The sequence below is a fragment of the Gasterosteus aculeatus genome, chromosome 8 (assembly GCF_964276395.1).
Source record: "Gasterosteus aculeatus chromosome 8, fGasAcu3.hap1.1, whole genome shotgun sequence".
Taxonomy (NCBI): Eukaryota; Metazoa; Chordata; class Actinopteri; order Perciformes; family Gasterosteidae; genus Gasterosteus; species Gasterosteus aculeatus.
The window spans coordinates 3,169,330-3,313,508 of NC_135695.1; the positions used below are offsets into that span (position 1 = coordinate 3,169,330).

The 144,179-nt window shown below is 39.8% G+C and overlaps 9 protein-coding genes across 22 annotated transcripts; 2 read left to right on the forward strand and 7 right to left on the reverse strand.

The window, feature by feature from the left end:
- Positions 1-10,731: 10,731 nt before the first annotated feature.
- LOC144383040 (uncharacterized) lies at positions 10,732-15,953 on the reverse strand. 2 transcript variants are annotated; one of them, XM_078108021.1, is made up of 14 exons: positions 15,873-15,953; positions 13,995-15,486; positions 13,699-13,844; positions 13,429-13,526; positions 13,230-13,333; positions 13,045-13,169; positions 12,597-12,650; positions 12,432-12,494; positions 12,099-12,182; positions 11,912-12,003; positions 11,756-11,814; positions 11,385-11,555; positions 11,234-11,277; positions 10,732-11,131 (listed from the first exon to the last, which is right to left on the reverse strand). In XM_078108021.1, exons 2-14 carry the CDS (start codon positions 14,170-14,172, stop codon positions 11,009-11,011), a joined length of 1,341 nt encoding a protein of 446 aa, XP_077964147.1. In that variant the 5' UTR covers positions 14,173-15,486; positions 15,873-15,953; the 3' UTR covers positions 10,732-11,008. The 2 variants fall into 2 exon arrangements, with proteins under 2 accessions (XP_077964147.1, XP_077964146.1); XM_078108020.1 differs by having other exon boundaries at positions 13,045-13,333.
- A 2,176-nt stretch (positions 15,954-18,129) lies between these two features.
- diras1a (DIRAS family, GTP-binding RAS-like 1a) lies at positions 18,130-27,121 on the reverse strand. Its single transcript, XM_040184350.2, has 4 exons — positions 26,834-27,121; positions 23,018-23,202; positions 22,763-22,933; positions 18,130-21,997 (listed from the first exon to the last, which is right to left on the reverse strand). Exons 2-4 carry the CDS (start codon positions 23,153-23,155, stop codon positions 21,707-21,709), a joined length of 600 nt encoding a protein of 199 aa, XP_040040284.2. The 5' UTR covers positions 23,156-23,202; positions 26,834-27,121; the 3' UTR covers positions 18,130-21,706.
- Positions 27,122-30,072: 2,951 nt separating this feature from the next.
- apc2 (APC regulator of WNT signaling pathway 2) lies at positions 30,073-61,998 on the forward strand. Of its 2 annotated transcripts, none has more exons than XM_078108022.1 (14): positions 30,073-30,134; positions 37,547-37,708; positions 38,883-38,973; positions 40,115-40,436; positions 41,134-41,242; positions 42,054-42,167; positions 42,361-42,435; positions 49,558-49,653; positions 50,230-50,638; positions 50,908-51,006; positions 51,094-51,233; positions 52,477-52,671; positions 53,099-53,313; positions 53,436-61,998. In XM_078108022.1, exons 2-14 carry the CDS (start codon positions 37,568-37,570, stop codon positions 58,942-58,944), a joined length of 7,515 nt encoding a protein of 2,504 aa, XP_077964148.1. In that variant the 5' UTR covers positions 30,073-30,134; positions 37,547-37,567; the 3' UTR covers positions 58,945-61,998. The 2 variants fall into 2 exon arrangements, with proteins under 2 accessions (XP_077964148.1, XP_040040274.2); XM_040184340.2 differs by lacking the exon at positions 30,073-30,134 and adding an exon at positions 30,474-30,577.
- Positions 42,199-47,040, reverse strand: LOC120823884 (uncharacterized). Its single transcript, XM_040184341.2, has 5 exons — positions 46,846-47,040; positions 45,110-45,950; positions 44,127-44,352; positions 44,007-44,044; positions 42,199-43,753 (listed from the first exon to the last, which is right to left on the reverse strand). Exons 1-5 carry the CDS (start codon positions 47,023-47,025, stop codon positions 43,194-43,196), a joined length of 1,845 nt encoding a protein of 614 aa, XP_040040275.2. The 5' UTR covers positions 47,026-47,040; the 3' UTR covers positions 42,199-43,193.
- A 70-nt stretch (positions 61,999-62,068) lies between the features above and the next one.
- c8h19orf25 (chromosome 8 C19orf25 homolog) lies at positions 62,069-69,065 on the reverse strand. 9 transcript variants are annotated; one of them, XR_013468580.1, is made up of 11 exons: positions 68,836-69,023; positions 68,487-68,645; positions 67,367-67,459; positions 67,172-67,271; positions 66,937-67,080; positions 66,522-66,845; positions 66,361-66,414; positions 66,128-66,244; positions 65,704-65,805; positions 65,164-65,324; positions 62,069-64,960 (listed from the first exon to the last, which is right to left on the reverse strand). XR_013468580.1 is itself a non-coding variant. In XM_078108027.1 (5 exons), the coding sequence occupies exons 2-5, from the start codon at positions 68,626-68,628 to the stop codon at positions 66,818-66,820; spliced, it is 363 nt and encodes a 120-aa protein (XP_077964153.1). In that variant the 5' UTR covers positions 68,629-68,645; positions 68,836-69,023; the 3' UTR covers positions 66,660-66,817. The 9 variants fall into 9 exon arrangements, 3 of the variants coding, with proteins under 3 accessions (XP_040040287.1, XP_077964154.1, XP_077964153.1); XR_013468578.1 differs by having other exon boundaries at positions 66,361-66,845; positions 68,836-69,026; XR_013468579.1 differs by having other exon boundaries at positions 62,069-65,324.
- A 389-nt stretch (positions 69,066-69,454) lies between these two features.
- On the reverse strand, positions 69,455-77,890 carry reep6 (receptor accessory protein 6). 3 transcript variants are annotated; one of them, XM_040184346.2, is made up of 7 exons: positions 77,575-77,890; positions 73,224-73,317; positions 72,395-72,533; positions 72,018-72,186; positions 71,799-71,929; positions 71,327-71,349; positions 69,455-70,042 (listed from the first exon to the last, which is right to left on the reverse strand). In XM_040184346.2, the coding sequence occupies exons 1-6, from the start codon at positions 77,705-77,707 to the stop codon at positions 71,335-71,337; spliced, it is 681 nt and encodes a 226-aa protein (XP_040040280.1). In that variant the 5' UTR covers positions 77,708-77,890; the 3' UTR covers positions 69,455-70,042; positions 71,327-71,334. The 3 variants fall into 3 exon arrangements, with proteins under 3 accessions (XP_040040280.1, XP_040040279.1, XP_077964152.1); XM_040184345.2 differs by having other exon boundaries at positions 69,455-70,045; XM_078108026.1 differs by lacking the exon at positions 77,575-77,890 and adding an exon at positions 74,198-74,335 and having other exon boundaries at positions 69,901-70,045; positions 73,224-73,680.
- An 870-nt stretch (positions 77,891-78,760) lies between these two features.
- Positions 78,761-84,000, forward strand: LOC120823886 (tetraspanin-33). Its single transcript, XM_040184343.2, has 8 exons — positions 78,761-78,959; positions 80,326-80,383; positions 80,634-80,758; positions 80,864-80,938; positions 82,485-82,580; positions 82,676-82,804; positions 83,048-83,209; positions 83,626-84,000. The coding sequence occupies exons 1-8, from the start codon at positions 78,903-78,905 to the stop codon at positions 83,788-83,790; spliced, it is 867 nt and encodes a 288-aa protein (XP_040040277.1). The 5' UTR covers positions 78,761-78,902; the 3' UTR covers positions 83,791-84,000.
- A 3,020-nt stretch (positions 84,001-87,020) lies between these two features.
- Positions 87,021-89,977, reverse strand: LOC144411417 (uncharacterized). Its single transcript, XM_078108025.1, has 2 exons — positions 88,881-89,977; positions 87,021-87,487 (listed from the first exon to the last, which is right to left on the reverse strand). Exons 1-2 carry the CDS (start codon positions 89,913-89,915, stop codon positions 87,029-87,031), a joined length of 1,494 nt encoding a protein of 497 aa, XP_077964151.1. The 5' UTR covers positions 89,916-89,977; the 3' UTR covers positions 87,021-87,028.
- On the reverse strand, positions 89,969-102,076 carry LOC120823885 (excitatory amino acid transporter 5). Of its 2 annotated transcripts, XM_078108024.1 has the most exons (12): positions 99,962-102,076; positions 98,026-98,105; positions 97,197-97,412; positions 96,492-96,534; positions 96,202-96,409; positions 95,692-95,791; positions 95,486-95,572; positions 95,339-95,407; positions 95,075-95,269; positions 94,101-94,235; positions 93,513-93,615; positions 92,675-92,845 (listed from the first exon to the last, which is right to left on the reverse strand). In XM_078108024.1, the coding sequence occupies exons 1-12, from the start codon at positions 100,205-100,207 to the stop codon at positions 92,675-92,677; spliced, it is 1,653 nt and encodes a 550-aa protein (XP_077964150.1). In that variant the 5' UTR covers positions 100,208-102,076. The 2 variants fall into 2 exon arrangements, with proteins under 2 accessions (XP_040040276.2, XP_077964150.1); XM_040184342.2 differs by having other exon boundaries at positions 89,969-92,845; positions 95,339-95,572.
- Between the last annotated feature and the right edge of the window lie 42,103 nt (positions 102,077-144,179).

The following is a 144,179-nucleotide window of genomic DNA, read 5'->3' on the forward strand; positions in this document are numbered from 1 at the left end:
CATCTGGTCCTGTAGTCCTCCATTCTTCTCCTCTGGTCCTGTAGTCCTCCATTCTTCTCCTCTGATCCTATAGTCCTCCATTCTTCTCCTCTGGTCCTGTAGTCCTCCATTCTTCTCCTCTGGTCCTGTAGTCCTCCATTCTTCTCCTCTGGTCCTGTAGTCCTCCATTCTTCTCCTTTGATCCTATAGTCCTCCATTCTTCTCCTCTGGTCCTGTAATAGGCTTATCTTTTCCATCGTTAAGGAGATCCTGAATAAGCGTTGTCTGGTTCAGTCCCCTTCACCTTAGGGTTCTTAACTATAAGGACTATAGAGACTTTCTGGAGACTTCAGGTTTGGTATGCATGTTATTATACTTACCTTTGTCTGGTGAAGACATCTAAACTACATGAAGGAAAATACAACACAGAATAACAACCATACGCTGTAAACTTACCTCGGGTCTCTGCATATAGCATCAACTATTAATCAAACTTAAAATCCATAAAGAAGAGATATGTAAAAACTCTGCTGCAAGATGCAACCTGCTGTCTGTCTGGGGCTTCATCAGTCCTGACCAGACACAAAGGTTTCACATCCTGCGGCGAGCAGAAAGTCGCTCTCGAGCCAAATCGCTGCTCTCAGCCCACTGACAGTATCTTCTGTGTGTGGGGGGGCCGAGGCCTGAATTGGAGGGAGAAAACAACAGGTACTCATCAGCTCGGCTCTTCATTGAGAAGGCCGAGGCCTGAGGTGGAGGGCGCTGCCTCCCCGAGGTCCTCTTCCCTGGTCATCTGGAGGAGGGGCCAAGGCCTAAAGTGGAAGGGGCCGTGTCCACGTGGTCCTCCTCACCGCTCCTCGGCCCTTGTCATCCTCTTGCCTGCTTGGTGGACTCTCCTGACATCTGGAGGACTGGGGTTGGCTCTCCGTCAGGACATTCCACATGAAAAGGGAGTGGGGGAGATTGCACTGGTCGCAAAATAAAAACCCATAAATATTTCTTTCACCATTAAACTCAATGTGCCGTACTCATTTGTAACCTGGGAACCCTTCTAAGGACTGAAGGGGGTCAGAAAGTTGTTTTACTTGCACACCGGAGGTCCCAATCACAGCCGCCTGAGGACCTTTTTGTTATCTAGTAGCTCACTTCAACAAGATTCGTATCGATAGATTTGTGTCTAACTATGATTTAATACATGAATTTTGTATTTAGTATTATACCATAATAAATAAAAGACAACTAGATGTGTTACAGGGTACAATAATTGTCTTGAACATCGACGCCGAGAAAAAACCCTTTGATTCGCTGGCTGATTTCAATCACTAGAGACGGTTGAGATCAAGTTACCATTAACGTTGGAGCGAGTAAATTAGCCTATTAGAATATTTAGGATTTGTCATTTTAGGAGCAGTTAACACATATTTTTCTGATCGCTCAAACATCTTGTTGAACTCGGGGTTTGAATTTGTTTTATTTGGAGAGAATTAAATTTGTTTGTGCTTTTAGTTGCCTGACTTCATTTCTTAGAAACATTCATGTTTTAATCAAAATGTTCCATGTAGGAAACATGTTCATCTACTTTAAATTTTCTCTTCTTCTTCTGCCGTTATTCTAAGACGAGATGTCTCATTACAGGAGAAAGTGAGTCAACAACTGAAATCAGGCTTAAAGTGTCGACCGAAACCTTTGTGTGTCATTAGATACACAAACGCTCATTAACTCAACATCATTGTTGTTTCACTTCATTCAAGTCAACAATTAATAAAGAACAGGTGATTCTCTTTGGTCTGAAGAAAAGAAAATGGATTCATTTGGTTTCATCTTTATTAAAATTTATTTTCAGATAACAAACACATGAAATATTTAACAAAAACAACAACACAATAATTGGAAAAAAATCTGAAGCAGTTCCTTAGAAGAAAGAAAAGAAGAAAAGTTAGTAACATGTTAATGTTGTTAGTGTGTCTGTGTGTAGAACAAAATCTCCAAAAGGAAGACGAGTATGGCTCCTTTTTCACTGGCTCAAAAACTCCTTACGGCAGCACCTGAGTTCCGCTCTGGCTTCCACTGAAGATCCCCCCACACTGGCTTGGCACGGCCATTTAACCCCATGATGATCAGCTGCAGGAGGGACGTCCCCAGCACACCTGAAGAAAATCACACACACCCTCATGGAGCCAAATCCAGGTCAAAAGTTTTGTTCATTTGAAAAACAAATGTAAACCTGAACGTAAGTTTTGTTGTTGAACAATGAAAAATACAACAATGTATTCAAAATGAAAATAAGCGGACGAAAAATATTTTCGGGATGAATATTTTTTTTAATAAATTTTTTCAATCTTTACTCTATTATATTTTTCGTTTGAAGATATTATATTTTCAGATACAAAAACTATTGTTATTAATAATAGATTTTCACTTTCAGATTTTTTTTTGCTTTCGGATCTTTTTTTTCGCATTCAGACTTTTGACCCTGATGTGGCGCAGGGTGCGAGGCATCAACTGGGAGGGGCGTGTCATCATGAGTGACAGCTTCCTTAACCGCATCGCGTTGAGGAGACGGAGGCGCGCGAGACTTAAGAATCAACCCTTTCTCTTCACTACATTTACAGTTTTTTGGGATTGCTTACACACTAAAATTAAAAGTAGTACACTATTAGCAAAACCTTACACTCAAGAAGCAAAACATCAGCCCATATTTGCACAACTATAAGCACATTGTCAACCTCACACTTGTTGCAAAACTCTACACACTGTGATTTGCAAAACAGTAAACACACTTAACATACATTACACACAAAAATCTATCATGAAGTCACGTCCTTGAAATACCAAAGCACTGACTGTCAAATTGCCACACCGTCCAACCAATTGGTTCAACACAGTCATCAGGTGTGCAAACACTCGTTTGCTTAATTGTAGACACACTAATCAGGTGTATAAGCACTATAAAAAGCGGCAGGTGAGTTCATCGCTCTTAAAGCACAATGGAAAGAGTAGGACGAGGACGAGGACGAGGACGAGGACCGAATCTGACATATGAAATCCGCAACACTGGTTGACCACGGCGTCAACCACGGCCTGACGCTGAGGGAGGCTGGACTGCGAGTACAGCCAAATCTAAGCCGATATACGGTGGCAAGTGTGATGAGAACATTTCGACTGGAAAATAGGTATTGTATAAATATCATATGAAAAACATCTGCACGGTTTCAGTAACTGCTTACAGTATTCTATGCACTATTCGCACTTCTGTTACCGTTTACTGTACTATTGTATACTGTTTGTTTTTTCTACATCGGATTGAGGGTCGGGGACGACAAGGGGGAAGGCCTCTTGTGTTCACAGAACAGCAAGAGAGGGAGATAGTAAACATGGTTTTGGCCAACAATGCTATAACACTCAAGCAGCTCCAAGCTAACATTGTCAATAACCACTCCATTTTCAACGATATCCATCAGGTCTCAACATTAACACTGGCACGCATCCTAAAAAATAAACATTCAAATGAAGCAAATTTATCGAGTGCCTTTCAAGCGCAATTCCGAAAGGGTGAAACGACTGCGGCATGATTATGCAGAGGTATGTATTCACTTTAGCAGTGTGATCTTGCATACTGGCTCAGTCTTTTACTGTAATATGTATACTAGATCTTCACTGAACTACACTATTTTGCCTGACACTGTTTTACGAATGGATGGAGAGGAGATCCAGCATAGAACAGAGCAGCAGAGTTCATTTACGTAGATGAGGCTGGGTTCAACCTGACAACACGAAGGAGGGGAAGAAACCTCATTGGCCACAGGGCTATAGTCAATGTCCCAGGGCAACGTGGGGTTAATATAACACTCTGTGCAGCCATAACACAGGATGGGGGTTCTCCACCCCCATGCCCATATGGGCCCTTACAACACAGCACTCATACTTGCATTCTTGGACCAATTGCACAACATAACAGCAGCAAATCGATCATATACAATACATTGTTCAAAACATCCACATTTCACCGTCCTATATCTTCCACCATACTCTCCATTCCTCAACCCTATAGAAGAGTTTTTCTCGGCATGGCAGTGGAAGGTATATGATCTCCATCTCCAGGCTGAGGTGCCACTCATCCAAGTCATGGAGGAGGCCTGTGACCAGACGGAGGGAGCGGCAATGCAAGGATGGATTCGTCATTCAAGATGTTTCTTTCCAAGTTGTCTTGCTAATGACAACATTGCCTGCGATGTTGACAATTCTCTGGCCAGATCCAGCTAGGCGAAGGGACAATGTCTTTTATTTTATTTTTTAGCTTACAATACGTAAAGTGACGTTTGGTTACAGTATTATGAATCTCTAGGTCAATATTTTTGGCGTGTTGAGAAATAAATGAGTTTCTTCAGTCTGCAACATTTGTCTTGTGTAGTGTTTGGTGATTTTACATTATTTGTACTTTGTTGATAGTAGCCTACTCTAATCATAGGGAAGTAGAAGTGCTAAGTGTTTTAGGTTTATAGTGTAGTAATGTGAAACGTGTGTGTTTCATATGGTAACAAAGTGTGGTTTTTAAAAAGTGTATAGTTTTTAATTTTGCAAAGGATCTGTGTAGTTACTCTTTTTCGAAGACATTCAAATAAATTACTTTTCCTTCTCATGAACTGAACTAAGCGTCACATTCTTCTGGCGTCATCAACAGGCTGAGTCACGAGGCCATAAAAAATTCCGTTAATGGACTCAACTCTTAAAAGCACGAGGAGATTTATGAGATGATTCCATTTGTTCAACATGTTGTATTATATATCTATGTTTATATATTCAACATATCAGCTATAAAATGTACGGCTTGGTTTGTTTTTCATATCAGGAGTATCCGCCTCGTACACGAATATACTTAACCATGAGCAACTTAACCCTGGGAAATTTAGACCTTCATGACAGGTGCAACTTTGATAAGAAGTCGGGCGATTCATTTACCTCACTTGTAAAACGTTTACACAGCGGGTAAAATAAGTATTGGTCACGTTCTCAGTAAATGTACATCAGCTGTTGCCGTCCCGACCGATCCCCACAGACGCAAAGCGCTGTCTCAAGACCTTCCCAACTTTATTGTTGCAAAACATGCTGATGGCTGATTGGTTACACAATTACAAACTTCTGAATTCAGTTCAGTTCAGTGAGCACTGTTGGGTCCATTATGAGTGGAAAGAACATCATCTCTCCATAAACCGGCCACGGCCAGGTGCCTCCACTTGATGGCACATAACATCTTGTGAAGTTTTTTGTTGGCTTTCTTCTTATATGTATTAATTATTTGGGTTGTTACAGACATTGTCAGGGTGGAGTAGGAAGGCAGGACTCAAACGCAGAGTTTGCCGGAAACAAAAAGGACTTTAATAGTCAAAAACTCAACAAAGTAACAGCCCAACGGGCAAAAACACACAAGTACTGGGGGTGGGGGGGGCAGGCAGGAACGAGGAACATCCAGATGGTAGACAGGAACAAGGAACATCCAGGACGACAAACAATGACGCGACAAGTGACAGGAGACACACTGCTTAAATACACTAGGGAGCTGCAATCAGACAATCACAGACGATGACAGGACACGGCAGGAAGTGAAGTTACCCAGGGAGACAAGAAGCAGAAAACTACTAAATAAAACCACACCGTGACAGACATCTGGTCAAGATTCCACGTCAAAAGAACCTTTAGAAATATATTTACTGAGAAATGGTGACATGTTCAATACTTATTTTACCCGCTGTGAATGTTGTATGTAAACACTGAAACAGTGTGTGGTGTATTTAGTCTAAGCGGTTTGTACTAGTAAGTCTTATCTTAAACTGCTGGCTAAGGATAAACGCAAAATACAGTAACATTGTAATACATGTCGGCGGTAATGACTCCCGATTACGTTGCTCGGAGGTCACTAAAGTTAATGTGGAATCGGTGTGTACATACGCTAAAACAATGTCGGACACCAAAGTTTTCTCTGGCCCCCTCCCAAACTTGACCAGTGACGACATTGCATTAGCATTGCATTTTACTTCATTTTATTAGTTGTGCACTGCTGTCTTGTCTATTGTCACACTGTCTACTGTCGCGCACCAACCGCCAAGACAAATTCCTTGTATGTTTGGCATATTTTGGTAATAAATGTTTCCTGATTCCTGACATGTATATGTATATGCCGCATGTCGTCATTCCGCCGCTGGTTGTCAAGGTGGTGCCCAGTAAATAATGTGGGCTTCGTTGATCACTGGAAGACGTTTTGGGGAGAGCCTGGTCTGATTAGGAGGGACGGCATCCATCCCACTTTGGATGGAGCTGAACTTCTTTCTAAGAACCTGACCCAGTTTCTTAGTGGACTTAATCCATGACCCAGAGTTCAGACCAGGGAGCAGAGTCGCAGTCTTACACACTTCTCTGCGCTTCGATCTGAGCAGTCACTCAGCATAATGAACCCTATAGAGACCTTGTCTGCCCCACGGACACAGTTATCTAAGTTAAAGGTAAACAACCGAGAAGTTATAGTAAATAACTTAATTAAAGTTAAAACTAATAATGCAATAGTGCAGAAAAATAGGAGAACTAAAGGGGGTCTTTTGAATATCAAATCTCATCTAAAGCTGTTTTGGTAAATTAACTAATATCAGATCACCATGTTGATATATTTTGTCTTACTGAAACATGGTTGTTGAATGGGGAATATTTCAGTTTAAATGAAGAGACTCCTCCGAGTCATGTTAATACTCATATTCCCCGAGGCATAGGCCGAGGGGGGGGAGAGTGGCAGCTATTTATGACTCCTGCCTTTTACAGTTTTTTCTGATTGCTTAGGCACATTTTTTGTAAATATTGGCTATTTTCGCAAAACTCTACACACAAATAAGAAAACCTTATTCTGCTCAAAGTTCAGTGCCCTGCCTCAAGATACAAGAAGACTCTTGTGAGAACCTCAGTCCGTCCCAGATCGATAATTTTGTCGATACTGCTACAGGCTCTTTGAGAGTGGCGCTGGACGCTATTACTCCTCTGGAAAGAAAAATAGCAACAAGTAGGAAGTCTGCTCCGTGGTAAAACCCTCAAACACGGAACCTTAAGCAAACTGTGCGGAAACTTGAACGATTATGGCGTTCCACCAGATCAGAAGGATCTAGGCTAGTTTGGCAAGGCAGCCTTAAAACATATAAGAAGGCTCCGTAACGCAAGAGCATCTTATTACTAATCATTACTAGAGAAAAATAAAAACAACTCCAGGTTTCTCTTCAGCACTGTAGCCAGACTGACTGACAGAGAGTTACAGCTCTGTCGAGCCGTGTATTCCTTTGGACCTCACCAGTAACGACTTCATGAACTTCTTCAATGATAAGATTCTGACTAACAAAGAGAAAATTGATGGTCTCCTGCCTTCAACCAGTGCCGACCTGTCCTCCGATGTAGGAGCCTTGGATGCAGCAGTGGGCCCTGATGCCTGTTTGGATGCCTTCTCTTCCATCAACCTTGATCAACTGACTTCTTTATTTTCAAAGTCTAAATCTTCTACTTGTCTCTTGGATCCGATTCCGATCAAGCTGCTTAAGGAAGTTTTTCCTTTAGTTAGCACATCCTTATTCGATATTATGAATCTGTCTTTGTTGACAGGACATGTACCACAGTCCTTCAAGGTAGCTGTAAACCTCTTCTTAAGAAACCTACTCTTGCTCCATAGGTGTTGGCTAACTACAGACCTATCTCTAATCTTCCCTTCCTCTCTAAGATCCTTGAGAAATCCGTCGCAAATCAATTATGTGACTTTCTACAAAACAATGCTTTGTTCGAGGATTTCCAGTCAGGATTTTGAGCGCATCATAGTACAGAAACAGCATTGGTGAAAAATACGAATGATCTTCTACTTGCATCGGACCAAGGACTCATCTCTTTTCTTGTCTTGCTGGACCTCAGTGCCGCATTTGATACCATAGACCAGTGGTCCCCAACCACCGGGCCGCGGACCGTACCACAGAAAGCTTATATATTTTTTTTTTCTTCTGAAAAATGTTTTTTTTGAAAATTGACCCGATTTTATCCTAATTATGTGCGCTCGTCCCTCTGACATATTCCCCACACGTCACCAGGCGTTTTTCTTGTCCTTTTACCGTGCACGGGATTTTCGCCGACCAGCGAACACAGACCGCGCGACTACTACCACCCCCCCCCCTTGTCGGTCGTTCCGCCCGCAACGACTATTACCCCGCCGTTGGACCTTCTCGACCGGTCCGCGAAATATGGTCTGACATGAAAACGGTCCGTGAGGTAAAAAAGGTTGAGGTAAAAAGGGTTGGGGACCACTGCCATAGACCATTGTATCCTGCAGAGACTAGAACATTTAATTGGTATCAAGGGAACTGCACTCAGCTGGTTTAAATCCTAGTTATCGGATCGATTCCCAGTTTGTGCTTGTAAACGGTGAATCCTCAAAGACCACCAATGTTGGTCACGGAGTCCCACAAGGTTCTGTACTTGGACCGATTTTTTATTTACCCTCTATATGCTTCCTTTGGGCGATCTTATCAGGAAACACCGTAAACTTCCATTGTTATTCAGACGATACTCAACTGTATCTGTCGATCAAGCCAGAAGAGACGGACCAGCTAGTTAGACTTCAAGAATGTCTTGGAGACATCAAAACTTGGATGACCGGCAACTTCCTGATGCTAAACTCCTGATAGGCCCAGAGCGCCTTCGAAGCCAGCTGTCACGTGATAGTTTTTATGGATGGAATTGCTCTGGTACCCAGCAGCACCGTCAGGAATCTGGGAGTTCTCTTCGACCAGGAAATGACTTTCAACTCGCATATAAAGAAGACTTCAAGGACTGACTATTTTCATCTACGTAACATATCAAAAATCAGGAACTTCCGGTCTCAAAGTGATGCAGAAAAATGAGTTCATGCATTTTTTACTTCCAGACTGGACTACTGTAATTCCTTGTTATTAGGCTGCTCTTGTAAATCTCTTAAGCCTCTCAAGTTGATTCAGAATGCTGCAGCACGTGTATTAACAAGAACTAAGAAAAGGGATCATATCACTCCTGTATTAACTTCTCTGTATTGGTACCGTTGTTTCTTAAAGAGCTTGTAACACCTTATTGCCCTACAAGGCAGCTGCGCTTCATAGATGCTGGGTTACTTGTTGTTCCTATGGTTTTAAAAAGTAGGCTGGGGGCCAGAGCCTTCAGTTATCAAGCTCCTCTTTTGTGGAACCAGGTTCCACTTTCAGTCCGGGGGGGCAGATTCGGTCACCTCTTTTAAAGTAAAGCTTAAAACTTTCCTCTTTGATTTTGCTTATAGTTAGGGCTGGCTCAGGTTTGCCCGGACCAGCCCTTAATTAAGCTGCTATAGGCTCACCGAGCTCCTCTCACGCTCTTGTTCTACAATTATTCACGTTTTATTAATGCACATGACTAATTCAGCTTCTTTCCAGGAGTTTTTTGTGCTTTCTCCCCTATCAGGTCTGCATAGATTGTAGTTCCTTCTGGACCCTGGTCCTGACACCTGCCGTGGCCCTGCTGACGCCTGCTGCTGCCATCATCATCATTATTATTTTAGATATTAATCATATTACTGCACTCATAAACCAACATTACCTTCCTAAAGTCTCTGTGTTCTCCCTCCCCACAGGCTTCTGTGGATGGTGGTTCTATCTGATGGTGGTTCTATGTGATGGTGGTTCTATCTGATGGTGGTTGCCCCTGCAGTGGTCCTGCTGTGCGCCTGGCTTAATACTCACAATTACTTGAATAATTTCTGTCATAGGAATTGCATGTATTATACATTGTTCATTCTGTACACATGGCATCCATTGTAGTCTGTCCATCCCGGGAGTGGGATCGCTCCTGTGACGTTCTCCCTAAGGCAGGGGTGCTCACACTTTTTCAGCATGGGAGCTACTTTTGAAATGACCAAGTCAAAATGATCTACCCATTATATTTATTGAGAAATATATTGAGGATTCTTACAACTTATGTTGATGTATAACCACATATGTTGCACAACACAACATAATTCAGAACTGAACAGACTGAACAACATAATTATGTACATTTTTTGCCATCACCTGAGCTCACTCTGATGACTTGCACTGAATTGAATCAGCCAGGGATAGATAGTCCACCTCTACATAGTCCATACAAAAGTCCTCCTCCCATTCCGTATGAAAGTGTTTTTTTCTTTTTACTTGGTCCAGCTCCCCCACTCATTTTTATACCCTATCTTACGTTTAAGAGGAAAAAAACGAGCGAAAAATTAGGATGTAACTAACGACTAGCTTGTTAGCTTTGCAGAGCTCAGGGGCGTTGTTTGAACACGCACAGTGACCTAATTGTACGGGGAAAAAAATCAGATGTCATCTGACTGGTTGTCCTGTGTATCAATCAAGTGACGGGATGGCTGATAGACTGACGTCTATTTTTTTTATTCAAAACAACTCAACTTTATTTGTATAGCGTCAGTTCATGACAATGTCACCTCACCTTGTCATGCGATCTACCAATAGTACCTTGGAGATCGACTGGTAGATCGCGATCGACGTATTGAGCACCCCTGCCCTAAGGTTTCTTCCCTTTTTTCCCCTCTTGGAAGGGTTCTCTATTATTTGGGGAGTTTTTCCTGTGCCGATGGAGGGTTTCGGGACAGAGGATGTTGTATGTGTACAGACTGTAAAGCCCTGAGGCAAATTTGTAATTTGCGATTTTGGGCTATACAAAATAAAACGCATTGAAATTGAATTGAATTAAATTTGTGTTTTATTGTTAATCAAGTCAATAAATCATGGGGCATCAACTGGGAAAACCCAATTACACAATATCAACAAAAAGCATTGTTTGGAAAAATATATGTATTTTTTAATGTGCCGGTCACAGCAGCAGATTACAAACAAGTTACAGAGAATAGTGCAAACAATGTATCATACACAATTACTAACCTAAGTCTGGGATTTTAATCCAATCCACATTCATGAATAAAACCACTTTGAAATACGTGCATCAAAGTACTAGCAGACCTTCACGCACATCCCGACTCTTGATGACATCCGAGTATCATAACAGCGACAGTGACACCAAAACACAAGAATCCGACGATGAAGATGACTGAGACAGCGATGACAATCCCTTCAACGAGCTTCTTCTGGGAAAAAAAGAAAAGAACCCGCATGTTGACTGGGATGCATGACTTGCTATTGTAAACAGTCAATGCAGCTTGATATATTGTCATGTGACAGGCGCTCACTTGTTTTCCTATTTGCCTGCCCCTCTCACGGTTTGGTGGACACCCTGTAACAGAGACATAGTGAAAGATGTTTTCATAAGACTGCATGTTGTATTCAATGTGTATCTCTGCTAAGGTTCCCACAGTACGTAAGTTGGTATGTGTGATTCACCTGTTTTCCTTCTACTCAGCATCGCTTTCTTTTGAGTGCTGCTTAGGAAAACCCACATTTCAAACAGCAGTAGTAACACTGTGAAAGCTACCATCACTTTCAGAATCCGAGAGTCCGTCCAGGTCCCTTTGTGTTTGTCAACCTCCAAAATTCCAACAAAGATGACAGCAGCTGTGTGTAAAACATATTTGGGAAACAATCAGCGCGATAACAAGGCGGCGGCAGCTCAGAGATGATGCAGCCATGATTAATGAGAAGGCAAATGAGCAGATTTCCTAAAATGTCAAACTTCACAATAAACAAGTCTTCCCCCAGACATTAATTCAGTGGAGTCCACGAGTTATATAAGAAAAGCAGGTGAATCTCCTCACTTGTGAAGGTCTGGTGGATGAATGAAGACACTTTGACAATGAGGTTACTGATCTCCTTTCTTGAGCAGAGCAAAAGAGGAACAATAACCGTTGTTGCAGTTGAATTTTAGGTCAAACATTCAGGCATAAGAAGTAAGAAGAGGAAGTTATTCTCACAGTTCATGGCGGGGTCCAATTGGCAGACAGACGATCACCAGCTCTATGAAATTAATCACTATCGTCACAGACACAAGAGCCACGAGAGAGACCTAAACGCGCCCAAACAGACGCAAACACACAGTAAATACAACCTCACACAACTTAGGATGTAGAGCGATATTTTACACCTCTTATCATATCTTACTTTGATAGGATTGGCCAGACAAAACAAGGCCAGAGCGGATGTTTCAACAACCCCACACAGCACCACGAAGAATGTCTGAGACACCTGCACAAGAAACATGTGTAACATTCAGAGGGCGTGCTAATTTGCAATGCTATTATAAATACAAATACAAAATGTAAAAACAACGAGGAGTATTTGCAAATGACTGAAACTAAGTAGATGGAAGGAACCATTAAAGTGTCATTTGGGTTGGCATTCTGAAAGAGTAATTTGACGCCCTGTCTTTGTAATGACCTCTCTCTGTGTGAGATGACAGGTACTGAAAACAACACGACCCCCCCAGTGCCGTACCTTATTTAGATGACGAGAAAAGGGGCCGTCGGAGAGGGCAGTAAGAAATATATTTGACAGTTCCTGATGGGAGATAAAGAGAATTATACTTTTCATTATGCTCAAACCTTTATCTTGTAATTGTAGGGCTGTTCACTGACTGACATGACTTCATGAATAGCATACCATTTTAAGTACCCCCAAGAAAAGGACAACATTCATCTTCACAGTGCCTGCTTTCTGGAGACAAATCAAGAGAAACAGCCTTGTAAGTAAAAGGTTGATGTATAAAAATGCCAGTGTGTCGCATTTTGAAAGGGAATCTTAGCAGGAAGGGTAATATAATATTTATATATTCAGTATTGCATGACCAACTGAAACTACGATGTGACAGGATTTTAAAACTTCAAAAAGTTGTACCGCCGCCCACTGTCTGAATTTGGTCCTGGTGAGGCCTTTGAGGCGAATGGCATGGCCGCGGTTTTGCACTTTGGCGGCGAACGTTACCACTGTCTCGGAAAGTCATAATTGAGCAGCGGGGTACTTTTCAGCCTTCCACCACACCGCCAGATTCCACAAAATGCCACATACTGTTCTTTGAATGCGGGTATCTGCACAACGTTGTGGTGCTTACCTCCAATAGGCTGGAAATATTTTCCGCCTGCTGAGTGGCCGTGCTTGTAGTAATTGGTTTAGTACTTGTACTGGTACCTGGATGAAGACTTGTAGTAGTACTTGTAGCAGTACTTGTACTAGTACCTGGTTGAGTACTTGAAGGAGCACTTGTAGCAGTACTTGGTGGAGCACTTGTAGCAGTACTTGGTTGAGTACTTGGTAGGGTACTTGGTATTGGGGTAGTGGGTGGAATAAGAATTGTATCCACTTTTGTCCAGAATGTCATAAAATTCTCAACAAATGTGGCTCTGAAAAATATTAAACAGAAACATGATGTTGACAAACGATGTTGCTTTGCATTAAACACACTGACCTTTGGAGGGCAGTAAAAAGATCCAAATACCTGAAAGTTGTACGGACGCCTTCGTCCTGCGGTGCCGTCCAGTTGACACAAATCTGAGTCTTTCCTCTTTTATTCTTGTGACTGACAGCCGAGTCCCCCTGAGGAGAAAAAAAAAAAGTAAAGCAAGCTTATTAAGGCTTTGACTTTAAATGTACCCTCCAATTCAATCAGTTAAATAAGTTGATGGGAAATATTAAACCAATGTAATATTTGTGAACTGTGATGATGCCAATCAAACTGTGATGATGCCAAAATGGAACGATTACTTACTCCTGAACCACTACATGTCAAGAGTTGATCTAATCCAGAATCAAGCAAGGTGAATTTTCCAAGAGGTGGGCCTCCTTCTTTGCTCGTGTACAGAGCCTTCAACATAAATCCAATGAAATCTTTGCCTGGCTGGCTGCTGAGACAGACTGCAGAACGGTGTGAAGATTCATTGGGGAGGAGGTGCAGGGAAAGAAAAGGAAGACAGCGTTAGAAGTGAGGTACTTAGGGAATGACCACCACAAATATTGATGGTGATGAACAACTCTCCAGGAAGACGGATCCAATGGTCTCCATACCTGTGATCGGGTCTCTAACGTGTCCTTGTTGGTAAGAAACCTCATAGGGAGGCTTCGAGGTCTGAGGAGCGGCACCGTGCAGAGGTAACATACTTCCACACGCCTCTGGGAAGTAACCGCTCATATACCCGTAAACCATTGAGATGATGTTAAGGCCAATCAGAAAAAATGTCGACATCAGTAAAACAAAATGACTTCTTCATAACCATCCGCTGCGGATTACTAATCCTGACCTGTAACACCGTCACTGTGACATTCAGCTGATGCATCGGCAAGTTTCCTTCCACATACTCCAACTTTTGAACAAGGCAGAAGGAAAATGACCAACTAACAATTGCACACTATTCTGTAAATAAGCCTTTAAACTAACCCGCAGGTTAAAGTCAGCTCATATCATCTGGAAAATGGAAATGATAACTAAATTCGGCCTAAAAGTGACACATTTTCAGAGAGCTCTCCCACGGTTTGATTTATATTCAAAACGGATTTACATAATTTTAAGTCCCCGTGGGAATTATTTAAACAGCGATAATAACAACTCTTACCTTAAAGTATTTGTATAACATCTTCCTGAAACATATGTTTCAGTAGAAATGTCACTCTACAGTCTTACACCCCTTTGCCCCTTTTGGCTGTTAAAGTCTCTTGGAGGGAGAAAAGGAAGAAAGCTCTGAGATGGATCCTCCTTCCTTCCTTGACAGCTAAGCGCAGTCTGAGCTCGAGAGCTCCTCTGAAGTAGGAAGTTATAGAGAAGAATCAGCCAATCCCACACACGCACGCACACGCACACACATACACACAGCTGAATGATTAACGAAGTACTGTTTTCCTTTATCTGACCTGTGTCGCAGGCTGTTTTCAAAGTGTGTTGGTTACCCAGGGAACGTGCACTCTGCAGTCTGTCTGTCTGTCTGTCTGATGTTTTCCGATTGAGGCGCCATGCCTCCTCTAGAGGGCCCGTTTACTAAACAGTGAGCAGGTCTGATTTCTTTCTTCAACGGCTGCATAATACATATATTCTTTTTCCTTTTTATGTACATAAGATATTTTTCTGCTTTTTTCAAAATATGTTTATGTCATATGTAAACATAGTTAAACACAACAAGATTAAAGGTAAATAGTGTTTATATATATATATATATATATATATTATACATATGTATATATATATATATATATATATATATATATATATATATATATGTATATATATATATGTCTTTGTGTACATCTAAATATTAGTGTGTCTGTGTGTAGATCTAAATGTTAGTGTGTCTGTGTGTACATCTACATGTTAGTGTGTCTGTGTGTACATCTAAATATTAGTGTGTTCAACTACGTGTTAGTTTGTCTCTGAGTACATCTGTGTGTGTGTGTGTGTGTGTGTGTGTGTGTGTGTGTGTGTTGTGCGTATATCTGAATCATGTGTAGATCTGGAGCTGCTCCTGAGGGGTCGACTCTCAGCGCGTCCTGATGGCGTCCTGTTTGCGTCCTGGTGGTGTGCGGAGACAAGGAGAAGAGACGTGAGGAGGATCATCCGGATGTGAGACAACATTCATAGATCCAATTATTTTAATCTGATGCACCTTCATTTAGTTATTTCATGTTTTAATGTGTGTAAGTCTACATTATATATTTGTGGTAATTATGTAGGCCTACATGTATTATGCCCCGTGCCGACACACACTTAGTCTGTTGTGTGTTAATGACACTAGCAACATATATGCATTTTTTACAACTACACCGGATGATCTTCAGAGCTGGATGTGCACACTCTTTGTTCCTCCACACGGCCGCTCCGACCGTCATTCTTCTGTAGCATGAACACTAAACCTAACAAACTTAAAGCTAAACTTGTAATTGACCGACTTATTCTACCGTCACACGTTCTTAATCACAGGTGCGCTCACCGGGCGCCGCCATCCTCTCCTCCGTCGTTCCTCGTCTCCTCCTTGTCCCGCCTCCTCCGCTCCCTCCGCTCTCCCCATTCGCCAGCGCAACAACTTTCCAGTCATCTGATTGGCAGGACCTGTGGCCGAGTTCTGTGGCGCTAGTGGGTGTGGAACTTGAGATTGATGTCCCAAAGTAATCGCAGGGGCTGCCTATAAATACATATGTCCACACTCTGGGTGCACCCCTACACATGCAAACAAGAGTTGACTTTAATGACAGGGATCCAGAAATTACAAGACGGGCTTACAATATTCAAGGTAGAACATTCAAGGACACGACAAAAGCCAACAGACACACAGGGCTTGAATATACTGGGAAGGTGCAAGTGATTGCACACAGGTGGAAAGAATCATGGACACGGCAGACAATCACAGGATGACAGGACGAGGCAGGAAGTGAAGTTACCCAGGGACACGAGAGGCAGGAAACTACAAAATAAAACAGGAAACAAACCACAAACCGTCACATATGTATTAGGAAACCTTACATTGGGTACAAACTTGGGTCAGGAAAAACTCAATCTGTGACAGTTACAAATTTGCGTCAATCTAGTCTCATCGCGTCTATGCTTATGAGACGAACGCAAAATGAATGGCCACATTTTTGTTTATTTTTATTAATCAAGTTGAGCACCCCCATGGTTTCCTGCGGAAAAGCAATTCGAAGGGAGAAAATCCTGTGGTGGCCTGTGGTCAAACAGGTCCAGCAATTTATCCCAATTATGTTCTTCTTCATACATTCACAGATCACTGGATCCTTTGCACCACAGACCCAATATAGTGATGTTGCCCATCAAATTAAACAAGTATATATAAGTAGGGATGTCAATAGACACCCCCTTTTGGGGTCAGGGTCAACTGTAAACCGTCTATAAATAATATTAATATTGTATTTAAAAACTTAAAAAAGAGGTGCTGCTTATCTAGAGAAAAAGTAAATGATCACACACCAGTTCATGAATACAAATGTGAACTGCATAATCAACTACATGACTGTAAAGGAGAACGAGAAGTAGATTGAGAGAGTATTAGAATATTATATATTTTCCAAGATAAACATCAAACACACCAAACCAAAATATCAGAAAAAAAGCTGCTAAAACAAACAACTAATCAGTTTTCAACTCTCTTGTCAAACGATTGGGAACTTTGTCGCTGGTGTGGAAGCAGCTACTGAAAAACAACTCCTATGAATTGAATTAAAGTAGGAATGCAGAAAGCATTAGTGATACATTAAACTATTTTTATATACGTGTTGACATTTAGTTTTTTGTTTTTCACAAAGTGCATCCTCATTTTTGCTAAAATATTCAAATTACTCCTCAAGCAAGTCACATTTTTATACATTTATTATATTATTGATGCACTACTGTGTTAACATCACAGCTGGTAAATTTGGAGCCGCTCTTATTATTTTGTATTCATTGTATGATGGGTAGGGAATTTGCCCCCTTGGATTTTATTTTATTTTGTTTTGTATTTTCTTTAATACAGATCAGGAATCAGGAAAGTAATACAGATCAAGTAATACAAGCGGGTTTATTCTTATTCATGATGTATGTGTACAGGAGCACCACACAACAGGGTTTCTAAGCATCCTGGAAAACACATTAAATATTTTCCAATCATCGACAACACCTGGTCAATGAATGTATAATTGAAATGAAATGTCCTTTTCAGCACAGGATGATATAAAGATGTGTATCAGAGCTCCCCAAAACAGAAACAGCTTCATGTGAAAGGAACTAAGTTATATTCGGGATCGTATTAACATTGAAATGGTAGTTAATGGATGATGAGAGAATTCTGTTTTTCAGGGCCTCTTCTTGTGTTTCAGGCTCCTTACACCCACCAGTGATGTGACACTATGAGCAGTAACAGCACACTGCTGCCACCAGGTGGCAGAAGAAGTCTTTTCCCAGGTATGGGGTGGAATAAACTGCATAACTTCCAATGATGGGAACAGGATTACGAGGTTATTTTAGGAGAGTGGCGATTTGATTGGTTTAACATTGACTCGGTAGAAGAAGCATTGCAGGAGGGAAACGAATTTCTGTTTGATTCTTTCTTTTTCTCAAAATGTATGAAGGATGTGATTAGCAGGTCAGCCTGTTTGGTCTGGACCAGAGAAATGATTGCAGTTCATATTTGCTTTTTAAGAAGTAAACACGAGGTCATACAGATGAGTTAGTGATCCGTTTATTTGACAGTTTTTGTGATTGTTATACTGTAACATCAGGACCCACGTTGGGAAATGAAGGTTTATACAGCACAATATGTTGACTTCTTGTTGGCTTTTTCCCAGGAGGGATGATTTTAATTACATCGAGTAAAATAATCTATGCCAATGACATTTTTGTTCCATAAAACCTTTAGGATGTCAACAAAATTCATAATGCATTCGTGTTATTCTTGTAATCACCAAGGTTTGCAGAGACTTAACTGGTTTCGGAGATTTTACGATTTACTGAACTTATATTTAGTTGTATGTGAAATATGTGTGTATAAGATAATGTTAGTATACGCATCAATGTTTTAAAGAAACAACATTTTTCTGTACAATAACGCTGTTTTTATTCATTCACTTTCTTCACGTGAGAGAAGTTTCCTTTTAGCCTCAAAGCAAATGTGAAGTCACAGAACACAGAGCATCAGTGGGACTGCAGACTCAACCAACGTCCTTTCAGTTCGTATAATATATTTGAGGTGGTAAAAAAGATACAAACAACCTTCAGCAATCTCTCTACTGTTTATAAAGGCGCAGTATAAGATTGGGAGGATTTCTACCTCTTAACGGCTCTCATCATGGCGACAGCTAGCGGTGCTAACACTGCAAAGTACAGTAGCGGTGCTGATAGGTCAAACAGTCCGCAGGGCGTGATGCTCCTGCAGTCCACAACCCCGGCCATTAGCCAGCCACCATTCACATGCACATACATGCATTAAAAGCAGGCCTGGGCGCTCCGACTATGTAAACAAAGCACAGAGAAGCATGGATTACAACACGCGGAGGGAGAGTGACTTCATTCTCTTGCTCAGGTAGATATTATTTCACTATACCTTCACAAAGCAAATAGTTTGCTCGTTTAAAAATGCTCTCAATGTAGAACTCAGCACATTTAATGACCATCCAATCACACATTTTATACATGTCGCTGATGTTTTTATGTAGATAAAATATCATTAAATGTGATAAGTTTGTAAGCAGAAACGTTAACAAATTGCATCAATAAATAAATAAACAAAACAATTTTCGTTGAAATGATTTGCCCTCTTTGGTCACCTGACCTTGCTCTGCCTGCACATCTGTTCCCATTAACTCGCTAGAATACAGATTTTACTCATTTAGCACCACAGAATAAATATAAGATCCCAGTTGCTGTAGTTCTCCGATTTCATCCAAACTCGTGAGTTACTTGAGTGATTGCTAAATACTTATTTTAATCCACAAAGTTGATTTGTATAATATTATAAGCCAGCCAGCTGCGACTATGTTGGCTCCACCCAGTCACAGCAGCTGTCCCATTATATCAAATTAATTTGATTGGGAACTGGGTGGCCACTGATTCTGATGGATTTTTGACTGTTTCTGACCATAATTCCTGCTCTGCGTGCGTTGGAGTTCTCTTTCCTATCGCTAATATTTGAATGCAAGGAAAGCAGAGTTAGCAGCAAGCATACAGCCTATTAGAAGATACAATTTTCAAAATAATGCATAACTAACTGTAGAAGAAGGAACCATAAAATGGGATTAGCAGTGACACACTGTAAATAATATAACAGGTGCAGGATGAGCATGTGCTTATCGGCTTGTTGCTGTCTAACTTTAGTTGGTTGCGTTTGTGCTTTGAAAGGTATATAAATGTACTAAACTTTCAAGGAAAGTGGTAGGAAAGGCATTTCTAATATACAGCGGCTGTGCTCATGTTCAGTCCTCTTTCCTGCTAGTTAAAGGAACAGCTCAACATTTAAAAGTCCTCTTGTCTTGTTTTGCAGAAGGGGGACATCAACGCGGAGAGACAACGATCCATAAAGATGACCTACAATGCTACTCAACTTTCTTAGAGTTATGTTTGAGATTGCACTGTGTTGTGCTAGCTAGCTGCTAATATAGCCAACATGTCATGAAGGATTTTCATTTCCACTTGCTTCTAGTCTTTATACTAAGCTACGCTGAACACAACTCTGTCCTTGACACGGAGATTAGAACAGATGTCAAGCTGAAACATTTGACTCTGACAACAATTCCCCAAAAGTTGCTCTGTTATCTTTTTATAATATTTACGTTTTGCACGGTTGTGTTTCCACTGTTGTTTCATCAGCAGCTACTTGTTGATGCTAACGGATGTTATATCTAGTGAGTCTAACTGAGAAGGAAAAAAAATGATACCAGTGCTCCCCTCCTCCACTACGGGGCACCAAACAAACACCATGTGAAGACTACGTGGCAAATATATTAGCCCGCTAACTGGGCTTGCCAAGGAGACATAATAGCATTGAGTCACTCACAACGGGTTTCTTCCACCTGTTGGTGGCCTCGCTTTCTTTTGGTCTGTGTTTGGCCAAAGCATTGCAATTGACCATTTATGAAAGGCAATACCCTCCAATCATAGTAAACAGCTGTAACAAAGCAAAGTTTTAAGTTTTTCTGAAGCTTTCTAAACTCAAAATAACAAGCGTAAAAGTTCAAGAAGTTTATTATCTGCTCTAATTCAAGCTGTTGACGTCAGCATGTCCAGCTGATTAGCTTCTAAGTATAAGAGTTGCCATAATCTTTCGCCATCTTGCGGTTTCAAATAAAAAAACAACTCATTCAGGGCCGGAACATGCAGTTTTGTGGCTTGTCCTGGAGACATTCGGCCAACAATAGCAACTGTGTATTACTCTTAAAATGATCTATAATCCGGCAACCTGCTAACAATGGCTGCTCTTGTAATCCTCTGTTTGAAATCTGGGTAGCATTTTTGCACCTAATGTAGAGCTCTTCTCAAGCGGACAACTCCCAGTGTCAAGTCTGAGTTCGCTTTTGGGAGTTTTTGCACTTGTTTCATCAATGCCCACTGGAAATAGTGTACACAATGGGTTAGACTTGGTTTCTAGGTACACACTATTGTAGTACCAGTTGGCATTTAAAGACTCAGGCACTGGCTGGGTTTGAGTGTCAGCTTTAGCCCAATGCAGAACTTTAACTACATCTCAGCATTCCCTATTAATCCTTGATATTGTATCTGAGCTGCTGAAGCACATCAGAGCTTGACTATGATCATAAAAATGTACTGTCTACACTTTTTGAAACACTTCATTTTGTTTTGCAACTGCTATACAAAAATGAAGTTGCATCTAATGAATCATTTTCCTCTATAAATACAAGTTACATTCAGGGCTTGGCCCAAGATTCACAATAAAATCGGTGGAGTATTCCCCAATTATAATAGTATGGAAATCGTTGGAGGTGGTAGCCATTAGATGTGTCTATATGTATATATGTTTGTATATATTTATTTGTATTTATAAGTATTTTGGGGACATGAACACAATCCAGTTCAGGGCCTGTAGGAGATCCAGGGCTCTGGTATAAACACTTGTTTTCATTATCAGTGTAGTCATTTTGTTCCTCAGGGCTTTAGCCTTCAGATGGATGGTGAAGGAGCTGTCCGCAAAGATGGGAGAGGGAGTCTCTATGGGAGCTCGTCAGCAGACTCCCTCTCCTGCCTCCTCTGCTGGATCCACGTATCCACAGCAAATCTGCAGCCGCCCGTTCTACATGATGCTGCACTTCCCTTTCAACTTTTCGGCTCGTTTCTGTTTTCCCGAGCGCTTGCCGTCAATGCTTAGGCTCATGTCCCTCTTCTTCTCCAGGGACAGCAGCTCCTGAAACAGTTCCTTAACGTTGGAGTTCGTCTTGGCCGATGTCTCCATGAAGGCACACTTCCAGGTGGCGGCCTGAGCCTCGGCGTCCTTCCTCTCCACCTCACGCTGAGCCGTCTCGTCACTTTTATTACCCACAAGCATTATGGGAATTGAGTCCACTGTACCTTTGATGGCCAGGACCTGAAGGGGATATGGGACCGAGTCAGCACAACCTATTTAGAGAACATTCAAGATGCAGCTCTAAAGCTTTTTAAATTTCATCTGTAGTCACATCCAGTAGTAAAGTAATTATTTTCCCAGTCATGGTTGTCATGACAAAAATGATGAAAACATTAGTGCAACGGATTTGTAGCCTATTTATAGATTATATAAATCGAAATAACTAAGTTAATTAAATTACTTTTTGATTTGAGTGAATTTTTCTGGAAGAGATATCAGACAATTGAAAACTGTACTTTTACAGGATATATAATAATAATAATAATAATAATAATGTATCAATTATTTTTTTGTAGCTCTCAAAAAACAAACCGCAAACAGTTTAAACCGCAAACAGAATCAAGCCCACCATTGCCCTTATCAAAACAACATAGAGGGACTTTGGCAGACATCCTTCTCATTGAATTAACATTAGTTGACGTCAGCTGATAAAATCTCAACATTATGAGGATTAACCTCTTCATCCTTAGATCGTAGAGCCATTGTAATAATTGGGTCCAGAGGTTGAAGAGAAGGGACTAAGCCTACGCTTTTAAAGCATTTATGGAAGCTGTTTTTGGACTTCTGATTTAAATTGCCGTTTCTGATAAGGATGCACCACAAATTACCTTGGTTACACTCCAACTCTTGCTAAAACCAGCAGTTACAACATAGTTATACTTTCATTAAATAAACCTGATGGTGAAAAAGACCCCACAGTAATTGTAACTGTTATTGGACCCTGACCTGCTGGTAAATGGGTTTCAGCTCTTCTAGTGATTGGCGGCTGGTGATGGAGAAGACCAGAATGAAGGCATGGCCCTTGGAGATGGAAAGGCGCTGCATGGCTGGAAACTGGTGACTTCCAGTTGTGTCGGTGATTTGCAGCGTGCAAACGCTCTTGTCACAGCTGATCACCTGCAGAGAGAAGAGGTGCTGTTCAAAACCCAACAAGTCTCTATCACCAGAGTTAAATGACACAAACAGGTTTTCACGTCTTACCTGTCTGTATGTGTCCTCCACAGTGGGGATGTAGGTGTCTCTGAAGGTGCCTTTGACAAACCGGAGGACCAGGGAACTCTTCCCCACCCCGCCGGCCCCAAACACCACCACCCGGTAGTCGTTGCTCTGCTCAGGCATTCTGGGACTGTGAGTCTGCCTGCTGCTCTAGATAGCTGACCTGTATGCTGAGAAGGAGATGGAAAGACACAGTTCAATCGTTGCAGAAATTAAGGAGGAACCTGGAAGGGTTAATTAAAACACACATAATTTGATGTTTTAGTTCAATGTATAAATAATACGTGTTATGTCCTGAATTTTAGGTTGATTTAGATTCTTTTCAGAAATGTCTGTGGATTTTTCCGAGATGAACTCGCCATTTGTGGGAATGGACAGTAACAGAAAATAGAAAATAGAAAATCTGGTGATAAGCAGAGGTAAAAGGGAAAGCGGGAAATGAGCATAAACTCCACTTATACTTATACAGAGCGAGGCAGGAACAGACTAACGATGTGAATGTAATTAGTCTGAGTGCCATCAGCGCTAACTGGTAAATGAAAACCACTCCGGTGGTTTTATACTGGGAGACTCCTTCAGCTGGACGGCCAACCTGCTTCAAGTGCAGATGATCTCCATGTGATTTAGGAGCTTAGATGGATAAGTCAGCTACTCATTACATACCCTGTCAGCCAGTTGTTTGGTTAAAAAATGTATGATTATGGTTAGTAGACTGGCATTTTTTTTGCAGCTAAACGAGCTAACTCAGTTCAATTTAGCCCCAAAAAACAGTTTGGTGAAGGTATAACTAAATACAAACTAGCTTGTGGTAGCTTTGGTAGATGGTTTTAGCAATTGTTCCAGGTTATCAAGCTAACTGGTTAAACGTATTGAACTGTTACATTTATTGATTATGGCTGCTAGCTAAGCCTGCCGATCGTACAAAACCACACTTAGCCGAAGCAGAGCTGTGTGTTTGGATTTCTGCTGCTAAAACTCAAGAATGTGGCTGAGGTCTTTTTATTTTATATATTTATACACGTTTATATATTTATACATGTTTATTAACGGTTCAATTAAGCTGGCTTTTTTCAGGTTGGCTCAATTGAGCAGTTAAATCACTTTTTACACTGTAGTGACCTGCTCATAAACCTATTCTGTATTAAGCTGAAGTAGCAAGCGAGAAAACTGAAATGTGTGAAACATGTAGTAGACGGCCCTACTGTATATGAACTTGCGTCATTTGGATGTAACAGACATAGAGTGATGAATAAATGCTGCTACACAAACTTGTTTTGTCTTGCAGCTGCATCTCTGTGACATTTAAATCTTCAGCGATCGCAAACACCTCAACATCTGGTGAGCGCCTCGCCCCCTCTGAACTCTCACAGCTCGTCACAGAAAAAGGATTACAAAAGACTGAGCAAAGGGCCTTGGGGAGTTTCCCAGCATGCCGAGCTGTATTCCCCATGGATCAATGACAAGCATCGATTAGAGCTTTGCATCTCCTTGAAGAAGAGAGCTGATCCAAGGAGGAGGAAAGACTACTGAGGTGGATTCAACGTGACAGTGTGAGTATTGTTATTATTCCATGCTGATTTATTCAGATACTCCGAAGTATAAACCAGATCTCATAATAATCAATAATTGTGATTTCTCTGTAATAAATCTCTGATACACTCCATTATCTACTCCCACTCGCAGTTGACAGCCTCCCGCAGCTCAAAATTGTAGGCTGGACAACAGGAGATACCATAACACCACCCGGTTCTTTCCACACACTACTTCACCTTTCACAAAGCAGACTCTTGATCTGCACACCTGTTCCTCTCTGCGTGTATCTACTACTACCAAATTCTTACTTACATGAATTACTGGTGCAAAAAAACTCAGATATATTAAAGAATACACAAATAAAAAAGAAAGAAAGAAAAAACTTAATTACAGGGTCAGGTTCAATGGATTGCTGCATTGGTCGGACAGGAAAAATGACATAACTGAAGCATTACGGTACTAGTTTGCTAATACAGAGCATGGCTGTGATGCACATATATCTCAAATGCTCCTTGGAATCTTTAATACATTTGAAATACAATTCAATTGGTTGAAATACGACCCCCCCCCCCCCCCTCTGTGTCTCTGTGTACTTGTCCAGCAGAATTTAAAAAGCCCTTTTGAACTGTTTTTCTTGCATTTGAATTCAAATCAGCAGCTGCTGTTCACAGATGAAAGTCTCAGTTAGAGCACTAACATCAGCAGTCATTATCTCAACCACACATTTAGACCAGTGAGTAACCAGCCGCTCGTTAATCAATCACTCTCAAACACACACACGCACGCACGCACACACATACATACACGCACACACACACACACACACACACACACACACACACACACACACACACACACACACACACACACCTGTCTCCTGATAGCATCCATTGTATTTCTGGATGTTACCATGGGAGCATCTGAATGTTTTGAATGTGCGTGTGAGTTGTCTGGTTGCCGTGGTGACGCTGCTCGGAGGAGAGAGAGACAGAAAGTAGAGATTTATACACTGGCAGAGAAGTGCAAACATGTCATCATCGGCAGGGCCGTTGTCATGGTAACCCGCCTGCCCACATCATCTGGCGTCACTTCCTGTGCGGAGGCGGGTGGCAGGGAAAACACCACTGACTCAACCAGGGGCATCAAAAACAGAACAAAACTGTGAGATTATTATCATTACATTGTTAATTTACGTTGGGAATCTGCTGATGTCCGTCGGCCTCATTCTTGATTAGGAAAGAAACACTTATAAGGGAAGGTAGTAATAATAACATAGTAATCAGCTGACACATATAATCCCGTAGCCCCAGTCACGACCGTAATGTCCAGTGAAAGTGAGCTGCCGGACGAATTGACATCCTCAATCCCAGGTCCCAAACAGCACATGGGAGAACATGAGAACATGGGAGTTTATTTTGTCATCTGGTTTTATGGGTTTTTAAGTGTTATCAGTGGAACTTGTAGTATCAGTCATATGTTTCGGTTTTAAATTGTGGATAGTAAAATGATAATACCAGTAATTAGTTTAAAACACAAAGATTGAGCGGAAACTACACAATATATTCTGTGATCACATTTTATACTATAATATTTACATTGCTTTGAGTAGTCAAGTATATTACTAAATGAATCCAACAAATATCCAATAACATAAACTAATTAGCCATTTTGCTGCATGATGGATTATTTGAGTTTTTTCATGCTTCATCTGGGCTTCATGTTATCTGGACTTGTGTAATATTATTGGAGTATCATTACTTTTCTAGCCTACTTTTTGCATTAATCAATTATTTGACTCTGAGTTCCATCACTCAAAAATATTAAATCTGTCATCACCGCTCATAATGCTATCAGACATATCATCACTGCTTATAATACCCTCTAACACATCAAATCTATCTTCATATCGTCAGTTCATCATCTTCGCAATATTCCCGCATATCTACATCTGTGTGGATATTTGCACTTCTCTGCTAACAACGCAAACACGACATGTTTGTACGCTACAACGCGCACACACGCGCACGCACAAACAGCTGACCCGCTGCTTTGTTCTCCGTTTCAATCAGCAGCTCATTATCCCCTCGCGTCACGGTGATCAGTCTGACTCCCGTTCCAAGTGAAGATGGCTGGAACGGGCGCAGGGCCGGGCACGCGCAGCCGAGAGTTTGGATGAACGTGCGCGCGCGCACACACACACACACACACACACACACACACACACACACACACACACACACACACACACAAAGAGAAACTAATACTGACCCGCACACAGTGATGGCTGCTGTCAGTCCGCTCCCTGCTGTCGGTGTAGGGTCCGTAGAGTCTGCGGACTCGCCGTGTCTCCTCAGGCGGGTGCTCGGTGTCTGTGCGCGGGGTCTGGTCTACTCCGGAGCGGCTGTGAGCATCCCGAACCCTCCGCTCTCTGACTCACAGCATCATCTTCGTCATCGTCGTCATCATCAGACCCGCTGCTCATCAAGACACATCAGTCCTCCCTCCATCGCTACCAACTCCTTCCTCCGCATCTCCGGCAAAAAGAAGGAAACAAGGAGGTCGTTTGAGTTTTCCCGTTTGATTATCAGAATAAAAGCACCAGATTGCTCCACTTAAGGGTACGCAAATTGTCAAAAACATTGATTTCCCCCACGGCATCCAAATAGTTAGAAGAAGCGATCTTAAAAACGTAAGATCAAATATAAAAATGTAGCCAATTAGAAGAACGAGTCTTTTTATGGTTCTACAATGTTTTTATGTCATGTGATAGTTAACTATCACATGACATAAAAACATGTACAACTTCATATTTGAAGTCAGGCGAATATTCCGGTTAAATATAGGTCTCGCTGAATTAACTAGATATAATAAGGAAAAAGAAAAAAAAAACGCTTTTATTTGAAAGGCCTTAACTGTGCCGCGGAAGTCTTATTTCCAGCCCGCACCTTGACACCTTCACATCGTCGTCGTCCTTCAAAGTAAAAATACATTTTCCCTCCACCTCCATTAACGTCACTCCTGCGTCATTGACAGAAAGCATTATGAAACAATCAGTCCCATAAGATTACACTATTCAAATATGCACTGTAATAACGACAATGCTTGGTTTAAGCTCAAGAAATACATTATAATGTTTGAAAGTATTAAAGATCTTGATTGTTTTTAATTATTATGACATTAAAGAAAAATATGATTTTGTCTTGTATGTTACTGTGTTACATCAGATCCCTATAAAGAACTGAAGATAATTTATTACTTCTGAAATATTACAGAAGTAATGTGTAAAACAAAGAGAAAATAATGACATTATATATTTTCCTTCTTGATATCTGTGACACTAACAAAAATACACTAACCAAGCCGGAAAAGCTGTTTTGGAAGAAGTACAAATACTTTGCCAGTGTAATATCTGTGTGCAGGCCCAGACCTTTTTAATCGGCCCACTCTGCCGCGTTGACTGGCTGAGATGGAAACAAGGTGCAGTGAGTTGCCAATCTTGACTCATATCATGGCAATGAAAGTATTCCACTACAAGTTAAAGTCCTGCATTGAAGAGCATGAATGTATCATCAATGAAATGAAACTATAGAGCGATTTATAGTGCAGTAAAATGTTCATAATTCCTATGTTGCATTTCACTGTTAGTGGTGATCGATAAGTGATTGGTTATTGTCAACGTGTCACGACATCAGGGGAAACTTTAGATGGTTCTGTAAGTTTAATTTTGAAGGGACAGTGGGACCAATCAGAAGATCTGTGGCTTCCTCTAGTGGACAGTGTGAGTAAAATAAAAATATATATAAATAAATAAATGAAAGAATCTATGTATATATGTGTATATACATATATACATTACAGTTTACTTCAATGAGCCTTCACATATGTCCAGCTTCCCGCATTTCGCAACGTATGTTTGTCTTATCATATATTTGTATTATTTGTTTCCAACAATACGGTGTTACTTTTATTACAAGTACTTACCGTACCTTTTTTCTTTAAATATTGTCACACTCAAAATTGTAATCCTGGCCAAACAACGAGTTTTGAGCAATACCGTACCTAAATGGTAGCTTAACATTAGCCCCGAGGGACGGGGGCCTTCCAGCATAATTCATTGTCCCAGTAAGATACTTTTTATAGTTCTCCCGCGGGACTTCAACTCTGCAACAACGGAGAACCCTGGAGGGGGATCTGAACCTCAGGGGGTACTTTGGTATGGGACTTTGCATGAATCGTCCGTAGCAAACATCATATTTCGGCACGGCTGAGTTATTAGCATACTCGGTATCAGAAGGTCGTATCTCCAGATCGTTAAATAAAGGGTGAACAGAGCCGACAACGGATCAGCACCTGGTGCCAAGCCGTGCACACGGCTTGGCACATTGAATCCAGCGAGTCATGTTGAAAACCCTTATTGGAGAGTTCCAGCTCGAAACACTGTCTCTTACTGCTTCTGCGGCAACTTGAGAACCCTCTGGGATATGGGAGTATGGGATACATTTCAGGCTCGGTCAGCCAGATGTCCCCAGAAGCTGCAGGCCGAGACCAGAAGGGTCGTGCCTTTAGAGGTCACTGAGGGAAGATCCAGGGTGAGTGGGAATTTGGAGGGAGAGAAGGGCCTTCAGTTGGCTTCAAGGAGGTTCTGGTAGTCTTTTAGAAGCAGGGCCTGGCTCACAATGAACATGAGAGTGTGCTCTGGGTACACTGCTGCGCGTCATTCCAGTGTGCTGGCAAAGGACGCTCTCATGGTCAAACCCCAAATCATGGAAAAGCTATGTGGATTCCATCATGGAACAGTTGACCGGGTGTTCATCTCTTAAGCCTTGTTGGGCTTGTGGGAGTTTGCATGTGGACTTGTAAAAGGCAGTAGGGTCACTGCGTGAGTTTGGGTGGTAAAATGGGAAGCAATCCATTGGAAAACACATTGGATCTCTACCTCTGCATGGGGAGTGATTTGGCCTGTATAGCACAGCTCAACCCCCGGGTCCGAAGGTTGGCATCAGAACGGCATCTAGCTGGAACTGGAAGTACTTCCGAATGGCTAGAGTACACCAAAAATACTTTTTAGTCATTAGGTAGACAAATTTGTTTTGCCACTATTAGTTCTTGCAATTCCTCTGACGCAAGGACACAATATTGTTGAGGCAGGAGACAATCAGCACGGGTGAAAAGCTCCAAAGTGAATAGCAAAGAAGAGCTGTGAATAAATCAAACTGGACCCCTAAATACAGGCTAAAATGGGGAAGAGCGTAAGCAAAATAATTATTTTGGCCATCACAGAGGATGCTCTGAGGTTTACAGCCCTTTTACATTTTTTTTGTCCTTTTTTGTAATAATTTTACTAATTTTGTCAGGTAGGCTGCTGAGTTTTATTGATCGTTTTTGATTGAAATTAATAAATGATTCATAAACAAATAAAATAGCATAGACCTATCACTTAGAATAGAATCTCCCCTCCCCCCTCATTCCCTCATTCCCTCCCTCCCTCTCTCTTCCTCTCTCTCCCTCCCTCCCTCCCTCTTCCTCTCTCTCTCGCTCAGTGATTGTCAGCTCAGCTCCGAGTCATGAGGTAAGACCAGACCGCTCCTTATATTTCTTTCTATTATTCACAATAATCTTTACATGTTCCTAAACCGGGTAAACCGTCTGCACCGGTCCGCATGGCCTCCCTTTGGCCCGGCTCGGTCCAGTTCTTTAAAACGCTTTGAATTAAAGACAAAAAGAGGCTCGTTGATCAGCGATGGGAGGAGACTGTTCGGTCGGGATAACAAAACCAGCCGCTTTTCAATCCCACTAAATGTCTATATCACGTTGTTGGATTACACTTACTATCATTTATTTTCATTTAGCCTAATTCATCATGTGCATTTGGTAAAAGGTGTTTTTTTGCAGGATGCGTCCTATTGGCTCCCTCCTCCCTCATGCGGCTGAGCGATGGAGGATGGAGGAGCGGATGAATCATAGATGTCGTCAGAACACAAAACAGAAGAAAAAAACACGCACATTTCAAAGGTCAAACGGGATAATAGAAAAGCAGAGGAAACATATGCTTCAATGTAATTCACTAAATAAACGGGCGGATATGTCTGTTAGAAATGTAACCTTATCTAATTATTTACATGTGCGTGCAAACACGAATGTTCTCAAACGTGGACGCGCGGAGCCCGTCCAAACATGTGGATATTGGTTGGATGTGATTTTAGATGGTTTGCGTGGTTTCCGGCTGGTTGAGGATGTGTGTCCTTGAACGTCTCCTGCGGTCCGTCCCAGTCTGCGCTGGTTTCACTGGTTCATTCTGGCCGCAGGCCGCCGCGCAGCCTCACAGGCTGCTCATTTATTCCGTTTGTCTCAGTGCGTCTTTATAGTCTCTCTCTTTGATGGTCAGCTGTTTTTAACGAGGGTTTTATTTTGTTAATTATTTCCATCGTATTTATCGTTGATTTGTGGATCTGATATGAAAAGTGAAGGCATACAGTAAAAGATGGACTGATCTCTTTTGAAAATAAGAATACTAAAGGGACCCTGTGTGACGTGTGCTCGTTAAACATGTCAATGTTTGGTTTGTTGGTTCAACATGGATCTATTTGGCTTTCTGTTTTATCTATGAAGTGAATCCTGTGAATATTTATCCAGGGGATGAATATAAAGGTAAAATCTGGAAAATTGCAGTACGATGTAAACAAGGTGGCTTGTTATTAATACGTGACTCAGTCTGTTGGAGATATTTCCTGAGTGAAGTTCATACACAATTCATAATCTTTTAATAATAATCTCAATAATATTGTAATGCTATTCGATATGACATTCTATGTAAAGCACAAAGTTCAAATTCTTTGTTTATAGTTGGATGTCATTACATTTTTGTAAAACTTGCCTCTGTTAGAGAGGAGCCAAAGTGTCCTCACAAGGACAAAGGTCACGAGATCAGCATCACTGTGATATTGCAGATTGCGGTTTTGGGATGTTGACAACGGTCAGCAAAGTTCATGTTCAGCTTTGATGGTTTTCCTGATCAGTGTTGGTACTGAATCATTGATCGCCTGCTGATATGTATGATTCTGTTGTGTTGGATGCAGCGTGTGGCTCCTCTTGTACGTACCATCTCAGTTTTACTGATCAGCGTTATTAAACCAAGAGGAAATGTCCAATAAATTCCACTTTCAACTCGAGAATCATGTAGGAGAAGTTTTTGTAATAATCAGTTTATTCAGATTCTCACATAGATTTTAACTGTTGGTCTCAAGGCTTTATTCTGGATTTTGGCAAAGTGGTGAATAACTACGACAAGGTCACCACAGGTCTGCCACAGCAGATAATGCGCACATTGTAAACTATTAGTTGCATGCAACATGGCGATGTGATATCCATCGACATTCAACGTGTTGTAAAGTGGGATAAAAAAGTAAAAACCTTCACTTCCCCTAAAACACATGCAAATGAATATGCAGTGACATTGCGGAGAGGTAATGCTTCAATGTCAGTTCATCTTTATTTCAAAGTTACTCCTTTCTTTCTTTGAGCTGTCAAATCAAAAAGTATATCTATAAATCTATAAAATATCTAGAAAATCTTATTTATACTTTGGAAACTTAAATTTCTTGACCACTTATTTATATAAATGTTGTATACTGTATATTTAACACAGAAAAGGCCAATTTGAGTGATCGGATGTCCCAGTGTCCTTAAACACAATAACAAAAAGGTATTTCTCTCAGCTGCATCAAAACATGATGAGAATGTTTGTAAGTAAGCAAACAATCAAACCTGTTACACTGTTTCTCTGCAACTACCCTCAAGTTTCCCCGTTTAAGTGAAACCAGCTTCTGACCGGAAGAAAGGAAATCCATCTGAAAATGATTGATTCACAAAATCAGAAGAGATATATGTTTAGTTTGAGTGTCTCTGAGATTCAGTGTGTGATCAAGTTGTTGAGGTCTGGTGCTGAAGCAGCTGATACGTGTGTACTTGTTTCCAGGGCAGCAGGGTGAGCAGGCTGTGGAGTCTTTCAGTAACCTTTGGGGTCTTGGCAGGCCCCCCTTGTCACCAATATAACGGATGCTTCACCAGGGTGGAGGTGTGTTATGACCATTTCAGCCTGTTTGTGGTGCTTAATCCCAGGAATGTAAAACCGTTGCAAGACAATTTCTAGATCCTAAGGTCATTTAGATGTCAACAAGTTTGTGTCTTGGTAATGTTTTTTCTTTAATATCACGAGGTCTGTAGTTTTCTCTTTAGGTCTGAGTAACAGCGCGATGTAATAAGAAAGGTTAGAGGAGTTTGACCTCTGACCTGTGTGCATTAGACTGTCAGTTAGAATCAGAAGTTCAGATGTCCGGTCCGTGTTGCTCTGAGTGTGACTCAGCGGGCCTCAGACAGGACGTTGGTTTCCCACTGAGCAGTGAGAGCAATGACTTCAGGCTCTATATCTGCATTTAAAAAAAAAAAAGGTAATCAACAATGTCATTAGTTTGTTTGTTGCAGAGCCTTTGCTCGCATAACCGCAAGTATACTGTTAGTTGTGTCAACTCCGTGATGACGTGACAGTTTGTAGTTGTGCTAGAAGAATCCTGTTGAATGAACAGCAAAGGCTTCATGTGGATAAGATAAGTGAACCATCTGCTAATTGTTTTTTCATTTTTGTTACATACAGGATCATTTTTTAGGTCCATGTCCCAAATCTGCCCTTCTTCTTGTCTGTGGTGCAATACGTCTTTTCATCTTCAAAATGAAAGTATTTCCCTAAAACTGTGGGAGTAGCTTTCAGAAATAGTGTTGGGGACTATTGGGTCTCGCAGTGCAACAGTGAGGCTCGTTGTTGATGATGGAGCTCTATGGCACAGAGGACGCGACACATCAAGCGTGTTAGTAGAAACATTCACAGCTGGTTTGGTGCTCCTATAGCTGCAGCAAAAACAAAACCATGTGTGACATGTTGTGTATGTTGCATTAAAGTCCTTTTCTGGCTTTCGACATCAATCATGATGACGCGCTGTGTTACAGTTACAGACCAAAGATCTTTTAGAAAACCCGAAACTGATGTTTTTAGAGATCTGGATGTTTGACTGCATTCGCTTTCCACACTCCGACGCCATTTTCTCCTCCTCTCGTTGCCTGGAGGATGCGGTTGCCACGGAAACCAGACTTCTCCCAAAGGGAGAGAGATGCAGGCTGGGTAGGATGTGGGGGTGGAGCAGGTGGGGTTGGGAGGGATCGACACTCCCTTTGTTCAGATACAGAATAAACAATTTCCAACCATATATTGCTGAGAGAGTTAGAGATCCAAAAATCTGATTTCATAAGGACAGTGAGCAGCAGAATATACTATATAATTACACAGTCGGTTTTAACAGCTCAGGTCAGGAATGAAGACAGGAATACCCTTTATTAGGAGGAAGAAGACGTATCAGGCCTCAAACAGCAGCCACAATATCGGTCATTATATAATGTAATGTTACTCATTTATATGAGGAGGCCTTTACATGGCTGAGGAAGACTAATCTGTGAATTTATTCTACTTGCAGTACTGATGATCATAATTGCACTGCAAGTACAACCTTGATACAAATCTGTTTTAAATTAGGGAGCAAGGACAGTGGCTTCAACATTTACCATCAAATAAAACATTTGCAATCGAAAACAAGACCTAAACTGTAAATGGTAAAAAGGTCACTCTTTTTACCATGACAGTGTTTCTTTTCATGGTAATAGATTCAATTTTTATATTTTTAAATGTTTTACTCTGGTAGATACGAACTGAGCATATAACAGAAAATCAAATCACATCTTGCTACCTGATGGCCAATCGTTGCAATGAGCAGCAGATGATTTGATGCCTTTTCTTTCTTACTCTCTGATCTCTTCCCGTTTCATCTCCTCTCATTGGTGTCTCTTCTCATATCGGGGTCACACGCATCAGAATGTCCGTTGCCATAGCAACCTGACGGGCCGCGTTAACGATTTGTTATCCTCCCGGGAGCTCCACATTTTCTAAGCTATCATGCTTCGCCAGCAACTGCAGCAGCAAGCGCTCTGTGTGTGTGTGTGGGTGCAAAACAAGACAATGGAGGCAGAAAGAAATATCTCTGCATGTAAATGTGTCACCATGGTGATGGTGGCGGGGCTGGACCATGGTACTGCAGGACATCAACGTATGTGTGGAAGCAAGATTTTGATGAGAAACACCGACATCACAAACACACACTCCATCAGAGGTCTATATGATGGGGGCCTACTTACAAACACACACACACACACACACACACACACACACACATTTCTCGTTCTGTATCATTGATGCCTGCGGTTTAAACGTCTTCGGTTAAACATAATGGTTGATTGTGTGCAAAGTGGTTTTGTATAATACCAGTGTAGGATGTTTAATTGTCATGTACACAGAGCATTGAGAGTGTGAACTGAACCAGTCCACAGTGTCACAATGCTCCAGTCATTGGTCTCCATCGATCTGCTGGTGCCGTTGGTCTCTCTGTGCGGTCTCTGGGTTGATGTCATCATTGACATAAATACACACACAGTTCCCCCGCTTTGCCGTGTACACTGCTCGGATGTCTACAGGGCCTTTCAGATGTCTCGTGGTGGGGTTTTAGGATTTACATATTCATGGTCAGGGTGTGACCTGCAGTAGATGATGGTGGAACACACTGACTCATCACTCTGGCCCACAGGAAGCTAGTTTTATGCCTTTAGTCCTCCCCCTTCCAAGTGGATCAATGACCCCACAGTGGCCTGGTATCGCCTTTCTAGACATTTGGCCACATGTTTGATTAATCACTTAGTTTCAGTGTCTTAATAATCGGCCTCTTAATATCCAGCAGTTTGATCTTGATATCATTATACATATTTACAAAGAATATATATATAATATAAATATAAAGTATGTGCCTTTCTGCTGCTCAGTTGGTAATGGCTCTTCCACTACTTCATTGAAAAGGAATAACACTTTGTATGAATATATATATATATATAGACAGAATTGGATCCAATTGATTGACAGGATCACCTTTTTACTAAAAATAAAAACTAAAGGGGTTAATATGTTTTCATCTAATTAATTACAATCTGCCGTTAATCTGTTCTAATCTAATCTAAAGTGTTTAGATAAAAACTGTTTAGATCAAAAGAATAATGATGGTAACAAATGGACCTCTCAAAAAGCTGCATCCAGATATAAATGGGTCAGAATAAGACGAGATCCTTTCTATCCTCTGCAGTCCGATCAGCAACATGGTCACTGGTCCAGTGAACACATTAAATGACAGTCTGGATCAGGTGCCTCCGGCCTCCTCCTCCTACCCACAATCCCCAGAGGGCCAGCTCCTCTTCATGAATGCTGCAGCAGTGACATTTGGTGCACCGGCCGCCTGCTGAATCCAGATCTGCAAAAAAAACATTCAAAATCCTCTGAATTGCAACAAAAACACAGTGTTTTTATTTACAGTCTGAAATGAAAAACAAACAAACAGCGAAGGCCCGTCTTCTTCACGCGGTGGTCGGAGCTCACAGACTCATCGTCTCTGCAGTGAAGGTCACATTCTGACTCAATCACATGAACACACTGAGCATGTGCAGCCCCGGCCCCAAAGTAATGACCTCACAGTGCCACACAGACTCGATCTGTCGTCTGCTTATTGATCGGTGTGTTGATCGATTAGTGAACTGTGCATGCTTCAGGATGGATGAAGAAGAATACAACGTTCAACCTGTTATTAGGATGTAAGCATGCACTGCAGTACCAAAAGGACAGCAGGCAGTCCTGTTTCCAGATGAAGACTGAAACAGGTTCAGCCTGATATAATATATAATGTATATTATATAATTATATAATATTTCCTTCACCTCACACCAGGTTCATTTAAATCATTCAAAAGTGTGTATGTGGAGGGGGATAAAATCCTCAGTACCCAGTCTGTGCAGGAAAAAGGTTATCTGAAGATACTTTTATTACGCACTTGATTAAAAACCAAGAACTTTGAGTTTCGATTAAACATGATCTACACAGTGTTTGCTTCGGAAGTCAATGCAATTTTTATATTTATATATATATATATTATATAACAATATTGGGTACCAATTAAAACATGCATCACAGGAGAATACAATGCACAGCGGAACAAAACACATTTCCAAAGAAGTTCAAGTTAAATTAAGTTAAATGAATGAATTCGTAAATAAAGATTTGGGTTTGCTTTTATCAGTTCTGCACGAACAATTTGTGAAACGATGACAAAAGAGAGATGAAAATGGGTTCAGCGAGTAGAGAGTTTGTTATCAGACCGATTCAGTGTCGGATGAGTGGAGGCTGGAAAACAGCCGCAGGAGAAACTTGGATAACATGTTACCTAACAGACTGAGAAACGTTGAGCCAAAATCCAAAGTGACAGAATATTCGACACTCCCTGCGAGCCATCTGGTGCAGAGGCGGAGGAAAAGAAAGTGGAGACCTCGTTTCTCTCTGAACATGAACAGAACCAACAAAGCAGAAAGAGAGAAGTTTCCTTTTTAAGAGTAGAACAAACCAAGGTATCGGCCTAAAATCGACTTTATCTGCGTGGGGTTTGGTGGTGTTTTGTCTGTCTGTTGTACAGACTAAACCGCCAACTGTGTTGACGACTAATTTAATTTAAACTGAAAAACAAGCCGCGACTTCTGCAGGCAATCGGCTTGGAGTCGTTGTGTGAAACAAGTTACACAAATCCAACTCACGAGCCGTTTCCCTCTTAAATGCGACTGAGTAAACTGGTAGCATTCGGCTACTTAACAATAAAAGTGGGCCGCAGGAGAGCTGGAAATGTTTTCCCTCATGTGTTTTTAGCACAATATTGGAGATATTCATATAACGTGGCTGTGATCTTATTACGCAGAAGGAGCACCAACGCGTCAAAGGGTCTCAATGTGTGTCAAGCAGGTCCATACAAACACCAGCCTGTTATCACTCCGTCTAACTCCTCCTCTGGGCTCCTGCAGGGGGCGCTGCCGAGTGTGAAGATGTCCAACGCCGTTGCTTCGTACGACCAGCTGGCCCACCAGGTGGAGGCGCTCCGTAAGGAGAACTCCCACCTGAGGAGGGAGCTGGAGGACAACTCCCACCACCTGTCCAAACTGGAGACCGAGACCACCGGCATGAAGGTCAGTCTGGATGCAGCATCAATGACCTCTCAGGGGCTTCTGCTCTGAAGCTCCACATTTAGAGAGGAGAGAGGAAGTCAATCAAACCACCGATGGTTGGTTTAGAAAGTCGACGTTGATCGAAAGAAGACTACTGCACTTAGTGATTTACAGTCAGGCTGCAACATTGATGGTGAAACTGCCAATAATCTACTTGATTGATCTATCGATTGGTCTAAAGAATGTTGTAAATTGTCCAAGGTGACCTTATCTTACCCAAACCAACAAATCCAAATGCAGAAATATTTAACCATGGCATATATATAAATATGCGCACATGCATGTGCACACATGAATGTGACTACACACACTCACGTGTCCAGAAGCAGCCAGCAGCAGGATTATCAGACTCAGCTCAGCTGGTTTTATCCGATTCAGACTCGATTCCCCTGCAGCAGGACCAGAGAGCTCCTCCTTCTGTGACATCCGTCTGCGGAGCTCCTCTGGACCTGAAGGAATAACTTTGATTCTCTCTGAGATGGAAAGGGACATTACATTGACCACTCATGGATTCAACCGTTTTTATTGGATTCTGACGATGTTCTTTTGCAGTTTTGATGAATTTTGATCCTGAGGATACTTTGAGATATGATGCGATATGCAATAAAAATGCTGAATTCGAATTCAAATGCAAAGGAGGAATGCATAAGGTGTTCTTGACAGTTCACTAAAATGAGATTATTATGTGTAGTTTAACAGCCAAATTAAAAGATATAAATTGATTTATTTTGGAATGGGGTTGTGGTTGAGGATCATACCTCAGTACACTTTATTTTTAAAGACACCACGTCTTTGTTTGGAGTAAAATAGTCTGTGTCCTTCTCTTGAAAGGGACTACATTGCATTGATTCTGCACACCTGACAAGTAGATCCATTTTCCATTTGCGGTTTGTGTGACAACATGACAGACGTGAATATTTGCATTTGTCAGCTTGAGGGAATCAACGCAACAGACTCTGCAGACATGAGCTCCGACTCGCCAACAACATGCACACCAAGCCATGTGTTGGAGGTCTGACTCAATGAGCTCTCCTCCTTCTTTCTCCTTCTGGGTCAAACCTTTGTCTGGCCCCCCGGCCCTCGGGGTCTCTTCTGTATGTTGATCTTTGGTTGTTTCACCCCTTTTGGGATGCAGGAGGTGTTGAAGCAGCTGCAGAGCAAACTGGAGCAGGAGGCGGGAACACTGGCCTCGTCCGGGAGGAGCGACGTGCTGCACCAACTGAAAGGTCCGTATCAGCTTTGGGACATCTGGCAATGTTCCTTAAAGGTCCCTGCACTGTTACTACACACAGAGGGATCTCTGACTGTACTCGAGTCCGCTGGGCGCTCTCAGGCTCCGCCGGGACCAATCGACGCTCACGCGGAAAGGAATTGACTCAATCAGCTAATGTGATTGGCTGTAGCTGGTAGTTCCTCGTTATGACTCAATCCAATTAAACAACTAATTCCTGTCAGTTAGTTTGTCGGGACTGAAAATCAAATTAACTCTTGCTGAGATCCACAGCAGATGTGATTATAGGATTCCTTCTGTGCCGTAAGGAATAATGAATACGAGATAATTGGAAGGGATTAAGGCAGGTAAGGAAAGAAGGAAGAAAGCAGAAGAAGAGGGATAAGGAAAGTAGGATGGAGGGGAGGGATAAAAGGAAAGAAGGATAAAAGAAGGAAGGGAAAGAAGTAAAGGAGGGAAGTAAACAATTGAAGGTTAGGAGGTAGAAGGACAGGAGGAATCGAAGAACAAATGAAGGACGAAGAGGAAGAAGGGCGTTGGTGACCAGAAGGTTGTTTGTTAAAGCCCTGGAATGGCAGAATATATGGAAAAAGGAAAGAGTGGAAGTAAAGGAAGAAATTAAGTGAAGGAAGGAAGGGAAGGAATGTTAAAATCTTGTAATACCAAGATACATTTGTGGAAATTAATGTGAAGTGAAAAGCACCATTTGGACTTCCCTCATTATCACATTCCAAATTGATGCTCACTGCAGTGGTTCCCAAAGTGCCGAAAGGAGGTCATCATCACCACCACCAACCATCTTCATCACCAACCCCCCTTCATCAGTAAAAGATTAAAAATAGAAATGAAAATGGTTTGAAACACCTGTTAAATGTAAAAGTGTCATGTTCCTATCCTGAATTGTATTATTGAAAGTAAATTTACTTGAAAATACGTTACAAAATGTAATGACTCTAAATGTTTTTTTTCGTTCGGGGACGGTCTTACAATGTCCCTACGTCCTCAAAGGAGACCTTGGCAGAATACGTTTGGGAACCACTGGATTACTGCATCATGATCAGCTGTGTTTAGCAAAAGTCAAACAACATCAGGAAGGATTCCTGCGTGGTTCATTTATTGACCCCCTCCCTCCACAGAGCTCCACATGGACCTCACCAACTATTACGAACTCAAGCACGAGCCTCACGACCTGAGGCTGTTGACGGACAGCATGGCAGGGGCGGAGCTCGACGACCGTCTGACTCTGCCTCCTTCCTCCTGCTCCTCCTCCTCGGCGGTGAGCAGAGCCAGGAGTCCTCTTCGAGGCCCGTCCCGCCTGAGCGCCGCCTCCGGGGGGGAAGCGGCCGCCATGCTGGTGCCGCACCACTTCCTGGATGGGGCGCCGCCCAAAACCGCTGTGATCAGCGGGGCGGATGGACGAATGAGCGACCACCACCAGGAGGAGCTGTACAAGGAGAGGTGAGAGGATTTGACATGTTGGTCAAACCATCTCCGCCAACGAGCTGCAGATGTTCTCCACAGAGTGAATAAGCTGAGCTTTTCCATCGCACCAAATAATGACATGACAACTCTAATCCATCCATCGTCAAACCGCTTATCCTGCACACAGGGTCGCGGGGGGGGCTGGCGTCCATCCCAGCCAACTTCGGGCGATAGACAGGGTACATCCTGGACTGGTCGCCAGCCAATCGCAGGACAACTCTAATGTCTTCAGAAAGATTCGATTTACAGTAGCATTAATGAATTTATAGGAAAAATGCACTTGCATATACATGACATGTATCATATAAAAAGATCATATGAATTATTCTTCTCTATCAATGTACTTAACTTTATCCGTAGGCCTACTAATCATAATCAAGTGTTTCATCATAATAACACTTAAATACACATATACAAGTAAAATGGCCATTACAACATAATACCAGTGAACCTGACCCCATTATAGAAGAAATTCAAACATAAATAAATTTAAACTAGTGTCCCAATTTAGTGAAAACGTTGCCACTTCTTCCGATGTGTGGACGCACCTTTGTAGCTCCACATGTCTGCGAGCCGTGACCAGGAATTCCTCTCAGTTGGCGTGATGTGTGTTTTTCCGGCCAACGAGTCGCTGCGTTTAGCACTTCTGATGCTGGCGGTGCTGTTTGTGTAGGAACCTCCTGCTGGGGGAGATCGACCGGGAGGAGAGGGAGCGATGCTGGTGCTTCAGCCAGCTGGAGGAGCTTTCTCAGAGACTGGCTCAACTGCCTCGCATCGACACGGTGAGAACGCACACACACAGACACGCACACGCACACATACACAAAACACCTAAAGTAGGTAACCAAAGTAAGTGCATTTATTCAAGTAGTGTGCTCCTTTCATTTACCGAATAACTTGAGGTACCTTAAAGACTGATAACACAAAATGTAAGATATATTATTTCCGCTTTGAAAGACACAACTTTCATTAAAGTTATTAAATCAGCTCCACCGTTACAAAAATGTCACATTTAACAGATAAAGTGGCCGCATAAGTACTTTTAGTACTTTTCACACATACATTTACATTTTAATCTTACACTGTTGAGTTGCTTTTTCAACAGATCATCTGCATGTTGATTGTATTTTAAAATATGGATCTTAATCTGCAAAGCAAGTCATGCTGTTAAATACATTGAGTGGAATAAAAAGTACTATATTTCTACAAAGTAGCAGCAAAAAGAAATAACCAACTAGGACCTTAAAAATGTTCTTGACCACTGCTTGAGTAGAGCTTCTACGTTTTCTTGGGACGTGGCTGCTGAACATTTAGATCATCAGTGTGAGAATATTTATCTCTCAGTTAGTCAGAGTTCAACGGGATGTCCTGTTTTGTTTCACCCACAGTCCAAAATATATGCAAATATCCACTTTAATGGGGAATAAAACACTTGGTAAAGTTGAACCAGAGAATGAAAGTAATATAATGAATGAATCAACACACTGGCTGGTGATTCAGCTTCTGTTGTCTCGCCGACTCAACAAGAAGTCAGCGCATTGTGCCATATTGTTTTGTCGGAGTGAGAATCTGATTACAAATGTGTTTCTGTAGTTTTCTCTGCAGATGGATATGATCAGGCAGCAGCTGGAGTTTGAGGCCCAGCGGGTTCGTTCTGTGATGGTGGAACGTTTCGGTACCAATGACGAGATGGTTCAGAGGACACAGGTGAGGCTGCTCACCAGACGGCCCCTCTCACTTTTAGACACAATAAGTTTTATTGCAAAAGGATTTTCATCAGTAAAAGATTAAAAATAGAAATGAGCATTTTTTCAATTTAGATTGTTGAATTGTTGTGTGAATTGGCTGGAAATACAACACATCTGGACGTGTCTTAAACGCGTGCGCGTGTGTGTTGCAGATGCGTGTTGCTCGTCTGGAGCAGCTGGAGATTGAGCTGCAGGAGGCCCGAGGGAGTCAAGAGACAGAGCTACAGGTCAGGCATGCACACAATACACACACGTTACACACGCTAACAGATACAGCACAGAATGAGAAGTTCACACATGTAAACTAAATCTATTGAATATAAGGGGTTCATAAATACTTCATTTTTGGCTTGAAAACATTTGACTCAATGCAAAATCAAAATCTTCTGGAGTTCAACCTGTAAGTTTCAGGTGTCTTTGACATGTTTGGATCGTAGGCTGGGGTTACAAATGTGCTTCATGTGTTACGTTTTTGGAAGCTGGAGTCGTACAAAACTGTGGATCTGATTTGTCTGGCCTGCTCGGGCTGCATTGGTCCGGGTCAGCAGGGAACCCAGACTGGACTCATAAAGTAACGTAGCCTCTGATATCTGAAGTCACGAAGGTTTTCTTTCAAATATCTTTGATATTTACGTCGACAGATGAGTCTTCTTCAACACAGCATGATGTTCATTTAGGAAATGATGGTCCATTTAAAGTCCAATAGACCATAAAGCAGGGTGTGCCTCAGGGTGCCCCTACTGTGATTGACAGGCCACTGCTGCTACCAGAGCCGTATCCGGAGTCTCTACATCACTTCTCCTTCATTCTAAATATGGCAACTTTTTTTTTGTTGCAAACACGGCAAAAAGGTCTACGGCCGTATTCCAAGTTGGTGGCTCCATAATTGCTCAACGAGTAATCCGCACTGCAAAAAACAATGGGTGACGTCCCAATAATTACGACCACTTTACACAGCCTGTGGTCTCCACTCGCTCTAAGTGGTTCACTGCAGCAGTCGTTCCCAGTCCAACTCCACCTGAGTCAGCAACACTGAGCCATCATAAGCCCAAAGCCAGAAACACGGGTACAAAGGCTGAGTGAAAGTCGTGGTGAAGGTGTGAAGGTGGACCATGGCGTCCCGAGAGACGCAGTAGAACGACAGACAGCCTGCAGACCAGTTCAGGTAAACCCCGACTCTGTGGGCGAAGGGCTGGGGGGAGGAGGACCTGAACCTGTTGTTATTGTGGCACGGTGTATAAGCTCCCTCCGAACACTCCAGGCTCCAGGACCCCTCGCCGTGTCCCAGCAGGCAGCTGGCTGGGACTCCGTCTCTGGAGATGGCGTTGTAGGCGACGCCGATGTCGGCACCACCGCTCCATTCCACCTCCCAGTACACCGAGTCCAGCAGCCCCTCCCTGCACAGGACCTGAGGGCAGAGCTCAAAGCGGTCGCGATGCTCCGAGGGCCGGCGCTCCGGCCACACTCGGGTCGCCTTCCTGTTGCTGTCGGTCAGACGCAGCTCTGAGTTGGCAGTGTTGGGGTCCAAGGTCAGATAACAGGCAACTGATTGACCCAAAAAGGAACAACATTAGTTCAGCGGTCCGTCAATGACATGTATGTGTATTTATAGGTGTTGAGCTTCATGTAACAGTTTATTTCACTTTAAGTGTTACTATGTTATGTCAACATGAGGTGTTTACACGGAAAAAATAATAACCTGTATACCAATTGTGACGTCATACGTATATAAAATATATCATATAAAATGTAGATCTCCTTCGGAAAGCAGAAAGATATCAAATCTCTGTGAGCTTACAGTTTTTCACCGCCCAGGGGTCTCGTCCCGGCTGTGTCCTAAGAGAGCAGAAATAACAACATCATGCAAATAACATTCTACAACAACGTGTCACCTTTGACCCCCTGTAGAATGACTCACCCCATGTCGTCCTTGTCCAGGTTTCTCAGACTAAAGAGATTGCTCCCAGAGGACAAAGGCTCCCAGAGAACAATCTTGGGTGGCTTCATTTGTTGTTGTTCCCTTTTTTCTTCGTCTTCTTCTGGCTTTTCCGATTGTTTTTCTTCTTCTTTGGTTATCCTCTCGTCTTCGGCTGACCAAACAGAGTTGCTGTCACTCCACTCTTCACTCTCACGTCTCTGCTTGGCTGTAGGATTGATAGGTTGTTGAATGCTCACAAGTAAAACAATGGGGCAACATTTTGTGTGTTTGACCACGGCCCATACAGCCAATGTCAGACAATGCTACCGTAGCATTATGGAGCAATATTTTTATTACTCGGTTCCCGTTTTGTTTCCTAATCATTCGCACGAGAGGTCTGATCTTACAGGAATATGTACAACGACCACATCCTCTTTACAGAGAAATGTATGCATTACGCGTTAATGTGCGTCAACAGGCAGAAAGACTACATAGGAATTTTTAGCCTTGAGACAAAGTTCTGTTTATCAAACAATTTATTCCACGTATTACTTTTAAGGCAAATAATGATGTTCATAAAGCTAATATTAGTTTGTTACCCAACTATATTTGCATACTTACATCCCTAATGTTTTTCATAACTAAGAGGATAGTTACTTAAACCTACGACAATACAACATAATGTTTATCCCAATCACAACTAAGTTGCTTCGTCATATTAAATTCCTTCTGTGGTATTGCTATTTCGTTTAATACATTATGGTCTTTAGGCTGTTAATAAGTGGGCGAGCTGTGTCCCAATTCCCCTTCTCCCACATTTGTGGTGTAGAAACTGACTACATCTGACTAGTTTTGTATTTGTATGCATTTTCCTTCCCCGAAGACGTTATTCTTTTTTCAAACCAGTGACGAAGAATTTGGATTCAAAGGTTTAACGCTCTCTCCCTAGTTGTTAGTTTAACGGTGAGAAAGGCCAAGCCTACCTGCCTGTGATGTAGCACTTGTCTCCTTAGTTTGTTGTGTTTCAGATTGCCTTGTTTTCTGCTCATCACAGACAGTTACCTCCACCTCACTGTCCTCCTCTTCATTTAATCTCTCTGTCATGTTGTTGCCGAGTTTCAGGGTTTCAACCGTCTCTTCATTGTGCTCAGAGAGGTTTCCCCTGAAACCATCGTCCATATGTTCATTATTCGTCTCTGAAAATGAATTTTCAAGCTCCTTCTGGGAAATCTTTTGGTCTCTTCTAAACAGAGTCTGCATAAAGGGTTTGTCCGTCCTTTTAGCTCTTTCCTTGGAGGTGTTGGATGAGTCTGGCTTCGCAGTAGCATCCTTGTCTCTCTCCTTTGAAAGACCAATTCTGAAGACGTTAAAGAGGTCGTCTTTAAAGTTAAGAAAGCTCATTCGGTTGTTGGTCTTCTCTGCTGAGCGGCTGGTTTTAGGATCTGCACACTTTGTTTCTTTGGACGAGCTGAAGATGCTGGTCACGTCTTCTTTGAGCTGGCTCAGGTCCTCTTTCAGGAGATTGAGTGTGCTTGGGGAAGGTTTATTTTCTGCCTGACTTGATGGTCTTGTGTCTCGCTCCTTGAACACATTGAACACTTCTTCCTTTAACTGGCTAAAGTCCTCTTTTATGACGCTTTTGACCCACTGACTCGCCTTTAGAAGCTCTGTCCCCCTCGTGTTTTTGTCTGTTTGATCTTCTGGGTCACAGTCATTGGTTGCCTTATCCTCTTGGCTATGTATTCCAGGCAGCGTCTCTTCATTTCCCCGTGAAGGTTTCTCAACCAGACACGTTTGTTTGTCCGTACGGATGTCAAAGGGCTCCTGTTTTAACAGATGCATGTAAAATTATGTAGGTTTGGTAACACGCATCTAATTTAAATATTTAAAACTGTGAAACAAAGTAAATGTCTGTAAAGTAAGACAGTAAGATCTTTAGACTTTAACCATACGTAACCCAGCCATGTAAGGGAAGTAGTTAAACTGTTAAAATGATTGTATTGCAGTTGAACACGTCACTGCATATCACACTCAGGGAGGACTTTGATAGAGCGAACAACAATTCAACTGAGCTGTATACTACAGAGGAAGTACAGTTGATTAATAATTAATAATGTAGATGATGATTTTCATGTAGCTCCTTTTCAAATTGTACTTTATATTTCCACTTATTATTATTTCCACTCCAAAATATGATTAATAAGGACTTATTTGTACATTTTAGAATTTTGCATAGTGAACTCTAACCGTGGTTACAAATAACATTGATATATGAGCTAAATCCAAGTCCTTTGTTTCTGTCTTTGAGACAAGTTTTTAAGAGAGGCTTGTTGTAAAATAATGGTTAAATGTTCATGAAATACTTATTTTATGATTTTGTTAGCATAGTCATTGTGAGCATGTAACACTCTGATGTTAGCATTTAGCTTGGGACTCTTTGGTGTGTTAGTGCAGCTTCACAGAGCTTTTTGACTGTAGATTAATGCTGTTTGGTTCATTAAATGTAAAAAGAAAAATAACCACAGGAGATACCACATTTCCATTATACTGATACTTTGTTGTATGATGATTTAAACATTTCTATAAATCTTGCAAATGATAAATTCCGGCTTAAAGTTACACCCACTCTGAACTCTCTGAACTCTCAGTACATGCTCAGGCTTGTTTAAAGTTCTGCTGTTAATCCCGATCAAGCATAATATCTCAGTTAGATACTTACAGCTGCTTCAGTTTCCATGTTCCAGTCAGGTTCTTCTGTGGAAAACCCAACAAAATCCAGACTTGTATCCTCAGCCTGCGTTGTTGTGGCTCTGATCTCTGACTTTCTCTCTTTCTCTTTCTCTCCGTTGTCAAAGGGTTTCAGTTGAACATGTTCCTGGTTTGACCAGTTTGTCTCCATATTTCTCTGACAGCTCAGCTTCTAATTGGCTGATGAGTTCACAGGATTGGATTGTTTCTCTTTGGGTGTTTCTGCTTTTAAACTAACACAGCTCACCACTTCTTTTCCAGTTGAGTTTAAATAAGATTTGGTTAAAGTTATGTTTTTTTATACTATCATAAACAACTATAAGGCTCTTATGGTCAGAAATAAATATAGTGTGATTTTTATAGTAGTAATATTTGATTCTCTTTTAACATGGCTGACGTTTTATGAAGAAAAGTTTAAAACATCTTGATAAAGTGTGTGTGAACAGCTGTTTTCACCTGGTGATAGTCCAGCTGACACTATTTTTTCAGATCTGTCCCAAAAAATCTACTCAAACAGTGAAATCCGTAAAGTGGGATCTTCTTCATGGTAACTGGTTGGTGTGCAGAGCCGAGCGCTGACTTCTTGAATTATAAATGAGCTCAGCTGTGTTCATGAATAATGATTCCAGGTTGAACTCAACGTAACAAACGATGTAACGCATCTTTTACAGTCTCACATTACTCCACTGGTGAGAACATTTGCTTTATTAAAAGTAAGTTATAGTTTTAAAATTATGAAACACGGTTTCATTTCATTAGAATATATTATGTCTATCCAGCCCAAAACATACATCTTATTGAAGTTTTGATTTAATATGCAAACAATAATTAAAAAAAACTTGCTTGACTGTCCTGAATTAATAAATTAGTTATCAATTAAAAAATAATTATTCTAATAATCCATTTTAAATAATACTTGAGGAAAGTTTTTCTGTGACAGTAAACTGCCTGCACCAGAATAATCAATATTAACACAATATATTCAATATAAACTCAAAATATCTCTCAAACTGTCATTTTTACTTGATTATAAGTTCTTCATTGTTCTGTAATGAAACCTGAAGAAGGTGATAGCATGGAACTGGACAACCCTCCTCCTCCTCCTCCTCGCTCTTTTGCTCTGCATTTTGGCTCGTCGCTGTGCAGAGAAACCAGGTCTCAAAGCTGAGCTTTGATTGGCTGTTGCCAGGCTGCAGGGTTTGGCACGAAGTGAGAGCGTCTGAGATAAAGGGAGCGAGGCGGTTCATCCTTTCTGCCGCTCTGCTTCCCTCTGAGAATACCAACGAGGCCGCAGAGGGAAGAAAGAGACGAGCCGACACTATTTCATTCCTACAGGCTCAGTTTGTACAGGAAACACAAAGATGCGTTCTTTAAATCCCTCTCTGCAGACAGCAGTCTTAGGTGACCAGGTTTTCAGATCTGTGTTTCTACTCTGGAATTTCATTTTGTATTTTATGGTTTGCGCTTGAAAAAAGGCTTGAACTCCTGTGTGCAACTTTTAAGTTAAGAAAAAGGAAACAAAAAAGGACTGGGTCAAACCTGGTCCAAAATAGAGCTACGGATGATTTTTAGGTTGTTTCATCTCCCACAATTATATATATATATATATATATGATATAGTTATATAGATAGATCTACTGTATATATGAAGATATGTTTTCCTGCTGCTGCTGCTGATGGATGAGAAGGAAAAGCAGATGAAGAGATTTTGTGGTCACGTGTGCAGCTGGGTGGTTGTTTTAATGAAGGAGGTTTGGATCAGAGCCACAGACACAGTCACAAACACACAGAAAGAAACATTCTGATTTCCTTTGTAAAAACACGCACACAAAAACACTCAGAACAGCTTCATTTGGATTCAGAGATTGAAATCCTCAGAGAGTTAAAGCTTTCATCCCCCTGCTCCATCCCGTAACCATGGCAACACCTCAGGGTGTGATGTGTCTGTGTGCCAAAGACTGTCTGCAGACAAATTGTGTGTGTGTGTGTGTGTGTGTGTGTGTGTGAAAGAGGATTAGCAGGCGATGAAACGTTCAGTTCTTTTCTTAAATCAGCCAACATTGAATGTTATTATATGATGGATTGATTTATCCATATTCATATATTTAAGTAAAGTGTTTCAGTAAAGGATCAGAGGCTACAAAACAAAAACAAAAAAATTTAGAAATTTAAAAAGTAAAACCCAATAAATAATAAGTAATAATAATTTAAAAAACAAAGCCTCTGGTAGTTTAGAGAATGTGTCACTAAATTGTAAATTTTACTCTCTAATAGTGTTACTCTTTGTGTCTGAATAAGTTATTGTTTGTCAGTTAAACAGCTATTACCAAACCCTAAGCACCAACTATACCAACAAAATACCAACATTAATTCACCATTAAACTGCAACACACACACACAAGAAAGAAGGAAAAGGTCAACCTTGTAACCCAGATCTGTTGTAATTGCTCAGTCAGCATTTCTTTTAATCATGTAATAATTTACACAATATATTTAATATAATGCTTCTGTACTTCTGATGTAACCGGACCCTCTCAGACAGGAACCAGATACTCTACCGCCCGGTTACAGAATCCGATCAATCGTTATTTCATTTCCCCACCTCATCCTCATGTCTTCTTCACCCTCCCTCTGTGTGTGTGTGTGTGTGTGTGTGTGTGTGTGTGTGTGTGTGTGTGTGCAGCTGTCTGGTGCTGAGAAGCCTCCTGCTGGAGAACCAGACAACAGCACGTCATCAGCGGCAGCAGGAAGCGACGCTCCCACAGACGGAGGCAGCAAGGTAAAACAACAGCGAGAAATAATAATAATAATATGATGTGATGTGATTGCATTTGTAGTTCAATTAAACCATAAAAATACTCAAAAGAAAATGACTCAAATATTAAAAGTAGAAAGATTTCCCCAGTGAATAATATTCAAAAGAAAATGAATATTACTGTTGGTGGCGATTAATGAATGTTGTTGTTGTTACAATGTTGTTTATGATGAATGTTTGGTTTTCTTCTAAAGACAAAATTTTAAAAGTAAGGAGTAAGGAGTAAGGAGCGTGTATTTTAGACACTGTTGTTTAATTGTTAATATTATTTTTAACACAAAACTACACACATTTGATCATCTTGGAGACAGAATTAAACAAACGAACGTTGACTATGTTAAAATATTTTGTTGCGTTAATCTAGGCCACATTAATCGCATAGATTAATGCATTAATGTGGACAGCCCTAATTATTACTAATTTATTACAAATTTTAACATTGTTAAAAGGAAAATCAGCACATGAAACTATTATTTTATCAACTTCTTCATCCATTTTAAAGCAACGTATTAATTCAAGTTGTCCTCTGCCTCCCATCAGGTGGAGATGGTGTTCTGGCTGCTCTCCATGCTCGCTAACAGAGACAAGGAGGAGATGTCTCGGACCCTACTGGCTCTGTCCAGCTCTCAGGACAGCTGCATCGCCATGAGGAAGTCCGGCTGCGTCCCTCTGCTGGTCCAGATCCTGCACGAAGCCCCAGGGGGCGGCGGAGGCGCCCCCGGGGAGACGTCCGTTGCCGCTACGGCGACAAGCTGCAGCAGAGAGGCCAAATCCAGAGCCAGCGCCGCCCTCCACAACATCATCTACTCCCAGCAGGACGAGGGCCAGGCCCGCCGGGAGATGAGGGTGCTGCACATGCTGGAGCAGGTCCGGACCTACTGTGACAGCGGCTGGGACTGGATCGAGAGCCACGCGGGGACGTCGTCTCCTGGGGGAACGAAAAGCGCCAGTGAGTAATAGTCCTCTTCAATCAGAGAACTCAAAAACTACTGGCGGGTTTTGTTGCAATCAGATACTCCTCTACATGTCAGGGGTAGCTACTTGTAGATTCTGATTAACATCAACTATACAATGACGATGCTTATATGTAATAGTTACCTTCCCCCTTGACCAGCTGCAACATGCTTACCTAAGGAATAAGACAGGGAGCCAGTGGAGTGATTGTAGAAATTGTGTTATGTGCTCATATTTAATAGTTCTTGTTTTTCTTCTCCACAGACATCCCTGAACCGGTGGAACCTCAGATCTGCCAGGCCATGTGCGCCATCATGAAGCTTTCTTTTGAAGAGGAGTACCGACGCGCCATGAATGAATTAGGTATCTCACAGCACCTACTGGTGCTTTTGTTCATTCCCACACTATCAGTAACATGATTGGCTCAGACGCTTGTGTGTTGCCTGCCAGGCGGTCTGCAGGTCGTGGCCGATCTCATCCACCTGGACCAGGACATGTATGGTATGCAGAACGACCCCATCAACATGGCACTGCGCCGCTACGCAGGGATGGCCGTGACCAACCTCACCTTCGGGGACGTCGTCAACAAGGTACAGGATCCCTGTGGTTTTATGAAGTGCATGGATTGGTGAGCTGTGGTGCTTGGCGGATGGAGCAAAGAGTAAAACAAAACAAACAGATGAATTAACTTAATTGATCCCACAAATGACAACAGAGATATAACAGCCGCAAGACAGACTATGGAAATATAAAGAAAGTTTTTTTTAAAGTAACATGAAAACAGTGGTGGCGTTTAACTGCATTTCTCAAAGACTGTATACTATTTATAACTTATTTGACAATGTAAGCTGATTTCTACTTCACCTCCACTTTATATCTATTTGCTTATTAATACTGCGCTACATTTATCTGACAGCTGCAGTTATTTTCAGATGTAACTCCATGATGAACAATGCAGGAGTTGTGCTTGTATAGTAAAGACTGATACTACTACTTTAGCATACAGTATATTGTAGATTTTTTACATTTCTTGAATTCTTTTTTTAACAACGACATTTTCTCAAAATACTGTAATAATGTGGCCTTTATAACTTTTTCTCTCTTGTTTATAACTGTTTTTGAAAAAATAAGCTGAAAATTTATTATTTTTTCACATACTATACTATGTCGTTTTTTACATGCTATATAGAGCTTACTATTACTTTTTGATGACGCTATGACTATGACTATGTTGAAGAACTACGAGTCTGAGAAGCTATTGGACATGGCATTCCACAAAAATAGAAAGTTTGCCATTGAGATCAGAGCCTAACCAAAAAACCACTCTGTCTCAAATGTTCAGAGATTCCAATGCTTACTTGGGGGGACATTTTTTGGGGGGGAAATTAAGTGCTTTATTACCTTAAGATGGCCTTTGCAAAGAGCAACGTTTTTATCTTAAATGCCCTATTTTACATAAAAAACTATACTATTCTATGCTATGAATTTTTTGGACACACTATACTTTTTGTGACTCAATAAGACATATCTAACAATGACATTTTTAGGATTGACTATACTGTAACTTTCTTAATATACACACAATACATCATTTTAATGATAAACATAATATACTTTTGTCAGTATGTCGTACTGTACTATGACTTTTTATGACTTCAACATACTAAAGCATGACATAAAATTCTTTGACAATTAAAGTTTTTACATACATACATGCATACAATGCCTTATAGATACCCATTGAAAATACCACACTATTATTTAAATTTTGTACAGATACTATGACTTATTAATATACAATGACTGTTTGACCACCACTCCTCCACCCAACAGGCTACTCTGTGCTCAAAGAAGAGCTGTCTGCAGGCTCTGGTAGCCCAGCTATCCTCTGACAGTGAGGAGCTTCATCAGGTGGTCTCCAGCATCCTCAGGAATCTGTCTTGGAGGGCTGATATCAGCAGCAAGAGAGTCCTCAGAGACATCGGCTGTGTTTCTGCACTGATGACCTGTGCCCTCCAGGCCACCAAGGTAACGCCGGACTAACCTACCAACGCAATATGTGAGGAACTAAAAAGCAGAAACATATATTCTTTACAAATATTTTACAGAGATAGATGGATGGATCAATAGATACAGTAGATCGTTACTTTATTAATCCGAGATACATTTTTTTCTACAGCAGATTTGTAGCTTGCGTAAGATTTATTTTGAAGAAAGGGATTTTAAAATGATTGTTGAAAATAGTCTAATAAATACAGTGGCGGTAAAAAAATCAGCTTTGCAGTCACTAGAGAATTTCAGTTACTAGACACTTGGCCTGGTAAGTAACCAGTGGAAGAAGTTGGGAAATGTTTTGTCCCAGCCAGGAAATATCCCGGCACACAACTTCCCATAAATTTGCATCGCATTTACACTCTTTATAAGGATTCTCTTTTTTGTTTCGCTGTTTTTCCAGGAGTCTACCTTGAAGAGCCTCCTCAGTGCTCTATGGAATCTGTCGGCTCACAGCATTGAAAACAAAGTGGCAATCTGTTCAGTGGATGGTGCTCTGGGCTTCCTCGTCAGCACGCTAACGTACCGCTGTCAAACCAACTCGCTGGCCATCATCGAGAGCGGTGGTGGAATTCTCCGAAATGTGTCAAGTCTGGTTGCCACACGGGAAGATTACAGGTAGGTTTCTAGCTTACTCCAAGAAAAGCTAGAAAGTTTAACTTGAGTCTAACTTGAGTTAAGAGGGTTTTTTGTCATACTTTTTTTAACAACTACGAAATAAAATTAAATCTACTTCACAGGCAAATCCTCAGGGACCACAACTGCCTACAGACTCTGCTGCAGCACCTGCGCTCCCACAGCCTGACTATAGTGAGCAACGCCTGTGGCACTCTCTGGAACCTTTCTGCCAGAAGTCCAAAAGATCAGGAGCTGCTGTGGGACCTTGGGGCAGTCAGCATGCTCCGCAACCTTATCCACTCCAAGCACAAAATGATAGCAATGGGCAGTGCCGCCGCTTTAAGGAATCTCCTCACTAATCGACCCCTAAAATATAAGGATGCTGCGGTCATATCCCCTGGCTCCTGTATGCCCTCCCTCTATATGAGGAAACAGAAGGCTCTGGAGGCAGAGCTGGACGCCAAACACCTGGCTGAGACTTTTGATACTCTTGAAAAACAGAGCCCAAAGCACCTGACCAACAAGCCGCTACGACACGTTGAGAGTCTGGCAAAGGATTACGCATCTGATTCTGGTTGTTTTGATGATGACGAGGCGCCAAATGTTTCCGGCAGCCTGGACACTGGGAACTTGTCTATGCTGTCAATGTTTCTCACCAACTCTAACTTCCATCAAAACCAACCACGTAAGAGAGACACTGACCCTGAAAGAGACGTAGGCTTGCCTCAAATGGTCGAGAAGAGACTGGCTCCCATTGACGATGTATCAGCAGCTGCGGAGAAGCTAGCAAAAAAGATCACCAACACGGTAGCTAAGATTGACAGGTTAGTGGAAGACATCACCATGCACACATCCTCTGAGGATAGTTTTAGCCTCAGCTCTGAAGATCACTTGGCAGACTGGCCTTGTGGACTAGATGAACTAAATGAAGCCCGGGCAAAATCATCCTCCCCCTGCCGTCTATCTGATACAAGCAGCTTGGCCCACAGAGAACGCCTCAGTAGGGCCCATGCGCTCTTGCGCCTCAAAACCGCCCATACAAGTGTATCAACAGACAGCCTAAACAGCGGAAGCACCAGTGATGGCTACTGCGGCAGCAAAGACCAAATGCGACCACCCCCAAGAGCTCTTATGATGCAACAACGACCCAACCAGCTTGATCTAAAGGTGGCTCATCAAGATTACCTCAATGTAAGACCTGCCCTCCTGACGGAGATGAACCAACAAGATATTCCAGAGAGAGATTGTGTGGACAATGCAGATGTTTTAGATCTAAAGCTCAGCAGCACAGACGCAGAAAAGAACCAGGATCAACCTTTACAAACACCTGTCAGTGCATCAACTAAACTCTCCTCTGATGTCAGCATGACTTCAATTAAGCTGTCTCCTTCCTATCAACAGGTCCCACTTATTCAAAGTGTCGCCAAATTTGGTGTAGCAAAAACAGCCATCAATGTCCAGGCTGCCCAAGCAATGAGGAGACAAGCATGGGTACCTACTGGGATGACTGTGGGTAGTATTACGAAATTTTCTCCAATGACATCAAGAAGTCCAACTATCGGCTCGATGGAGACGGTGCAGAAATACTCGGTGGAGAACACCCCTATCTGTTTCTCCCGCTGCAGTTCACTGTCCTCTCTCTCTTCTGGCGACGGGGCACTGGACGGACAGAGTGAGAATGAGCTAGAGAGTGACTCGTCATTAGAAATAATTGAGGTGGAGGATGGAGAAGTGGTGAAGAGAGTTGAAGAGGATGAAACCTTGGAGGATCTGAGTGACAGCCAGCTGCTGATGACCGACTCAAAAACCTTCCCCAACAAAGATACTGATCCCATTGAGATTTCCTGCCCTGCAAAAAGAGAAAAGGTGTTCCTTAGAGGAGCTTCACCTGCCTTACTGGAAGACAGGTCTCCATCCAGTTCCTCTGAGAACTACATTCACGAGACACCTCTGGTAATGAGTCGCTGTAGCTCAGTCAGTTCACTGGGCAGCTTCGAGGCTTCCTCAATTGCCAGCTCAATCCAAAGTGATCCTTGCAGTGAGATGATTGATGGTACAATAAGCCCCAGTGATCTTCCAGACAGCCCAGGTCAAACAATGCCTCCCAGTCGAAGTAAAACTCCATGTTGCATTGAGCCAAATGGACCAGAGACACAGGCCACTGAAATAGCTGGCCAATGGGAAAGTAGTCTGCGAACTTTCATGGAAATTGCAGACTCCAAAGATAGGTTTAACCTTCCTCCTGACTTGGACACTATGATCTACTTCACTGTGGAAAAGCCCAGTGAGAACTTTTCTTGTGCATCGAGCTTAAGTGCTCTGCCTCTTCACGAACACTACATACAAAAAGATGTGGAGCTGAAATTGACCCCACTACTCCAGCAAAATGATAAAAATCTTCCTTTCCCTGATGACAATGAGCAAGGATTTGAGCATGGGGAGAGATATAGTGAGAATTCAGATGATGACATAGAAATCTTAAAGGAATGCATTAACTCAGCAATGCCCTCCAAGTTCCGAAAAGTAAGATCTTCCCTGATGACAACCATCCCTCCTCATATTCTCAATTCTCAGATCCGAAAACAGGTACATCTTCCAATGTACATGATGCTTCCAAATGGCAAAACCCAACTGTGTCCAGGGAGGAGAATTGTCATTCCACAAAAGGACTTTAAATATGATGATTCATCCTTCACTGATTCTGCAGAAGGTACACCAGTCAACTTCTCCAGTACAACATCGCTAAGTGATGAAACACTTCAGTATCCAGTAAAGGAGAGGGGAGCTAAAGATTGCACAGCTAAAGGAATGAACAAACAGGAATTGCTCAATGATGAAGCAAAGAGGATAGAAGACTTGAGGATATTCTCACACTTCCATAAACCCAACCGAATGAACTACCCACCTGAGATACAAATGAACCAAACAACCAAACATATCGTCCCCACTCAGAGGGTGCTTATGCAGAGCAAGGAGGTAGCCGACAGAGTAGCAAAGCAAAGAAATCGTGATCAGTCTCCTAACCAACAAAACAAGAGGCAAGGTCAAGGGCCAGTCAGGAAACTGGATCTGCCCGTCATCAAGCAAAACACAGAAAGTAATTGTAATGTTGGTTCACAAAAAGGTAAAACAGTCTACCGACAAACAACACGTTCTTTAGAGGACAGTAACAGCTTCTACAACGACAAGAATGAAGCGCAGAAACGAACAAGTAGAAAACAGATAAGGGAAGGAAATAAAAATACACTTTCCCGGAGCATGACGAGTATTGGCAAGATTGATAATTCACAAGCAATGACCAGGGGATTTCACAGAATAAAACAAAATCTGATGAAGGATGAATCCCTGGGCTGCTACTCACTCAGCTCCTCACTTAGTTCACTAAGTGATGCAGAGTTTGAGGATCATAAATCAAGGGCACAGCAAATTTGGTACAAAAACAGACACAACAAAACACTGAATATGATGAAACAAACAAAGTTTATGAACATCCACAGCCAATATGAAGAGCCAAGCTCGCCGAGCTCTGTCAGCATGGATTCAGAGGATGACCTCCTTCAGAAATGCATAACCTCTGCCATGCCAAAGCAGAGAAGGAAGCTTGCTGCAAGGAAGAAAAAAGCAGAAAATACTCAAAAACAAAAGGCCGCTGATGTGTGGAACGAGGAAATGGATAGTGATGACACAGCTTGGGATAAAGATTCAGACCTTAATAGTGTTGAATGGAGAGCGATACAAGAAGGTGCTAATTGTGTTGTCAGTGAACTGCAAGCATCAAAGTCTCAGGAGCCATCCTCGGAAGAGACTGAATCAGTCCTGTCCTTCATGTCAACATCCAGCTTCACACCTAAAGAAAGGAAGTTTGCAAAAGACAAAAAGGCAAATAAACCTCTAGACTTTGCACAGCGCAAGCCAGTTCCAAATTTACCAATGGTTTTTAGAGGCAGGACAGTGATCTATACGCCAAAAAAAGAGACTGCTCCGTCACAAATACCTCCTCCCAGAAAAACAGATGCTCCAAAGAATCCTAACCTGGCTCAGCACCGATCAAAGAGCCTTCACCGATTAGGACACCCGCAGGACTTTGAACTGTCCTTGCCAAAGAGGAGCTCTACTCCACCTCCAAGGATACCAAAAAGTTCATCCTCTGGATCATCGCAAAGCTCTACAATATCCAAGCAGTCGCAGAAGAAGATGTTATCCCCAACTCAGACGAATAAATCAATCCAGAAAAAAAATTCCTCTCCACCTAGTAGTCCGCCAGCTAGTGGTCCAGCGGAAAGAAAGGGGCGCTCTCCTGTTGTGAATCATAATGAAAAGTCCCCACCCCCTAAAACTCAAAAGTCACCTGTCCGAATCCCTTTTATGCAAAATGCAGTCAGGCCCAGGGCTCTGTCGCCTCTGGTAACTAACCAAACAACCACGAGACAAACCAATCAGGCCAACGGGAAACGGGTCCCTACTGCCAATCGATTTGGACTGGTCAGGATGACTTCTGTCCATTCAAGTGGCAGTGAGTCTGAGCGCAATGGATTCTTGAGACAGTTGACTTTCATTAAGGAATCACAAACTGTGCTGAGAAGAGATGGCTCTGCACGAAACAGGCCTGGATCTCAGAATGGATCCCCCCACAAAGCCGTTCCTGGAGCTTCAGCTGTCTTTCTTTGCTCATCCCGCTGTCAGGAACTTAAGGTAGCTGCGCAGACCCTGAGAAGGGTGCAAGTAAAAAGTCCAAGGCAAACACAGCAAATCCAGAGGGCAGACCGCAGCGGACAAAAGCACACCACCACCCTCTCTCGAGCAACCTCCAGTGAAAGGGACCTATCTACAAGGCGCTCACACAGGAGAACTAGCTCCGAAAGCCCCTGCAGGGTAGCTGAGCGAAACGTGCACACACGAGTGTCCGGACCCAGGCAGCAGCAAGACAAAGACAACTTTAAACGTCACGCCTCATCACCAAGTATTAACATACTAAGCCGAGTGACCAGCCGCTCCTCCCTTCGCTCGTCTTCATCCGATTCAAGTGGAAGAGCAAAGAGTGAAGATGATACAAAGAAGAAAGGTCCCAGGTCTGCATCACGGCTAAATGACAGAGTTACATGGAGGAGGATCAGGGATGAAGATGTGCCTCAGATTTTGAAAAGCACCCTTCCAGCCAACGCATTACCTTTGGTTCCTTCTCCTGACTGTGAGCTGCCGAAGCCACCAGCTCTTCCAGGAAAACTGCCAACCATTGTACTTGCATCACGCAAGACAAGTGATGCGACAGTGCAGACAGAAGATTTTTCAAATAACAAGACCAACTCAAGCACCTCTCCAACGGTCGAAACAACTCGGGTGATCTCAGAGGAAGTTGCACGATTTACGCAACGAAAAATTGGTGCAATTTCTGGGAGTAACCTACAAGATGGAGAATGCGAGGTGACACTTAAGAGTCGCAGCACCGTCTCCACTGGTACCTCAGACAGCCACGTGGGTGGAGCTGTCCATTTCCGCCAAGGGTCTCCCAGCAAGGCTGCCCGAATCACTCCATTTAATTACACCCCAAGCCCCATTTCTTGTAGCATGCAAGACACACAAAGCCAAGAGGCCCCAATTAATGAAAAGTCAGGAGCCAAAAGTGAGTCGTAGGGTGTTAGGTTAACAACACGAATGACTTTTCTGCGTTCCTGGATGAAACTCAGCACTGGACATTTTAGGAGTGTGCTGATCCCTTTACCTCGGGTATTGACCCCTTACTTTCCCCATTCAGTGCATTCAAGGTTTGCTTCCTGAACAATTGACCACAGCTTCCATCGACCATTCATACCGAGTTGGATGTATGCATTGAGACAAGTCTGAGATGAGCAGACCATCAATAACTTTTAGAGATGCACTTCACAGAAGAATCCCACATGAAACCCAAGTGTATCTTTTTGTACTTTTTTGTATTTGTAGAATAATCATTGCCTGGTAGAAATGTAGTGAAACATGAAGCAAAATACATTTAACTTGATTTTAGCACATTACCCACCATTGGACAAAATTGATTAAAAAAAAAAAAAAATCAATATTATGCAAACTTCTGAAGAAATTCTCAGTTGGGCTTTTCCTTAGAAGGTAATAACTAAATCAGAATGTAAAGTATTTTTTACATACACGTATGTACATCAAGTACAGCTTCGGGCCTTTAATTCACCATTCAACTGAATATGACCTACCCTGTTCCACAAAGAGCCCTGGAGGGTTGGGGCTACTTTTTTTGATGAAACATTTCTTCAAATAAATTCTGCAATCACCTTAATTCCATTTAAATTGTGCATTCGGCGATTGTGATCATAGACTGAGATGACTGTATTACAGGTCAAGCCGATGAAAATCTTTAAATCTTGAACTATATTTTAAGGGCGACTGATGAACAACGAACAGGAGTTTGTTAATCCGATTTAAGATCCGGATCTAATAAATTATTGCATGATTCATTTTGATTTCACAAAATTATTATATTTTGAAATTGTACATTTTCTGTGGAATTAGCTGCTTGTAGAAATCATTTTCATGACAATATGAAATACTGATAAATTATGTAATCACATAATAATCACATAATTTGGTATTAATGATTTAGCAAAATTAACAATATTTATAACTTCCCACCGTGGATATTGTCAAAATTCCCAGCTACACTTGGGTGGATGAAATAAGTAGATTAAAGCTCAGAAATGATTCATTTGAGGATATGATTTGTCAATTGTTTTCACCATAACACCTACTCGACTGATCCAGAACACGTTATAGCAAATGCTGTCATTTTCTCAACTATCAGCTGATTCTAGGTTACTTCAACCTGCTCTTGTACTCTGTCTTCATCAGTATTGTAAATAATATGCAGATGTACAACATTTTCAAAGCTTCCTGGTGGGCAAAGGAAGCCGTTTTGATCCCGGACAGCATGCTAATATAACCACTGACTTTACACACACCTGTCAACGATGGAATACAATGATGAGGTTATTCAGAGGTAAAACCCTTTCTAAAGCCTGACAAAGCGCATCACTAGCCATCTGTATTGTGTAAGTGCCACAAAGACCTATAATGCTATAAACTGTCAATGTAAATGAACAAACGGACTACATACCTCTGTCCATCTAATGTGATGACATATTTGTTTGCTACTAGATTCAGGCACTGTTTGCTGTTGAGTATTTCCTGTCAAAAAGCAAAAAGATAATCAGTGATGGTGGGGCTTTGAGTCGATGAACTTGTGTCCTCACAAAAGTCTTAACGTCTTAATATCTGCTTTACTGTGTTGCGTAAAAGTAGTAATAGAGAAGAAGTCAAGTATAAAGTCGATGAATATTCTCTGTAGTTATAACATCGCTCCCCCATGTGCGCTGGGAGAGGGAAGACAGCAGTTTGCTGCACAGAGCAAACATGCATCTACATTGGGCTCCTTATTCATAAACACATGGTTTTGTTTTTACCATCAAAATATATTTTAGTAGCATGCTTTGAGAATAATTAAAGCCCAAGTAAATTTAGAATGCAAACCTTTCAATTCTCACAAGCGATTTTAATATGCATCTTCTCAGTATCGAACCCTCACCTGATGTACAGTAAGGGGGTTGGAATAAGGTTTTGAGGTTGGTAAACCATGTTCAGAAATAATTGTTTTATCCGCAATTATTTATATTTATTATTAAAAGCTTTCCATTGCTTACCTTTTTTCTATTTTGAAATTCAATTTTGACCATCAAATTTGCCTAATTGATCTGAGACATGCTCAGCTTTATTTATAGCTAACAAAAAGGTTGAGAAAGATATTTGAAATCAATTCAGTTTGTTTGAAACTAAATGTGAAAACTGTCATCACTGCGCCTGCACAAGAGGCTTCTTTCATTCAGAAACTAGCGTTGATGGCATTACATCTTCTGCCCTGAGTTACTATACTTTTTATTATATTTATGAATACTTATGTGAAGGGTAGTGAAACAAATAATTGTACCTGTAAGAGGAATGGACTAAAACGCTTTTGTTCTAGAGGACAACAGAAGTAGCCATGGGAGTCACCTCATTTAGTGGAGGAATTATTCGGTTTACTACTCTAAAACCACAGCATTTAAAATTACTTCTGAACATATTTCCACAAAGTCAAACCTTTATGCCATTTATTTGAGTGACCTGTGAGCTTGAAATGGATTTTTAAACTTTGGGTGAATGATATGTAAGGCCGTTTTTGGGTGGAGAGTCACTTAAGCAGACCCTAAACGGAAATTCAGGACAAAATGATGTGAAAGAGACGGGGAGTTTGTCTTCATGTTTAAAAGCCAACAGTGAGCGCTGAAGTTTGTCCGTTATTGCTGTCTGCGGCCTTGTTCATGTTGGACAGGAACATTTAGTTTCCTCCCACAGTAATGCAGACTTGGAAATTGCGTCTTCCAATTCAGAAACTAAATATTTAAATATTCTAGATGGTTAGAATTAACAAAAATGTGACTGAATCAATCACCCGAGCTGAAAATGAGGTGAAATACCAGAGAACTCTGGAGCTTTTAGGTAAATGGACCCATCATGGCGGCAAGCTCCCAGCCTGTCGCCAATCAACAAGATCGCAGAGGAGTTATGGTGCCATGTGAAATAGGCAAAGCAACAGCAGTGTGTCATAAATGTTTTTATCCAATAAACAAAGTGATGTGTTTCATGAAACCATGGTGGTGACTTTCCTTCATGCAGGCGGGAGGCTGAACATTACAGGAAACAAGTATGACAGAAAACATGACATCAACACAGTGCTCTTTATTAACACACTGACATCTTGTTTATGAAGCAGTGTTCAGAAAGAACCTCCGTTTTAGCAGGTGGAAAATAGAGAAAAAAGTATGCATTTGAATGAGTGGTGACCCGATTAGTGATGTTAAGCTCAAAGTCAATGACTGAAATGCTGGTTTAATACTCAATGTTCTTGTAAATCTATTTAAAAACTAAGCTTTACTTCGTTATCTTTTCTATTCACTCTTTATAACAGTGGTCCTCAACCCCCGGGCCGCTTGCGACTCGGTATAGAGAAAGAAAAAAAAAAGAAAAAACCTTTTGTCATTTTACATTATCTTTATTTATTTTGAAAAATGACATGCACTTGTGCCTCTTGACACGTTTGCCAAGCGGCTTGGGTTGGTGACCACTGCTTTGTAGGACAAAATAGCATTGCTATGAGGATTTTGTTTTTTACCGTTAAAACGAGTCAGGAGCCCATTTGAACAGTGAAATAAATTGTGCTCACTGAAATGCTTCCTTCGGTTCTTACTGTTTAGCATCCCTTCCTAACATAAACTAAAAATACACATTTCATTAGTATTAATTCAGAATATTCTACACAGCAAGTGTTTGTCACTTATTTGTGAATACTGTCACACTCAATGACGATCATCAGATGATCTTTTAAAAAGAAGGAATGCCGATTTGTTCATAAAATAAAGATGTTTTAAGTTATTGAAAGGCTACAGCAGTGTGAGTTAGAGAGACCATGAGGCTCCTTTTGGTACCCAATTCCTCTTTTGGGGGAGTTGCCTCACATAGCTGCAGTGTAAGGAATAGTCACGCTTCGTCTGAGACGAGGCCGATGACCTCTGCAGGGTAGGTCAACATGAAGACGAGTACTATGACGCTGCCTTGTAATAAGAAGGAAAGCCAAGAGGAAGGCGATGCATACAATTGTAAAAAACAAATTAAATCGAGTGAATATTGACTTCACATTCAGCCTGAACACATCTTAATCATTTGTCATTCCAGCATGTGAACTGTTAATACATAAATCTACGGTTGTGACAATTATGATGGCCCTCGATTCTCAAACATAAGAATTAGAAAGAATAATGTGTCTTTACTGAGAAGATGCAAATGAAACATTATTTCATATTCTGGTAACTTGTCAATGTGACATAAGATTCATTGAAGTGAATTGTTACATGGATTGATAATGATGAAGAAAGCAGCAGCGCGTACACGTTTCCGTTCATGCCGGTGACACAAAACACATCACACATCGCCCCCCCCCCCCCGTGTCTGGTTCCATGAACACGATTCAGCTGACATCAGTCCGATAGAAAAGAGTCCAGAACACTGACAGAAAGCAGTGGAAGGTCAGAGTGTTTGACCTTTGACGTCTTCCATGTCCCTTTGCAGCTGCTCGCCCGCCACTCGCAGCTCCTCCCTCTGTCGCAACAGGCGACCTCGCGCCTCCTGCAGCCGCTCATTCAGCTCCAGATACTTCTGACACTGCTGGAAGCGAAAGTCCACGTCGCTGTTTGAGGGCCGGTTCGGATCTGATGAGGAAAACGGGAGAACCGGTGCATACACCACAAGACAGCTTTTAGGAAAACACAATGACCAGACCGTAAGAGACGAGACAACGGGTGTACGGACCGCTTCTGATGTGTAGCATCCAAAGTTCACCTCAGTTAAGATTAATAAAGAAACGAAGCAGCTGTGACATTTGTAGAGCAAAGTTGTGGTTCCAAAATATCTTCGCAAATGATACACCAGTTTTTTCTCCACCCTCGCTCCTCCATATTGCGCTACAGGATTTGGGATGCCCGTCGAGATGCACTGTGGGGATTGATTTCCGGTGTTGTGTCCCTACTGGTTTATCTACACGTGCGTGTTTGTGTGCACCAAACAGCAGCAGATGTTTTCTGCCTCGGTCACCTGATTCGTCACACTTTCGCAAACATATTGCTGAAAATGTTTAAAAAGGTTCACAAACCCATTGCAGCGATTACGATTGTGTAAGTGAGCACTGCATCACTGCCACGTATGAAGAAAATATATTTAATAGAAGATCGCCTGGAACCTGGATTCAAACCCTGTCGAGCAAAATGACAATAGGTTCTAAGAAGGTCGTGCGACGCCGTCGGCCACTCGAGCTTGAATGATTTCTCGATGTTTTCCTTATTTGACATTAAATTGTACATCGTCAGTGTCTTGGAAACGTTTTGGTTCAGAGTGAACCACAACAACTGGTTTTTGGTGGGCGTATCGTGGAACACTTCCAAACATGTGTATCGATGCTTTTGAACCACCACCTTGAACCAAAAAGCGACGATTATACTTTGAACATACTCAATAACTGCTGACACTGAGCCACAGGAGGAATGGAGCATCAGTAATGTTCTATTCACAAAATGAAGAAATGGACGTAATGATGTACAGCCGTTGTAAACACTGCATGAAGAGATTTCTTGTAGAAACATTCAGGCCTTAATCGTCTTATAAGACTTGATGGCTCACAATTTACAAACAAATAAAGTTGCTTCACCGTGCATGAATATCAAGAAGCCAGGAAAAACTCAGGAAGAATTATCATTAAATAAAATTAATTTTGTCCAGCCCAAAATCAAATATTTACATTAGAGGGCTTTACATCCTCTGCCCCAGGACCCCCACGTCGAAATAAAGAAAACTCCCCCAAAACCTTTTAAACAGGGAGAAACGAGGAGGAACCCTGTGGGAGAGCAAGCGAGGAGGGATCCCTCTCCCAAGATGGACAGAAGTACAATAGATGTCTTGTGTACAGAATGATCATCATGAGCTACAAATCTTTCAATGGATATGACAGAACCACAGCAGGAGGCAGGACCAGGGTCCAGATAGAACCATGGTCCATGGAGACCTGTGAAGAGACAGAGTCTCTGGTGAAGCACGAGGATGTAATGCAATAAGTGCTGAGTAGACAGGTGTAGGAGTGATGAAAAAATCCCACTGTTATTAATTTTAAATATGGCGTATGTTCCTGTTTGTAATGTTAGAATGCTGTTTGTTAGACTTCTCTGTATTTAGATTGTAGTTTATTTTCCCCACTAAACAGGTGCTGACCTGTTTGCAGCAGTGCACAGACAAAGCCTGGAGTTGGAGAGCTTCAGCCACATACTTATTCTATATCACAAACAACATGCAGGGCAGTAGAAGTCCTGCTCCAGTGGTGGTTCTCCAATGCAGAGCCAGTGGAACCACAGCCCACATGTTGCACACTGGATCTGAGGAGAATTATTATATTTGTAAGATTACAGAACGGTTCGTTTAATCTCACGCAGTCATCATTGCCATCTTTCTTTGTCCCTGGACTTTGCTGTGCATTCCCACATGTTCTATATAGTTCTGTCAGGTTTTCTAGCATATTACACAAGAATGATTACTTTCTCAATAACTTCTAAGTGCATACGACAAAACAAAAAAATACCAAACGGAGTCAGTGACCAGTCTACAAGCTATTTCTCTCCTCAACTGAGTAATAGAAGCCTCGTCAGTATATAAATCTATCAGGCCACCGCTAAGAATAAGCTCTAATATATATATATATATATATTAAAAAATCAGTAACATGCAGAGTTCAACAAAGGTCAGTTGATCTCTTACCTTCCAGACAAGTGCCCCACAGGATGTTGAGTCCTGTTGTTTTGTATGGCTTACTGTACAAGTCCACCGAGAAATATGGACATTTCTATGTCTCATAAAGCTCTGTTAAGTACAACACAATATATATATAGTTTTGTAACAAAGAAAATTTTAACTGCCGATTTGTAGCTTGCCTTGTCACATCCTTGCATTTATTTAGGTGATCCGGAGTTTCACCTAAAGGATCAAGGTAAAGCATCCGCGTCTCCTTTGGGAAAATGACCTTCACAATACATCTCGGACCACTCTTATACATGGTTTTATGAAATGTCTATACATGTATTCTCACAATTGTATGCATGAATGCATTTAAAACCTTAAATGACAATTGTGGGGTGTTTTATGCCATAACAAATGCAAGACATCATGCATCTACTGTCTGTACCTCACTCTCCAGCTGCCTCGGGGGCCAAATTTCGAAGGTCAGTGGCCAAAATCTTGCAAGGCCCCACTTTGCTCCAAGGAACACCTTTACGTTTTCCCGCCCATATGTCAGCTATTACTGAGATTAGAAAAGAGTTGTTTACGGAGGGCTAGTTTGGGCTTTGATGACCTATGAAGTTCCAAAACATCACCAAACTGTTCTTATATTGAACGTGCATTGGCGTTTATACTTGCATTGCTCTGGGGAGGCAGGTGCATCCCATGCAGGGAGACTGGAGGTCAAGGAGTCTGTTTCGGGGTACAAACACCTTAAGGGGCTGGACTGCAGTGCTGGAGGAGAAGTGCATGTGGCAGCAATCCATTTTGCAGGTATCCGCACTTCTGGTTCCACGTACCTCTTCACATGGTCAATGTTTATTTTGCCAACTTGTTTTCCTTGTAGGGTCGTCAGGTCAGCACTTTGTCCATGACTGTGTATGGACCCAACACGTCGGTTTCCAGGAACCCACTTTTCTTTGTTATTCCCAAATATCTTTTCACAAAATGTTGTTCCCCACTACAAAGCTGCGATCCTTCCCTTTGCAAGTTTCCTCTTTCGCACCTTTTTCCTGCGTGTCAGCAATGTTTGCCTCCACTTCATTATTGACATCTTTGAGGTTGTTAGTGTGGGTGCAGACGTCCTCATTGGTCATTAATATGTGGATGCGTTCCTCAGATATCTTTAACACAGGTGAAGAAAAAGACAAGTATACATTACAGCAGAGATATACATATATAACCAGCTTGTAGTGCTGTAAAAGGCTGTCATACCTGCCACTTATCTGGTATTTCAGACAGCTAACGGGCCTCCCTTCCATACATAAAAAATAAGTTTTGTTTTTTTGTTAACAGCTTTTTTGTTCGTATTCCAAATTAGTTGAGTCACTTGGGTGGTGCTGCACCATCTTTAAAGCTCTGAAATAACGGGATATCAGTCATTCACCATGTATGGTATATCACAAGCGGTTTTATTCAAATATATTTTGTAGAAAAGTCATATTTTTACCCTCTAATTGTCCCATTTAGCTTTTCTACCAAGCCATTGGTTTGAGGAGGTTGGGAGCACAGAGGCTTCTGGCAATGCAAAGACCCGATCCTGTGTTTATCTAGAATATGCATAAAGAGGGAAATATCATTACCACGGTGCTTTTTCCATTGTGACAAAAACAAATACACAAATATGTCTCAGAACTCAACTTACTTTGTTGACAAAATCTTTGACCCGGTCGGTCAGGATGCGTTTTAGGGCTTGCAGAAAGGATGCAGAAAAGTCTCCGTCTCTCCTCACCAGCAGCTGAAGTTCGTCCAGTTTGGGATTTATATTGCATAAACATTTTAAATACATTTAAAAATTTGTTAGGAGACCATACAGTCGTGTGGATTGCCTTACTTATCACTTGGTAAGTCTCTGCTCGTCTTTTAAGAACGTATCGCTGATTCTGGTTGAAATCAGTCAGATAGTTTTTGTTAATCTGGAACTCAAGCAACTTGTTCACTTTGCGAGGGTCCATCGGTGCTTTTTGTTGTTTTTTCTATAGCTTTCGAAACTTATTTCTACTGAGCACAGGTCGCACTAACTTTTCCATTCTCCTTTTATATTGATGCTGCTAATTAACGTAATTGTCTAATTTCCGGTGTATTTTCGGATTTCACTGTCTGTAAAGCCCTTTTTTAACAGTGGGAATGTAATATGTAAATCCACGATACGCAACCAAAAAACAGTTGTCTTGGTTCACTCTGAACCACGACGTTTCCAAGACACTGACGATGTACAATTTAATAAATTAAGGAAATAAGGAAAACATCGAGCAATCATTCAAGCTCGAGTGGCCGATGGCGTCGCACAACATTCTTAGAAGCTATTGTCATTTAGCTCGACAGGGTTTGAATCCAGAATCCAGGCGATCTTTTATTAAATATATTTTCTTCAATGTGTGCTCACTTACACAATCGTAGTCGCTGCAATGGATTTGTGAACCTTTATTAACATTTTCAGCAATATGTCTGCGAAAGTGTGACGAATCAGGTGACTGAGGTATGGTGAACACAAACACGCACGCATAGACAAACCTCACAGGCCACAGATTTGTGGATTTGAGGAAACGAGAAGGGACAAAATCGGAAAAGGAGAACGACCCGTCGGATGGCACATGCAGAGAAACTACCAATACAAAGGACAAAGGTAGTAAAATATCACGAATACGGGCTGAGGGCAGGAACCTGTGCTGCCGATAGACACACTTCTGGGGGGTCAGAGGTGGTGATTGACATACCTCTAAACCACATGTTTGACGAGGCTCTGTGTGCCTGAGTGGACTCACCTTGACCAGTCTTCTGCAGAATGCTGAAGACCGGGTCGTTGGGAGCGGCTCCGTTCATGTCCTCTAGGATCTGGTCCACAGTGGGCGGCTCGGGGCGACTGGGCAGAACCACCCTCTTCTTAGTTTTTGAACCAATGTTCATTCTGCTTCAGACCTTTCCTTTGGATCAAGACGTTTGGGTATAATTATGCTATCCCCGCTGCATTAAAACTTGGCGTAAACCGTCTCTAAGTACATCTAACGTAGCGTAACGTTAAATTACGTTACCCTCCAGCACAGCCCTGGGCACAACGATGCTAACGCTAGCTAGCTGAAGCTACATCAAGGTAGACAGACCGCCGGTGCTTACCGGGGTTTGGTCGTGCTCCCCCCGGTCCCTGGGTCCCTCTACGCCGTTCCTGCAACTCACACCGGACGGAAAGACGGTTAATTGGCCGCGAAAGCTGCTGAAAATGCAGCAACTGCTTGCAGAACACGTCCCGTGTTTACAGGACCACTGGATGGACGTCAGCACGTCAACGACTTACCTGCCACGTCAGCACGTCGACATAAGCCACGCCCCCATATGACGTCATAGAATGGTCGATTCATGTTAGCCCGAAAACTATTACTGATCATATACTATGCTTTCAGTATTTGATGTGTTTCACTTATATCCAGAGAACATGCGTCACATATGCAACATGTAATTGAAAACATACCTTTTGTACATTGCGTTCGTTATACGGCCCTGAATACAATTTTTACACAATTACTGTTTACTACAAGAAAAAGACGATAAATTAGTTCAAATCTGTTATAACGCTACGAAGCATTCAGCAACTTTTGATAACTTTTCTATAATAAGTAGCTTATAAATAAGTGTGGTAGGCTTCCTGCAAAACATCAAGCAGACACCCTGCTGATATGCAAGCATTTCTCTCTTGTCTTGTTTTGTAGTAATTCAGGCAACAGAGAGAGCACACATGTTTTATTCTGATTAGCAATGTTTATTTCTTATCATAATATCATTGTCATATCAAGTTATATTTTCATTTACGTGTATAAAGAAAACAAAAAAACAAATGATACACCAATGAAAACTAAAAATGACACACAGTGTCACTGATGCAAAGCACCTGAAGACAGACGGAGGAAAACGTCCGATGCAGAGCTGCAGCTCATTCAGAGGTCGAAGTGCATCTCTCCACAAAAGTAAACTATGGTTGCAAATAGTGTTAAATGCAGCAGAGGAATGCAGATGTGTCTACACCTAAAGGCCTTAACTGCTGATACTTCATTTATAGGTATTGTAGGTCAAGAATTGCTCCCCAAATCATGCCGCAACTCCACCTGGTAGAGAATCTGCAGCCTGCAAAACGTGAGCTGATGAGTTTGTGAGTTATGAGCCAGTTTCAGGTGCTTTGCATTATTCATCAGTAAATAAAAACAAATGGTTGATCTGATATATAAAAGGAAATCAGTCTCTTGTGACACTGGAAATTCTTCTCAGTGGGGTCTGTGAGAATGCAGCTCCTCTACTCTTCTTCAAGGAGGGTCCTCCTCTTCCCCTGCAGCTACTTGAAGGGATGAAAAAAAGAGAATGCTATAGCTGCCTCACAAGTAAGTAAAAAAATCACAGCCTGCTGCATAGTTTAACAATATCATATCCTGTTTATCCTGGAAATAAAACTAATCATTGGTAAAATGGAGACCGTGTTCCCTTAATACACCTCCAAAGCATTAATACGCAGGGTTATTAGTTTAACCAAGCCAGTCAACTGAACATGCAATGGTATGAGATTTTTCAAATGCATATTTAAAGCTTTTGGCTTCAGTAAGTTGAGATTGTTCTTATTTATATTACCAAATAATGCCGTTCTTCCAAGAAAACCCCTTTGGAAATGAATTCAAAATGAAAGATCTGTGCAATTAAAACTTTACCAAAAGGCGTTTTGTTAACCATTATCAATTATGGTGGAGAGTGGGACTACTTTTTGGTTATATTCTAAGACATCGTTATTTTATATTCTGAATTGTACAATAAGTCATTTATTAGTTCAATCACAAGGTTCTGAAACAAATCTCCCAATCAAATCAAGATACAGCTCAGTGTAGACTGATTCCATTATAGATATCTGACATACCTAAAAAAAATAAAACTAATTATGCTTGTTTTTCTGTTATTGCATCAAAATAATCTATGGTTGAAATTGACTGTAATTTGTTGTTCATCATTTGAAATCCTGGGGAAACAAGCTTGTATTATACAGACAAAAAAACTTGAAATTGGTCGTACTATTAGTCTACTACTGCTAACTAAACAAACAAAAAGAATGGCTCAGCACAACGTTTGTGGTTTGAATTTCCCAGGTGAAGTGTGTTGGTCAGATACAGAGGATAAAACCGACACACAATCAACAATTCAAAACCTTCACATTGAAGAAAACATTTCTGCTGATTTTAAAACAGTATGAAAACCCATCTCCTCTTAGCACTACACAATAATTTTTTCAGGTTACATCTTGGCCGTTTCCATGTTGAAGTCAGAAGTGGTTGTCTATTTGCTTTCATTCTGTGTGATATTTAATAAACCAATTAAATTGGAAAAATCTTTAAGCTTTGAGCGCTGATGCTTCTTAAGAGCAGCAGGTTGGAGAAGTAGGTCTGTTAAGGGTTTCATGGAGGATCCCATCAGCACCATCTGCTGCTAAAGTTAAATCTGCAGCACAGACCGACCCGAGGTGATAGCAGCTTCAGCTTTAAAGCAACTACTGAAACTCTACGAGGGTCACTGATGTTCTGCTTGTCCATCAACCACCACACCACAGTCACTTCTAGCAGCAAACCAGTTAACTTACCATTCTAGTTAACCAAGGAAAAGCTGAAACAAGCAACATGAGAGCTGGGTTAGCAGGTTCAGTTCTAGTCTCTAAAATCCAGCTTTTTCTCCCATCAAGACACTGAAAACATATTTACAGATTTAACTATAAAATTGCAATACCCAATGACGTGTTCTATACTAATAGTTTAAATGTGTGCTCTAATGTCCCCCAAATGTTACAACTATAGCCACAATGTTTTTTCAAAACAGAACTGTGAGCTCAAAACGCACCTTTTGAGCAGCAAGAAGCAGTAGCCTACATCTACATGCAGTATGAGCACAGAGGGATGGATGTGTCAAAGTGATGAAGTGGTAAACTGGTGATACTGAGCTGGGGTCAGAGGGCATGATTAGCTTAGCATAAAGGCTGTGGGAGAAGGTACACAGCGAGCCTGGCTCTGCCTGAGGTTTATTTGAAGCATCATTTAAGGAAGCTATGGTGTACGTACTGGTTGTTCTTCGCTTGACTCTGATGGAGCAACTTTAGTTGCTGAAGAAGATGGTAAACCTTTGGCTTCGGACGGAGCGTCTGACGGCCCCGGAGTCACCAAAGCTTTATTCCTTATCAGCGTGGAAAGGACTGAAGAGAAGTAAAGAAGGAACATTCAATCGATCGTTTTCTTAAATGCTACATCCTGTTGTGTAACCACAGCGTAGTGTATCTGTACCTTCCCTGGTGAGGTTCTCAGCGGCACTCATGGCCCTGCCGCCGATGTCGCTCACCAAGTCGTCCACCGCGGCCTCGTGGCGGAGGAAGATGGGCCGCACCACTTTGTTGTAGATGATCTGAGAGCCATTCCACGCAATCGGAGCCATGCACCACAACAGGAAGAGACACTGGAATCACAGAGGATAGATTTGGATTTACTCAGTTTACTAGAAAAAAGTTCTTTGTGAACTGGTACCCTAATAGATTAGACTTCATACATTTAGACCACAACACAAGCGTGTAGAAAACTCGAGTCTTGAGCGTCACATTTGTGTTCAAGTTGTGTTTGGAAGATAAATAATTGCCATAATTATTGGTTCTACAGTGTTATCCCACCTTAAAAGCATAGTAGAAAGGGAACCAGTAGAGGAAAATATCGGAGAAGAACTCGCCAAGGCTGAAGACACCATACACCACCCAGTACGTCAGCCATTTTGTGTCGTCCTCTTTGCTTGGACTTTCAATGGCTTTTATTCTGCAGATAAGAGTAGAAAAAATTCATTTATTTCTGAATTAGATATAAATCGTACATATTTCTGAAAAAGGCCGTCAGCATATTGTACAACTACAGCAGAGCTCCGAGGAGGGCTTTCAGTGCTACAAACAGGGGTGAAGGAAATATTCCAATTCCAATGGGTGAAAAGATAAATCTGAACGCTTTTTGTATTAACTATGGTGACAAATCATGAAAACAAAGCATCACAAATTTGTGTGTTTTTAGATTTTCTTTCACTGCTTTGCTTTATTTGGGAAATATTACATTACAGGTCATTTAGCTGACGCTTTTATCCAAAGCGACTTATGATCTTTTCTTCTTTTCTTCTTTTCTTCATACAATTTAAACCCATCAGAAGTTTAGAGGGGAAATGCCTCTTCTCTGCAAACGCTATAGTCAACTAGTAACTGTTGGTTTGGCCTACGTTGAAGACTTCACAGGGGTTTTACGCGGCATCAGCCTAGAGTACTGCTTACATCGAGTCCTATCTGCAATGTCACAAATTGCAATGATTCCATTAACAAGAACTGATTCCTGTTGCATAGGTGGGATGTGTCTCACTGCAATGCTTTCTGGGATTTAACATTGATTCCTCTTTCAAGAGTTTCAGGACCGGGAGTGAAAGAAACACAACAAGCAGAGCTGTAACCTAATAGAAAGAATACTTACGAATAATATGCTGGATAGGCAAAACCAATCAGGTTGCAGAGAAGAGCGGCGCCATATCCATACACCAGGTAGAGTCCGGTGAATGAGACGGCACCTGGGCGAGAGTCATTAGACACCTGATGTAGAGTGCTCATAGAGGTCCTTTATGTCATTTTTACCCTTTCTTAATAATATGACATTTCACATGCAAAGAAAAGATGATAAGCCTCCTGATGTCTTTCTACTGGTATGAATGGACGGCCTGCCTCCAACCAACTTCCTCGCTTCAATCAGCAGCTTTTGAGTGAGTCCTGCAGCTACTTTAGTGGGCTCAGTTGTAGAGCAGAGTCGTCCTCCAATCAGAAGATGGGCGGTTTGTGTCCTTTTTAGGGTTAAGTGCCTTGCTCCAGCCATCAGAGTGTGAATGGGTGTGAGAGGGTGAGTGTGGTGTTCATGAGCCCATGGTGGTCAGATAAGACTAGAAAAGAGACATACAGGTACAGTCCATTTACCATCAGCTTTCCTTCGAAAAGAGTTTGCATCATTACGTTGGGACATTGTGAACACGTATGCATCATGCTTCACACATACACTTAATTACATATTTATTTATTCAAATATACAGAAGAATAATGTATTTACATCCATTTCGTTGACCTCTATCAATTTACAATGTCTTAATTCCCACTCTCCCACAATTTTCTGTAAATCTCCAATAAGGCAAAAAGAAAATCAAAATTCAAAACTTAAAAAAAAAGAAATTCAGTTTTGAACAACAACAATCATGAATGTATCCAATGTGTGCAGGATTGGACACAAAAGCTCGGGTTAATTCACCAACAGCGAGGTCCGCAGAATAACACACACAAGTAGTGTTTCCTTTAAAAAAGGAGGGACTGATCAACTTCTAGTCACGTTCTCCGATCAACTCCGATATTCAGACACAACAAGTTAGTGCAGCAGACTGCCAGCAAGTCGTGTGAAAAGCTTCCTACCTCTGATCAGCTTATGTGGCGGTTCGCACATGGAGGCCGTTCTGCTCTGCCCTCGTCTCTGAGGATAATCTCTTATAATGATACTGCAGGAGGACGCAGAGATAGTGGGGGACACGGTGCACCAGGCACTACAGTGACATCATGTCAGTGTGTTACTGATCCACTATTCGGGCATCAGTGTGGCATGAATAGACTGCTGTTCCCTGCTCAGGAAATGTCCTCTGCTGAACACTTTATGCAACTAAAGAGCTCCATTTTCATTGTTTGGTCATTATATTTTTTAGTCATGATTTCTGCAAAGTTTGATGCAGAGGTTTGAGACAGCAACAGCAGGACCAATACTTGAGCATTACATCCTGTTAAATTTAATTTAAGACGCTTTATTGAAATCCCACGGGACGAATTGGCTACGCTGTAATTAGGGTCCTCGCTATGGGTAGTCGTAGAGGAACCTATTGTCTTTCAAGGAATTATTATTATTTACTCATTCTAAGGAATTTTTCCTTTTTGGGGCCTTAATCATATTCAAAAAGTTGTTGAATTTTGCACGCATTGAAAACTACCACACTAGGCCAGTTCCCCCCCGATGTCCGATCGCACAGATGTGCTCTTGGACATGCTCTACAAAAAAAGTCAATCATGGTATGCAAATGCGCCCAACTAGATTTTCCACCATTTTGAATTTTGTGAAAAACACATTTTTTCTCCTAATGCTGTGTTAGATTGACAGAACATTTTCTGTGGAATATTATTGGTTCAACGTCCCCCTGATCCATGAAAATCGTGTTGAAATACTATTGTTTTGAGAAGATATGGGCTCAATCTGGTAAAACACAACTTCCAAATTTCTTGGCCAGCCCTAACCAAATTCGTACCATATGTGAACCTTGGACCCCCGAATACACCCAGATTTTTATAATATTATTTGATGAATAGGGGGCGCTGCAGTAAATCATTGAAAATCTGCCTTTTTGGCCTATTTTCATGACCCGAGCCCAGCGGAGACTAAGGTTGCCACCCGTCCCTTAAAATAGGGAATCGTCCCGTGTTTGAGAATAAAATAGTGCGTCCCGGTTTGAATCAATATGGGACGAGTTTCACTGCAGCATCCTATACAAATAAACCCACCCGAATTCTGTGAAGACTCATCCTAATCTGCCTCTTATTGGATAATACTCGCTGCCGTCGTTGGTTGGCCGGTCTCTTGCCGGAGTATCAATTTGAAAGAATGGCAGAGGTTAGCGGTGCTAATCAGGTTGTCTCGTGAGTACCTCTTTTATTTTGAAAATTAACCTTCCTTCCTTCTCAGGCAACTTGCTCCTTCCCCGTGTGCCGGTCCGATCGTCCACCTCTGCCCTTACCCTGTGTGAATATATCGTCTACATCTCCCTTTGTCCTGTGCCAGTTGATCTTGTCCCATGTTACAGAGAACCCACGCATACCCATGTCCGTCACCAAGTCTAGGTTTGTTGCACTTTGTTCAGACTCGCTTTCTGTTCATTCCTTTTGTCAGCATGGCATTTGTAGATTCTTTTTGTTGTTAGGTTTAGTTTAGGGTTTTTTCCTCTGCGGAGTGTGATTTTTATATGTGTCCTTTGGTAAATAAACGGATTTTGAACCTCGTCTCGGGAGTCGAGCGTTTGGGGCTACTATGGACCGGCCACCACGGTGTAACAGGCTTCAGAACAAGCATCGGACGATGGTTATTTTTTATCATTTCTATTACATTTAATATTCTGTTCCAAGCTAACATCAGCCAATGTAGCCATGGACGGTGCATAGCGAAAGAGAGCCAGTCTCATTACGCCACATCAGTTTACATTTGACAGAAAAGAGAGTCCTTAGTGCTCCTATATACAACTGAAGTAGTAATTATTACATTCTGCCTGCATTACATTTGCAGTTAAACCAAAAGCAAAGATGGGTAAAACGTAACTATTGAAATTTTAAATGATAAAACTCCCAAACCTTGGTGGGGCGACTGAGGAGCACAGACCTTCAATCACGGTTGGCAGTTCAGTCCCAGGCCTGGCTAACTCGCATGCCGATGTGTCCTTGGGCAAGACACTTAACCCCAACATTGCTCCTGTAGCTGTGACTACAGTGTGTGAATTTTAGTTACTCATGGGCAGTTGGCTCCGTATTTGGCAGCTCCGGTCATCAGTGGATGAATGGGTGTGAATGGGTGAATGATGTCACGTACTGTTAAAGCGCTTTGAGTGGTCAGAAGACTAGAAAAGCGCTATACAAGTACAGGCCATTTACCATTTACAGCACGAGGACCACGATTACTGATCAAACCTCACTTTGATATCTGATCCGTATATTCGTTCGCCCACACGATGTCTGCGCATCCACGTCAAGTTCCAAACACGTAACGTGCACAAATAGTTGCGACTACTACGTCATGTACAGTTGATCAAAAGTTTACATACACTTTTAAAGAACATAATGTCATGGCTCTTGAGTCTGATTTTTCTCTCATAGAGTGATTGGAACAGATCAGACTTTTTTGGTCAGAAAAAAACATTCCTGAACTTGTATGACCTTATTATGGGTCATATCAAGAGAGCCACGAAAGTGTATGTAAACTTTTGATCAACTGTAGTGTTAAAGCGTTATACAAGTACACTCCATTTGTCTTGATGGAGTTTGAGTTTATTTGAATTGACACAAGTTGGGTGTCTGAAGTGGTCAAAAACATGGATTAAATCAATTAAGGCTTCCTGGCCTGGGATGTGACCGGAGACCATTTGACATTATTTACAATGAGCATTATCTCATCAACAGCTTTTGTTATTGTATTTCATTGCTTCATATTCCCGAACCTAACCCTAAGTTGTTTGTTAAATGGTTACTATTTCTAAATTTTAGAGCAAGTCAGTCATCTTTGTTCATTTCATCTGAATGCAACCCCCTTATGCTATAGCAGTGCCTCCCACGTCCCATGTTTTTCTTAGGTCTATATCCTATTGAAATGAAAAAAACCCCAGACTTAATTTCAAAATGAAAATGGTATTGAATGAAGATGTACATTTACTAATGGTAAACTGGATATAGACAACACATACATAGGCTGAATCACACGAGTGTGTCTCTTCCAACCAATGATCCTAAAATATGCTTGAAAATAAATGCCATTAGAGCTATCAATAAATTATTGATAAGAGCACAAACTTTGAACTAAAAAATGTGCAGGTTTATGTTAACAGAGAGCAGCTGTAGCCCCACAGGAGGATTAACTGAATCCTCTCAAGTTATCCACTAACATGCAACAGGAAGTTATAAGTGTATAAACAGAACAGTGCAATCATCGTTCAAGCATTCATGATGAACCGATGAGAATGAACAACAACCGTCAGCCAGACATCACATACCCACTGCAAGGATCTTCTTCCTTATCCCCGTTTTCTCCTCCAACGTCCCCAGAAAATCAGTCACCACGTTCTTCTCATTCAGAAACTTGTCGACTCGGTCTCTGATGGACGAAAAGATGTTTAGCAGGCCCATGGTCCTCAGGTGGATCCTCAAAGAACAGAGAAGTCGGGGGAGGACGAGCCGTAGCTGTGAGTGAACCACGGAGCGGATTTAATCTTCTGACAGAAGCAATCTGCTTTAATGAGCTGAGAGGGTTTGTGGGTGGAGGTAGAGGAAGCGCAGAAACAAAGCAGAGAAGAAGAAGGTTCCGGTTCCGGTGAAGGAATACATAGCTTTTATTTGTACACATGCAAATGATATTCCACAGTTTACTTTTGTACAACTCAGCAAAATGATCAATAAAAGTGAAGCTGTTCAACACATTTATCATATTCAAATTGTAGAAGTAATATATTTCTGATGACTCAAAGAGACAGGATATGAGAATATCTCATTGCTGCTCCCTAGAGGATGAACACGGCAGATCAAAATCAATTGGGGACAGGTGGGGGGCGTTACGCCCACCGACTTGACTCTGCCCTCTTTTTAGAAAAGAGTCTCTCGCTTTCGGGCCTCCACGCCCCTGGCTGGCTAGCTGGTGGCGAGGGGGGCAGTAACCAGCCTGGGTAACTTTGGGGAAGCAGTGTAGTGTTTCTCCTCCTTTTACATTACATTATTACATTACATGTCATTTAGCTGACGCTTTTATCCAAAGCGACGTACAATAAGTGCATTCAACCATAGGGTACAAACTCAGAAGAACAAGAAACAAGAAAGTGCAATTTTATCAAATAAGCCAGTTTACAACTTGCTATAGATAAGTGGTGTTACAAGTACAATTTAAGTGCTACAGTTTGTTAGTCCTTAGTCGAGGTAGAGTCTGAAGAGGTGTGTCTTTAGTTTGCGGTGGAAGCATTTACTTCCTTTCTGTTATCTTGTGTTTCTTTGGTTAGTCAGGGAACTTGGTATTGTTTTTCTTTGACCCTGTATTCATTTTAGATGATGTATTTATGATAATCATCACTTTCTCAACAAATGACAAATCTGGACACAATGAGTGAAGCTTTTTTGTCTGCTTGAAGCAGCAGATGTGATTGTGTGATCCTCCTCTTCCTCCTCCTTCACACCTCTTCCACCCCCGGTGGGGTGAGCAGACGACGTCCTGCAGCAGCAGCAGAAGGAATGAGCCTGACAGCAAGAATGCGTCCTGCAAGCTAACACACGTCTGCAGATAACAAAACGTCCAACAGGCTTTCATTGCAGTGTGAGAGAGTTTTGCTGAGGGGAGATGAGAGGATACAGAGCAATAAAGTACACTTTATTCATCTGCTGCCACGTTTTCTGGGTGAGTCCCTCGGTTCGGAAACTTCTGAGGCGCAAACACTGTACAGACGCATTAGTGGGATCAGTTTCTTATGGCTTATGTCTTTATTCTATGTGTTGCACAATATGGTTTTCCAGCAAGCGATTTCATCACCACAGTTACAATCGTTTTGCAATCTCAAATGGAAAGAAAAATATAAAGTATGAACTGTCAACAAAACGAAGTTAAAAAATGTATACAAGCACTTAAGATGCATTGATTCAAAGCCATAAATATAGTGAGCCGTACCCGATAAGACCAAACGTATGTGGACACTATTTTTGGCCTGGGTTTGTTTTCTTGGCGTAAAGACTTGCGTACAGTGATATTTGTATGGAAGACAATATTTGCAAGGCAAAAGAAAAAAAACAAGTTAAGTGATGTTGTGGGTCATGATTACAAGTTACTAAATCAAAACTGTAGGTATAATCAATTTTCTATCCAAATGTTGTACAAATTTCAACCAAATTCCCAGAATATTTCTAAAGGATATTTATTGATTTAGTTGTCTTTCACATTTTTGAGGCAGATTCTAAGTTCTAACTTCTATTTATTATATTATATTTATTTATATTTTATTCTCGTTAAACACATTGGTCGTTAGAGTGTCCCATAGTTTTTGAAAAAGAAAAAGTACAATATGTTATAGATTTATACCTGTTCAGAACATAAGTAAGGTCAGAGGCTTCATGTCACGTTTTGGGTACCATTTTCCATCGTTAAATATTGTTTTTATTGATGCATCAGGTTATCCACTTTGGCAAAACATTGCTGTTTTTCCACTATTTTCAGGTTTAAATGTGTAAATTGAACATTTCAAAAAAGTGAAAAGTGAAAATTGATTACATTAAGTACGGCAAAATAACGACTCATTGGACTCACCATGAGAAACTGAACTTTTGCAATGCATCACTGTTTCCTGGCAGAGATGGGCTTCCATACATTTTAAACAATTCTCTTCCAACTGCGTGGAAGCAGCGGAGACCATTTTATGTTTTTATTTCCTAGAAATAAGATATGTTATGATTATTCATTCTTGTAACTTTTCCTTGGCAATAATTCTATTATTGATTTTCTCTAACTTATTTTTCTAAGAAACTGCCTCACTCTGTATTCTGTATCATCTCCCCACTTGCAGAAACGCATCTACATCAACAAAGATGCTTGTGTGTGTTGAACACAGTGTGGTTGACTGTACCCAATGTTTCAGATGGATACCGTATACGTTTCATCTCTCTGTGTCAGGAGGATAAACAGCTCCAGGGTGTGTTTAGCATCGCTTAGCACAAAGACTGGAAGCTGTCGGTCGGGTTCTGATGAATCAATCTGTTCCTCTTTAAATCTGCAGGTAGTGAGCGCCGTGCTCGTAGCGGTCGGGATCTACGCCAAGATTGCAAAGGAGAAAGGTTGGTCATGAAAAAGGCTAAATTAACTATATGTAGCAGCATTGATACATTTCGAATTCTACAGTGATCTCAAATGCAACAATAAGAATTTCATTTTTTACAATAAGTGTCATACACAGGGTATTAACTACATTAAATAGATGAAAATATTCCTGTTCTGATGTAGCAAAACAAGGGAATCAGACATGTTTCAACTTTATCTTGCAGTCACGTGTGATGTATTGCAATCCCACTGTGTGTGTGTGTGTAGATGTGGTTGACACCCTGATGTTGGATCCAGCTCTGCTCCTGATCGTCGTTGGCGCTGCGATGTTTCTCATCACGTTCCTCGGATGTTTCGGGGCCTTGCGTAACGCCACCTGCCTGCTGAAGACGGTAAGGCCGACCCCTGTCGTCGTCCGACCGGTGTGACGTTGGATTTGCGTTGTGCCGATGGCGAGTTCTTACTGCTGCGGGCATCTGCACTGTTTGCTCCAACAGTTTCTGGGGATCCTGGTGGGCATCCTCCTCCTGCAGATTGCTGCTGGCGTCGTGGGATACCTCTTCACTGACATGGTAACGTCACGCTGCCCGCCTGGGACAGGAAACACACCTGCCTATTTTCCCTTGCAAAGATAAATAAATACTGTTTAATGCTGTTTATTCTGTACACAGGCCATGTGGCATGTTCCACTCTCCCTGAGGTTTCGTCCCTTTTTTCTACCCATCAAAGGGTTTTTCCTGTGTCGATGTGAGGGTTTCGGGACAGGAGATGTTGCATATGTACACACTGTAAAGTGATTTGCAATTTTGGGCTGTACAAAATAGAATGAGTTGCATTTAAAAACGGTAGAAAATCGGTAGGAGAAAAGCAGCTGACTTGCTGGCGGTTGCATAAAACTGCAACACGGTAATTATTGTTTTAATAAAAAAGGGGACGTAAATGATGAGGTCTAATTGGTTCGTTTTGCAAGTGTACATTTTCCAACAGACTTCTAATCCACTGCGCGAGAGACAGCCCTGAACAAAGGTTGTTGATATGATATCTATCGCAATTTAAGGGTAGGGTTGGTAATCTTCGTCAAAAACATTTTAACAGCCTTTGTACAAATTCTCAAAAACATCAACGGCAACCACTGAAGGCCGGGGCTGTTGCAGGACTGTAATAAGACCGTCCATCGTTTCATTTGGCCCAAATGTAATGATTGGACGCTCCCTCCCTAGTCGTTGTGGAATTCCTTGAGTTGACAGCTGTCGGGACGAAAAACAATAGTGATGTTAGTTGTTTACATTCTAATCTAATTTTGGTGCAGTGGTTTTAGATGACGGTGGAGTGTGGCAGACTCGCCGACCAACCTGTTAGATTTAAAGACTTCTGCTGCTAGTGCTACGAGCTACTTTGGGTGGTAAAAGGTTTGTTGCTTTAAATAAGCGACTATGACTTCCTTACACAACCGGCTGATGGTTTGATTCCAAATAACTATGTTGGGTTCACTTAAATGTAACCATACCCACTTTCTAAAGGGGGGGGGTAGTTGAGCGCTCTCTGTCTCCTGGTGGGCCCTGCGCAGCGAGGAGTGGACAATTGCAAACATTAAAAACGCTTGGTGATGCTTGGGAAATATGTCAAGAGGTCAATTTTCAAAATTTTCAAAATAAAAGTTATTTATTCTTTTTGTTGTGCGGGCCACGGACCGGTACCGGTCCGCGTCCCAGTGGTTGGGAACCACTGGTGTAGAGAAGCAAATCGGTCCACAGGCAAACACCTCACAATGTTATTGAAAACTTCCTCTGTCGTGGCTCCAGCTGGAGTCAGCAGGTGTCTCCAGGACCACAATGTTCATCATTTGGTCCCGGTCCTGTGGCGTCGTGGCGCAGGGGGTAGAGCGGGTGCACTGGGAACCGCAAGGTCGGTGGTTCGAGTCCCGGCTGCCCTATGTCTCAAGTCGAAGTGTCTCTGAGCAAGACACCTAACTCCTAATTGCTCCCCGGGCAAAATGTAAAGGCCATGGGTTTAAAGTGTAATGTAAGTCGCTTTGGATAAAAGCGTCTGCTAAATGACCTGTAATGATCATGACTTACACACGCAAACAAGGTGAAGAGCCTTAATGTTGTTGATCAGGTGATGGAGAGGACAGAGACGCTGATGATGAAGGCCATTGTCCGCTACAGGGAGGACCAGGACCTGGAGAACGCCATCGACTTCATCCAGAAGAAGGTGAAAAATGATTTGTGTCCTTTCAAAGATTCAAGAGGGAGTTTCAGGCCTTTCATAACACTTTACTGGTTAGTGAGAGTTTGCTGTGTTTGTAGTTTCAGTGCTGCGGGGTTGAGAGCTATAAGGACTGGTCCCGTAATGTCTACTTTGAGTGTATGGACACAAACCCCAGTCTGGAAGCCTGCGGAGTTCCCTTCTCCTGCTGCATTAACCTGCTGAACCAGGTCAGTCTGTCTGTGCGCGCGGTCGCCAGCAGGTTCATGAAGGGACGTTATCGTTGCTGCAATCTGGGTGACCTTTCCATAGTTGCTGATATACTGGATCCATAAAATTGTACTGTGAAGGATCTTTTAAAAACTTTAATGTACATCTTTGGTGGGTTTTCCCATAAAATCTGTCAAGGAGTTTGAAAACGTGACAAAACGTGACAACCTCAGGTTGCTCTGTGCGTGATTTCCCCTGTACAGACAGTGGTGAACACCATGTGTGGTTATGGGATGCAGCCGCTGCAGGAGAGCATGGCCGGGCTGAGCGTCTTCACCATGGGCTGCCTGGAGAAGATAGTCTGGTGGGCAAAACACAACTTGCTGCTGGTGGCCGGCCTGACCGCCGGGCTGCTGCTGCTCGAGGTAAACACTGCGGTCGGAGTGGCAGTTTTTTCCCCCCAACGGCCACAAGGGGCAGTACATTCCATACCCGACCAACTGGAAGGAAAAGTGTTTTCAAAGTCTATTTTTTGCTGGTATAGGTCTATTTAAACGTCCCAGTTCTGTTATAGTTCAGTGCACGGCTGATTCCCGGGGCTTTTCCCCGACAGGGATGCTTATTTTATATGATATGCAGACTTGTGAAACTTGAGACACGCAGTCTGCTGAAGACGTCTGTTTGTGAAAGTTACAAAATGTAACTGCAAAAGTACAGCAATTTACAGTTTCCGTCTGTCATGAACTTCAGTACAGATTATTGACAGAGGACGCAAACAGATCGGAGTTGAGACAGAAGCAGCCTGATCAGTTTCTAATCTGTTTGTGTTTTCTCCTGGAAGGTCTGCATGATCTGCTTGGCCGCAGCCCAAATCTCCAGGATAAAGAAAGTACATCAGCTTAAGAACGCGAAAGCACTCAGAAGCCGGTTGGAAAGGAAGGACAGCTACTGGTCTCCTGCTTTTGCAGACTTCGATGAAAGTGATCGTCGAGATCGAGACAAGTAATTTCTGACAGATTTATCTGGGTTAAGGGACTTTTGTTCGTTTTAGGTCAAAATGAAAACATCTGGGTGTTGATCAAATTATGCGAGACATGCTGTTTACTGTGAATTTCTAGTTTGATATACTAGTAAGGGGAACAGGTTCATGATCTTGCACTGTAACGTCTTAACAATACTAATAGTGTTGACGGTGGAACTACTACCTCATGTAAAATTCTTTAAAAAACAATTTATTTGTCATTAACGTTATATATATATATATATATATATATATATATATATATATATATATAGATAGATATAGATATAGATATATCTATATCCATAATTCACAAGTATCCCAGAGAATGTTTTGTATACTACCAAAGTGGTAAACTAAAGGGTGGAGGTTAAATGTGATCAAAAAAGTTATAATCAGTGTAATATTCTGATTCCTATAGAGGCCACAAATGTATTCACACCCCTGAATAAGACGTTGTGGATACTCATGACACACGCTTTGCTTTAAGTCCACTTGAAACACTTCATGGCCCCATTTTGCAATGTTGAGTTTAAAGCTCCAGAACAAGAACAAGTCTATTTTATCTCAATAATAACTAACGTAGGAGTTGAAACAAAGTGACACAACTTTCTGTAAATGTCCTTGAGTAGAGCGTGCAAAGCCAGGAGACCCTCGGTAAACCAAATCAATCCCTGTTGTTCCTCCCTCACTGGTTGAGTCTTCATTGTGACTTTAATCTGTGGTGGAGGATTAGCTGGTGAAACACCTGTGGCTGCATGACGTCACAAGGATTCAGTCCTGTAGGCCCCCACGTTCGCTTTATTGGATTACAGTGCTTTGCTATTGCATTCGAATTAGCGACTGCAGTGTAGTGACAATGTCCTTTTCTACATCCATGTGTCCCCTCTGGACTTTTCTAATGTCTTTGTGCTTAATGTGGGATAGTTTAAATGGTATTTTTCATCACAATTTATATTTGATGCCATCAGCAATAATCACCTTGCTGCACCTGAGTGACAGTGTTCTGAAATAGAAGTTAAAACGGTTGGAAAGGTCAAGAAATGAGCAGTCCGATCCCAGGATATCAAGCAAATTAGCTTTGAGGCTTTATAGATGTTGCTAGCAACGGCTGAACGGCTTCCTCTGTATAAAATTATTGGCCCAAGCCCATTGCGCTTACCCTGAACTCCGCTATTAGGGAAATTTACAACTTTTATGGCAAAAAAGTATAAAATGCATTGTTTCTCAAAATGATTAAGAACAGGGGCTATTTACACAGTAAGTGTCAGGCAGGAAGGAGGAGGACTCGGACGCAGAGGGTTCAGCTGATATTGCTTTTTATTAATAACAAGAAAAAACTGAAAATCTCTCTTAACGAGGAAACAAAGGTTGAGATCAAAATTCAAAAGGCAAAAACTCAAAATCTCTCTTAAACGAGGAAATGTAACAGGGATCAAAAGGACGTGACAAACGTTATCGGACTTGACTTGACTCGTGACGTGAGGGCTGGTGTGCAGGGCAAAACAACAAGACACACTGGCACAGGACAAGGGGCGACGCAGACTATAAGTACCCATGAAGGAGTTGTGGGAACAGGTGGACACAATCAGGAATCAGGGGAGACAATCAGACTGGTGACACATGAGGAAGGGCAAGGGACCTGAAACGAGAGGGAGTTAGTTTCCAAAATAAAACAGGAAGTCAAAAAACAACTGGAGACAGGACAAAAACGCAACTTGACATACAGGTGTGACATTACCCCCCCCTCAAGGCCGAATACCAGGCGGCCTTGGAATGTCCGGGTGTGCTCTATAAAAATCTCGAATGAGATCCGGGTCCACTATGAAGCTAGACGAGACCCATTGTCGTTCCTCTGGGCCGTAGCCCTCCCAGTCCACGAGGAACTGCCTGCCCCGTCCCCGCTTACGTACCGCCAGCAGTTTCCTCACCGTGTAGACCGGCCCCCCCTCGACCATTCGAGGGGGTGGGGGTGGCTTGGGGTTTGGCACCATTGCGCTCTCCTTCGCTGGTTTGATTTTGCTGACATGAAAAGTTGGGTGTACCCTCAGGGACCGGGGCAGACGGAGGCGCACAGCTGCTGGATTGATAATCCTCGAGATGGGGAACGGGCCGACAAAGCGAGGGGCCAGCTTTCGTGATTCGAGCTGCAAGGGTAGGTCCTTGGCTGAGAGCCATACTCGCTGGCCGGGCTGGTACACTGGGGCCGGTCTCCTCCTGCGGTCCGCTGCTTTCTTCACTCTGTCCCCTTGTCTGATCAGCGTCTGGCGTGCCGCTGCCCAGATGCGGCGGCAGCGGCGGACCAAGGCCTGGGCGGAGGGCACAGACACCTCTGGTTCGGACTCGGAAAACACAGGGGGTTGGTAACCAAAAACGCAATGGAAGGGAGACATGCCAGTGGCGGAGGTGGGAAGGGAGTTATGGGCGTACTCTACCCACGTCAGGTGTCACGCTCCATGACGCAGGGCTCTGGGCCACCAGGCACCGGAGGCTGGTTTCCAGTTGTTGATTGAGGCGCTCCGTCTGTCAGTTGGCCTCGGGATGGTACCCCGATGTGAGGCTAGCTGTGGCTCCGATGAGCTTACAGAACTCCTGCCAGAACCGCGAGACAAACTGGGGCCCCCTATCGGACACAATGTCTCTGGGGAACCCGTGGATCCTAAACACGTTGTTCATCATGCAGATAGCGGTCTCTTTAGCGGTGGGCAGCTTGGGTAGGGCTAGGAAGTGTGCCATCTTTGAAAATCTATCCACCACGGTCAACACCGTGGTGTTCCCCTTGGAGGTCGGTAGCCCCGTGACAAAATCCATCGAGATCTCTGCCCACGGCCGGGACGGGATGGGCAGCGGCTGTAGCAAGCCTGCGCGGGCTCTGGAGGAGTTCTTGTTCCTGGCGCAGACGGAGCATGCCTCAACGTACTCCCTGACCTCCGGCTCCATGGACGGCCACCAGAACCTCTGCGTGATGGCGAACATGGTCCGACGTACGCCCGAATGGCAGGTGAGCAAAGACGAGTGAGCCCAGTGGATCACCTGTGGGCGCAGATTAATAGGGACAAACAGACGATTATCTGGGCACCCACGAGGTGGGGGGGTCTCACCGTTGGCCTGCTTCACCTTGGTCTCTATAGGCCAGGTAACCGCTCCAACCACACAGTGTAGTGGGAGGATGGGCTCAGGTTCCCTGGCCACGGGCTCCGGGCTGAAAAGACGGGATAAGGCATCAGGCTTGGTGTTTCTTGATCCCGGTCTGTAGGAAAAGGGAAAAATCAAAACGGTTAAAAAACAAGGACCAGCGGGCTTGACGGGAATTCAAACGCTTGGCCTTCTTGATGTACTGCAGGTTCTTGTGGTCTGTCCAAACTAAAAAAGGGTGCTGTGCCCCCTCGAGCCAGTGCCGCCACTCCTCCAGCGCCGCCTTCACTGCCAGCAGCTCACGATCTCCCACGTCGTAGTTCCGCTCCGCTGCAGTCAGTCGTCGCGACAGGAAGGCACAAGGATGAAGCTTGTTGTCAGACTCTGCTCGCTGGGAGAGAATGGCCCCGATCCCATTATTGGAGGCGTCCACCTCCACCACAAACTGGCGAGCCGGATCAGGGAGCGTGAGGATGGGTGCTGTAGTGAAGCGCCGCTTAAGCTCCTGGAAGGCTGCGTCTGCCTCGGCGGACCAGTGAAACGCCACCTGCGGGGAGGTAAGAGCATGGAGCGGGGCTGCTGTCGCGCTGAAGCCTCTGATAAACCGCCTGTAAAAGTTAGCAAAACCGAGAAATTGCTGTACCTTCTTGCGGCTATCAGGAGTTGGCCACTCTACTACCGCGCTTACTTTAGCCGGATCCATCTGAACCCTCCCAGGGGCTACGATAAAGCCCAGGAAGGCGACAGTATCGGCATGAAATTCACTCTTTTCCGCCTTCACATATAACCCGTTGTCTAAGAGACGTTGCAGGACGAGTTCAACATGGTTCCTATGGGTGTTTAGGTCGGGGGAATAAATCAGAATGTCATCTAAATACACATACACAAACTGGTCTAAAAAGTCTCTTAACACATCGTTTATCATCGCTTGAAAAACTGCTGGGGCGTTTGTGAGACCAAAGGGCATGACCAGGTATTCATAATGTCCAGACGGCGTGTTGAATGCCGTTTTCCACTCATCCCCTTCCCTAATGCGAACCAGGTGATAGGCGTTGCGTAAGTCCAGTTTGGTAAAAATCTGCGCCTGTTGAAGCTGGTCGAATACTGAGGTCATGAGAGGTAGAGGGTATCTGTTCTTAACGGTTATGTCGTTAAGCGGGCTGTAGTCAATGCAGGGGCGAAGGGTTCCATCCTTCTTTCCAACAAAGAAAAAACCTGCCCCTGCTGGGGACGAAGGAAGGTCGGATCAACCCCGCCCTCAGGGAGGATTCGATGTAGTCCTTCATGGCCTGCCTCTCGGGCCCGGAAACAGAGTAAAGACGGCCCTTCGGGATGGTGGAGCCGGGCAGAAGGTCAATGGCGCAGTCGAACGGGCGATGAGGTGGTAGAGCTGTGGCCTTGCTCTTACTAAAAACCTCAGCGAGGTGGTGGTAGCAGCTTGGAACTTGAGTCAGATTGGTGATCTCCGAGTCTGTGACAGGGTGAGTGACGACACGATTTAGCGTGGGGTTCTTCCCTTGGGGGCATGATTCCCGACATTGGGTCCTACAACCCTCCCCCCATACCATAATGTCCCCGGTGCGCCAGTTTATGTGTGGGTTGTGATGAATTAACCATGGGAACCCGAGGATGAGATGGTGCAGAGGTGAGTGTATTAAATACAGCGGTATGCGCTCCCAGTGATTGGTGATGCGAAGCTCCACCGGTTCTGTAACATGGGTTATAGTGAACAATGCACTTCCATTAAGTGCGCTCGCTTTAACCGGTTTACTCAATGGGTCAACCCGAAGCCCCAGTCTTTGTGCTAACCCCCAGTCGATTAGGCTCTCATCTGCCCCTGAGTCAATCAATACCCTCAGCTCTAGGTTCTTATCCCGGTGCTTAATCCTCACTGTGGTCAATCGGCGTGGAGTAGGAGTTACTTCGGCGACTTGACTCACCGACTGGTTGGCCTTTACTGGACAGGCGGTGATGAGGTGGCCACGCTCGCCGCAGTAAAAGCATCTGCCCTCCTGGTAGCGTCGCTGTCGTTCCTCTTGAGAGAGCCGGGCCCTCCCCATCTGCATGGGCTCCTCCTCGCCTCCGGCACGGGTTCTTGAGAGTCGCTCAGGGGAGGTTTGACGCGATGCGGCGCCCCAGAGCGTCGGGGAAGAGCCAGGTGCAGCGGGTGTCCCTCTGGGCCCACGCTGCCGCCTCCGTTCCTGTAGGCGGTTGTCGGTACGGATGGCGAGGGCGATGAGGGAATCGAGGTCCAGAGGCAGGTCCAATGGGACCAAGAGGTCCTGGATCTGGTCGGAGAGCCCTCTCAGAAAAACATCGTAGAGGGACGTGGTGTTCCACCCACTCTCCATCGCCAGGGTGCGAAAACGTATGGCGTATTCACAAACGGACTGTCCACCTTGCTTTATCTGACTGAGCTCACGAGCCCTTTCTCGGTCTGTTGCCACAGGGTCAAAAACAAGTCTGAGAGCGTCGGCAAACTTCTTTGGTGATGAGCAAACTGCCGAACTCCTAGCCCACTCAGCGGTGGCCCATGCCTTGGCCCTTCCCGTGAGATGGGACATCATGAAGGCAACCTTGGACCGTTCTGTGGGAAAGTGCATCGGAGAGTGCTCGAAGTGCATTTCACATTCAATGATGAAGGACCTACTTTGTCCGATGGTTCCGGAGTATCGTTCCGGAGGTGCCAGCCTCGTGCACGCATCTGCTGGTGTGGCTACGGGAGGGGGCTCAGACGACGTGGGGGGTTGTTCGGGAGAAGCCGCGGGGTTCCTGGAGAGCAAGGTGAGAATTTGTTCTACCTGACTGTTTAGGAGTCCCACCTGCGTGGTCATGGCAGTCTTAAACCCCTCCTGGCTTTGAGCAAGTCCCCGAACCCCTCGATCGAGGTCAGCAACAAGGTCTTCATGCTGCGCCAGTCTTGATGCTTGAGCGCGCAGCGCCTCCGTCAGCTGGTCCTTCTCTGCCGAGTCCATTCTGGCCAGTGTGTACTGTCAGGCAGGAAGGAGGAGGACTCGGACGCAGAGGGTTCAGCTGATATTGCTTTTTATTAATAACAAGAAAAAACTGAAAATCTCTCTTAACGAGGAAACAAAGGTCGCGATCAAAGTTCAAAAGGAAAAAACTCAAAATCTCTCTTAATGAGGAAAAAAGGTTGAGATCAAAATTCAAAAGGCAAAAACTCAAAATCTCTCTTAAACGAGGAAATGTAACAGGGATCAAAAGGACGTGACAAACGTTATCGGACTTGACTTGACTCGTGACGTGAGGGCTGGTGTGCAGGGCAAAACAACAAGACACACTGGCACAGGACAAGGGGCGACGCAGACTATAAGTACCCATGAGGGAGTTGTGGGAACAGGTGGACACAATCAGGAATCAGGGGAGACAATCAGACTGGTGACACATGAGGAAGGGCAAGGGACCTGAAACGAGAGGGAGTTAGTTTCCAAAATAAAACAGGAAGTCAAAAAACAACTGGAGACAGGACAAAAACGCAACTTGACATACAGGTGTGACAGTAAGAAAAACAACCAGCTGCCGTTTTGAAGCTTCAAGTTGTCATCTTGGGTTACTGCCATCGCCATGTTGTTGTTTTCGCAACAATGAGCGGAGGTTACCTCATTTGTAGTGCGGAGGATTGACATAGAGACGCCAGGTACAGCTGTGGTAGCGCGAGTGAACAGGCACCATACGCCCAACGAGTGTTTAGAATGTTTACTGATGGAAAAAATCAAGTGACGGGCAGTGTTATTTTCTCATAGACTTCAGATTACTTGTCGCAACGAGAGGAGTCAACCCCTGCTGGTCAGCCGGGAGAATGCATGCACTAAGACATTTCCACTCCGGCTTCACTCAGTGGAACCGGAGGTTGCCGTGTGGTTCGGGCATGTCTTTATAAATCTAGGAAAGATAGCATCAGCAAAATTAATATTAACATATTTATTTTTCAAAAACAAACAAATTCAATAAAAATACTTGACTATTTCATATAAAAAAACACAAACAAGTATGGTTTGATAAAAAGTGTTTTGAAAATGCTGTAGTTTGTCAGTGTGCATTGGCAGATAAACATTGAGGTTTGTGGATTAAAACAACAGACGGTCCACGCTCATTAAGGCAGGTCTATGTTTTCACTAAAATGATTTGAATATTGAAGGTATCATGAGTTTTAGTGTCTTTAAAGGTATTTCATTTATCCTAACCGTCTTAATCTAAACCATCATTTTTAGTAACTTGTAAGTGAAAACAATTTTGCAGCAATTAAATAAAAAGCCAACATTTAGTTACCTCAAAGTGTTGGTCGAACTCATCTCAATCTCAGATGTAGCTAAATCCTTTGTAAACAACTTGAGGTAACACCATTAAGTGATTGCGTTGTAACTAAACCCAAACAAGCATCTGTTCGTGGGAACCAACTCTGGTAAAATTTCCATAATCCCAACAGCACTTTGTTCCCCTTCCAACACAAGTCAAGACAAATACAATAGGAAGAAATAATGCCGGTTCAAGTGAAGCCAGTTCAAACGCATGCCAGCATGCTGTGAAATACAAACGACACAGAGAAAGAAGAAAGTTGAGTCTGCAAGATGAAGGGCACTTGGATGCCGTTGGATTGGACAGATAAGCCTTTAACCCTTCAACCAAGTCTGAGTGCAGGCAGCAATGACCACCCGCCAATCAAATACATAGTTCAGGTTTGTTGAACTTTCAGAGAGAGCAAAAGTGTTGTGAACTTGAGGAACAAATAGCAGCACAAAAAAGTATGTCTCTTTGGAGGATCTCCGATAAAACACCAAAAAAACATGTTCAGAGGTCGTAGAGTTTTCAATTCCCAGTTCAAAGGTACCTTTATCTCAAACTAGAGGTGGATTTGTTGCTCTGACAAATAATTGAGACACTGATCTACCTCTAAAAAGATGGGATCAGGACATTTTGTTCTGGGTAGAGTCGAGCCAACTGCGAAGCCCAAGGGTAGGCATGCTTAGAAGCGTTGATGTCTGCTGCTTGCAAAGCAGTGAAGGTATCCGAATATCTTACAGCTCCAGTTGGAGGATCCCAAGATTTGCCCAGGTCTGATGAGATACACAATCCATTCTGGTGGGTTCTGGGTGTGCCCAAAGTCTTCTGTCAGTTGAACGTGCCTAGAAATAATCTAAAAAAGAGGGTCTCCGGAGATATTCCGACACCCCCAGCCAGCTCATCTGGCTCCTCCGAGCTATCCTCAATCTCCCAAAAGCTCATGACCAGAGTTGAGGCTATTGAAACGTGAAGTTCCGTCTTCTGCTGTGATCAGTACCGAAGAGGTATTGGGGTAGATTATTTTGTCCTAAAAAATGCCATGGCAATTTGTACAGCTTCTAGCGGGCGCTGTCACACCAAATGATGAACCTGCAGTTGCACCTTGGAGAGTGCCATGTACCAATGATCCTCTGGTGCAGAGTCCTGTACATCCTGTCAACCAGAGATCCTGTTTGATTCCTCTGGTTGATATTAACCAAATCTTCCACTTTTTAAATGCAGTCTGACTTGATGGCTAGTTTCCCTTCAAATGGTGCCTTGGTCCTTGTAGCCATTGTTTTCTTGTTCCTCAGTCAGCACAAGAACAAAGCTGCAAATCAAGTTCTTGAGGTTCTTGTCACCGAAATTGAACATAAAGCAGCTGCTGCTGCTCAGAAGATGGCACGGGACGTTTTCACAAGACTCAGTGGTGTTTTGAGGAGGTCCGGTCCGATCACACCTGACAGATGTTGTAATAGACTGTGTGCGGGTGACTCCCGCCCAATGGGTCGCCCATTGTATCGAACATACTGTCTTTGTCTGTGTGGATCTCTGTCATTGGCACATCTACGCTGTGAGAGTTGTTGTGAGCGTGAGGATTCTGTGTCCCGTACGACGGTACAGGCTGGGGAGGAATCACACAAAAACACACGTTAGATTCCCATATGGACACTTTTGATTCATATTGTTTAACCCTAACCCTGACCCAAAGATCACCAAACGGAGATTAAAAAAAAAAAACTCCATCTCCCGAATCGTCTGTGTCCTTTGTTTCTTTGTATGATGACCAGCAAAAATAACAATAATGCCATAATGAGCATGCGCCTGAAAGAACAACAGCGATTTATATTTTTAGTGCACTGAAGTAAAGTGGTACATGATAAAAGGGCAGAACATGTTTGCATGTTTTTTACCAGTACTTAGTCATTTGTGTATATTTTATTGCCAACCTACTGGAAGGCATGTTTGCTTGGCCCTTTGAAGTCATTTGTGAGTTCTTGACATATTTCTCAAAGTCTCAAAAGTCTAATCTGTAATTACTGTCCAAATTTGAGTAAAATGTAATCTACTGCTGTAATCTAATTCAACCTACAGGCATCAACAAGTGAATGAGTAACAGCTTGATGTTTCCAATCAGAAGTTAGAGAGATATTTAGTTTTAGATATGAATGTTTTAAATTCATTTCCTGATATATTTACTTCATCTTATTGTGTTCACATTTGCAAAAACACATTCAGGTCCGAACCGTCTTTAAAAGTCAAAATTGTAAATTATATATATCTATTTTTACCTTTCCTGCACCACTGAGGGGGAAATCTTTCTGACAGAGGTGGGCGATTATTCCCGCCGCTAGAGCGTCACCCAGAACGTTGATCATGGTTCGAAACCTGTCACTGCACAAACACAATGAGAAGGTAACAAAACGACTGTGGACACGCGTTTCTAAGTAGTAGTGGAAGTATTTTAGACTTTATTTACATCCTTTGTTTTATTGACTGGGATGATTGACACTTGGCAGCAGTGGAGAGTAAAGTAACTGAATGAGACCCACCCACTTGGCCACTTGTAACCCCCTGACCTGCCCCAGATTATTTTAAAATGAAGACCATCTTTAATCAAGTGGACATTGGAAGGGAAATTCTTATTTTATCTGGTGTCTTGCTGCCCTTGCATGTGTCATTCAGGCACTCACAACATTTTGAAAATTGCAAAGGGTAATTCTTAATACAGTGTTCCTTTGCAATTTACTCATAGATTTTAATAACATTCAGTTAAATTTCATGCAATTGCATGTAAGCATAATTATATCTTCACTAAGTTTAAATAAATACTAAACTGCACAGAAATAGACTTTTCATAATGAGAACTGTAAACTTACAGAATCCAGTCAATGGCCACGATAAGTGTGATGTCATCTGGCGGTAGGCCCACTGATGTCAGTACAATCACCATAGTAACCAGACCGGCCTGGGGGATACCTGCCGCACCGATGCTGGCAGCTGTAGCCGTGATGCTTCATTAGGAATACAGAAGAAAGAGTCAAATGGAGCGCGAGTGATTAATCCAAAGGCTTCCGTTCCTCATAGGCCACCGTAGCTCTTTGTTTGTTGCTTGTCCGATTCCGGCAAAAGCCTGAAAATACTTTTTGTATGCTACTACTTATTGTAGTTGTTCCGAAAGAAAAATATGTTTTTACATTAGAAATTAAGTGAAAAATGTGTACGCTTGTTCTGGATAGAGACCACCTGTCCTCAATGGACCGCTCTCTATCGGTTGGAGCTTTCCCACCTGTAACTTTGCTTTGAATAAACTGAAACGTCCAAATGTCCGGACTGAAAGACGCGCTACATTGCAAAGTTTTCTGACCGTTGACAAACAAAATAACACTGACCGAGTTTTAATCTGAAGAAAAGGGTCCAATAAACGGTCTGTATTATCAATAAGAGCTTTATTAAGGCCTTTACTTATAGTAAATTCATTCATGTTAATAAAAAATACGGTCAGACTGAGAGCGTGCTTTAAAATAGTTGAAATATTTATATTGCACTAATGGGTAGCCTTGTTTTTTGGCATTATAAAGATTTGAATTGGAATCTGGTAACAGTAAATAGAACATTTTATTACATTTTAGTATGATTATTTCGCACATTTACGGCAAACAAAGCTGTTTTATCGATCATCGAGCTTCGTATTGATTCCCCCCCACAGAATTGAGATTGTTCAAATTAAATGAATGAATGAATGTAAAAGCTTTTATGATTACAAACATTCACATATTGAGATTATTATTATATCTTCTCATCCATCATAAAAAAAACATCCTTCATTGTTCAGCAGTTTGTGTTGGCTTACCTGATGGTGACCAACTGGCCAAAGTCCAGCTCATAGTCATTAACCTGAGCAATGAAAATAGCCGCCACCGCCTCGTAAAGCGCTGTGCCGTCCATATTGATGGTGGCGCCCACAGGGAGGACGAATCGGGCGATCTGCCGGTCAACATTGCAGTTTTCCAACAAACACTTCATGGTGATGGGCAGCGTGGCAGAGCTGAGAAAAGACAAAAACAAGAAGTAAAACATGAACGCTTCCACAGATTAGAGCAAGACTGTCCCTAACCTGGAAGAGGTAGCCAGGGCGATCACCATGGCCTGCAGCAGCCCCCGGATGAAGGTGAAGGGGTTCTTCCTGGTGAGGACGAAGAAGAAGAAAGGGAGCAGGATGAGTCCGTGGACGAAGAGGCCAGCGAGCACGGTGATGCCGTACCAGCCCAGCTTCTTCCCCAGCGTGCTCGGGTCCTGCATGTCCAGAATCTTCCCCGCCACTAGGAAGATGATCCCGAAAGGGAAGTACCTGAGAGGACATGGCGAAACACATTGGGATGATTTACGTGTTTAGCAGAGTGTCAACAGTTGTCGAGCTAAAGGAATAAAGTTTGTCCTGATACCGCACATTCAGAGTATTGTTCTCACCAGACGGCAGCGTTAATGATCTTCATGACGCACTCGTTGATACACTGGCATACACTGATAAGGGGAGTCCCTCGCTCTCCCATTCTGCCCAGCAACAGGCCTGCAACAAAATAGTTTGTACATTATTATAAGCAGCATCATCAACCGTCTGATAATGAAGCCATGTGATTGTGTCCAGTGAAATGGGGACAACTCTGTATGTCTCAATAGTCTTTTATCCTTTTAGTTTGTGGAAGGTCTTCTTTGCTAATAGACATTATTTAATTTTCTACATTTCTAAAGTGATAAATATCCCTCTGAGCTTGTTTCACAAGCTGGAATTAACAGGCACAGATCTTCTTCAAACTTCCCAATAAAAGAGGGAAGCACTACTGAAGTGGGAAAAAAAAGGAAATTGCAGAAATCTGATCTGTTTAACAACTATGACACATTACAGGATGGAAGAGAACGTCAAAGATGAAATTGGAACGTAATAATAACGTCAGACCCCGAGGACTACGCCCACCTCACCCATGGTGGCGGAGAAGATGACAATGCCCAGGACGTTCATCTGTTGGCTGCTGCCGGGACTTGTCTTGTAGGTGACATCCGGAGGCGGAGTCAGCTCCAGGAACACCATCCGACCTTTAGGGTCGCTGTCATCGGGGATGACGTAGACAAAGTTGGGCAGCACGGTTATGGCTGGGACTTTGAGGATGGGAACCAGGTCCGTTTTGTACTGGGGAGACACAGACGGGATGGTGACACAAGTTTCATGGTAAGGTCTTTGTCACCTGAACGAGTCGTGGCTGTGGCGTTACCTGCTGAAACGTGGCTTCTATCAAATTGGAGGGAACCATATTTCTGCAGAGGACCAAGGAAACACAAGATTGTTATTCCAGAGGTACAGAAGTTCAAATGTCAAACGTGGAGTCCGGATGGAGACAGCTTAGAAGATCAACTGACTGAGGTCAGGGAACGAGGTCAATGGCACGCTGAAGAGTCTGCCAAGGTGCCGCAGCTGAGATCATTGCTTCACACCGCCGCTGACTCGGCTAATCTGTTACTCATAGTGCAGGATTACTAAAAATATACAAATCAGCCCCGTCTGTAATTGGATTGATGTGAGTGGGTCCGTTGTGTTTTTCTACGATTTGTTGATCGTTGTGTTGTGCAGCTGACTGGCAGCGTTGGAAAAAAATCAAAGTTTTGTTTGACCAACTGTCAAGGAGTTGTTATTTACTTTACTGATATGTAAAATGCAAAATCTGACTCACTGGAGCTAATTGGCAGGCTCTTTTTGAAAATAGGAAATGTGTGCTTTTACCTTTTTCTCAAAATGATGAAAGAGTGAAAAGAGTTTACAGTGTTGTGATGGGAAGTGTTTATCTTCAGTGTTTATGTCAGCTGCAAAAAACAACATAACCCACACGTGCCTCCAAAGTGAATGAATTCTTTCCATTCGTATTTCAGAAGAATATATTTAAAATAAAATAAACCCTTTAAGGCCTGAAAACGTTTCTCACCTGATGAGGTCGAGCAGGGCGTCGGCCGATGTCATCACGGGTCCCCCTCCCAGCCGGTTGCTCTCCATCTCTGTCCCCACGCCGGGTTTGATGATGAGGACGAGCACGATGCCGACCACCACGGCGATGAAGGTGGTCCACAGGTAGTAGGTGACGGTCAGGACGCCTATCCGACAGCACGCCTTCGACTCCATCGACGACAGACCCGACATCAAACTGCACAAACAGACCAGCAGAGGGAAGGGACCATGTTGGATTAGGGGGACATTTAGTTCATGTGTGTGTTCAGGACAAAGAGAGGTCCAGGGCACATTTAGCCTAGCTCAGCATAACGAGTGGGTGCAGGGGGAGACAGCTTGCCTAGACTTTTCACGTCATTTTGTACAGTTAACCGTTAAAAGTCTTGTTCCACAAAGATAACGCGTCATGAGAGTCAACTATTTCAACAACCATTGGATGGATTGTGCCGAGACGTCCTGATCTGATCCGTTTTACTCGCCAAGCTTAAATACACAGCGACCTCCAGAGTCGCCCTGAACTGTTCCAACCCTCCATCTTTCCGCCTAGTCTTATTCTGTATGAAGAGTTTCTCCTTTAGTTCATTATTCATAATATCTGCAGACATCTGAAGGCAGCGGCTTGAAAACAACACCAAGATTCTGCAGAATAACAACAACACACACACACACACTGAGACTGGAGAAAATAAAATTGACCACTGAAAAACCCAGATAACATTGACGCACGCGTCTAGGATTATTTCCTCATGAATCATGACGGGAGGGAACTTCACTAGGGGTCTTGAACCCAATTTTGACGGTTGACCCACCTAGACGTGATGAGAGGAAGGATGAGCATCTTCAGCATCCTCATCAGCAGCTCTCCGGGAAAGGAGAAGTAGATCTTCGCCTGCAATGATGAAATACGTCTCACGTCAACATTTCAAAACAAAAGCTGTGAACTTCCAGTGGAGGGTTAGTAGAAGCCTCTACAGCAGATTTATTATCCTCGTGTAACGTTTACCTTCAATTTGAATGTGACAACAAGGGTTTGAAACATAAAACAACCACAAAAAGTATCAAAAACAATACATTACACATTATAGGACACATAAGCATCTAATTAATCTGATTTTGAAAACCACAACTGTAGTATATAGGGAATAACCGCCAGATAAATACCCCAGCAGTAAAAACTTCACTTTATCTGTTTCATTTTTTTTTTTTTGGACGTATACGAGTCCAACAGAAAACCCTGAGCTGCAGACAGAATGCAGCACACACCTGCAGCTCACTCATTCATAATAGATAAATGCCCAGGTACGTTTAATCTGGTATTTTAAGCACATTTTAAAATTTTCGTAAAGAGATATACAAACTTTATTAAAGAAGTACTGTACAGACTATTTCTTTACGTTGGCTTCATAGAGACGTCCGTGAGTTTCTGTTCCGATGGTTAAAAGATTCAGATGTCAGAGGGAAATGATGGGAAGGGGAATGATGATGATGCTGACGGTACTTTGCTTATTGGGATGAACATGAAATTCATTTAAAAACAAAGTACTTCTATTACTCTGAAATACACTAAGATAATTTCATCCAATTCATGTTAAGAACATGACAAGAAATAAAAGATGATGGGAAACAAAGAAACCACAGATTTGGTGCTTGGTCAACACAGATGTCAGCATGTGACTGAAGGCTCTGAATTCATAATCTTCTGTGCTGCGGTAACAAGTCACAAGTCATCATGTGAGCCTCGTGTTTCACTTTCTATTTCCAGCCGGAGTTGAATAAAGTCGACCTGAGACGGATCAATCATTCCTGGAAAAACAGTTTACAGCTCTACTTGTACTATTTTAACTTGAGCTTCATATACTATTGTTTAAATATAATTCAGGGAGATCCACACCACGTCCCAGTGACTGTGTATCCTTACTTTATTTATTTTAGTTCCTAAACGTTACTCAATAAATTAACTCTTTGGACTATAAACTATAAATATAATCATTTTTTAATTATCATAAACTGTTTATTATTATTTATGTTTTTTTTTAATTCTATATAATTTCCCAGTCATGGATAAGACTTGGTAAATGTCTTGTTTGTCCAAGAGTCAACTATAAGTATTTGTGGAAAATACACAGGTACAATTATTAGGTACTTTCTGAGAGCTGCTTTTGAGGTTTCACATACAAAACACATCAGCATGATAATGTCATATGTATTGTAAACTTCTTAATGGCAATTGCAATTGCAGTAACCAATAATAGTAACATGAATGAGTCATCATGTAAAAAATGCCATTTTTTTTTGCATGTCATTGGTCTTATTGTCTATTGTCCCAGTGTCTTAGAGTCTTAATGTTATGCACAACTGCCATGTCAAATTCCTTGTATGTCCAATATATTTTGCCAATAAATGTTCCTTATTCCTGATTCTGATTTCTGGTAATAATTCATTAAATAATGAATTAAATATAAGCATGAGTAACACGTGTGCGCATTGATTTACATGTCAAGTGATCAACTAACCTGTTGTTTCATTTGGGAGCTGAAATGTGAAAATAATTGTCCCCACCTACAGTTTAATGGACGGCATTAAAGATATATGTTGTATGTGAGTATGGAAGAAGTGTGTTGCAGGTATATCTTCGTGGGATCTGTGTTGCAAGGCCCAGCGGTGGAGGACATGAGGTTAAATGTCCAGTGTTGTTGACATATTGAGACAGATGCTTTGAGTCCCGGCAGGTGATTCAAACGTTACCTGTGTGGACAGATGAGTTCCCCTCAGCGTGAAGCCCAGCGTGCAGCCCGTGACCACGGAGATGATGGACAGCGTCAGCAGCCCGTTCCTCTTCAAGTAACCCTTCGCGGTACTCCAGAAGGTCTCCGTCCCATGGAAGACAGTCTTCACCCGATCCCCCATCGTCCTCTCGGCCTCTCCCGGAGCATGCGAACTGTGGTCCCAGCGCGCCTCCTCCTCCTCCTCTGGTAACAGAAGCTTGTCCATGCCCTGCGCGCTTGTTTTTCTGTTCGCTCCACTTGACCGTGTGACTGGCAGGAGGACACACCTGTAACCCTTTTCCACGAGGGATTAAATCATCATGATCAGAGCCAACAGGAGTCCTGCTGACCGGCTGCACGAAGATTTACAGCCCGCGTAAGAGGCTTAGAGAGGTCGAACCACCTCACTCTCCTCTGGTCCTGCTGCCGGGCCGTCTCCGACCCGGTTTCCTGTTCCATGCACGGGATGAAAAGGTCTCGTGAGAAGTCACAGGGTTCTGCACGTTTGGATGGAGTCGGTGGACTCGAAGAAGGTTTTAACTGAATGAGCTCAAACTAGGGCTGCGAGGTTGTTTGTGGCCAAACTAAAACCATATTTTAAAGAGAAAAATGAATAATGCAGCTTAGCTAATTCCATGTATAAGTCCTACAAGTCGTTTTAGTTTGTAAACAGTTGATGATTTATACTAATTTGCGGTTTTGTATTTGGGGATGGTGTCAGGTAAACAAATGACTGACTTTGGTCTCCGGGCCACTGGGCTGACGCACTCGGCCTAGTTCTGGCGGTGACCCCGACGGGCTTCGTCTAATTGCTGGCGGAGCGCTGAAAAAGTCTCGCTGATTGGCTTATCAGCTTAGGCGGATCCTCGCACGAGAGCAACGCCGGTTGTAAGGAAAGCCAACAAGAGAGTGACGCCGGGTGTGAAAAGTGGTCGGTGGCCGGTTCCTTTGTCCGGGCGGCAGGTTCCGGTGGTCGGTGGCCGGTTCTTCCTGTGGTCGGTGGTAGAGACATGGACCCGCCTCCTCATGCAAATGACATGTTAATGAGTACCTTCCCTGCCACGGGTTCGCCGTAAATCATTGTTTGTATTTATTGAGAATCGGGCACAACACAGCGACCTGCAAGTAGCGCAGCGCCTTCAATAAAAAAAAGTGACGTGTGTCTTAATGCGATTATTTACAAATTAACACTAATGTATTCTGTATTTGTTCATAAAGTCTGAAAAGGGTCATTTGGGCAACGTTTTGATAACCGACCGCAGCGAGCGGAGAGAGAGCGCCAGCGGACTGACAGCAGCCCCCCGCCCCGCAGCCCCTCCGCACCCCGGCCACTAGAAATGGGTTATTCAGCGCGCGCGGTCGATACACATGTCCCTTTATTGTTTTAGCGTCGCCTCTTCGATTATCGCCACCGTCCTACGAGGTGAACGGCGGGTCACATGAACCGTCGCCACCTTCCCGTGATGAAATTGCACTTTTATGTTCATGTTGAGTTTGTATCCTTACGGTTGAAATGCACTTATTGTAACCTGAGTCGCTTTGGATAAAGCGAACCTGCCACCGACCACTTTTCTCACTCGGTCCTGATGCAAAATCATGGTATTTAAACCCCACGTTTAGGACTGTTACGTCCGGTCTATAAGGGAATAAATGCCTCTCTCCCCACATCCCAATCAGGTACGTGCACAGACATTGAACCAGACACAGACCTTTATTTAGGAATAGTTGATTTGACCCCTCTCATGTATTGTTGGGTACCGAGGACCGGTGCCCACGCCAGCCGGTAACTACCGTACCGGGACGCAGCTCCGGTTTCGGTGCCGGAGCCGATTGAAACACTTGATTGAAACACTGTGATGACTCCGTCCTCGCAGCAGCTAACGACAGCTCGCTACTCATCTACCTTCTATTCACGTTCATTTAAGTCCGTGTTTCCCCGCCGTTGTTAAAGTCGAAAAGCGACGTTCCTTCGGTGTTGTTTGTCGTTAAGCTGCATACAAATGTCTTAATTTCCTTCCGAAAATGACGGGAGATAGTTTGATTTATTTCGCATTGTCTTTATTCTACGCAACAAAGGGTCAAATAAATATACAATTAATACATTCTGTCCTCTGCAGCTCTTCTGTGTTGCACGTCAATGCTTTGAGACAAACAAGGTCAATCTAACGTAAATGCTTTTCAATATATGTTACATATCTGTCCTTCCTGCACAATCAGCATGAATCTAAAATTAAATTATTAATATTCCCCAAATTCCAATTAACTACTCTTCTGGCTGTTGGAGGGGAAACCCTGCAATCATACTCTTTAAACAGTTCATATATTGTTCATAGTTTAAAGTTAACAGTTAACAATTCGAAGCTGTAGTTTGAAGCCAAGTGATTTTTATGTGTCTATTTTTAAGGTATTGTTCAAAGGTTATATTGTTCATTTTTATGTATGGGTTCAGACACTGGTATGGTTTTAAATGTGTCGGTTTAGCATCGGTATCAAAAAACCCCGAACGATTCTCATCCCTACTCTCATGCCTGTGCGCTCAACGCGAAGCTAAAGCCAGCCGCTGGTTAGCTTAGCATAACGACTGCAGACACGAGGGCTCGAACGGGAGGTTTAACCATCCGGATTCAAGAGTTTATATATTTCCGACTAGAAACAATGGACCAAAATCATAAATCGTTCTTTATTTATTCTTTAAAGTGTTTGCTTTCAAGATCAAGATGAACGGGTCATAGAAAACAAACAGAGCAAAGTGTTTTATGCAGCATGTGAAGTGGATGAGCTCCATCAATACAGATACACCGTCCACACACACGTTTACTTTAAAGGCTCATTTCCATATTCAAGATACCTTCACTGTAACCATAGAGACGTGACATCATGATGGAACATTTCGCCATGTTCCATGTTCTAAGCTCCATGTTCTATGCTCCATGTTCTATATTCCATGTTCTATGCTCCGTTCACCTCAGCATAAGAAACACTGTCTGTGGCACATTCAGTCAGTTAGTTTCAAACTACACACGCTGAAGTTTTCCAGAGAGAAACTTGCAGAAAGTAACCGTAAGGCCTCAGGAGTGTGAAGAGGAGATGAAGACGCCTTCTGCTGCACTCAACAGAGCTGAAGGTAAGTGAGGAGTCCAGACAGACTGCAGCCGTACGGCTGTGAATGATGTGATGTGTCGGTGTATCGCGTGGTGAAAGCTGTGATTTACAGTTAGTACCTTGAGTTAAACCTCTGATTCCTGCTGTTATCATGTACATGTACACAGAGATGCATATAAAAGATATAAAAGTACTTAGACAGAGACACTCTAACATGTTGGTATGCACAGAGACTCACTAAACATGAAAAGCATATACAGAAATACTATTTAACAACCACAAATATATAATGTAGACTTACACACATTAAAACATGAAATAACTAAATGAAGGTGCATCAGATTAAAATAATTGGATCTATGAATGTTGTCTCACATCCGGATGATCCTCCTCACGTCTCTTCTCCTTGTCTCCGCACACCACCAGGACGCAAACAGGACGCCATCAGGACGCGCTGAGAGTCGACCCCTCAGGAGCAGCTCCAGATCTACACATGATTCAGATATACGCACAACACACACACAACAACACAGACACACACACAAAGATGTACTCAGGGACAAACTAACACGTAGTTGAACACACTAATATTAAGATGTACACACAGACACACTAACATTAAGATGTACACACAGACACACTAACATTTAGATCTACACACAGACACACTAACATTAAGATGTACACACAGACACACTAACATTAAGATGTACACACAGACACACTAACATTAAGATGTACACACAGACACACTAATATTAAGATGTACACACTTACATTAAGATGTACACACAGACACACTAACATTAAGATGTACACACAGACACACTAATATTAAGATGTACACACTTACATTAAGATGTACACACAGACACACTAACATTTAGTTGTACACACAGACACACTAATATTAAGATGTACACACAGACACACTAACATTAAGATGTACACACAGACACACTAACATTAAGATGTACACACAGACACACTAATATTAAGATGTACACACTTACATTAAGATGTACACACAGACACACTAACATTAAGATGTACACACAGACACACTAATATTAAGATGTACACACTTACATTAAGATGTACACACAGACACACTAATATTAAGATGTACACACAGACACACAAATATTGAGATGTACACACAGACACAATAATATTAAGATGTACACACAGACACACTAATATTAAGATGTACACACAGACACACTAATATTAAGATGTACACACAGACACACTAATATTAAGATGTACACACTTACATTAAGATGTACACACAGACACACTAACATTAAGATGTACACACAGACACACTAATATTAAGATGTACACACTTACATTAAGATGTACACACAGACACACTAATATTAAGATGTACACACAGACACACAAATATTGAGATGTACACACAGACACAATAATATTAAGATGTACACACAGACACACTAATATTAAGATGTACACACTTACATGTAGATGTACACACGGACACACTAACATTAAAATGTACACACAGACACACTAATATTAAGATGTACACAAAGACACACTAACACTAACATGTAGATGTACACACGGACACACTAACATTAAAATGTACACAAAGACACACTAACACTAAGATGTACACACTTACATTAAGATGTACACACAGACACACTAATATTAAGATGTACACACAGACACACTAACATTAAAATGTACACACAGACACACTAATATTAAGATGTACACACAGACACACTAACACTAAGATGTACACACTTACATTAAGATGTACACACAGACACACTAACATTAAGATGTACACAAAGACACACTAATATTAAGATGTACACACAGACACATTAAGATTAAGATGTACACACAGACACACTAATATTAAGATGTACACACATACATTAAAATGTACACACAGACACACTAATATTAAGATGTACACACAGACACACTAACATTAAAATGTGCACACAGACACACTAATATTAAGATGTACACAAAGACACACTAACACTAAGATGTACACACTTACATTAAGATGTACACACAGACACACTAATATTAAGATGTACACACTTACATTAAGATGTACACACAGACACACTAATATTAAGATGTACACACAGACACACTAATATTAAGATGTACACACTTACATTAAGATGTACACACAGACACACTAACATTAAGATGTACACACAGACACACTAATATTAAGATGAACACACTTACATTAAGATGTACACACAGACAAACTAACATTTAGTTGTACACACAGACACACTAATATTAAGATGTACACACAGACACACTAAGACTAAGATGTACACACTTACATTAAGATGTACACACAGACACACTAACATTAAGATGTACACACAGACACACTAATATTAAGATGTACACACAGACACACTAACATTAAAATGTACACACAGACACACTAATATTAAGATGTACACACAGACACACTAACATTAAAATGTACACACAGACACACTAATAATAAGATGTACACACAGACACACTAACACTAAGATGTACACACTTACATTAAGATGTACACACAGACACACTAACATTAAGATGTACACGCAGACACACTAACACTAAGATGTACACACTTACACTAAGATGTACACACAGACACACTAACATTAAAATGTACACACAGACACACTAATATTAAGATGTACACACAGACACACTAACACTAAAATGTACACACTTACATTAAGATGTACACACAGACACACTAACATTAAAATGTACACACAGACACACTAATATTAAGATGTACACACAGACACACTAACATTAAAATGTACACACAGACACACTAATATTAAGATGTACACACAGACACACTAACACTAAGATGTACACACTTACATTAAGATGTACACACAGACACACTAACATTAAGATGTACACAAAGACACACTAATATTAAGATGTACACACAGACACACTAATATTAAGATGTACACACTTACATTAAGATGTACACACAGACACACTAACATTAAGTCGTACACACAGACACACTAATATTAAGATGTACACACTTACATTAAGATGTACACACAGACACACTAATATTAAGATGTACACACACTAATATTAAGATGTACACACAGACACACTAATATTAAGATGTACACACTTACATTAAGATGTACACACAGACACACTAACATTAAGATGTACACACAGACACACTAACATGTAGATGTACACACGGACACACTAACATTAAAATGTACACACAGACACACTAATATTAAGATGTACACAAAGACACACTAACACTAAGATGTACACACTTACATTAAGATGTACACACAGACACACTAATATTAAGATGTACACACAGACACACTAACATTAAAATGTACACACAGACACACTAACATTAAGATGTACACACAGACACACTAACATTAAAATGTACACACAATCACACTAATATTAAGATGTACACACAGACACACTAACACTAAGATGTACACACTTACATTAAGATGTACACAGACACACTAACATTAAGATGTACACAAAGACACACTAATATTAAGATGTACACACAGACACATTAAGATTGAGATGTACACACAGACACACTAATATTAAGATGTACACACTTACATTAAGATGTACACACAGACACACTAACATTAAGATGTACACAAAGACACACTAATATTAAGATGTACACACAGACACATTAAGATTGAGATGTACACACAGACACACTAATATTAAGATGTACACACTTACATTAAGATGTACACACAGACACACTAATATTAAGATGTACACAAAGACACACTAATATTAAGATGTACACACTTACATTAAGATGTACACACAGACACACTAACATTAAGATGTACACAAAGACACACTAATATTAAGATGTACACACAGACACACTAACATGTAGATGTACACACGGACACACTAACATTAAAATGTACACACAGACACACTAATATTAAGATGTACACAAAGACACACTAACACTAAGATGTACACACTTACATTAAGATGTACAAACAGACACACTAATATTAAGATGTACACACAGACACACTAACACTAAGATGTACACACTTACATTAAGATGTACACACAGACACACTAACATTAAGATGTACACAAAGACACACTAATATTAAGATGTACACACAGACACACTAATATTAAGATGTACACACTTACATTAAGATGTACACACAGACACACTAACATTAAGATGTACACACAGACACACTAATATTAAGATGTACACACTTACATTAAGATGTACACACAGACACACTAATATTAAGATGTACACACAGACACACTAACATTAAAATGTACACACAGACACACTAATATTAAGATGTACACACACTAATATTAAGATGTACACACAGACACACTAATATTAAGATGTACACACAGACACACTAATATTAAGATGTACACATTTACATTAAGATGTACACACAGACACACTAACATTAAGATGTACACAAAGACACACTAATATTAAGATGTACACACAGACACACTAACATGTAGATGTACACAGGGACACACTAACATTAAAATGTACACACAGACACACTAATATTAAGATGTACACAAAGACACACTAACACTAAGATGTACACACTTACATTAAGATGTACACACAGACACACTAATATTAAGATGTACACACAGACACACTAACATTAAAATGTACACACAGACACACTAACATTAAGATGTACACACAGACACACTAACATTAAAATGTACACACAGACACACTAATATTAAGATGTACACACAGACACACTAACACTAAGATGTACACACTTACATTAAGATGTACACACAGACACACTAACATTAAGATGTACACAAAGACACACTAATATTAAGATGTACTCACAGACACATTAAGATTGAGATGTACACACAGACACACTAATATTAAGATGTACACACTTACATTAAGATGTACACACAGACACACTAACATTAAGATGTACACAAAGACACACTAATATTAAGATGTACACACAGACACACTAACATGTAGATGTACACACGGACACACTAACATTAAAATGTACACACAGACACACTAATATTAAGATGTACACAAAGACACACTAACACTAAGATGTACACACTTACATTAAGATGTACACACAGACACACTAATATTAAGATGTACACACAGACACACTAACCTTAAAAATTTACACACAGACACACTAACATTAAGATGTACACACAGACACACTAACATTAAAATGTACACACAGACACACTAATATTAAGATGTACACACAGACACACTAACACTAAGATGTACACACTTACATTAAGATGTACACAGACACACTAACATTAAGATGTACACAAAGACACACTAATATTAAGATGTACACACAGACACATTAAGATTGAGATGTACACACAGACACACTAATATTAAGATGTACACACTTACATTAAGATGTACACACAGACACACTAACATTAAGATGTACACAAAGACACACTAATATTAAGATGTACACACAGACACACTAACATGCAGATGTACACACGGACACACTAATATTAAAATGTACACACAGACACACTAATATTAAGATGTACACAAAGACACACTAACACTAAGATGTACACACTTACATTAAGATGTACACACAGACACACTAATATTAAGATGTACACACAGACACACTAACATTAAAATGTACACACAGACACACTAACATTAAGATGTACACACAGACACACTAACATTAAAATGTACACACAGACACACTAATATTAAGATGTACACACAGACACACTAACACTAAGATGTACACACTTACATTAAGATGTACACACAGACACACTAACATTAAGATGTACACACAGACACACTAACATTAAAATGTACACACAGACACACTAATATTAAGATGTACACACAGACACACTAACACTAAGATGTACACACTTACATTAAGATGTACACACAGACACACTAACATTAAGATGTACACAAAGACACACTAATATTAAGATGTACACACAGACACATTAAGATTGAGATGTACACACAGACACACTAATATTAAGATGTACACACTTACATTAAGATGTACACACAGACACACTAACATTAAGATGTACACACAGACACACTAATATTAAGATGTACACACTTACATTAAGATGTACACACAGACACACTAACATTAAGATGTACACACAGACACACTAACATTAAAATGTACACACAGACAAACTAATATTAAGATGTACACACAGACACACTAACATTAAAATGTACACACAGACACACTAATATTAAGATGTACACACAGACACACTAACACTAAGATGTACACACTTACATTAAGATGTACACACAGACACACTAACATTAAGATGTACACAAAGACACACTAATATTAAGATGTACACACAGACACACTAATATTAAGATGTACACACTTACATTAAGATGTACACACAGACACACTAATATTAAGATGTACACACAGACACACTAACATTAAAATGTACACACAGACACACTAATATTAAGATGTACACACAGACACACTAACATTAAAATGTACACACAGACACACTAATATTAAGATGTACACACAGACACACTAACATTAAAATGTACACACACACACACTAATATTAAGATGTACACACAGACACACTAACACTAAGATGTACACACTTACATTAAGATGTACACACAGACACACTAACATTAAGATGTACACAAAGACACACTAATATTAAGATGTACACACAGACACACTAATATTAAGATGTACACACTTACATTAAGATGTACACACAGACACACTAACATTAAGATGTACACACAGACACACTAATATTAAGATGTACACACAGACACACTAACATTAAAATGTACACACAGACACACTAATATTAAGATGTACACACAGACACACTAATATTAAGATGTACACACAGACACACTAACATTAAAATGTACACACAGACACACTAATATTAAGATGTACACACAGACACACTAACACTAAGATGTACACACTTACATTAAGATGTACACACAGACACACTAATATTAAGATGTACACACAGACACACTAATATTAAGATGTACACACTTACATTAAGATGTACACACAGACACACTAACATTAAGATGTACACAAAGACACACCAATATTAAGATGTACACACAGACACACTAACATGTAGATGTACACACGGACACACTAACATTAAAATGTACACACAGACACACTAATATTAAGATGTACACAAACACACACTAACACTAAGATGTACACACTTACATTAAGATGTACACACAGACACACTAATATTAAGATGTACACACAGACACACTAACATTAAAATGTACACACAGACACACTAACATTAAGATGTACACACAGACACACTAACATTAAAATGTACACACAGACACACTAATATTAAGATGTACACACAGACACACTAACACTAAGATGTACACACTTACATTAAGATGTACACACAGACACACTAACATTAAGATGTACACAAAGACACACTAATATTAAGATGTACACACAGACACACTAATATTAAGATGTACACACTTACATTAAGATGTACACACAGACACACTAACATTAAGATGTACACACAGACACACTAATATTAAGATGTACACACTTACATTAAGATGTACACACAGACACACTAATATTAAGATGTACACACAGACACACTAACATTAAAATGTACACACAGACACACTAATATTAAGATGTACACACACTAATATTAAGATGTACACACAGACACACTAATATTAAGATGTACACACAGACACACTAATATTAAGATGTACACATTTACATTAAGATGTACACACAGACACACTAACATTAAGATGTACACAAAGACACACTAATATTAAGATGTACACACAGACACACTAACATGTAGATGTACACAGGGACACACTAACATTAAAATGTACAAACAGACACACTAATATTAAGATGTACACAAAGACACACTAACACTAAGATGTACACACTTACATTAAGATGTACACACAGACACACTAATATTAAGATGTACACACAGACACACTAACATTAAAATGTACACACAGACACACTAACATTAAGATGTACACACAGACACACTAACATTAAAATGTACACACAGACACACTAATATTAAGATGTACACACAGACACACTAACACTAAGATGTACACACTTACATTAAGATGTACACACAGACACACTAACATTAAGATGTACACAAAGACACACTAATATTAAGATGTACTCACAGACACATTAAGATTGAGATGTACACACAGATACACTAATATTAAGATGTACACACTTACATTAAGATGTACACACAGACACACTAACATTAAGATGTACACAAAGACACACTAATATTAAGATGTACACACAGACACACTAACATGTAGATGTACACACGGACACACTAACATTAAAATGTACACACAGACACACTAATATTAAGATGCACACAAAGACACACTAACACTAAGATGTACACACTTACATTAAGATGTACACACAGACACACTAATATTAAGATGTACACACAGACACACTAACATTAAAATGTACACACAGACACACTAATATTAAGATGTACACACAGACACACTAACATTAAAATGTACACACAGACACACTAATATTAAGATGTACACACAGACACACTAACACTAAGATGTACACACTTACATTAAGATGTACACACATACACACTAACATTAAGATGTACACACAGACACACTAACATTAAAATGTACACACAGACACACTAATATTAAGATGTACACACAGACACACTAATATTAAGATGCACACACAGACACACTAACATTAAGATGTACACACAGATACACTAACATTAAAATGTACACACAGACAAACTCATATTAAGATGTACACACAGACACACTAATATTAAGATGTACACACAGACACACTAACACTAAGATGTACACACTTACATTAAGATGTACACACAGACACACTAACATTAAGATGTACACAAAGACACACTAATATTAAGATGTACACACAGACACACTAATATTAAGATGTACACACTTACATTAAGATGTACACACAGACGCACTAACATTAAGATGTACACACAGACACACTAATATTAAGATGTACACACAGACACACTAACACTAAGATGTACACACTTACATTAAGATGTACACACAGACACACTAACATTAAGATGTACACAAAGACACACTAATATTAAGATGTACACACAGACACACTAATATTAAGATGTACACACTTACATTAAGATGTACACACAGACACACTAACATTAAGATGTACACACAGACACACTAATATTAAGATGTACACACTTACATTAAGATGTACACACAGACACACTAATATTAAGATGTACACACAGACACACTAACATTAAAATGTACACACAGACACACTAATATTAAGATGTACACACACTAATATTAAGATGTACACACAGACACACTAATATTAAGATGTACACACAGACACACTAATATTAAGATGTACACATTTACATTAAGATGTACACACAGACACACTAACATTAAGATGTACACAAAGACACACTAATATTAAGATGTACACACAGACACACTAACATGTAGATGTACACAGGGACACACTAACATTAAAATGTACACACAGACACACTAATATTAAGATGTACACAAAGACACACTAACACTAAGATGTACACACTTTCATTAAGATGTACACACAGACACACTAATATTAAGATGTACACACAGACACACTAACATTAAAATGTACACACAGACACACTAACATTAAGATGTACACACAGACACACTAACATTAAAATGTACACACAGACACACTAATATTAAGATGTACACACAGACACACTAACACTAAGATGTACACACTTACATTAAGATGTACACACAGACACACTAACATTAAGATGTACACAAAGACACACTAATATTAAGATGTACTCACAGACACATTAAGATTGAGATGTACACACAGACACACTAATATTAAGATGTACACACTTACATTAAGATGTACACACAGACACACTAACATTAAGATGTACACAAAGACACACTAATATTAAGATGTACACACAGACACACTAACATGTAGATGTACACACGGACACACTAACATTAAAATGTACACACAGACACACTAATATTAAGATGCACACAAAGACACACTAACACTAAGATGTACACACTTACATTAAGATGTACACACAGACACACTAATATTAAGATGTACACACAGACACACTAACATTAAAATGTACACACAGACACACTAATATTAAGATGTACACACAGACACACTAACATTAAAATGTACACACAGACACACTAATATTAAGATGTACACACAGACACACTAACACTAAGATGCACACACTTACATTAAGATGTACACACATACACACTAACATTAAGATGTACACACAGACACACTAACATTAAAATGTACACACAGACACACTAATATTAAGATGTACACACAGACACACTAATATTAAGATGCACACACTTACATTAAGATGTACACACAGACACACTAATATTAAGATGTACACACAGACACACTAACATTAAAATGTACACACAGACACACTAATATTAAGATGTACACACACTAATATTAAGATGTACACACAGACACACTAATATTAAGATGTACACACAGACACACTAATATTAAGATGTACACATTTACATTAAGATGTACACACAGACACACTAACATTAAGATGTACACAAAGACACACTAATATTAAGATGTACACACAGACACACTAACATGTAGATGTACACAGGGACACACTAACATTAAAATGTACAAACAGACACACTAATATTAAGATGTACACAAAGACACACTAACACTAAGATGTACACACTTACATTAAGATGTACACACAGACACACTAATATTAAGATGTACACACAGACACACTAACATTAAAATGTACACACAGACACACTAACATTAAGATGTACACACAGACACACTAACATTAAAATGTACACACAGACACACTAATATTAAGATGTACACACAGACACACTAACACTAAGATGTACACACTTACATTAAGATGTACACACAGACACACTAACATTAAGATGTACACAAAGACACACTAATATTAAGATGTACTCACAGACACATTAAGATTGAGATGTACACACAGATACACTAATATTAAGATGTACACACTTACATTAAGATGTACACACAGACACACTAACATTAAGATGTACACAAAGACACACTAATATTAAGATGTACACACAGACACACTAACATGTAGATGTACACACGGACACACTAACATTAAAATGTACACACAGACACACTAATATTAAGATGCACACAAAGACACACTAACACTAAGATGTACACACTTACATTAAGATGTACACACAGACACACTAATATTAAGATGTACACACAGACACACTAACATTAAAATGTACACACAGACACACTAATATTAAGATGTACACACAGACACACTAACATTAAAATGTACACACAGACACACTAATATTAAGATGTACACACAGACACACTAACACTAAGATGTACACACTTACATTAAGATGTACACACATACACACTAACATTAAGATGTACACACAGACACACTAACATTAAAATGTACACACAGACACACTAATATTAAGATGTACACACAGACACACTAATATTAAGATGCACACACAGACACACTAACATTAAGATGTACACACAGATACACTAACATTAAAATGTACACACAGACAAACTCATATTAAGATGTACACACAGACACACTAATATTAAGATGTACACACAGACACACTAACACTAAGATGTACACACTTACATTAAGATGTACACACAGACACACTAACATTAAGATGTACACAAAGACACACTAATATTAAGATGTACACACAGACACACTAATATTAAGATGTACACACTTACATTAAGATGTACACACAGACACACTAACATTAAGATGTACACACAGACACACTAATATTAAGATGTACACACAGACACACTAACACTAAGATGTACACACTTACATTAAGATGTACACACAGACACACTAACATTAAGATGTACACAAAGACACACTAATATTAAGATGTACACACAGACACACTAATATTAAGATGTACACACTTACATTAAGATGTACACACAGACACACTAACATTAAGATGTACACACAGACACACTAATATTAAGATGTACACACTTACATTAAGATGTACACACAGACACACTAATATTAAGATGTACACACAGACACACTAACATTAAAATGTACACACAGACACACTAATATTAAGATGTACACACACTAATATTAAGATGTACACACAGACACACTAATATTAAGATGTACACACAGACACACTAATATTAAGATGTACACATTTACATTAAGATGTACACACAGACACACTAACATTAAGATGTACACAAAGACACACTAATATTAAGATGTACACACAGACACACTAACATGTAGATGTACACAGGGACACACTAACATTAAAATGTACACACAGACACACTAATATTAAGATGTACACAAAGACACACTAACACTAAGATGTACACACTTTCATTAAGATGTACACACAGACACACTAATATTAAGATGTACACACAGACACACTAACATTAAAATGTACACACAGACACACTAACATTAAGATGTACACACAGACACACTAACATTAAAATGTACACACAGACACACTAATATTAAGATGTACACACAGACACACTAACACTAAGATGTACACACTTACATTAAGATGTACACACAGACACACTAACATTAAGATGTACACACAGACACACTAACATTAAAATGTACACACAGAAACACTAATATTAAGATGTACACACAGACACACTAATATTAAGATGTACACACTTACATTAAGATGCACACACAGACACACTAACATTAAGATGTACACACAGATACACTAACATTAAAATGTACACACAGACAAACTCATATTAAGATGTACACACAGACACACTAACATTAAAATGTACACACTTACATTAAGATGCACACACAGACACACTAACATTAAGATGTACACACAGATACACTAACATTAAAATGTACACACAGACAAACTCATATTAAGATGTACACACAGACACACTAACATTAAATTGTACACACAGACACACTAATATTAAGATGTACACACAGACACACTAACACTAAGATGTACACACTTACATTAAGATGTACACACAGACACACTAACATTAAGATGTACACAAAGACACACTAATATTAAGATGTACACACAGACACACTAATATTAAGATGTACACACTTACATTAAGATGTACACACAGACACACTAACATTAAGATGTACACACAGACACACTAATATTAAGATGTACACACTTACATTAAGATGTACACACAGACACACTAATATTAAGATGTACACACAGACACACTAACATTAAAATGTACACACAGACACACTAATATTAAGATGTACACACACTAATATTAAGATGCACACACAGACACACTAATATTAAGATGTACACACAGACACACTAATATTAAGATGTACACACTTACATTAAGATGTACACACAGACACACTAATATTAAGATGTACACACAGACACACTAATATTAAGATGTACACACTTACATTAAGATGCACACACAGACACACTAACATTAAGATGTACACACAGATACACTAACATTAAAATGTACACACAGACAAACTCATATTAAGATGTACACACAGACACACTAATATTAAGATGTACACACTTACATTAAGATGTACACACAGACACACTAATATTAAGATGTACACACAGACACACTAATATTAAGATGTACACACTTACATTAAGATGCACACACAGACACACTAACATTAAGATGTACACACAGATACACTAACATTAAAATGTACACACAGACACACTAACATTAAAATGTACACACTTACATTAAGATGCACACACAGACACACTAACATTAAGATGTACACACAGATACACTAACATTAAAATGTACACACAGACAAACTCATATTAAGATGTACACACAGACACACTAACATTAAATTGTACACACAGACACACTAATATTAAGATGTACACACAGACACACTAACACTAAGATGTACACACTTACATTAAGATGTACACACAGACACACTAACATTAAGATGTACACAAAGACACACTAATATTAAGATGTACACACAGACACACTAATATTAAGATGTACACACTTACATTAAGATGTACACACAGACACACTAACATTAAGATGTACACACAGACACACTAATATTAAGATGTACACACTTACATTAAGATGTACACACAGACACACTAATATTAAGATGTACACACAGACACACTAACATTAAAATGTACACACAGACACACTAATATTAAGATGTACACACACTAATATTAAGATGCACACACAGACACACTAATATTAAGATGTACACACAGACACACTAATATTAAGATGTACACACTTACATTAAGATGTACACACAGACACACTAACATTAAGATGTACACAAAGGCACACTAATATTAAGATGTACACACAGACACACTAACACTAAGATGTACACACTTACATTAAGATGTACACACAGACACACTAACATTAAGATGTACACACAGACACACTAACATTAAAATGTACACACAGAAACACTAACACTGAGATGTACACACTTACATTAAGATGTACACACAGACACACTAACATTAAGATGTACACAAAGACACACTAATATTAAGATGTACACACAGACACATTAAGATTGAGATGTACACACAGACACACTAATATTAAGATGTACACACTTACATTAAGATGTACACACAGACACACTAACATTAAGATGTACACACAGACACACTAATATTAAGATGTACACACAGACACACTATAATTAAGATGTACACACTTACATTAAGATGTACACACAGACACACTAACATTAAGATGTACACACAGACACACTAACATTAAAATGTACACACAGACAAACTAATATTAAGATGTACACACAGACACACTAACATTAAAATGTACACACAGACACACTAATATTAAGATGTACACACAGAAACACTAACACTAAGATGTACACACTTACATTAAGATGTACACACAGACACACTAACATTAAGATGTACACAAAGACACACTAATATTAAGATGTACACACAGACACACTAATATTAAGATGTACACACTTACATTAAGATGTACACACAGACACACTAACATTAAAATGTACACACAGACACACTAATATTAAGATGTACACACAGACACACTAACACTAAGATGTACACACAGACACACTAACATTAAGATGTACACAAAGACACACTAATATTAAGATGTACACACAGACACACTAATATTAAGATGTACACACTTACATTAAGATGTACACACAGACACACTAACATTAAGATGTACACAAAGACACACTAATATTAAGATGTACACACAGACACACTAACATGTAGATGTACACACGGACACACTAACATTAAAATGTACACACAGACACACTAATATTAAGATGCACACAAAGACACACTAACACTAAGATGTACACACTTACATTAAGATGTACACACAGACACACTAATATTAAGATGTACACACAGACACACTAACATTAAAATGTACACACAGACACACTAATATTAAGATGTACACACAGACACACTAACATTAAAATGTACACACAGACACACTAATATTAAGATGTACACACAGACACACTAACACTAAGATGCACACACTTACATTAAGATGTACACACATACACACTAACATTAAGATGTACACACAGACACACTAACATTAAAATGTACACACAGACACACTAATATTAAGATGTACACACAGACACACTAATATTAAGATGCACACACTTACATTAAGATGTACACACAGACACACTAATATTAAGATGTACACACAGACACACTAACATTAAAATGTACACACAGACACACTAATATTAAGATGTACACACACTAATATTAAGATGTACACACAGACACACTAATATTAAGATGTACACACAGACACACTAATATTAAGATGTACACATTTACATTAAGATGTACACACAGACACACTAACATTAAGATGTACACAAAGACACACTAATATTAAGATGTACACACAGACACACTAACATGTAGATGTACACAGGGACACACTAACATTAAAATGTACAAACAGACACACTAATATTAAGATGTACACAAAGACACACTAACACTAAGATGTACACACTTACATTAAGATGTACACACAGACACACTAATATTAAGATGTACACACAGACACACTAACATTAAAATGTACACACAGACACACTAACATTAAGATGTACACACAGACACACTAACATTAAAATGTACACACAGACACACTAATATTAAGATGTACACACAGACACACTAACACTAAGATGTACACACTTACATTAAGATGTACACACAGACACACTAACATTAAGATGTACACAAAGACACACTAATATTAAGATGTACTCACAGACACATTAAGATTGAGATGTACACACAGATACACTAATATTAAGATGTACACACTTACATTAAGATGTACACACAGACACACTAACATTAAGATGTACACAAAGACACACTAATATTAAGATGTACACACAGACACACTAACATGTAGATGTACACACGGACACACTAACATTAAAATGTACACACAGACACACTAATATTAAGATGCACACAAAGACACACTAACACTAAGATGTACACACTTACATTAAGATGTACACACAGACACACTAATATTAAGATGTACACACAGACACACTAACATTAAAATGTACACACAGACACACTAATATTAAGATGTACACACAGACACACTAACATTAAAATGTACACACAGACACACTAATATTAAGATGTACACACAGACACACTAACACTAAGATGTACACACTTACATTAAGATGTACACACATACACACTAACATTAAGATGTACACACAGACACACTAACATTAAAATGTACACACAGACACACTAATATTAAGATGTACACACAGACACACTAATATTAAGATGCACACACAGACACACTAACATTAAGATGTACACACAGATACACTAACATTAAAATGTACACACAGACAAACTCATATTAAGATGTACACACAGACACACTAATATTAAGATGTACACACAGACACACTAACACTAAGATGTACACACTTACATTAAGATGTACACACAGACACACTAACATTAAGATGTACACAAAGACACACTAATATTAAGATGTACACACAGACACACTAATATTAAGATGTACACACTTACATTAAGATGTACACACAGACACACTAACATTAAGATGTACACACAGACACACTAATATTAAGATGTACACACAGACACACTAACACTAAGATGTACACACTAACATTAAAATGTACACACAGACAAACTCATATTAAGATGTACACACAGACACACTAATATTAAGATGTACACACAGACACACTAACACTAAGATGTACACACTTACATTAAGATGTACACACAGACACACTAACATTAAGATGTACACAAAGACACACTAATATTAAGATGTACACACAGACACACTAATATTAAGATGTACACACTTACATTAAGATGTACACACAGACACACTAACATTAAGATGTACACACAGACACACTAATATTAAGATGTACACACAGACACACTAACACTAAGATGTACACACTTACATTAAGATGTACACACAGACACACTAACATTAAGATGTACACAAAGACACACTAATATTAAGATGTACACACAGACACACTAATATTAAGATGTACACACTTACATTAAGATGTACACACAGACACACTAACATTAAGATGTACACACAGACACACTAATATTAAGATGTACACACTTACATTAAGATGTACACACAGACACACTAATATTAAGATGTACACACAGACACACTAACATTAAAATGTACACACAGACACACTAATATTAAGATGTACACACACTAATATTAAGATGTACACACAGACACACTAATATTAAGATGTACACACAGACACACTAATATTAAGATGTACACATTTACATTAAGATGTACACACAGACACACTAACATTAAGATGTACACAAAGACACACTAATATTAAGATGTACACACAGACACACTAACATGTAGATGTACACAGGGACACACTAACATTAAAATGTACACACAGACACACTAATATTAAGATGTACACAAAGACACACTAACACTAAGATGTACACACTTTCATTAAGATGTACACACAGACACACTAATATTAAGATGTACACACAGACACACTAACATTAAAATGTACACACAGACACACTAACATTAAGATGTACACACAGACACACTAACATTAAAATGTACACACAGACACACTAATATTAAGATGTACACACAGACACACTAACACTAAGATGTACACACTTACATTAAGATGTACACACAGACACACTAACATTAAGATGTACACACAGACACACTAACATTAAAATGTACACACAGAAACACTAATATTAAGATGTACACACAGACACACTAATATTAAGATGTACACACTTACATTAAGATGCACACACAGACACACTAACATTAAGATGTACACACAGATACACTAACATTAAAATGTACACACAGACAAACTCATATTAAGATGTACACACAGACACACTAACATTAAAATGTACACACTTACATTAAGATGCACACACAGACACACTAACATTAAGATGTACACACAGATACACTAACATTAAAATGTACACACAGACAAACTCATATTAAGATGTACACACAGACACACTAACATTAAATTGTACACACAGACACACTAATATTAAGATGTACACACAGACACACTAACACTAAGATGTACACACTTACATTAAGATGTACACACAGACACACTAACATTAAGATGTACACAAAGACACACTAATATTAAGATGTACACACAGACACACTAATATTAAGATGTACACACTTACATTAAGATGTACACACAGACACACTAACATTAAGATGTACACACAGACACACTAATATTAAGATGTACACACTTACATTAAGATGTACACACAGACACACTAATATTAAGATGTACACACAGACACACTAACATTAAAATGTACACACAGACACACTAATATTAAGATGTACACACACTAATATTAAGATGCACACACAGACACACTAATATTAAGATGTACACACAGACACACTAATATTAAGATGTACACACTTACATTAAGATGTACACACAGACACACTAATATTAAGATGTACACACAGACACACTAATATTAAGATGTACACACTTACATTAAGATGCACACACAGACACACTAACATTAAGATGTACACACAGATACACTAACATTAAAATGTACACACAGACAAACTCATATTAAGATGTACACACAGACACACTAATATTAAGATGTACACACTTACATTAAGATGTACACACAGACACACTAATATTAAGATGTACACACAGACACACTAATATTAAGATGTACACACTTACATTAAGATGCACACACAGACACACTAACATTAAGATGTACACACAGATACACTAACATTAAAATGTACACACAGACAAACTCATATTAAGATGTACACACAGACACACTAACATTAAAATGTACACACTTACATTAAGATGCACACACAGACACACTAACATTAAGATGTACACACAGATACACTAACATTAAAATGTACACACAGACAAACTCATATTAAGATGTACACACAGACACACTAACATTAAATTGTACACACAGACACACTAATATTAAGATGTACACACAGACACACTAACACTAAGATGTACACACTTACATTAAGATGTACACACAGACACACTAACATTAAGATGTACACAAAGACACACTAATATTAAGATGTACACACAGACACACTAATATTAAGATGTACACACTTACATTAAGATGTACACACAGACACACTAACATTAAGATGTACACACAGACACACTAATATTAAGATGTACACACTTACATTAAGATGTACACACAGACACACTAATATTAAGATGTACACACAGACACACTAACATTAAAATGTACACACAGACACACTAATATTAAGATGTACACACACTAATATTAAGATGCACACACAGACACACTAATATTAAGATGTACACACAGACACACTAATATTAAGATGTACACACTTACATTAAGATGTACACACAGACACACTAACATTAAGATGTACACAAAGGCACACTAATATTAAGATGTACACACAGACACACTAACACTAAGATGTACACACTTACATTAAGATGTACACACAGACACACTAACATTAAGATGTACACACAGACACACTAACATTAAAATGTACACACAGAAACACTAACACTGAGATGTACACACTTACATTAAGATGTACACACAGACACACTAACATTAAGATGTACACAAAGACACACTAATATTAAGATGTACACACAGACACATTAAGATTGAGATGTACACACAGACACACTAATATTAAGATGTACACACTTACATTAAGATGTACACACAGACACACTAACATTAAGATGTACACACAGACACACTAATATTAAGATGTACACACAGACACACTATAATTAAGATGTACACACTTACATTAAGATGTACACACAGACACACTAACATTAAGATGTACACACAGACACACTAACATTAAAATGTACACACAGACAAACTAATATTAAGATGTACACACAGACACACTAACATTAAAATGTACACACAGACACACTAATATTAAGATGTACACACAGAAACACTAACACTAAGATGTACACACTTACATTAAGATGTACACACAGACACACTAACATTAAGATGTACACAAAGACACACTAATATTAAGATGTACACACAGACACACTAATATTAAGATGTACACACTTACATTAAGATGTACACACAGACACACTAACATTAAAATGTACACACAGACACACTAATATTAAGATGTACACACAGACACACTAACACTAAGATGTACACACAGACACACTAACATTAAGATGTACACAAAGACACACTAATATTAAGATGTACACACAGACACACTAATATTAAGATGTACACACAGACACATTAAGATTAAGATGTACACACAGACACACTAATATTAAGATGTACACACATTCATTAAGATGTACACACAGACACACTAACATTAAGATGTACACACAGACACACTAATATTAAGATGTAAACATAGAAACACTAATATTAAGATGTACACACAGACACACTAAGACTAAGATGTACACACTTACATTAAGATGTACACACAGACACACTAACATTAAGATGTACACACAGACACACTAATATTAAGATGTACACACTTACATTAAGATGTACACACAGACAAACTAACATTTAGTTGTACACACAGACACACTAACATTAAGATGTAAACATAGACACACTAATATTAAGATGTACACACAGACACACTAATATTAAGATGTACACACAGACACACTAACACTAAGATGTACACACTTACATTAAGATGTACACACAGACACACTAACATTAAGATGTACACAAAGACACACTAATATTAAGATGTACACACAGACACACTAATATTAAGATGTACACACTTACATTAAGATGTACACACAGACACACTAACATTAAGATGTACACACAGACACACTAATATTAAGATGTACACACTTACATTAAGATGTACACACAGACACACTAATATTAAGATGTACACACAGACACACTAACATTAAAATGTACACACAGACACACTAATATTAAGATGTACACACACTAATATTAAGATGCACACACAGACACACTAATATTAAGATGTACACACAGACACACTAATATTAAGATGTACACACTTACATTAAGATGTACACACAGACACACTAACATTAAGATGTACACAAAGGCACACTAATATTAAGATGTACACACAGACACACTAACACTAAGATGTACACACTTACATTAAGATGTACACACAGACACACTAACATTAAGATGTACACACAGACACACTAACATTAAAATGTACACACAGAAACACTAACACTGAGATGTACACACTTACATTAAGATGTACACACAGACACACTAACATTAAGATGTACACAAAGACACACTAATATTAAGATGTACACACAGACACATTAAGATTGAGATGTACACACAGACACACTAATATTAAGATGTACACACTTACATTAAGATGTACACACAGACACACTAACATTAAGATGTACACACAGACACACTAATATTAAGATGTACACACAGACACACTATAATTAAGATGTACACACTTACATTAAGATGTACACACAGACACACTAACATTAAGATGTACACACAGACACACTAACATTAAAATGTACACACAGACAAACTAATATTAAGATGTACACACAGACACACTAACATTAAAATGTACACACAGACACACTAATATTAAGATGTACACACAGAAACACTAACACTAAGATGTACACACTTACATTAAGATGTACACACAGACACACTAACATTAAGATGTACACAAAGACACACTAATATTAAGATGTACACACAGACACACTAATATTAAGATGTACACACTTACATTAAGATGTACACACAGACACACTAACATTAAAATGTACACACAGACACACTAATATTAAGATGTACACACAGACACACTAACACTAAGATGTACACACAGACACACTAACATTAAGATGTACACAAAGACACACTAATATTAAGATGTACACACAGACACACTAATATTAAGATGTACACACAGACACATTAAGATTAAGATGTACACACAGACACACTAATATTAAGATGTACACACATTCATTAAGATGTACACACAGACACACTAACATTAAGATGTACACACAGACACACTAATATTAAGATGTAAACATAGAAACACTAATATTAAGATGTACACACAGACACACTAAGACTAAGATGTACACACTTACATTAAGATGTACACACAAACACACTAACATTAAGATGTACACACAGACACACTAATATTAAGATGTACACACTTACATTAAGATGTACACACAAACACACTAACATTAAGATGTACACACAGACACACTAACATTAAAATGTACACACAGACACACTAATATTAAGATGTACACACAGACACACTAATATTAAGATGTACACACAGACACACTAATATTAAGATGTACACACTTACATTAAGATGCACACACAGACACACTAACATTAAGATGTACACACAGATACACTAACATTAAAATGTACACACAGACAAACTCATATTAAGATGTACACACAGACACACTAACATTAAAATGTACACACAGACAAACTAATATTAAGATGTACACACAGACACACTAACATTAAGATGTACACACAGACACACTAACATGTAGATGTACACACGGACACACTAACATTAAAATGTACACACAGACACACTAATATTAAGATGTACACAAAGACACACTAACACTAAGATGTACACACTTACATTAAGATGTACACACAGACACACTAATATTAAGATGTACACACTGACACACTAACATTAAAATGTACACACAGACACACTAACATTAAGATGTACACACAGACACACTAACATTAAAATGTACACACAGACACACTAATATTAAGATGTACACACAGACACACTAACACTAAGATGTACACACTTACATTAAGATGTACACACAGACACACTAACATTAAGATGTACACAAAGACACACTAATATTAAGATGTACACACAGACACATTAAGATTGAGATGTACACACAGACACACTAATATTAAGATGTACACACTTACATTAAGATGTACACACAGACACACTAACATTAAGATGTACACAAAGACACACTAATATTAAGATGTACACACAGACACACTAACATGTAGATGTACACACGGACACACTAACATTAAAATGTACACACAGACACACTAATATTAAGATGTACACAAAGACACACTAACACTAAGATGTACACACTTACATTAAGATGTACACACAGACACACTAATATTAAGATGTACACACAGACACACTAACATTAAAATGTACACACAGACACACTAATATTAAGATGTACACACAGACACACTAACATTAAAATGTACACACAGACACACTAATATTAAGATGTACACACAGACACACTAACACTAAGATGTACACACTTACATTAAGATGTACACACAGACACACTAACATTAAGATGTACACACAGACACACTAACATTAAAATGTACACACAGAAACACTAATATTAAGATGTACACACAGACACACTAATATTAAGATGTACACACTTACATTAAGATGCACACACAGACACACTAACATTAAGATGTACACACAGATACACTAACATTAAAATGTACACACAGACAAACTCATATTAAGATGTACACACAGACACACTAACATTAAAATGTACACACTTACATTAAGATGCACACACAGACACACTAACATTAAGATGTACACACAGATACACTAACATTAAAATGTACACACAGACAAACTCATATTAAGATGTACACACAGACACACTAACATTAAATTGTACACACAGACACACTAATATTAAGATGTACACACAGACACACTAACACTAAGATGTACACACTTACATTAAGATGTACACACAGACACACTAACATTAAGATGTACACAAAGACACACTAATATTAAGATGTACACACAGACACACTAATATTAAGATGTACACACTTACATTAAGATGTACACACAGACACACTAACATTAAGATGTACACACAGACACACTAATATTAAGATGTACACACTTACATTAAGATGTACACACAGACACACTAATATTAAGATGTACACACAGACACACTAACATTAAAATGTACACACAGACACACTAATATTAAGATGTACACACACTAATATTAAGATGCACACACAGACACACTAATATTAAGATGTACACACAGACACACTAATATTAAGATGTACACACTTACATTAAGATGTACACACAGACACACTAATATTAAGATGTACACACAGACACACTAATATTAAGATGTACACACTTACATTAAGATGCACACACAGACACACTAACATTAAGATGTACACACAGATACACTAACATTAAAATGTACACACAGACAAACTCATATTAAGATGTACACACAGACACACTAACATTAAAATGTACACACTTACATTAAGATGCACACACAGACACACTAACATTAAGATGTACACACAGATACACTAACATTAAAATGTACACACAGACAAACTCATATTAAGATGTACACACAGACACACTAACATTAAATTGTACACACAGACACACTAATATTAAGATGTACACACAGACACACTAACACTAAGATGTACACACTTACATTAAGATGTACACACAGACACACTAACATTAAGATGTACACAAAGACACACTAATATTAAGATGTACACACAGACACACTAATATTAAGATGTACACACTTACATTAAGATGTACACACAGACACACTAACATTAAGATGTACACACAGACACACTAATATTAAGATGTACACACTTACATTAAGATGTACACACAGACACACTAATATTAAGATGTACACACAGACACACTAACATTAAAATGTACACACAGACACACTAATATTAAGATGTACACACACTAATATTAAGATGCACACACAGACACACTAATATTAAGATGTACACACAGACACACTAATATTAAGATGTACACACTTACATTAAGATGTACACACAGACACACTAATATTAAGATGTACACACAGACACACTAATATTAAGATGTACACACTTACATTAAGATGCACACACAGACACACTAACATTAAGATGTACACACAGATACACTAACATTAAAATGTACACACAGACAAACTCATATTAAGATGTACACACAGACACACTAATATTAAGATGTACACACTTACATTAAGATGTACACACAGACACACTAATATTAAGATGTACACACAGACACACTAATATTAAGATGTACACACTTACATTAAGATGCACACACAGACACACTAACATTAAGATGTACACACAGATACACTAACATTAAAATGTACACACAGACAAACTCATATTAAGATGTACACACAGACACACTAACATTAAAATGTACACACTTACATTAAGATGCACACACAGACACACTAACATTAAAATGTACACACAGACAAACTCATATTAAGATGTACACACAGACACACTAACATTAAATTGTACACACAGACACACTAATATTAAGATGTACACACAGACACACTAACACTAAGATGTACACACTTACATTAAGATGTACACACAGACACACTAACATTAAGATGTACACAAAGGCACACTAATATTAAGATGTACACACAGACACACTAACACTAAGATGTACACACTTACATTAAGATGTACACACAGACACACTAACATTAAGATGTACACACAGACACACTAACATTAAAATGTACACACAGAAACACTAACACTGAGATGTACACACTTACATTAAGATGTACACACAGACACACTAACATTAAGATGTACACAAAGACACACTAATATTAAGATGTACACACAGACACATTAAGATTGAGATGTACACACAGACACACTAATATTAAGATGTACACACTTACATTAAGATGTACACACAGACACACTAACATTAAGATGTACACACAGACACACTAATATTAAGATGTACACACAGACACACTATAATTAAGATGTACACACTTACATTAAGATGTACACACAGACACACTAACATTAAGATGTACACACAGACACACTAACATTAAAATGTACACACAGACAAACTAATATTAAGATGTACACACAGACACACTAACATTAAAATGTACACACAGACACACTAATATTAAGATGTACACACAGAAACACTAACACTAAGATGTACACACTTACATTAAGATGTACACACAGACACACTAACATTAAGATGTACACAAAGACACACTAATATTAAGATGTACACACAGACACACTAATATTAAGATGTACACACTTACATTAAGATGTACACACAGACACACTAACATTAAAATGTACACACAGACACACTAATATTAAGATGTACACACAGACACACTAACACTAAGATGTACACACAGACACACTAACATTAAGATGTACACAAAGACACACTAATATTAAGATGTACACACAGACACACTAATATTAAGATGTACACACAGACACATTAAGATTAAGATGTACACACAGACACACTAATATTAAGATGTACACACATTCATTAAGATGTACACACAGACACACTAACATTAAGATGTACACACAGACACACTAATATTAAGATGTAAACATAGAAACACTAATATTAAGATGTACACACAGACACACTAAGACTAAGATGTACACACTTACATTAAGATGTACACACAGACACACTAACATTAAGATGTACACACAGACACACTAATATTAAGATGTACACACTTACATTAAGATGTACACACAGACAAACTAACATTTAGTTGTACACACAGACACACTAACATTAAGATGTAAACATAGACACACTAATATTAAGATGTACACACAGACACACTAATATTAAGATGTACACACAGACACACTAACACTAAGATGTACACACTTACATTAAGATGTACACACAGACACACTAACATTAAGATGTACACAAAGACACACTAATATTAAGATGTACACACAGACACACTAATATTAAGATGTACACACTTACATTAAGATGTACACACAGACACACTAACATTAAGATGTACACACAGACACACTAACATTAAAATGTACACACAGACAAACTAATATTAAGATGTACACACAGACACACTAACATTAAAATGTACACACAGACACACTAATATTAAGATGTACACACAGAAACACTAACACTAAGATGTACACACTTACATTAAGATGTACACACAGACACACTAACATTAAGATGTACACAAAGACACACTAATATTAAGATGTACACACAGACACACTAATATTAAGATGTACACACTTACATTAAGATGTACACACAGACACACTAACATTAAAATGTACACACAGACACACTAATATTAAGATGTACACACAGACACACTAACACTAAGATGTACACACAGACACACTAACATTAAGATGTACACAAAGACACACTAATATTAAGATGTACACACAGACACACTAATATTAAGATGTACACACAGACACATTAAGATTAAGATGTACACACAGACACACTAATATTAAGATGTACACACATTCATTAAGATGTACACACAGACACACTAACATTAAGATGTACACACAGACACACTAATATTAAGATGTAAACATAGAAACACTAATATTAAGATGTACACACAGACACACTAAGACTAAGATGTACACACTTACATTAAGATGTACACACAAACACACTAACATTAAGATGTACACACAGACACACTAATATTAAGATGTACACACTTACATTAAGATGTACACACAGACAAACTAACATTTAGCTGTACACACAGACACACTAACATTAAGATGTAAACATAGACACACTAATATTAAGATGTACACACAGACACACTAAGACTAAGATGTACACACTTACATTAAGATGTACACACAGACACACTAACATTAAGATGTACACACAGACACACTAATATTAAGATGTACACACAGACACACTAACATTAAGATGTACACACAGACACACTAACATTAAAATGTACACACAGACAAACTAATATTAAGATGTACACACAGACACACTAACATTAAAATGTACACACAGACACACTAATATTAAGATGTACACACAGACACACTAATATTAAGATGCACACACAGACACACTAACATTAAGATGTACACACAGATACACTAACATTAAAATGTACACACAGACAAACTCATATTAGGATTTACACACAGACACACTAACAATAAAATGTACACACAGACACACTAATATTAAGATGTACACACAGACACACTAACACTAAGATGTACACACTTACATTAAGATGTACACACAGACACACTAACGTTAAGATGTACACAAAGACACACTAATATTAAGATGTACACACAGACACACTAATATTAAGATGTACACACTTACATTAAGATGTACACACAGACACACTAACATTAAGATGTACACACTTACATTAAGATGTACACACAGACACACTAATATTAAGATGTACACACAGACACACTAACATTAAAATGTACACACAGACACACTAATATTAAGATGTACACACACTAATATTAAGATGCAGACACACTAATATTAAGATGTACACACAGACACACTAATATTAAGATGTACACATTTACATTAAGATGTACACACAGACACACTAACATTAAGATGTACACAAAGACACACTAATATTAAGATGTACACACAGACACACTAACACTAAGATGTACACACTTACATTAAGATGTACACACAGACACACTAACATTAAGATGTACACACAGACACACTAACAATAAAATGTACACACAGACACACTAACACTGAGATGTACACACTTACATTAAGATGTACACACAGACACACTAACATTAAGATGTACACAAAGACACACTAATATTAAGATGTACACACAGACACATTAAGATTGAGATGTACACACAGACACACTAATATTAAGATGTACACACTTACATTAAGATGTACACACAGACACACTAACATTAAGATGTACACACAGACACACTAACATTAAGATGTACACACAGACACATTAAGATTGAGATGTACACACAGACACACTAATATTAAGATGTACACACTTACATTAAGATGTACACACAGACACACTAACATTAAGATGTACACAAAGACACACTAATATTAAGATGTACACACAGACACACTAACATGTAGATGTACACACGGACACACTAACATTAAAGTGTACACACAGACACACTAATATTAAGATGTACACAAAGACAAACTAACACTAAGATGTACACACTTACATTAAGATGTACACACAGACACACTAATATTAAGATGTACACACAGACACACTAACATTAAAATGTACACACAGACACACTAATATTAAGATGTACACACAGACACACTAACATTAAAATGTACACACAGACACACTAATATTAAGATGTACACACAGACACACTAACACTAAGATGTACACACTTACATTAAGATGTACACACAAACACACTAACATTAAGATGTACACACAGACACACTAACATTAAAATGTACACACAGACACACTAATATTAAGATGTACACACAGACACACTAATATTAAGATGTACACACAGACACACTAATATTAAGATGTACACACTTACATTAAGATGCACACACAGACACACTAACATTAAGATGTACACACAGATACACTAACATTAAAATGTACACACAGACACACTCATATTAAGATGTACACACAGACACACTAACATTAAAATGTACACACAGACAAACTAATATTAAGATGTACACACAGACACACTAACATTAAGATGTACACACAGACACACTAACATGTAGATGTACACACGGACACACTAACATTAAAATGTACACACAGACACACTAATATTAAGATGTACACAAAGACACACTAACACTAAGATATACACACAGACACATTAAGATTGAGATGTACACACAGACACACTAATATTAAGATGTACACACTTACATTAAGATGTACACACAGACACACTAACATTAAGATGTACACACAGACACACTAATATTAAGATGTACACACAGACACACTATAATTAAGATGTACACACTTACATTAAGATGTACACACAGACACACTAACATTAAGATGTACACACAGACACACTAACATTAAAATGTACACACAGACAAACTAATATTAAGATGTACACACAGACACACTAACATTAAAATGTACACACAGACACACTAATATTAAGATGTACACACAGAAACACTAACACTAAGATGTACACACTTACATTAAGATGTACACACAGACACACTAACATTAAGATGTACACAAAGACACACTAATATTAAGATGTACACACAGACACACTAATATTAAGATGTACACACTTACATTAAGATGTACACACAGACACACTAACATTAAAATGTACACACAGACACACTAATATTAAGATGTACACACAGACACACTAACACTAAGATGTACACACAGACACACTAACATTAAGATGTACACAAAGACACACTAATATTAAGATGTACACACAGACACACTAATATTAAGATGTACACACAGACACATTAAGATTAAGATGTACACACAGACACACTAATATTAAGATGTACACACATTCATTAAGATGTACACACAGACACACTAACATTAAGATGTACACACAGACACACTAATATTAAGATGTAAACATAGAAACACTAATATTAAGATGTACACACAGACACACTAAGACTAAGATGTACACACTTACATTAAGATGTACACACAAACACACTAACATTAAGATGTACACACAGACACACTAATATTAAGATGTACACACTTACATTAAGATGTACACACAGACAAACTAACATTTAGCTGTACACACAGACACACTAACATTAAGATGTAAACATAGACACACTAATATTAAGATGTACACACAGACACACTAAGACTAAGATGTACACACTTACATTAAGATGTACACACAGACACACTAACATTAAGATGTACACACAGACACACTAATATTAAGATGTACACACAGACACACTAACATTAAGATGTACACACAGACACACTAACATTAAAATGTACACACAGACAAACTAATATTAAGATGTACACACAGACACACTAACATTAAAATGTACACACAGACACACTAATATTAAGATGTACACACAGACACACTAATATTAAGATGCACACACAGACACACTAACATTAAGATGTACACACAGATACACTAACATTAAAATGTACACACAGACAAACTCATATTAGGATTTACACACAGACACACTAACAATAAAATGTACACACAGACACACTAATATTAAGATGTACACACAGACACACTAACACTAAGATGTACACACTTACATTAAGATGTACACACAGACACACTAACGTTAAGATGTACACAAAGACACACTAATATTAAGATGTACACACAGACACACTAATATTAAGATGTACACACTTACATTAAGATGTACACACAGACACACTAACATTAAGATGTACACACTTACATTAAGATGTACACACAGACACACTAATATTAAGATGTACACACAGACACACTAACATTAAAATGTACACACAGACACACTAATATTAAGATGTACACACACTAATATTAAGATGCAGACACACTAATATTAAGATGTACACACAGACACACTAATATTAAGATGTACACATTTACATTAAGATGTACACACAGACACACTAACATTAAGATGTACACAAAGACACACTAATATTAAGATGTACACACAGACACACTAACACTAAGATGTACACACTTACATTAAGATGTACACACAGACACACTAACATTAAGATGTACACACAGACACACTAACAATAAAATGTACACACAGACACACTAACACTGAGATGTACACACTTACATTAAGATGTACACACAGACACACTAACATTAAGATGTACACAAAGACACACTAATATTAAGATGTACACACAGACACATTAAGATTGAGATGTACACACAGACACACTAATATTAAGATGTACACACTTACATTAAGATGTACACACAGACACACTAACATTAAGATGTACACACAGACACACTAACATTAAGATGTACACACAGACACATTAAGATTGAGATGTACACACAGACACACTAATATTAAGATGTACACACTTACATTAAGATGTACACACAGACACACTAACATTAAGATGTACACAAAGACACACTAATATTAAGATGTACACACAGACACACTAACATGTAGATGTACACACGGACACACTAACATTAAAGTGTACACACAGACAAACTAATATTAAGATGTACACACAGACACACTAACATTAAAATGTACACACAGACACACTAATATTAAGATGTACACACAGACACACTAATATTAAGATGCACACACAGACACACTAACATTAAGATGTACACACAGATACACTAACATTAAAATGTACACACAGACAAACTCATATTAGGATTTACACACAGACACACTAACAATAAAATGTACACACAGACACACTAATATTAAGATGTACACACAGACACACTAACACTAAGATGTACACACTTACATTAAGATGTACACACAGACACACTAACGTTAAGATGTACACAAAGACACACTAATATTAAGATGTACACACAGACACACTAATATTAAGATGTACACACTTACATTAAGATGTACACACAGACACACTAACATTAAGATGTACACACTTACATTAAGATGTACACACAGACACACTAATATTAAGATGTACACACAGACACACTAACATTAAAATGTACACACAGACACACTAATATTAAGATGTACACACACTAATATTAAGATGCAGACACACTAATATTAAGATGTACACACAGACACACTAATATTAAGATGTACACATTTACATTAAGATGTACACACAGACACACTAACATTAAGATGTACACAAAGACACACTAATATTAAGATGTACACACAGACACACTAACACTAAGATGTACACACTTACATTAAGATGTACACACAGACACACTAACATTAAGATGTACACACAGACACACTAACAATAAAATGTACACACAGACACACTAACACTGAGATGTACACACTTACATTAAGATGTACACACAGACACACTAACATTAAGATGTACACAAAGACACACTAATATTAAGATGTACACACAGACACATTAAGATTGAGATGTACACACAGACACACTAATATTAAGATGTACACACTTACATTAAGATGTACACACAGACACACTAACATTAAGATGTACACACAGACACACTAACATTAAGATGTACACACAGACACATTAAGATTGAGATGTACACACAGACACACTAATATTAAGATGTACACACTTACATTAAGATGTACACACAGACACACTAACATTAAGATGTACACAAAGACACACTAATATTAAGATGTACACACAGACACACTAACATGTAGATGTACACACGGACACACTAACATTAAAGTGTACACACAGACACACTAATATTAAGATGTACACAAAGACAAACTAACACTAAGATGTACACACTTACATTAAGATGTACACACAGACACACTAATATTAAGATGTACACACAGACACACTAACATTAAAATGTACACACAGACACACTAATATTAAGATGTACACACAGACACACTAACATTAAAATGTACACACAGACACACTAATATTAAGATGTACACACAGACACACTAACACTAAGATGTACACACTTACATTAAGATGTACACACAAACACACTAACATTAAGATGTACACACAGACACACTAACATTAAAATGTACACACAGACACACTAATATTAAGATGTACACACAGACACACTAATATTAAGATGTACACACAGACACACTAATATTAAGATGTACACACTTACATTAAGATGCACACACAGACACACTAACATTAAGATGTACACACAGATACACTAACATTAAAATGTACACACAGACACACTCATATTAAGATGTACACACAGACACACTAACATTAAAATGTACACACAGACAAACTAATATTAAGATGTACACACAGACACACTAACATTAAGATGTACACACAGACACACTAACATGTAGATGTACACACGGACACACTAACATTAAAATGTACACACAGACACACTAATATTAAGATGTACACAAAGACACACTAACACTAAGATATACACACAGACACATTAAGATTGAGATGTACACACAGACACACTAATATTAAGATGTACACACTTACATTAAGATGTACACACAGACACACTAACATTAAGATGTACACACAGACACACTAATATTAAGATGTACACACAGACACACTATAATTAAGATGTACACACTTACATTAAGATGTACACACAGACACACTAACATTAAGATGTACACACAGACAAACTAATATTAAGATGTACACACAGACACACTAACATTAAAATGTACACACAGACACACTAATATTAAGATGTACACACAGAAACACTAACACTAAGATGTACACACTTACATTAAGATGTACACACAGACACACTAACATTAAGATGTACACAAAGACACACTAATATTAAGATGTACACACAGACACACTAATATTAAGATGTACACACAGACACACTAACATTAAAATGTACACACAGACACACTAATATTAAGATGTACACACAGACACACTAACACTAAGATGTACACACAGACACACTAACATTAAGATGTACACAAAGACACACTAATATTAAGATGTACACACAGACACACTAATATTAAGATGTACACACAGACACATTAAGATTAAGATGTACACACAGACACACTAATATTAAGATGTACACACATTCATTAAGATGTACACACAGACACACTAACATTAAGATGTACACACAGACACACTAATATTAAGATGTAAACATAGAAACACTAATATTAAGATGTACACACAGACACACTAAGACTAAGATGTACACACTTACATTAAGATGTACACACAAACACACTAACATTAAGATGTACACACAGACACACTAATATTAAGATGTACACACTTACATTAAGATGTACACACAGACAAACTAACATTTAGCTGTACACACAGACACACTAACATTAAGATGTAAACATAGACACACTAATATTAAGATGTACACACAGACACACTAAGACTAAGATGTACACACTTACATTAAGATGTACACACAGACACACTAACATTAAGATGTACACACAGACACACTAATATTAAGATGTACACACAGACACACTAACATTAAGATGTACACACAGACACACTAACATTAAAATGTACACACAGACAAACTAATATTAAGATGTACACACAGACACACTAACATTAAAATGTACACACAGACACACTAATATTAAGATGTACACACAGACACACTAATATTAAGATGCACACACAGACACACTAACATTAAGATGTACACACAGATACACTAACATTAAAATGTACACACAGACAAACTCATATTAGGATTTACACACAGACACACTAACAATAAAATGTACACACAGACACACTAATATTAAGATGTACACACAGACACACTAACACTAAGATGTACACACTTACATTAAGATGTACACACAGACACACTAACGTTAAGATGTACACAAAGACACACTAATATTAAGATGTACACACAGACACACTAATATTAAGATGTACACACTTACATTAAGATGTACACACAGACACACTAACATTAAGATGTACACACTTACATTAAGATGTACACACAGACACACTAATATTAAGATGTACACACAGACACACTAACATTAAAATGTACACACAGACACACTAATATTAAGATGTACACACACTAATATTAAGATGCAGACACACTAATATTAAGATGTACACACAGACACACTAATATTAAGATGTACACATTTACATTAAGATGTACACACAGACACACTAACATTAAGATGTACACAAAGACACACTAATATTAAGATGTACACACAGACACACTAACACTAAGATGTACACACTTACATTAAGATGTACACACAGACACACTAACATTAAGATGTACACACAGACACACTAACAATAAAATGTACACACAGACACACTAACACTGAGATGTACACACTTACATTAAGATGTACACACAGACACACTAACATTAAGATGTACACAAAGACACACTAATATTAAGATGTACACACAGACACATTAAGATTGAGATGTACACACAGACACACTAATATTAAGATGTACACACTTACATTAAGATGTACACACAGACACACTAACATTAAGATGTACACACAGACACACTAACATTAAGATGTACACACAGACACATTAAGATTGAGATGTACACACAGACACACTAATATTAAGATGTACACACTTACATTAAGATGTACACACAGACACACTAACATTAAGATGTACACAAAGACACACTAATATTAAGATGTACACACAGACACACTAACATGTAGATGTACACACGGACACACTAACATTAAAGTGTACACACAGACACACTAATATTAAGATGTACACAAAGACAAACTAACACTAAGATGTACACACTTACATTAAGATGTACACACAGACACACTAATATTAAGATGTACACACAGACACACTAACATTAAAATGTACACACAGACACACTAATATTAAGATGTACACACAGACACACTAACATTAAAATGTACACACAGACACACTAATATTAAGATGTACACACAGACACACTAACACTAAGATGTACACACTTACATTAAGATGTACACACAAACACACTAACATTAAGATGTACACACAGACACACTAACATTAAAATGTACACACAGACACACTAATATTAAGATGTACACACAGACACACTAATATTAAGATGTACACACAGACACACTAATATTAAGATGTACACACTTACATTAAGATGCACACACAGACACACTAACATTAAGATGTACACACAGATACACTAACATTAAAATGTACACACAGACACACTCATATTAAGATGTACACACAGACACACTAACATTAAAATGTACACACAGACAAACTAATATTAAGATGTACACACAGACACACTAACATTAAGATGTACACACAGACACACTAACATGTAGATGTACACACGGACACACTAACATTAAAATGTACACACAGACACACTAATATTAAGATGTACACAAAGACACACTAACACTAAGATATACACACTTACATTAAGATGTACACACAGACACACTAATATTAAGATGTACACACAGACACACTAACATTAAAATGTACACACAGACACACTAACATTAAGATGTACACACAGACACACTAACATTAAAATGTACACACAGACACACTAATATTAAGATGTACACACAGACACACTAACACTAAGATGTACACACTTACATTAAGATGTACACACAGACACACTAACATTAAGATGTACACAAAGACACACTAATATTAAGATGCACACACAGACACATTAAGATTGAGATGTACACACAGACACACTAATATTAAGATGTACACACTTAAATTAAGATGTACACACAGACACACTAACATTAAGATGTACACAAAGACACACTAATATTAAGATGTACACACAGACACACTAACATGTAGATGTACACACGGACACACTAACATTAAAATGTACACACAGACACACTAATATTAAGATGTACACAAAGACACACTAACACTAAGATGTACACACTTACATTAAGATGTACACACAGACACACTAATATTAAGATGTACACACAGACACACTAACATTAAAATGTACACACAGACACACTAATATTAAGATGTACACACAGACACACTAACATTAAAATGTACACACAGACACACTAATATTAAGATGTACACACAGACACACTAACACTAAGATGTACACACTTACATTAAGATGTACACACAGACACACTAACATTAAAATGTACACACAGACACACTAATATTAAGATGTACACACAGAAACACTAATATTAAGATGTACACACAGACACACTAATATTAAGATGTACACACTTACATTAAGATGCACACACAGACACACTAACATTAAGATGTACACACAGATACACTAACATTAAAATGTACACACAGACAAACTCATATTAAGATGTACACACAGACACACTAACATTAAAATGTACACACAGACACACTAATATTAAGATGTACACACAGACACACTAACACTAAGATGTACACACTTACATTAAGATGTACACACAGACACACTAACATTAAGATGTACACAAAGACACACTAATATTAAGATGTACACACAGACACACTAATATTAAGATGTACACACTTACATTAAGATGTACACACAGACACACTAATATTAAGATGTACACACAGACACACTAACATTAAAATGTACACACAGACACACTAATATTAAGATGTACACACACTAATATTAAGATGCACACACAGACACACTAACATTAAGATGTACACACAGACACACTAACATTAAAATGTACACACAGAAACACTAACACTGAGATGTACACACTTACATTAAGATGTACACACAGACACACTAACATTAAGATGTACACAAAGACACACTAATATTAAGATGTACACACAGACACATTAAGATTGAGATGTACACACAGACACACTAATATTAAGATGTACACACTTACATTAAGATGTACACACAGACACACTAACATTAAGATGTACACACAGACACACTAATATTAAGATGTACACACAGACACACTATAATTAAGATGTACACACTTACATTAAGATGTACACACAGACACACTAACATTAAGATGTACACACAGACACACTAACATTAAAATGTACACACAGACAAACTAATATTAAGATGTACACACAGACACACTAACATTAAAATGTACACACAGACACACTAATATTAAGATGTACACACAGAAACACTAACACTAAGATGTACACACTTACATTAAGATGTACACACAGACACACTAACATTAAGATGTACACAAAGACACACTAATATTAAGATGTACACACAGACACACTAATATTAAGATGTACACACTTACATTAAGATGTACACACAGACACACTAACATTAAAATGTACACACAGACACACTAATATTAAGATGTACACACAGACACACTAACACTAAGATGTACACACAGACACACTAACATTAAGATGTACACAAAGACACACTAATATTAAGATGTACACACAGACACACTAATATTAAGATGTACACACAGACACATTAAGATTAAGATGTACACACAGACACACTAATATTAAGATGTACACACATTCATTAAGATGTACACACAGACACACTAACATTAAGTTGTACACACAGACACACTAATATTAAGATGTAAACATAGAAACACTAATATTAAGATGTACACACAGACACACTAAGACTAAGATGTACACACTTACATTAAGATGTACACACAAACACACTAACATTAAGATGTACACACAGACACACTAATATTAAGATGTACACACTTACATTAAGATGTACACACAGACAAACTAACATTTAGTTGTACACACAGACACACTAACATTAAGATGTAAACATAGACACACTAATATTAAGATGTACACACAGACACACTAAGACTAAGATGTACACACTTACATTAAGATGTACACACAGACACACTAACATTAAGATGTACACACAGACACACTAATATTAAGATGTACACACAGACACACTAACATTAAGATGTACACACAGACACACTAACATTAAAATGTACACACAGACAAACTAATATTAAGATGTACACACAGACACACTAACATTAAAATGTACACACAGACACACTAATATTAAGATGTACACACAGACACACTAATATTAAGAT

Coding starts and splice junctions, on each gene's coding strand:
- reep6 (XM_040184346.2), bottom strand. CDS start 77,707: ATGGGCCTGCTAAACATCTTTTCGTCCATCAGAGACCGAGTCGACAAG. Junction 72,534..73,223: donor GCCTATCCAGCATATTATTC/GTAAGTATTCTT, acceptor TCTTATCTGCAG/AATAAAAGCCATTGAAAGTC. Junction 71,930..72,017: donor TGAGAACCTCACCAGGGAAG/GTACAGATACAC, acceptor ACTTCTCTTCAG/TCCTTTCCACGCTGATAAGG.
- apc2 (XM_040184340.2), top strand. CDS start 30,530: ATGTCGTCAGAACACAAAACAGAAGAAAAAAACACGCACATTTCAAAG. Junction 38,974..40,114: donor CGTGCTGCACCAACTGAAAG/GTCCGTATCAGC, acceptor CTCCCTCCACAG/AGCTCCACATGGACCTCACC. Junction 41,243..42,053: donor AACTGCCTCGCATCGACACG/GTGAGAACGCAC, acceptor GTGTTTCTGTAG/TTTTCTCTGCAGATGGATAT.
- LOC144383040 (XM_078108020.1), bottom strand. CDS start 14,172: ATGTCGACATTTTTTCTGATTGGCCTTAACATCATCTCAATGGTTTAC. Junction 12,004..12,098: donor GTCTGGCCAATCCTATCAAA/GTAAGATATGAT, acceptor GGGCGCGTTTAG/GTCTCTCTCGTGGCTCTTGT. Junction 11,278..11,384: donor GCTGAGTAGAAGGAAAACAG/GTGAATCACACA, acceptor TCTCTGTTACAG/GGTGTCCACCAAACCGTGAG.
- c8h19orf25 (XM_078108027.1), bottom strand. CDS start 68,628: ATGAACATTGGTTCAAAAACTAAGAAGAGGGTGGTTCTGCCCAGTCGC. Junction 67,460..68,486: donor TCTGCAGAAGACTGGTCAAG/GTGAGTCCACTC, acceptor GACGAACTTCAG/CTGCTGGTGAGGAGAGACGG. Junction 66,846..67,171: donor CTAAATGGGACAATTAGAGG/GTAAAAATATGA, acceptor CCTGTGTTAAAG/ATATCTGAGGAACGCATCCA.
- LOC120823885 (XM_040184342.2), bottom strand. CDS start 100,207: ATGGACAAGCTTCTGTTACCAGAGGAGGAGGAGGAGGCGCGCTGGGAC. Junction 98,106..99,961: donor GAACTCATCTGTCCACACAG/GTAACGTTTGAA, acceptor TCATCATTGCAG/GCGAAGATCTACTTCTCCTT. Junction 95,270..95,338: donor GCCCTGGCTACCTCTTCCAG/GTTAGGGACAGT, acceptor GTCTTTTCTCAG/CTCTGCCACGCTGCCCATCA.
- diras1a (XM_040184350.2), bottom strand. CDS start 23,155: ATGCCTGAGCAGAGCAACGACTACCGGGTGGTGGTGTTTGGGGCCGGC. Junction 22,934..23,017: donor TGGAGGACACATACAGACAG/GTAAGACGTGAA, acceptor TTCTCTCTGCAG/GTGATCAGCTGTGACAAGAG. Junction 21,998..22,762: donor TGAAACCCATTTACCAGCAG/GTCAGGGTCCAA, acceptor TATCCCCTTCAG/GTCCTGGCCATCAAAGGTAC.
- LOC144411417 (XM_078108025.1), bottom strand. CDS start 89,915: ATGGACTCGGCAGAGAAGGACCAGCTGACGGAGGCGCTGCGCGCTCAA. Junction 87,488..88,880: donor CAGTAAAGGCCAACCAGTCG/GTGAGTCAAGTC, acceptor ACCTCCCCGCAG/GTGGCGTTTCACTGGTCCGC.
- LOC120823884 (XM_040184341.2), bottom strand. CDS start 47,025: ATGGAGACAAACTGGTCAAACCAGGAACATGTTCAACTGAAACCCTTT. Junction 44,353..45,109: donor AAGTGCTACATCACAGGCAG/GTAGGCTTGGCC, acceptor TCAATCCTACAG/CCAAGCAGAGACGTGAGAGT. Junction 44,045..44,126: donor CTGGACAAGGACGACATGGG/GTGAGTCATTCT, acceptor CTGCTCTCTTAG/GACACAGCCGGGACGAGACC.
- LOC120823886 (XM_040184343.2), top strand. CDS start 78,903: ATGAGAGGATACAGAGCAATAAAGTACACTTTATTCATCTGCTGCCAC. Junction 82,805..83,047: donor GCATTAACCTGCTGAACCAG/GTCAGTCTGTCT, acceptor TCCCCTGTACAG/ACAGTGGTGAACACCATGTG. Junction 83,210..83,625: donor CCGGGCTGCTGCTGCTCGAG/GTAAACACTGCG, acceptor TTCTCCTGGAAG/GTCTGCATGATCTGCTTGGC.